We start from the raw sequence: 144179 nt of genomic DNA, 5'->3' as shown, positions 1-144179 counted from the left end.
TGTTTCATACCAAGTTGAAAGGTTTTCGTGTACTTGCTGGTTTCTCTTCCTCTTGTCCTTCCTGTTTCTTCTTCCTGTCTGTTCCACACTGAAGTGGAGTAGCTGCATCTTGGAGTCTGTAGTAGATGCTGTTTTGATGAAGCCTCTTGTAGCAGAGCTCCCAATTGTCCCATTTCTGTTCCTGGAATGGTCATTCAGTCCAGCAATTTCCTCTGCATCCAGGAACTAGTAGTCTTGGGTTAATAAAACAGTTAAAGGGGGCTATAAATTCCAGGATGGTACGAAAAAGTCCTGGACTAGATCAGCTACTTGTGTATTAAATTGGGCCACTTGACAGCTTTGGGTTCTAGGCACATTGATTAATGTTACATATTACAAATGTGATGCCTGGATGAATGAATCGTGGAGTTCGATGGGACACATTTTGTACTTTGGATAATAAATCATGGAGAATTTCTTTCCCAATTGTGAAGGCTGGAGCTTTCGATTATTACTGTTAGCTATATATGGCAGTTAAGTGTTAAATGCACCAAAAAGAAGGAAGTAGATCATATTTCTCAATTTCTTGAACACCACAAAGAATTCCAAAGGGGAGAAGTTGCAAAAGTCACAGCTTCGCGGGAGTACTAATATCCTTAAACATACGCAATGTTAAAGTGTTTTAAGTGCATTTCCGGATGCAAAAATACAACGCCTCAATGTTTGCTACCAATTTTGGTGTTGTAAACCTCTTTTTTACATTATGAATACCCGTGACATCACTTAGGGCCTCAGACTGTGGCAGGCAGCAGCTCTACAGATGGTGAAAGGTCGCCCCCCACCTTGGCTGGACCACTGACCGCCATGTGTAGAGATCTCAGCCGGCCCTGGGGATCTGTTACTTCAGACGAGTTGCCCTGAAGGTGGTCCTTGGGATGTACTGAAAGTTTGGTGAGCACTGATCAGTCGCCATTTTTAAAGCAGCTGAACATCAAACATTTTTGTTTTCCAAAAACAAAGTCCATGGGAGTGCATGTTGAAAACAAAAAACAAAGGCCCGTGCCTCCTTGGAAGATTTCTCTCAGATTGTGGGTATCAGTTTTCTATATTTTTCAGGTCACGACGTCCAGGGTTTTCTGGCGTATGTTAACTGAAAAAAAAATCTGTGCATCTGATGTAAATAGGAAGGACAGTCTGAAGCATCTACATCCGAGGTCCCAAGTCCATCAGGCCATCGGTGTAGAGTTTCTGGTCGCAGAAGCAGTGGGTGCAAGACCGTCCGAAGCATGCCGGCCCTCAGGATTTAAACTACCTTCTGAATTGCATGGAAGGGGAGCGGGACTGCTACATCTGGTGTAATTTCAAAGGTAAAGTTATTTATGAAATGAAAATGCTGATGGGACTTTTGTCGGGCACTCCTTTTGTACTGCTCGTAGAGTACTCATTATGCCAGTCACACAAAAGCAGACAAAGATTTGCATTTGTTCCTGAAGTGTCTCTCTATTCATATTTTCTACCAAAGTTGTACATTTCATGACCATTCATCCAGAAAGTAACGTTTACATAAGAGGGACCTAAATATTTTCTGTTAGATCTCTGGCACACAGAAGGTGTAGTGAACCCTAACAAAGAAGGCATCATAATTTTCTTGAATGGCCTGTTTCTGCTAAGATCTAATCCGTTTGACAGAAATACCAACCAACTTAAGACTGCAACCTGTTCCTTTCTGAAAACGTACCTTTGCACGCAACCACATTGTGGGTTTTAAAAGCTACTCCACACAGACACGTTTTAAGGCATGTTCAAACTGGGCTCTGGCCCAGGGCCCCAAACCCTCAAGGGGGTCATAATTAGAACCAGCTCTGTTCTGCAGAGGCTTGCCCTGATAGCTTTGAGTAATTCTTAAACCAATTGTTTTAAATACTGTTTTCCTTTAATTTATCTTTACTGTGAGTGATGTGTGAGTGTATTACAGATATTTTGCAAAGAAATGTTGTGATAAGATAGGGACTTCTATCTGCAAATTCCTTACCTTTGAATTTCCCTAGGCGTCAGACTTGATCCGGAAACTTTTGCTCGAGCAATAGCCCTGCACACACTGTTGGGTGGCTCCATTTGGCTCTGTGTGGTGTCCACTGCCCCGTTGGTGCCAGAAGTGATGCCGGGGTCACCTACATAGGCTTCACCAAGGTACGCCGGCATCAGTTCTTTTCTTTTTGCTCCAGTTAGTGCAGATCCCGAGAGAGCTACCCCTCTGTTGCTTTTTGGCAGGTCTTTTTTGACATTTTGTTTTAGTTTTTTCTTGTTCGTGTGTCGAGAATGTCATCTAGGAAGGTAGGGTTCCTGTCACCGCACCATGTCGGTTAGGGACCCTCACCTCCTCTGCTTCTGGTGTCTCAATAGCAACCACGGCTCGAAGTTGTGCTCAGACTGCCGGGCTATGGAGCCGAAAACTTTGAGGGAAGGGTCCCTAAAGTTGCTTGCGGCCCAGCAGTTGACTACACCGGCACAATCGACTTCTTGGAGGTCTTGGTCCCAGTAGAGAAAGAGGTTGAGGGACCGCTCCAGGAGCCCCAAGTCCTCTTCATCACAATCGAGGTCCTTGGGACACTCGGGGAAGCAGCACAAAAAGAAGTTCAAGAGGACTTCAACTTCACCTCGTACATCAGCCGATGAGACGAGTGGGGAACATCAGCATTCTCAGCATGGTTCTGTGGAGCTGTTTCCCAGTTCGACTCTGCACCTCCCCCAGTACCGGGGGCCAGATCGGCACCTGCTCATATAAAATAATTTTGCAAGTCTATGCACTGCGTGTTCGAGAGGGCCGATCCCTCTGGTGTGCTGTGGATTTGGAGGAGGCCCCATCAGGTTCCGAGCCAGCAGCTTCGGTCTCGGCTCTAATGGGGTCTCATGGATTCAACTCCAGATTCGGACCAGCGCCGATCATACCCAGGCAACCTTCTCGGGCACTGGTCCCAAAATTGATCCTCCCAGCGCCGCTGACACCCGGCGGCGGCAGCCCCATTCTAATTCCAGACGATCTGGAGCTGGCCAAGACGGCATCACACAATGCTGATTCTGGTGCTGAGAGTGGTCACAGGAGCTAGATCATTGCCTGAGCCATATTTCACTGCCAGGCATAGGAGAAGATTGGGAGGGGTCACTGGACCCTTTAGAAAACCAGTTAGAAAGATCTTTGGACTGGTATGAGAAACTAGGAGAGGCAAGTGGACTGTTTACCTCTCCAGATACTGGCTTGCTCTCCCCCCCCACTGTGGGTACAGAGGAGGGAGCTTCATATGCAATGGTGGTGCATAGGGCAGTGGAGGTCCTCGACCTTGAACTGCCCTCAGTGACTGTCAAGACAAACATCTTGACTGAAGTGCTTCAGCCTGACACTTCTACTTCCGAACCCCTCCTGACCTTACCAACATCCTGCTGGGAACTTGGTCCAAGCCCAGCGGCTCCTATAAATAGGACTATCACCCACCGCCATCACCCTGCAATGGGCAACCCTAATTTCTTCAGCCAACACCCCACCCCTGAGAGCTTGGTAGTCCAAGCCTCAACTTCCCATGGTGTGTTCCCTTCCACTCCCCTGGACAGGGAGTCCAAGAAGCTGGACCACCTTGGGAAGAAGATGTTTTCTTCCACCAGCCTGGCACTGAAGTCAGTGAACACCTCTTTTTTATTGGCCCGTTTCTCACACACTATTTGGGATACAGTTGCACAAGTGTTGCTTCAGGTCCCAGAGGAGGTCAAGACTATACTCTCCCAAGCAGTAAAAGATGGGCTGGATGCAGCAACGTTTACCATTTGTTATGGCTTGGATATGACTGACTCTCTGGGCAGAGCGGTTGCGTTGATGGTAGCCTTATAGTGCCACAACTGGTCGAGAACATCTGTTTTTTTGGGGGATGTCCAGGCAAACTTTATGGACATGCCCTTCGATTGGACTCGCTTGTTTGGTCAGAAGGCAGACTTGTCACTGGAGCACATTCAGGTCGCTCGGGCTACAGCCAAGTCCTTGGGCCTCTTGGCAACCCCTCATCCACCATCTGCCTTTCGCCCCCTTGGTGGCTACGGAAGGGTCATGGCACCACACCAGCCCTATGCCAGCCACCACCCTACGTAACCACCATAGGTTATGCAAGGACCTGAGTGCCGTGCCTTCAGACCTAGAGGGTCTGCAAGCCAGAAATCATCCTCCACTCAGCCCCCGGCAGCTGCAGCTGCAGCCTCAAAGCCCTCCTAGTTTGGTTCTGTAGGACCATGCCTGCCCAGTTGGAGGGAGAATTCAACATCATCTCCTCCACCAGAAGTCCATCACATTGGGAGCATGGATACTGTAGGTCATTCGGAAGGGCTATGTTCTGCCTTTCTATTTCTTTCCTCCCCCAAAACCGCCAACATTTGAAAGGCTGGTGGAGGATCATTTGTCTCTACTCCGAGAGGAAGTTAGGGCTGTTTTGGCCGAGGGATACATTGAAAGGGTTCCGATATCAGAAATAGGCAGTAGTTGTTATTCCCCCTACTTTCTGATACCCAAAAAGAACAAGGGTATTCACCCTATTCCAGACATACAGAAAGTAAATCTCTTCCTCAAGAGGGAGACGTTCAAGATGCTCACTTTGGCTCATATCTTGTCTGCTCTAGATCTAGAAGACTGGTTGGTAGCGCTGGACTTACAGGATGCGTAATTTCATATTCCAATCCTGCGGGCCAACATGTGTTACCTGAGATTCAAGGTAGGACATGAACACTTATAGTTCACCGTGCTGCCATTTGGCCTTAACAGTGTCCCTCTAGTGTACACCAAAGTGGTGGAGGTGGTCACAGCTCATCTGCGCAGGTCAGGGGTTTTAGTCTTCCCCTACCTTGAAAACTGGCTGTTGAAGGCAAACTCACCCCAGGCTGTCATTTCCTACCCACAGACCACCACAAACCTTCTGCATTCACTGGGGTTAACTATACATGTGTCAAAGTCACACCTGACTCCCTCTCAGACGCTTTCTTTCATAGGAGCTATTCTGGACACAGTGTTGTTTCGGGCTTATACTCCTGAGCAGCGAGTCCAGGATATCCAGGTTATGATACCAATGTTTTGGCCTCTATCCTAGGTTTTGATGAGACTGACTCTGATGGCCTCCTGCATCCTGCTAGTAAGTTATGCCAGATGCCATATGGGGGCTCTGCAGTGGGACCTGAAGTTCCAGTGGGCACTAAACCAGGGAAATCGCTCCGACATGGTCCTGATCTCAGACAGAACTGCAAAAGACCTGCATAGGTGGATTATGAACCTCAATTGGGTCAGAGGCAGACCCCTCTCCCTTTCTCAACCAGACATCATAGTAGTGACAGAAGCATCTCTGCTGGAGCAGCCATATGGGAATGGTGGAGATCCGAGGACTCAGGTTTCTGGCGGAACCAGGCTCCACATCAAGCTGCTGGAGCAACAGGTGATCCGACTATTATTGAAGGCATTTCTTCCCTCAGTCAAGGGAAAGTTAGTGCAGGTGTTCACAGACAACACCAAAGCCATGCGGTACTGCAACAAGTAGGGCAGGGTGGAGTCATGGACCCTTTGCCAAGAGGCCGTGTGTCTCTGGACATGAATGGAACAGCAGGGAATAACCCTGGTGGTTCAACCCCTGGCAGGTTCTCTGCATGCCAGAGTGGATGAACTCAGCCCTCAATGCCTAGCGGATCATGAGTAGCATCTCTAACCAGAGGTAATGCGAGGTCTCTTTCAGCAGTAGGGAGAGCCTTAGCTAGATCTATTCACCTCCGGAGAGAACGCAAAATGTCAGCAGTATTGCATGTTGGAGTCTCCAAGGTGGCAATCGCTCAACAACGCTCTTCATCACAAGTGGAGCTCAGGCCTCATTTATGCCTTTCCGCCCATAACACTCCTGCCCAGAGTTCTCATGAAGATCAAGAACGACGGGGCCCGAATCATCCTTGTGGCTGTGGTCTGGACAAAGAGAGTCTGGTATCCCAAGCTTCTGAAGTTGAACATCGATCCTCCGATCAGGCGGCTCCTTCATGAAGATCTTCTGTTGCATCAGTGGGGGGTTCTCCACCTGAACCTGTCAGCTCTACTGCTCAATGCTCAGAGATTGAGGGGTGACGGTTGACAGCCTTCAAACTTCCTCCCGAAGTCTGTAATACTATTTTGCTAGCCAGGCGTTCCTCCACAAAAGCGGTATAAGCTTGCTGTTGGCTAAGATTTGTAAAATATTGTACAGATAAGTCTTTAGATCCTCTTTCTGCTTCTGTCTCTGATATTCTTCTTTTAATTCTACCTCTTGCCCAGCAGGGCTCTGGTCTGGGCACTTTTAAGGGCCATTTGTCTGCTCTACCTGCTTTTCGGAGGCTGCCTGGCCAACCCTCTTTATTTGAGTCTTCTATTGTAAATAGGTTTCTCAAAGGGCTTCTACACATGCTTCCCCCTACACCCTCTATCATGCCTCAGTGGGATCTTAATTTAGTTTTTACATACCTCATATGTGCTCCCTTCAAGCCACTAAACAATTGCCCCCTCCTACTGCTTGCCATCAAGACTGCCTTCTTAGTGGCAATAACATCTGCCCTGAGGGTGAGTGAGCTGCAGACCTTGTCATCCAAGCCTCCATACCCCACAATGTTTTCTGACAAGGTGGTGCTTCGCACCCGTGCCTCATTCCTCCCAAAGGTGGTGACCCCATTACATTTGGGACAAACTGTCACCCTGCCCACCTTCTTTGCTCTTCTAAGGAAGAGGGGCAACCCCACCCACTAGATCCAAAAAGAGCATTGTTCGACTACCTTGACCACACAAGTGGACGACCAACTCTTTGTGGGATATGTGGTAGCAAAGAAAGGTCGGGCAGTACAGAAAAGAACCACTTCTTGGTGCAGCACCAATTTCCTTAAATCAGCCCCCAAGTTTTGAAAACGAAAAAAACGTAAAATTAGGAGGAATAAATAGGCATTTGTGACAATGTTTTCATTTGTCACCATGGCTGATTCAGAAAAGCTATATACCATTACATCTGATACACCCTTCTGGTGTGAGGATAGATAGCGTTAGTGGCTTTTTCAAGAACTCGGGTACCCTGAGCATACAACTGAGCTGCACCTTGCAATGGTTTTTCATTGTGTACCGGGTATTGCAGAATTTATATGGTAAAATATAATTAGTGAAAAGTAGGTATCAAGGAAGCCTATGTATTTCTGAGATGGGCACAAGAAATTGAGTTTAGAAGCAGTAGTTATTTGCACATCTCAGAATTTGTGGGTACCCATACTGGCATTTGAATTACAGGGCATTTCTCAAAATGACTTATTTCTTACACATTGTCCTACATTTGGAAGGTGCACATGCAGAGAAATACAATTGGTAAAAACACTTGTTCCACTATTCTGTGCTCCCCTGAGTCTCCCAAGCAAAAAGATACCTCACTTGTGTGGGTATGCCCAGTGCCCACAACAGGAAACCCCACACAAAGTAACATGGATACAGCAAATTTTTCCATGCAAAACTGAACCGTTTTTTGCTAAGTGGTTAGCTGTGATTTTTGGGCACTACCTCAGCCAGCACCTAGGGAAACCTTGCAAACCTGTTGTTTTAACCAGAATCCCTTGCAAACCTCAAACTTTGACGTAAAAAATACATTTTCTTCACGTTTCTGTGATGGAAAGTTCTGGAATCTCCACAGGACCACAAACGGCCTTCCACCCAGCATCCTCCTAAGTCTTCTGAAGAAAATGGTACCTCCATGACAGGAAATGGCCCTAAACCCAACAGGGTTCCATCTAATTTTTCCACGCAAAACTGATGTGATTTTTGCGAAGTGGTAAGCTGTGTTTTTTGGGCCTTACCACAGCCGGCACCTAAGGACACCTAGCAAACCTGTATATTTTTTGAAAACCAGATACCTAGACAAATACAGGATTGGATTCCTTGCCTGGCTCTCACCAGGTTGCTTTACCCAGAATCCCATGCAAACCTCAAACTCTGACGAAAAAACACATTTTCCTCACATTTCTGTGATTGAACGTTCTGGAATCTGCACAGAGCCACAAACTTCCTCCCATCCTGCGTTCGCTCAAAACGTCTGATGAGAATGATACCTCACTTGTGTGAGTAGGCATAGTGCCCACAACCGGAAATGGCCCTAAACGCAACATTGATACATCACATTTTTCAACACAAAGCTGCCCGTTTTTGGCAAATTGAGGTAGCTGTGGTCTTTGTTCCCTAGCTCAGGCAACGCCAAAGGAAACCTTGCACACCCATGCATTTTTTTAAATAAACCTGGGTGAATCCAGGAAGAGCTGAATCACTTGCAAACCTCAAACTCTGACTAAAAACACATTTTCCTCACATTTCTTTGATCGAAAGCTCTGGAATCTGCACAGAGCCACAAACTTCCTCTCTCCCAGCATTTTTCTAAGTATTCTGATGAGAATGGTATCCCACTTGTGTGGGTAGGCCTAATGCCCGCAACAGTAAACGGCCCAAAATGCAACATGGATACATAAAATGTTTCCACATAAAGGTGACCCATTTTTTGTAAAGTGAGCAGCTGTGGTTTTTGGGCCCTAGCTTAGTCAGCACCTATGGACACCTTGCAAACCTATGCATTTTTTAAAACTATACACCTAGGGGAATCTAGGAAGCGGTGACTTGCATGGACTTTTCTGTGATGGAAAGTTCTGGAATCTCCACAGAGCCACAAACGTCCTGACACCCAGCATTCTCCTAAGTCTTCTGATGAAAATATTACCTCACTTGTGTAGGTAGGCCTAGTGCCTGCGGCAGGGAAACGGCCCAAAACACATCATGGATGCATCAAATTTTTCCACACAAAACTGTCCCGTTTTATGCACAGTGGGTTGCTGTGTTTTGTTTGGCCCTACCTTAGATAGTGCCTAGGGAAACCTAGCAAACCTGTACATTTTTTAAGCCTGGACACCCAGAGGAATCCAGGAAGGGGTGACTTGCATGGATTCCATGAGATTTGTTTTACGCATAATGCCCTGCAAAACCTCAAACTTTGCCTGAAATCACGCATTTTCCTCACATTTCTGCGATGGAAACTTCTGCCAATAAAAATGCTGTGCTACTTGTATGGCTGGGCCTAGTGCCAGTGACAGGAACTTATCAAACCAAGGACGATGAGAGTCCTTGCTTGGGCCTCCTATTTACATTAGTTGGATCAGTTCCTGTCGCTGGCACTAGGCCCAACCACACAAGTGGCACAGCATTTTTATTGGCAGAAGTGGGGAAACGCTAAATGGTAGTAATTTTGTGGATTCCTGCGGATTCTGAAGGTTTCCTTCACAGACATCTGATGGAAAATGCATGTTTTTGTCAATATTTGAGGTTTACAGGGCATTGTGGGTAAGAAAATGGTGTGGGATGGATGTAAAGCACACCAACCTGGACTCCCCTAGATGTCTATTTTTCAGAACTGCCTGGGTCTGGTAGGTTTTTCCAGGTGACAGCCTACCCAAGGCTAAAATGTGCAGCTCACCATTGCAAGAGGGATGATAGTGGGAGATAATCTGTAAAAACAACATCCCAAAAAATCAAACATCCTTTTGCTTGTCATTGGGATAAGATGCTTTAGTCTGCAGGGGAGCAGAATGACTGTTTACCCATTTGTGAGGTGGTGGGGGCATGCCCATGCCCATGCTGGGCAGCCCCCACTCTTACAGCAAATAAAGTAGTCCCTGGTGTCTGACGGGGGGGTTTCTGCCCCCTCCGGCGGGAGGGCAGATGGGGTAATTGCCCCATGTGCCTCCCAGAAGGGCAGAAAGACTGTTTCCTTCTTTGGAGGGGATGGACATGCTCCTGCTGGGAACCCCCTGCTGATACAAATACAAAACAAATAATGTAATCCCTAGTGTTTAGTGAGCTTTCTGCCCCATGTGCCCCCCCCCCAGAGAGACTGGTTTTTTTGGGGGGGGGGCTGGGACATGGCCATACCCATACTGTGCAGCCCCCACCCCTACGAATGAAAAAAGTAATCCCTGGTGTCTATTGGCTTTCTTCCTCCCTGTGGGAAGAAGGGGGTAATTGCCCCATCTGCCATCCCCCGGGGGAGAAAGACTTTCCCTTTTTTGGGGAGGGGCGGGGGCATGGCCATGTTCATGATGGACAGCCCCTACCCTTACAAAAAGAAACAATAATAATCCCTGGTGTCCTGGGACAGATGGGGTAATTACCCCTATCTGCCCCCTGTGTGGGGCAGAAAGACTGTTTCTGTTTTTTGAGGAGGCATGGCCATGCCAGGCAGCCCCCGACCCCTACTAAGAAAAAAATTAGAGCAAGTAACCCCTGGTGTCTAGTGGTTTTCTGCCCCTCTGGCGGCAGATCTGCCTACCAGTAGGGCCAATCTGCCTGCGGGGGGGGGGGGGGAATGAAACAGACAAAATAATGTCCCTATTATAGGAAGCTCCCTGCTCCAAAAATAAATCCTTGGGCCCATATTTATAGTTTTTGGTGCAAAACTGCGCTAATGCAGTTTTGCATCAAAAACTTTACCGCCGACTTGTGTCATTCCAGAGCGCCAGCTGGGCGCTAAATTTATGGAATGGCGCAAGCCGGAGGTAAGGCCCGGCTAGCATCCTGAAAAATTACACTAGCCGAGTGGGGGTGGCGGTAGGGAAGGAAGAGGTTGTGCCTCAAAAAATGATGCTAGCCTGGCTAGAGGCAAAAAATGCCACAAACCAGACCAGCGCCATTTCCTGGCGCACAATCGCCAAAAACATGACTCCTGTCTTATGTTTGCACTGCATTTGCATAAAAAACATTACGCAAAAGCAGCGCAAAGGTTTTATAAATGTGGGCCCTGGTGTCTAGTGGGGTGGACCCCTGCTTGGGAAAGGTATCATTGGAAAATAGGGATTCTCCCCTTTTTCCAATGAACCTCATGTGATTTGGTGGTCACCTGAGCACCGAAGCAGTTAACGTGAAATTAATCAATCAACTCTTTTCACTTTCACTGTAATGACGCGCACCAATCATCTTTACAGTGAGAAAAAAAATGCTTTGGTTAGCAGGGGAATCTCTTTCCCTACTCCTGAGGCTCAAAAACAAACATGCATTTGCAATACAATAGGTCTCGCTTTTACTTGAGTTCCGCTTTTGGCATTGTAAATTTATAATTGGGACTCTTTTGCCACATTAATTGGTCCACCCTGCCACATATTTTGGCCCTTTCTGCCCCACAATTCCAGTGACCTTGCGTATAACTAAAGGGCTAGTATCAATCAATCAATCAATCAACGTATTTATAAAGCGCACTACGTACCCGTGAGGGTTTCAAGGCGCTGGGGAGAGGGGGGGGGATGTCCTGCTACTGATCGAAGAGCCAGGTCTTGACGAGTCTTCTGAAGGTGAGTAGGTCTTGGGTCAGGCGTAGGTTGGTCGGGAGGGAGTTCCAGCTCTTGGCGGCGAGGTAGGAGAAGGATCTTCCACCGGAGGTCTTTCAATGGATGCGGGGAACGACGGTGAGGGTGAGGTTCGTGGAGCGGAGCTGGCAGGTGGGGGTGTAGAAGCTGAGTCTATTGTTCAGGTAGGTTGGTCCGGTGTTGTGGGGGGCTTTGTGTGCGTGGGTGAGGAGCTTGAGTGTGATCCTCTTGTCTACGGGGAGCCGGTGAAGGTCTCTCAGGTGGTGGGAGGTGTGGTTGCGGCGGAGTATGTTGAGGATCACTCGGGTGGAGGGGTTTTGAATGCCTTGGAGGCGTTGCAGGTGTTTGGCCGGGATGCCTGTGTAGAGTGCGTTGCCTTAGTCTAGCCGGATGCTGACGAAGGTCTCTGTTACGGTTCTTCTTGTTTCAGTCGGGATCCATTTGTAGATCCTGCGGAGCATGCAGGAGGTGTTGTAGCAGGATGAGGAGACTGACCTGGCTCTTCGATCAGTAGCAGGAACTCCCCCCTCCCCCCCTCTCCCCAGCTTCTTGAAACAGGTACGTAGTGTGCTTCATAAATACGTTGATTGATTGAACATGCAACATGCCACGATTGTCTGGCACACCTTCTTGGGTGAGTAGTATAGGGAGCCACCTGTCAGATGGAGGCACCGGAATCTGGCCTTCAGGAGTCCGAAAGTCCGCTCAATAATTCTCCTAGTTCGGCCATGTGCTTCATTGTAGCGTTCCTCTGCCCTTGTCCTGGCATTCCTCACTGGGTCAGCAGCCATGAGAGGTTGGGGTAATCAGTCATCTGTAAATGTCGAGGCATATCTGTTAGACATACACCAACCCTTAGGGACTACCACATACCCAGACACCTATTCATACTGTGTGGGAACCTTGGGCTCACCTATTAGCCACACATGGTACCTCTAGAGTTGGCCCATCACATAAGGGATGCTGCTATTCCTCAAAATGTAAGCGTCATGCACAGAGCCAGGATACTTGGCATTCACATTTGAGATGTACTGGTCTGCCAAACACACCATCTGCACATTCATTGAATGGTAGCTTTTAACGATTTCTGTGTACCTGTTCATTCCTGCGGGGGGACAAATGCCACATGTGTACCATCAATAGCACCAATGATGTTGAGGATATGTTCCAGGGCACAGAAGTCAGCTTTCACTGTGGGCAAATCCTCCACCTGGGGGAAAATGATGTAGCTGCACATGTGCTTCATCAGGGCAGATAACACTCTGGACAACACGTTAGAGAACATTGGCTGCGACATCCCTGATGCCATGGCCACTGTTGTTTGAAAGGAACCATTAGCCAGGAAATGGAGCACTGACAGGACCTGCACTAGAGAGGGGATACCTGTGGGATGGCAGATAGCTGACATCAGGCCTGGCTCCAATTGGGCACACAGTTCTTGGATTGTGGCACAATCAAGTCTGTAGGAGATAATGATGTGTCTGTCTTCCATTGTCGACAGGTCCACCAGGGGTCTGTACACCGAAGGATGACGCCATCTCATCATCTGCCCCAGCGGTAGTAGCCTATGGAGGAGCAGAGGGTCATGTACCACATAGGTTGCAAAAGGGTTTTTGCACTAATGTGATTAAATCGGTGTGTGTAGGAAAGTACCATCTTGCCTGGCATGTTACCCCCATTTTTACTTGTATGTATGTTTGTTTTTGCCTGTGTCACTGAGATCCTGCTAGCCAGGACCCCAGTGCTCATAATGTGTGCCCTGTATGTGTTCCCTGTGTGGTGCCTAACTGTATCACTGAGGCTCTGCTAACCAGAACCTCAGTGTTTATGCTCTCTCTGTTTTTAAAATTGTCACTGCAGTCTAGTGACTAATTTTACCAATTCTCATTGGCACACTGGGACACCCTTATAATTCCCTAGTATATGGTACCTAGGTGCCCAAGGTATTGGGGTTCCAGGAGATCCCTATGGGCTGCAGCATTTATTTTGCCACTCATAGGGAGCTCAAACAATTCTTACACAGCACTGCCACTGCAGCTTGAGTGAAATATCGTCCACGTTATTTCACAGCCATTTTACACCGCACTTAAGTAACTTATAAGTCACCTATATGTCTAACCCTCAGTTAGTGAAGGTTAGGTGCAAAGTTACTTAGCGTGAGGGCACCCTGGCACTAGCCAAGGTGACCCCACATTGTTCAGGGCGAATTCCCCAGACTTTGTAAGTGCGGGGACACCATTACACGCGTGAACTACATATAGGTCAATAAAGTATACAAAACGGGTGAAGTCCCACTTTAAAAGTTATTGGTTTTATTATTATGCCAAACAAGGTAGTCCCAGTTATACAGTCAGTTACTGGTTAGAAAAACATGATGTACAGTCCAAGGTCCAAACATTTTGTAATAGCCAAGGAAAACGGAGAATCAGCCAACACGTGTTTCGCCCCCTCTGGCAATATATTTGCCGGGGCTTTCTCAAGGCTGGAAATAAACAAAAGTAACAAGTTGCAGTTCAAAATTGTTCATATAGAGAGGATGAGATGTCATTAAGACATCATCAAGAGAGTGAGCTAGAATAAGGGTGCCCGTGCATAGGTCATTAAAAGTGTGCTCAGTCCAGATATAGAGTAGTTAGAACCAAATGTTGAATAAAAAGGAAGATATGTGGGTACTAAATGGTGACTGTGATCAAACCCTGTTATATGGAAATTCCAAAAGAGTAAAGCAGCAATCAGTGGCATTACAAGTATGTTCTCAAACGTGAAATTATGGTGGAGAAATGAACGGTGGGAAGTGGATCGAAAAGAGTCCATAATTATCTCCTAGGATCCCAAGAAAAGAAAAGAAAAAAGGAAAATATAGGTTGTCAAATAGTGGTTATCCCCTAGGTGAACTTGTGCTCAGAATTGAAAGATATAAGTGCTCGGGTGCTAAACAAAGTAAAACAAATGCAAATAAATGCAAATAACATACCGCACGCGAAAGAGCAGACATGTATTGGTTATAAACTAGAATAGTTATTTTCTGTAAAGTAACAAACAATCTATCTATTGGAACATTCATGGTTTAACAAACATATGTTGTACATTTTATATTCAAATGCTAAAACAGCCTGATTTGTTCAAGAGTGTTAAAACACCAGTTACATAGATTGAGTTACACTTCTATTAAACACACTGATGGGCTAACAGCAGTGAGCAAATGCTTGTCTACCAGATCAGTTCAATACCTTACACGCAATGCAATGATCTTGGATTTTCTCAAATTCAGCTTGCAAAACAACTATTTTCTCTTTGATGGTAACTATTATCTACAACTCCAAGGAACTGCGATGGGAGCAAAATTTGCTCCACCTTATGCTTGTATCCTGATGGGAGCTGTTGAAAACCATTGGCTCTGGTCAGACCGCTCCGATCAATTCATAAAACATATCATCTTTTGGGGAAGGTACATAGACGATATCTTGCTTATTTGGCAAGGCTCAGAGGCTCATCTCCAAACATTTATTCAGTCTTTAACACCCAATCCCTGGGAGATTGAAGTAACATATCAAATCTCCAATTCCTCCATTGAATACTTAGATCTATTGATTTATGTTGAGGGTAACAAACTTATGACCAAGTTCTTTCGCAAAAAGACATCTGCCAATTCGATCCTTCATGCTACTAGCTGTCATTCGGCTAGCATCATCCGAAATATACCTAAAGGGGAATTTCGACGTGCTAGACTAAATTGCTCTAACTTAAATGATTAAGACAGAGTTTCTTCAGAAATTACTACGAGACTAGTGTCAAGGGGATACAACCAGGCTTCACTTAATACCATCCGGAAGGAAGTGAGGAACATAGATCGCAACTCTCTGCTGAACACACCAAAGCAAAACGACAAGAACACGACCATTCGATTCATTACGGCCTTCCATAATGGGCACAAGCACATTCGCAAATCACTCAAAACATTTTGGTTCCTTCTGGTGAATAATTCCTCGATCAACCAATATATCTCTAGCTACCCACAAATAGGGTTTAGGAGAGCACCGAATCTACGTAATAAACTGTGTCCTTCTTTCTTTCAACGTAAAATCTCCACTACCTTTCTTCCACCCAAACCTGCAGGGTTCTATACCTGCAGCAAATGCTCCATCTGCAAACTAGGCCTATCCAAATCTAAAACAATAAGTATCAACAATTGTACCCATCGGATCACCGATTTCATCAACTGTTCCAGTACCTTTGTCATTTATGCCATTTGGTGCCCTTGTAACCTGACCTACATTGGAAGTACGACACGGCCCCTCAAAATTCGAATACAGGAACATTTCAGGAATATACACAAATCCGATATCCAGGCGCCGATGGTAGAACATTTTAACAAGTGTCATCAACACCAATGTACTTTTACCTTCTGTGGTTTAAGACGCATTATCCCCTCCCCCAGAGGAGGTAACACACCATTGCGACTACGTCAAGAAGAGAGCCGTCTAATAATCAAATATGATACTGTTAACAATGGACTCAATAAAGACTATGAATGGCATTTTTGGTTAACATAAAGTATTTTGAATCTTGTGTTTTCCTGCTTTTTATGTACCTGTAATTATATTGTTCTCTAAGCTCTATAGCAAAATCCTACTCTTTGACCTCTTAAAATAATCTGCTTTCAGTTTGCTTAAAAGTAAATGTAAGTTTTTGAATCACCACCATGGTTCTTTTCAATCTGCAGTGAGCATGTAATTTCTTATCCACTACGGATTACTGCTACATCCTTATAATGCATACCCACTAGATCTCATCTTATTAGCTTCGGACAAGACGGAACCCTTTATGTATATATTTATGTACTTCCTTGACTCACTGAAACTGCTTATTTTCTATGTCTTTTTCTTCCAAAACGGCGCTACCCAGCGCGTAACATGGGAGTCCCTTCTTTCTGTTTACTCATTTCCCTTTGACACGGGCTATAAAATACGCGACTCAAGACGCGGACGCGTCCGCTCTGCTCCCCGTGCCTTACTCTGATCTTCGGCCGTATTCGCACGGCATCCTAACTCTGCAACCTTGAGGTAAGGGTCTCAGAGTAAATAGCCCTTCAAAGCGAACGCTTTGTTCCTTTTGATATTTATAATTCTGTTACCGATAACAGGAGACCCTGAATACTGAGACCACCGTACTGCCGTATTGGAAATACGATATATATATAATGAGAAGTGGTCTTTGCTTACTTAATAAGCTTATTGATCGACACTAATTACCTAATACTATTTATTTTGGCTAACAAGCCACATGTAATGAAACAACTTGGAGCACTCTTCTTTCCCTTTACTCCGGTGTTCAAAACCCATAGACGAGTTTTTTCACTTTGAATAGTGTCATGCTCTTCCTGCATTCTAAATCATACGGTGTTTCTATTTTATGCCATATAAAAAAGTGTAACTCAATCTATGTAACTGGTGTTTTAACACTCTTGAACAAATCAGGCTGTTTTAGCATTTGAATATAAAATGTTCAACATATGTTTGTTAAACCATGAATGTTCCAATAGATAGATTGTTTGTTACTTTACAGAAAAGAACTATTCTAGTTTATAACCAATACATGTCTGCTCTTTCGCGTGCGGTATGTTATTTGCATTTATTTGCATTTGTTTTACTTTGTTTAGCACCCGAGCACTTATATCTTTCAATTCTGAGCACAAGTTCACCTAGGGGATAACCACTATTTGACAACCTATATTTTCCTTTTTTCTTTTCTTTTCTTGGGATCCTAGGAGATAATTATGGACTCTTTTCGATCCACTTCCCACCGTTCATTTCTCCACCATAATTTCACGTTTGAGAACATACTTGTAATGCCACTGATTGCTGCTTTACTCTTTTGGAATTTCCATATAACAGGGTTTGATCACAGTCACCATTTAGTACCCACATATCTTCCTTTTTATTCAACATTTGGTTCTAACTACTCTATATCTGGACTGTGCACACTTTTAATGACCTATGCACGGGCACCCTTATTCTAGCTCACTCTCTTGATGATGTCTTAATGACATCTCATCCTCTCTATATGAACAATTTTGAACTGCAACTTTTTACTTTTGTTTATTTCCAGCCTTGAGAAAGCCCCGGCAAATATATTGCCAGAGGGGGCGAAACACGTGTTGGCTGATTCTCCGTTTTCCTTGGCTATTACAAAATGTTTGGACCTTGGACTGTACATCATGTTTTTCTAACCAGTAACTGACTGTATAACTGGGACTACCTTGTTTGGCATAATAATAAAACCAATAACTTTTAAAGTGGGACTTCACCCGTTTTGTATACTATTTTGACTTAGAGGACGTGGGCCTCTGTCCTCTGGTTAAGTCCCCTCTTCTATAACAACATGCATCTATACAGGACACTAGTGGTTCTAGGGCCCTTCCGTCTTCGGAGTTGCTGTCTTCTACATATAGGTCAATACCTATGTGTAACTTCACAATGGTAACTCCAAACATGGCAATGTAACATGTCTAGGATCATGGAATTGTCACCCCAATACCATTCTGGTATTGGGGGGACAATTCCATGCTTCCCGGGGCTCCAGAATGGACCCTGGGTACTGCCAAACTAGCTCTCTGGGGTTTTCTCTGCAGCTACCGCTGCTGCCAACCCTCAGACAGGTTTCTGTCCTCCTGGGGTCTGGGCAGCCCAGTCCCAGGAAGGCAGAACAACTGATTACCTCTGAGAGAGGGTGCTATACCCTCTCCCTTTGGAAACAGGTGTTAAGGGCTGGGGAGGAGTAGCCTCCCCCAGCCTCTGGAAATGCTTTGAAGGGCACAGATGGTGCCCTCCTTGCATAAGCCAGTCTACACCGGTTCAGGGAGCCCCCAGCCCCTGCTCTGGTGCGAAACTGGACAAAGGAAAGGGGAGTGACTACTCCCCTGTCCATCACCACCCCGGAGGTGGTGCCCAGAGCTCCTCCAGTGTGTCCCAGACCTCTGCCATCTTGAATGCAGAGGTGCGAGGGCACAATGGAGACCTCTGAGTGGCCAGTGCCAACAGGTGACGTCAGAGACCCCTCCTGATGGGCTCTTACCTGGTTAGGTAGCCAATTCTCCTCTGAGGGCTATTTAGGGTCTCTCCTGTGGGTTTCTCATCAGAGAACGAATGAAAGAGCTCACCAGAGTTCCTCTGCACTTCTGTCTTCCACTTCTGCCAAGGATCGACCGCCGACTGCTCCAGGACGCCTGCAAAACTGCAACAAAGTAGCAAGAAGACTACCAGCAACATTGTAGTGCCTCATCCTGCCGGCTTTCTTGACTGTTTCCTGATGGTGCATGCTCTGAGGGCTGTCTGCCTTTACCCTGCACTGGAAGCCAAGAAGAAATCTCCTGTGGGTCGACGGAATCTTCCCCCTCCTAACGCAGGCACCAAACTTCTGCATCACCGGTCCTCTGGGTCCCCTCTCATCTTGACGAGCGTGGTCCCTGGAACACAGGAGCTGGCTCCAAGTGTCCCAGACAGTCCAGTGGCCCTTCTGTCCAAATTTGGTGGAGGTAAGTCCTTGCCTCCCCACGCCAGACAGTAATCCTGTGTACTGTGTGAACTGCAGCTGCTAGGGCTTCTGTGACTTCCTTCGTGCACAGCACAGCCCAGGTCCCCAGCACTCTGTCCTGCATTGCCCAACTCACTGAGTTGGACTCCGACTTCGTGGGACCCTCTTTTGTTGTGCTGAGACAACCGCCGTGCTCAGATCTTCTGAACACCTGTCGAGGTGCTTCTGCAGGTGCTGCTTGCTTCTGCGTGGGCTCTCTCTGTTGCTGAGCACCCCCTCTGTTTCCTCCTCCAAGGGACAACTTCCTGTTCTTTCCTGGGCCCTGGCAGCATCCAAAACCTTCAACCGTGCCTCTTGCAGTTAGCAAGGCTTGTTTGCGGTCTATCTTGCGTGGAAACAACTCTGCATCCTCCAGCACACCGTGTGACATCTTCTGAACAAAGGAGAAGTTCTTGGCACCTTCTGTTGTTGTAGAATCTTCGGCTTCTTCTACCCAGAGGCAGCCCTTTTGCACCTTCATCCGGGGTTTATTGGGCTCCTGCCCCCCTGGACACTTGCGTGACTCTTGGGCTGGGTCCCCTTCCTTTGCAGGTACTCAGGTCCAGGAATCCATCTTCAGTGCTTTACAGTCAGTTGTTGTCTTTGTAGAATCCCCTTTCTCAACTTTACTGTCTTTCTGGGGTAGTAGGGTAACTTTACTCCTACTTTTCAGGGTCTTGGGGTGGGGTATCTTAAACACCCTTAGTGTTTTTTTACACTCCCAGCCACCCTCTACACACTACACTACATTACACTACACTAGGCCTAGGGTTCATTCGTGGTTCGCATTCCACTTTTGGAGTATATGGTTTGTGTTGCCCCTAGGCCTATTTTCTCCTATTTCATTCTATTGTGTACTACAGTGTTTGCACTACTTTTCTAACTATTTACTTATCTGATTTTGGTTTTTGTGTCTATTTTGTGTATACCTCCTAGGGGAGTATATCCTCTGAGATAGTTTTGGCATATTGTCACTAAAATACAGTACTTTTATTTTTAGTAACTCTGAGTATTGTGTTTTCTCATGATGTAGTGCTATATGATACAGGTAGTATAGCAGGAGCTTTGCATCTCTCCTAGTTCAGCCTAAGCTGCTCTGCTATAGCCACCTCTATCAGCCTAAGCTGCTAGAACACTTCTAATCTACTAATAAGGGATAACTGGATCTGGCACAAGGGTTAAGTACCACAAGGTACCCAATTTAAGCCAGACCAGCCTCCTACAGTGTGTGGCGTTGTCTGTTCGTATTTGTGCCCAAATGTGCTGTGACGCAGTTAGGTGCCCTGCCATGTGCCACCCTGAAATGGCGGCTGCCTGATCTGTAAGGAGGGACAAGGGAAAATGAGGTACCTGCACTGGCGTTGTGCAGCGTTGCGGTAGGCGATCGAAGACCGCCATGCAATTCAGCATTGGTTATCATTGGGCCCTATGGGTTCCAGGAGCCAATGACGATGTACGCCGGGAGTGACGGTACGCACCGCCGCTGAAGTGACCGCCATTTTCTATCAGTTCACTCACTTGATACCCGACCTTCAACAGGAGAGGACCTATACTGCAAATAGTGCTGTGGCCTCAGTCTGGAAGCAACAATGGCTCAAGTGTCTGGGGAAAGGGCCCCTGCCTTCACTGTGGAGGAGTTGGAGAGACTAGTGGATGGGGTCCTCCCCAGTACACGCTACTCTACAGTCCTTCAGACAAACAGGTGAGTACACTGTGAGCATGATGCATGGGACATGAATGTATGGAGTGGTGTAGATAGAAGAGACATATTGGGGTGGGCTGAGGCCTTCATGTGAGGATGATGAGTGTATGTGTGTCAGGGCATGGGTGGGAAGTGGTGGTCAATGAGTATGACGAACCTGGCGGGGGAGTATTTTCCTTTCCTCCTGTACCTTTCCTCTAGGTCAGCGCCCACCAGAAGAAGGGTATTCGGTGCGCCATTGCCAAGGAAGTGTGGACCCTGGGGGTCTATCATAGACGGAGCACCCACTGCTGCAAGAGATGGGAGGACCTGTGCCGCTGGAGCAAGAAGAAGGTGGAGGCCCAGCTGAGGATGGCCTCCCAACGTGGAAGGGGTGCCTGTCGCACCATGACCCCCCTGATGTTCCGGATCCTGGCGGTGGCATATCTGGAGTTAGATGGGCGCTTGAGGGCATCACAGCAGCCTCAAGCGGGGGGGTACAGTCTCATTCAGCTGACTCTGCTCGCTTTACAAGGTGTCTGGGTGGGGGATGTGGGCTGTGGGTTTCACTAGACCAGGGTGAACTTCCTAGGGTAGATCCCTTGTTAGGCAGGCTCTGTGGCACTCCAACCCCAATAGTGGTAGTGACCATCTACAACTAGTCAGGCTCCTATGGGTTCCAGGTGTGCAGCAAATGGGGTTAGGCATAGTGCCCCATGGGCAGGTGATTTTCCTACGAACTGTTAGTGCATGGCCTAGTGCATAGGGCTGCTCCCTGTGTGTTGTGTCCACCAACGGTAGTGGTGTTGCTGGCATTGACCATGTGTCTCCTCTGTCTTCCGCCCCTTTTTGTTTGGCACCCTGTCCTTGTGTGCATTAGCATCATCTGGCAGAGGAGCAGTGACACCGAAGCAGGAGGGAGCTGCAACCCACATGGCCCAGGAGGGTGAATGTACGGAGTCTGAAGGCACCAGTGGGACTGAGGGCGAGGGGAGCTCCACGACGGGGACAGGAGGGGACACCAGTGACAGCGACTCCTCCTCTGATGGGAGCTCCCTTGCAGTGGCAGGCACCTCTGTGCCCACCACAACAACAGGTATAGCCACCACCCCCCCACCAGCACCGCCCTCACAGCAGCCCCTCAGCGTGTTTCCCGTGCCCGCTCAGCCAGGAGGGTGGGCATCTCCTTTGCCCCAGGCACCTCAGGCCCTGTCACAGTCAGCCCTGCTGCCCTCAGTGAGGAGGCTATTGACCTCCTGAGATCCTTCACTGTTGGGCAGTCAACCATTTTGAATGCATACCAGGGTGTCAAGAGGCATTTGCAGCAAACAAATGCATACCTGGAGGGCATTCATTCAGGCGTGACAGCCCAAAAGAGAGCATTTCAGGCTCTGGCCTCAGCACTGATGGCAGCCATTGTCCCTGTGTCCAGCCTCCCCCCTCCAAACTCCACTACCAAGACCCAATCCCCTGTACCTCAACCTATCCCAAGCACACCATCAGCCCATATGCACACACATCAACACACAAAAGTGGCTCGGGCAAACATAAGCACCACACATCCCACAGGCACTCACACAAGCACCATATCCATGCAGACACACCAACATCCACTGACACCACTGTGTCCCCCTCCTTCACGTCCCTCCCAGTCTCGTCTCCACTCACACCTGCATGCACTACATCCTCAGTCACTACCTTCATCACCAGCACGCCCATCACTATACACCGCTCACGTGCAATCACCACCTCCACTACCATTCACACGTCCCCTGAGTCCTCTCCCAGTGTGTCTGTGAGCCCTCCTCCAAAAGTACACAAACGCCAGCACACACCCACTCAACAGCCATCCACCTCACAACAGCCTCCAACCCATGCACCTTCACCCAAACTCCGCAGACGCACACCTCCTACAACTACTATCTCTCCCTCCACTCCCAAACCCCCTCCATCTTCCTGTCCCAGTGTGTCTAAAAAATGTTTCCTGGCTAACATTGACCTCTTCCCCACACCTCCCCCCCGTCCTTCCCCTAGGGCCAGGTTGTCTAGAGCCCAGACCAGCACCTCTGCCACCAAATTGTCGTCCACTGTGATCCTTGCAAGTCCGGGAGGATCGAAGGGGGCACCCACCAGGGATGCCAATGTGCCACCTACTGAAGCCAAGGACCACCCTATTCCGCCACCTGCCAAGGTGAAGAAGGGGCCAGCATGCAGAAGAGAAAAGTCGCACCACCCATCCAGCAAGGCCTCATCCAGAACCAAAGATGACAGTGCCAAGTTCCCAGCAGCGACTTCCAAGGTGGGGAAGGGACACAAGAGCAAAGGAAAGTCACCTCAGGGCATGGATCCTCCGGGTGAGGGACTGGTGACCCCCATTTCTCAAGACAGGCCAGCAACCTGTACCGCGGTGAGCACCACCGCAACAACTGCCTCCTGCACGGCAGCTGCCACAACTACAGTCACCAGCATCTTCCGCAGTGGGCAGACTTCCAAGGCTGCAGGAGACAGCCTGGTGTCTCCCTCCACTACTGCAGACACCTGCATCACTGTCACCACGCGCACCACCGACAGCATCTCCGCCGCAGACATCGCCGCAGGCACCGCCACCTGCCCCGCGACGTGCCCAGCCAGTGCCACTACAGCGGACATCAGCATCATTTCCAGTGGGCAGCGTTCCGAGGCAGCAGGAGACGGCCTGGTGTCTCCCTCCACTACTGCAGACACCTGCACCACGGGCACCACCGACAGCATCTCCGCCGCAGACACCGCCACAGCCACCACCATCTGCCCCGCGACGTGCCCAGCCAGTGCCACTACAGCGGACATCAGCATCATCCCCAGTGGGCACCCGTCTGAGGCTGCAAGAGATGTCCTAGAACCTGGACACACTACATGAGACAACACCACCAGCACTGGCACTACCAGCAATGTGCAGCCTAAGTCGTCCCAATGTAGAGGGTGGCTCTGCCTCCATGGAGTGTCATGCTACCTGTTACCGGAAAATCTCGTGGCTCAGACACCCAGGTGAGGGAATGGGAACTGCCACTACCCTGGTGCTGCAACACTGGGCACCAAGCCCCCTCCAGAACCAGTGGAGAAAAGCATCCACTACCCCAGTCCTTGGCAGGATGAAGCACTCTGGGCACCAAGCCTCCTCCAGAACCAGTGGAGAAAAGCATCCACTAACCCAGTCCTTGGCAGGATGAAGCACTGTGGGCACAAAGCCTCCTCCAGAACCAGTGGAGAAAAGCATCCACTACCCCAGTCCTTAGCAGGATGAAGCACACTGGGCACAAAGCCCCCTCCAGAGCCAGTGGAGAAAAGCATCCACTATCCCAGTCCTTGGCAGGATGAAGAACTCTGGGCACAAAGCCCCCTCCAGAGCCAGTGGAGAAAAGCATCCACTACCCCAGTCCTTGGCAGGATAAAGCACTCTGGGCACAAAGTCCCCTCCAGAACCAGTGGAGAAAAGCATCCACTAACACAGTCCTTGGCAGGATGAAGCACTCTGGGCACAAAACCCCCTCAAGAACCAGTGGAGAAAAGCATCCACTAACACAGTCCTTGGCAGGACGACGCACTCTTGGCACAAAGCCCCCTCCAGAACTAGTGGAAGACGCCACCCACTAGAGAGACTGTGGCTTGGCACTCCCCAGGACCAAGCAGTGGGCAGTGCACTCACTTGAGAGACTTGAGAGACTGTGGCTTTGCGCTCCCCAGGACCAAGCAGTGGGCAGTGTACTCACTTGAGAGACTTGAGAGACTGTGGCTTTGCGCTCCACAGGACCAAGAAGTGGGAAGTGCACCCATTTGAGAGAGTTGAGAGACTGTGGCTTTGCGCTCCCCAGGACCAAGCAGTGGGCAGTGCACCCACTTGAGAGAGTTGAGAGACTGTGGCTTTGCACTCCCCTGGACCAAGAAGTGGGCAAAGCACCCACTTGAGAGACATGAGAGACTGTGGCTTTGCACTCCCCAGGAGAAAGCAGTGGGCATGGAGCCCCCTCAAGGAGCAGTGGTGTCATCCCATCATCCAGCTGAGGTGCCCCCCCTCCCCTTCCCCCCCTGAGGTGCCTGATCTTTTTCAACCTGATGCCCCTGTAGTGTTCTCTCCGTTTTGAGGCAGGTGTCATGTGTGGGCTTCGCCCATGCTTTTTGGGACCAATGGTCCACGGACATTTAATGGGACAGTGTACGGACTTGTGTATTTTCTGTTAATATTTGTATATACTGATGATTTAAAGTTATCTTGGGCTATCTGATTGTTCTAATATTACACTTGTTAAACTCATTTCATTTGGTCCTTGCGTTCTTCCTTGGGGTGACGGGGTGTATCTGTGATGTGATTGGATATATGTGTGTGTCTGTGTTGTTGTGGGTGGAGGTGTTGCGTGCGCGTGTCACTCTCTTTTCCCTCCTCCCCTCCCCGGTGTGCTAGGTACAGTACTCACTGTCATCGTCACCGCCGTCTTTGATGTTCCTGGCAAATGAGGAGGTAGACCAGCATCAGCAGGACCTGTAACTCGGGCTCCATGGTGTCCTGGTTGTTCGTTGACTGTCGAGAGGTGAGTGGTTTCCCTTCTGTGTACTGTTTCCGCCGTGCTTTTGATGGCGTTGGTACTGCCCTGGAAAATCTGGCGGATTGGTGCCTTGTAATAGTGTGGGCGGTACATTGTCTTCCGCCTGTCTGTTGCCGGTTACTGTTGCTGTGTTTGTTTCTACCGCCCTGGCGGGCGGAGTGTTAAAGTCGTTGTCTGTGTTGGCAGTTTCAGCCATGGACATAATTCCATTTTTTTTACCGCCGGCCTGTTGGCGGTATTACCGCTGCTTTATCAGCGACGGCCAGGGTTGTAATGAGGGCCTATATGTCCTACCTTAACCATACACTGCAAACTGCCCTTGGGGCTACCTGGGGCCTACCTTAGGGGTATCTTACATGTAAGAAAAAGGAAGGTTTAGGCCTGGCAAGTGGATAGACTTGCCAAGTCAAATTTACAGTTAAAACTGCACACACAGACACTGCAGTGGGAGGTCTGAGACCAGAGATACTTATGTGGGTGGCACACCCAGTGCTGCAGGCCCACTAGTAGCATTTGATTTAGTGAACTGTACTAGGGACTTACTAATAAATCAAATATGCCAATCATGGATAAGCAAATTACACACACAGTTGGTAAAGGAGCACTTGAACTTTAGCACTGATTAGCAGTGGTAAAGTGCCCAGAGTAACAAAAACAGCAAAATCTGAGTCCAGCACACATCAACAACCTGAAGAACAGAAGCAAAAGGTTGAGAACAAGCCAAGGATGAAAACGTCTAACAGTCAGACACTCTTTTATTAATTGGATGGCTAAATATGCAGAGAAGCAGGTCTATGGATGAACTTTTGGACTCCCAAGTAGCAGGCACGAAGTACTGTGGTGGGGAAAGAGCGGCATGAGGTGGAGGAATTTGTTTCCTTTTATTACATCGATTTTGCTGACGTGGGGATGTCCTGAGTATTGATTTTACACCTTGGGGAGAATTACCTGGTCCATCTCTCTGGGCTCACCCTTCTGCAAAACATGCAACGAGATGTGGTACTGCTGAGGCGCAACATGCATGGGACTTGCTTAGTGTGGATAGAATTTGTGTCACAGAGAAAATAGCATGGAGCACAAAAACATGGGGCTATTGAGAGGGGTCGGAGGAGGCCCAATAGGGCTATGCAGGTTTTCTGCTGGGCTTAGGACATTAAAGTACTGACACACGAGGGGATAAAACAAGATGAGCAGGTGCGTTTCAGCGATGGCGGTGTTCATCTCTTGGAAATGAGGAATGCACATTACATGATGGAGTTGCATTTCTTGCTGACTAACTTATGGGGAGAAAAACTTTGGCGGAGTGAGGTTGATGGAAAGGCATGACGTGTTGCAGTGGGTTCACAGGTGGGGCAGCAAAACTCCAGTTGGGTTTGTGCTGAGTGGCAATAGATGGGGGACGGTGGAGAGTCAGATGCGGGCTTGTCCACCCTTCCAGGGGGGATGTCTATGTCCGAGTGTTCCTGGCACTGACTTTGCCACCTCTGGGGCCAGGGGTTGCAGGGATAGTGCCAAGGGTGTCGGAGTCTATGGGCCTGATTACAACTTTGGAGGAGGTGCTAATCCGTCCCAAAAGTGACGGTAAAGTGATGGATATACCACCAGCCGTATTACGAGTCCATTATATCCTATGGAACTCGTAATACGGCTGGTGGTATATCCGTCACTTTACCGTCACTTTTGGGACGGATTAACACCTCCTCCAAAGTTGTAATCAGGCCCTATGTCTCAATAGGGCCCAGTGAAGAGCAGGAGGCAGTCCAGTCTCTTCACGGGAGCTCTTGGGCCGGATGTAGACGGCCAGGGTTTAGATAGGTTGGGATGTGGGCGTAGGAGGGTCCTCGGGGAGGGTACAAAGGGGTATTAGGGCTGGAGGATCGTCCTCTTCGGTGCCAGCAAGTCATGCTGCACAGAGGTTGGACACCCGCTCGCCCAACAGGTAGGAAGTTCAGCAGGATGGGTCCGGTGTGAGAGTGTATGAAAGGGATGGGGGAACTTTCATTGCCAGTTTTAGGCCAGGTTGCTTGGTACAGGCAGTAGATGTGGGAGGGTGGAGAGTCAGAAGCAGGCTTGTCCACCCTTCCAGGGGGAAAAAGAAGCAGGTGAAGGATGACAGACTGGGGGAGGCCCAAGTCAGGTAAGGGATAAAAAGAAAAGGGGGATGTGTGGGAATGGAAGTGGAAATTGGGTAAGTGAAGGATACGTGGTGGATTGAAGTGAGGATGGAAGAAGGGGAGTTACAAGGTTAAAGATAAAAAGTTGTCATTTAAGTTCCGGTTACATTGATGTTTTATTATGATGAGCAAGCCTGTCGTAATAAATGGCCTTTTACATTAAAACAAGGGTGTTGGAGTCTATGTCCTGAGTGTTCCTGGAACTAATTTTGACACAGCTGTGGCCAGGGGTCGCAGGGATAGTGCCAGGGGTAGTAAGGGGCAAGCCAGGGGTCGCAGCTGCGACCCCTAAATGACCCCCATACAAACACCCTACAGAACCCGACACATTTCAAGACTGGAACAATACATTAGAATAATAAGACATTCAGAACACGACATAAGTTGTGGAACATTAGAGCAGAATAGGGACAACATAGCACACCCTAGTTCGCTTTCCACCCATGCCATGGAGATCACGCAACTACTCGGTTCACTAAAATCAATCATTTAATGTGGCGAATTGTGTTTGGTAAAACTTACAGGCAGCGGAATAGGAAAGATTTTAGCTGTGGCATTTCCTATAATTACACACATATGATGCATATTGTGATGTCTTTAGCACTGATGTTTATCTGCTCTCGCTGTGCCATAGCATGTGTTATGTTGACTAACACGCATACAGTACATAATTGTAGGAACCTGTCTACTCATATACTGAGATGTAACATCCAGTTGTTGCCTGGTATTAAATGCAAAGTTGTGTATCTGTCACTGATTTGTTGTTTTTGAGCACTGTGTATATGATTGGGATTCTCATATATTCTAGTTCAAGGTGTGGCTTTATTCAATATGTTATGTACCCTCTTAGTGTTGCTTACTTTCACAACCTTGTGACCATTTCCACCTCTCAGAAGGGTTATATATATATATATATATATATATATATATATATATATATATCTATATATAACCTAGTTATATTACCTAGTGGCGGTCACCACTAGGCAGTTATAGTTAGCACCATGTTTCCATAGAAAGAGAGTTTTTTGACTTGCCTATATCTTTGGGGCCATTTGACGAATCTTCACAACATTTTCCCAAAAAAGTGTTGCGGTGATTCTTCTTGCGCATGGAAAGTTTCTGGGTGATCCATCAAGTGAGGGCCAAGAAAAAGAAGACTGAAAAAAATGTTGCATTTCCCCTGTGGATTCCCATAGGATTCTTTAGACACTACTACAGGCCGAACCACAGGACGGAATTGCACCAAATTTGGCAGAATGCTAGTTTCAGTAGGCAGATTGCACTTTCACTTATTTGGTGTGAATCTGTTCAGTAGTTTTTGGGAACTTAAAGGGAAAATAAATTTGTATCTCTGGCTGCGAGTAATTCTCAAAATTCGTGATTTGTTTGCGAATACGCATGCGAAAAGAACTGTTGCAACTGGCTGACTGCAACCTGACTACAAAGTTGCGGCCGCCATTTTATTTCACGGGACAAGGTCCCCGAAGGACTAGGGGGTCCTTCGTCATACACAGCTAAATACTCCACATATTATATCATTGATGAGATCGTGTGTGGAATCTTTGATATTATCACTGCAACATTTGCAACAAATTTATTGATCAGAAAACTGTGCATGGCAAGGGCGCGAGTTATAGTTACCTTAGGGCGAGAGTTATAGTTACTTAAAAGAACTCTAAAAATAACTGCTGAATTTCCATGGTTTTGTACGAGTACATTCAGAACCTAATTATAACGTCCCTGTAACCTTTGGCTTTTTCAGTGATGTACATATATATCCTGGTCACTGACATTTTCTTAGGATTTCTATGTGTAATGTCCCTTATTCACGTGTGCCCCTCCTTCATCCACACTCTTTATTATGCAATCAGTGCAAGCAGCGCAACATGCCCAATTCCACCCATTCATGGAACTCTGAGGAATCCCACTGAGTTTTTATGTAACTCTGCAATTCTGCCTGCCTCTAATGTTGCCCTGTAAATAGTACTGAACTTCATTGGCCACTAACTGCAGCTACAGTTCCATTTGAAGAGTTGGAGGCCATGATGACTTGAGTTGAGAATTCTGTCACCCCTCAATCGCTTCTCGTGCTTACTGTGAGAATTGTGTGTAGCATAGGTTCTAGAATCTATGCAACACTAGAGATGACCGTAGGAGATGAGGAGTAGGACTGGCGGCTGGATGGGGTGTAATCAAAGCACACCTCTTAACTTTCTCTGTATCTTCTGTCATTTGTTTGAGCCAACCACTAATTCCAGTGGGCTTGAACCCACAGCTCTGTCCCCTCCACTACCTTCCTCTCTTTGTCACTCTGGAACCAACCCAGACTCAAATTGTTTAGTTATATCTTACCAGTACTACCTAAGGTGAGTTCACCCTCCCAAGCCCCGAGCCCAGCCACAAGTCAACACACGCATTTGTATCCACAGATTAACCAAATGCTGATCCTCAGAATTTGAAAGCATCAGAATTCTATATCTATATAGTGAGTTGACAAGCCAAGCTTCATTCATGCAAAGTAAATTGATTTATTGTGGTAACAAGCACCTCAAAGTTGTAGTATAATTATATAATGAATATTAATGTACATTGTAAAACCTAAATGAAAGTACAGATAAGAGACACATGTGGTGTTTCAATCACGTATACTGTGATTTAAATCTTGTAGAGCCTGAACGTAAATACACATTTAGAATCCCCTGAAATTGCTGCAATGTGAAATGGTGTCTTAGTTTACAACATTCAATGTGTACCTACAAATGAGTCTTTAAGGTAAAATGCTTTTTCTTGTCACTATCTTGCCCACGCAGAATAAGATAACATTTCGGAATAAATATCCAGCCCAGGAGCCCAGAGCTTGAAGCCAATATGGCGAAGATCTCCACGGCCACCATGTACCTTCCCTTGGTGCTCAGGTAGGCTGGGATGAAGGAGACCCAGACGCTGCAGAACACCAACATGCTGAATGTGATGAGTTTGGCCTCGTTGAATCTATCAGGTAGGTTCCTGGCAAGGAAAGCCACAATGAAGCTGGCAAATGCTAGCATTCCAATGTAACCAATCACAGTGTACAGGGCAACAGTAGACCCTGGGTCACACTGCAGGATCATATTCCCAATTTCAGGCTGCATGTCGGCTTCAGGGTGAGGTGGAGATGTAAGCGACCAAGAGAGACAAATTACTACTTGTACCAGTGTACACAAGGTCACAAAAGAGCCAGATACTCGAGATCCCAGCCATCCTTTTAACCTGCTTCCAGGTCTGGTGGCATTAAAGGCAATAACAACAGTGATGGTTTTTGCTAATACACAAGACACAGCAACAGTAAATATAACCCCAAATGAAGCCTGCTGGATCAGACAGGTGACCTTATTAGGGTGTCCAATGAACAGGAGGGAACAGAGAAAGGCCAACATTAAGGAGATGAGGAGTGCGTAGCTGAGTTCCCGGTTATTAGCCCTCAATATTGCGGTGTTGCGGTGGCTCACAATGAATCCCAGTACTCCAACTGTGGCTGCTGAAAAAATAATGGCGATAGCAGCCAAACTTACACCAAGGTTGTCACTGTATGAGAGGAAGACTATGACCTTGGGGATGCAGTTGTCCTTCTTCTCATTTGGCCACTGGTCCTCAGGGCATTTCAGGCAGTTTTCCATGTCTACAATAAAATAATAAAACACTAGTTATAACTTCACTAATTTAAATTGTTGATGTAGAGCCGTTTGATAGTGAGAATATATTGTTGAGTAAAAATTCTTTATTTCAAGTGCAATTATTACAGTGTACTCATTTCATAACCACACTTGGCCTATTTTATTTGATTATAGTTAAATGAATATTGGGTATGTTTCTAACTGTCTCCCTTCATAACCAATTTGAATGTGAATACTTCAACCCCTCCTGCTTTGAGCAGATGGTTGAGCAGCTTTATATATTTGTCTAGAATTTAAAAGACACAATTGCACACAATTAAAGCACAAATAATTGTATTTGATACCATCGCAGTAGGAAAATATTGTAACCACTGAATCACTACTATATCTGAGCCAATTATCCATTACTCATATGTTACATAACTATGGGCCTCATTACAGTGCGGTGGCAGTCTGACTGGCACCTATATGGCTATCTGACAGCCACATTATGACTGTGGCAATTGCACCACGGTCGGACCGCGATCACCGCCATTTCTTCTCCACTGGAGATGCTGGAGGTCCTAATCTGAGTCCCTTCTCTGACGATGATTACATGGCGGTAGTACGGCCATGTAAAGGCTGGTGGAAACGGGGTGCAGGGAAACCCATGGGGGCTCCTGCTCTGCCCATGCACTTGACATGGACATTGCAGGGGCCCCCATGGCCAGCATCATCGTGCTCTGCAGACAGTTAAAAGTTCAACGGGTGCTGGTGCACCCATTGTACCGCAACAGTGCATCTGTTATGAGCTGGCGTCAATGATGTGAGCTGTTTTCCGCTAGGACAGCGGGCAGAAACTCTGTGGGGCTGCGGGAAGGGGACCGCACTGGTGGTAACCTGACTGCAGGACTTCGTCGGACGGCCTTTTCCATCCGCTGAAGTCATAATTAGGGCCTCTATGTTTAGACTATACAATACCTATGACTATAAGATACCTATGAGTTGACACTGCACTATTGATAATACATTGAATACACCTATATTGCTTTTACAGTTCAATATTCATCAATAAGACCCACCAAGAATTGAGAATTGGAACAATAAGGCTAGATGGTCACACTCCATTCCACTATAATTTCCTTTGTTTCTAAGGTCAATTTGTTCAAATAATGCCTTCAAAAAATGTTTTGACCCAATACATTCCCTTGGGATTTGTACTCAGTCAAGTCTTTAGAGCCTATTCACAAACAGCATTTATGTAGTAAATATTGAAGGTACTGTGGCTTGTTCCTTCCTCACTCTACCTTCTTGCATGAAATCTAGAACACCCAAAGTGATAATCTCCTCTCTCTTCTCTTTTCAAACACAATGTTTGCCCACTGAAATATCTTATAAGTTGACATATATAATAGTATCTCCTACTTATATTTTCCACCCGAGTAAAGAAATGCATGCCTGGGCTCTGATTTCCTTTCTTCCTTTAGTAATTCAAGCACCCACTTTACCCCTGTAAGTCCTTAAAAGAACACCGCATGATTGGGAAAGGTAAACACTAAACCCAGACACTGGGCAATCATTTTTGTAGGTGACTTACACTAGCATGCTGTGCAGTATTTAGGGAAAGATGCGGAAGACATTGTAACGTGAAGGGTTAATTAGCTTGAGCAGTGTAGATGAGCGTAATGCCTGTTGAAACCCCCTCCCAAACATCGTGGAAAAGTTCATGATATTATTTTCACGCTTGTTTGTGTAGAAGACTCCGTCTCAAGCTTGAGAACGAGAGTACAGGGAGAAGATGGAATGTAAACAAAGGCTTGAGCAGAGCAGAGCAGCCAAGTACTGATAAAATTAGCTAGAAAATGCCAGAATGAGATAGAATCCAAGCTTCGAGTTATTTAAGCACTGAACTGTGTGTGAGGGATTTGGAAGCTCGCAGATGGAATTGTGGAAGCTGCCATGGCCCAGCGCTACCTCCCTGTTTGTTCGTGGTGCTTGAGGGGGAGAGAGGTCCAAGCAGGCGGTAGAGGGCTCCCCAGCATGTCGTGGATTAAGTTAAGTTTCCACACAGGGATAAAACACCTTTGTTTCTCTGCTCTATTATTATGACTGATTATTTATGCCTGCACTGTGTTTATAACCTGAAGTATTCAGCTCAATTTTATTTTGCTTTCTAAACCTATTAGTGTGAACTGCTGCAATAACTGAAACATGCATTTAGGTGTGTAGTAAATCAAAGCTTTTCAGAAGTATTTAGTTTGTTTATATATTGCCTCCTGAACATCGTAGTGAGAGCCTGCTGCAGTAATTGAAACATGCATTTTGGTGTGCAGTAAAACAAAGCTTATCTGAAGTATTCCTGAATATCGTAGCGCAATGCATTTTAGTATACAGTTAATCAAAACATATCTGTCAATTAATTCTTTGCCTATATATATATAAATAGATGCTTTTCATTGCTATTTTTATTCTACTATTGTTAATGTGCTAAATGCTTACATTTTATCTGCAATTCTAGTAAAACTAAATTGTATTTATAATTTGCGTGTGGTCCTTCATTGAGCCTCGTTATTGACTTATACCGAACAGGTGTCAACCAGACACCTGGATAAGACATTTGGTACCAGAAGTGGGGTATAAGTCAATAATGCCTCTTTGGGGACATAAGAAAAGTGAGGCAGAGAGCGGAAGGCAGCATGGGGCAGAAGTCAGATCAATTCCTGGGTGGTTAGCAACTGACCCGTTCTCTGGTGTGGCAGGACTCCCGAACCGGTGGGCAGCGCCGGTGGTTAGATGAGAAAGTGACTCCTCTCTTAGTGGAAGATGCGTTTGAGAGTGTGAAGCTAAGAGGGGCAAAGCTGGAGCTGAAAGCAGCAGGGCAAGTGGGATGGCTTTACCTGTCTGCGCTCCGTACGGTATACAGGAAAACATTAACACACAATGCAGAGATAATAAAACTGCGGGATGAGGTTGCAGCCTTGCAGGAAAGGCGGTTACTTATGAAAGAAACAATAGAAAGTGCAGTGACTCGGGGTGATCAAATGGAGGCAAGGTGCACCGCATTAGCAGTACGAGTAGCAAAACAGAAGAGTAGGCAGAAGCCTAAAATGCCCTCAACTGTGCAAGTGAGGGCAATGATACGCAAACAGAAGAGTAGGCAGAAGCCTAAAATGCCCTTAACTGTGTAAGTGAGGGCACTGATATGCAGACAGAAGAGTAGGCAGAAGCCTAAAATGCCCTCAACTGTGCAAGTGAGGGCACTGATACGCAAACAGAAGAGTAGGTAGAAGCCTAAAATACCCTTAACTGTGCAAGTGAGGGCATTGGTACGCAAATAAAATTGGGATCCACATACTTGGGAGGATGAGGTGGAAGTACGTGTAACAGAACTAGGTGGAGTTGAAAGTGGAGAAGGACGTGTAGGTGAAATTGAAGATGAAAAGGGAGCGAATGGCGGGCAAATACAGAATTCTTGTTTGGTAAGAGATTATACGCAGAGTGAATTGTTGCAGAGAACCCGTATGTTAAAGCAGATGCCTGCAGAGCCTTTGTTTAAATGGTTGGTGAGGTTGTGGGACACTGGAGCAAAAGACACATTACAGAATCCTTTTACGTTAGGTCCCATCACAGAAGGAGACCCGTTTGAGCTGGAAATGATAGTACAGGATGATGTAGATGATGTAGTGATGTGGAGCCTATGGCAGAGGCAGGAAAAAAAATGAGGGGTTGGCAATAAAGTAGGCAGAGTGCAGGAGTTTGCCATTGTGAAGTGGAAATGGTATCTGCAGCAGAGGGCAAAACCGGGGCCAGCAGGAGTATCGAAGTTACAAGAAGATATGCTGGGGGCAGTGGACTTTCAAGCTATGGTCCCCTCACCAGAGCCTTCTGAGATGGAGTCCTCACCATTTAAAACAGCCCCGCCTTTTGAACAACTCACCGAAGAAGAACGGCAAAATTTATGGTTCACAGATGGTACCGCCCGGTACTATCAAGGAAAAAGACAAAGGAAAATAGTTGCATTCCAGCCTGCTACAGAAACTATGTTGCTGCGAGAAGGGGATAATGAATCAAGCCAGCGTGCAGAACTGCAGGGGGTAGCAGCAGTGATCGAACAAGCCCCCATCAGAGAGAAAACATTTGTGCACACTGACAGTCGGGCCACTTACCAAGGACTAGCAAGCAGGGCCCCGACTTGGCGCAAGGATGGATGGAAAATTAAAGGCACCCCCATTTCGGGAGGCGAACAGATGTGGGAAAAGATGTGGGTGAAAGGGCACAAATGTCAAATCTATGTGGGGCATGTGGATGCCCATTTCCCATTGGACACCTCACTTGCATCTCTATTCGACAATACCGTAGATCAGATGGCCAAAACGCGAACGGTGGTCATCAAGGAGGAAGCTGAAGCCGCTTTAGCAAACCGGGCCCATGCAACATCCGGACATCCAGGAGAGAATGGCACTTATGCATGGGCACAGCTACAACAAATTCCAGCCACTAAAGAACAAGTGCAAAAAGCAGTAAAGGAGTACCCCACATGCAACCGGATTAGACAAATGCCCTTGCAAAAGAAGCCTAGCGGCCATATCAGAAGAGGAACTGCAGCTCCTACAGTGTGGCAATTGGATTATATCGGGCCGCTACCAAAGGAAGGAGGAAAAAGCTACGTATTGACCATGGTGGACACCTACTCTGGCCTTATGTTCGGTATGCCCTGTAAGTCTGCAGACCAAAAGACCACTTTGCGAAGGCTAAACTACCTGAGAAAACATTATGGGGCACATGATGAGATCCAAACAGATAGGGGCACATACTTTTCAGGGAAAACAGTGCAGGGCTGGGGCAGGAACAAGGAATTCGGTGGATTGTGCACCTTAGTTATTATCCACAAGCTGTAGGCATGATTGAGAGATATAACGGATTGTTGAAAGAACAGCTAAAAAAGTTATCAGCACATGATAGACTTGCACAAGTGATTGGTGAACAAGCGTACACCCCTCACATTGAAGAAAGATCTGCCCCCCCGATAACACCCAGAGAGGTGAGGGAGGATTTGGAAGCACAGGAAGGAAAGTATGGGTGAACCATCCAGGAAAAAAAAGCCAGAGGCAGGAGAGCTATTGAGTCAAGGGGTGGGGAGTACGTATATTATACTTTTAAAGAACTCAAATGTACCTGTGTTTGTACTTGCAGTGAGACTTACCCCACGGTCGTAAATGATGACATCTGCATCGATGACGTGGTTCATGATTAGAACCGGAAAAAGTGTATGAGTCCGACCGAATATAGTCCGTCATGTCACTTGTGCACCTCAAGCAGCTAACATAACTGATGACCCGGGAAATGTTTTACTTTGCAACGTGGAGGTACCTGGAGGCAAGTGGATGGCTGCCAAAGCTGTGACCTGGAAGGTAACTGGACAGCAAATCCGACATGCCAACGGACTAAACGAGTTGCAGGAGACGCCAGCAACAGTACAGGCTTTGAATTATATGCTAAACATGATATGTAAATATTGTGATACCAGGACACATGGTGGTTGTTACAATGAACAATAGAATACCAGCCTTCATGTTTTATATAACCGAAAGACACATGGTTAACAACTTAAGCAACGTTCCTATAATGCGATATAGAATAGGATGTAAGCAAGTTCTGCATGCAAGCATAATTAATCGTATTGTGTTACAGATAAATTTTGTCAAGGGGAATGTCTCAAAGTATGATCTATTATGTGCACCATGGACATCACAGTTATGGCCCTTGCTAAAGTTACGCAATAGAAGAGATCTAGGGTCCTTGATAGCTGGGGCCACCGGAATCGGGGTAGGGGCCCTGAATTCTTTTGATGTTGAAGCCATTAGGAACAAGATATCTTCTACAGGATATAGTACAGGAGAGGCCATAAAAGTAATTTCTCAATGGGGGCCTACACACTCACAAGACGTATGGCAAGTCCTGCGTGGGTTGTATTGTGATTGGCAATGGCATAATGTCACTTGTGAACAATTTGGAAAAAGCTTTCAAAGCACCCAAACAATGTCCAAAGGAATTCAGTGCATACTATGGCAAAGTATTGTTAATCAACGGTATGTAGTCTTCAAAGTGGAATGGGGACAGCTTCAATGTGAATATTGGAGACAGCAATTGCATTTGCCTGAGGAAATATGGGTAAAGCCTATACGATTCCATTGTGAGGGAGAGATGTGTTATGCTCATTTTGATATAGCTAGAAGTAATCTTCCTCCTGAAATATGGTGCCCCTTTATATTGCTCCCTATAGTAATAGGTGAAGAATGGTGGATACCTCACACTGACAAAAAAGTGGATTGATCAAACAAATCACACCGTAGATCCCACTAGATGTGCAGATTGGTCTAAGGGGTGGGTATGTACCCACACTGGACGGGTGCTAGACCCATGCCTTCACCCAATACCAGGAGAATGTGAATGGTTACCTTATCCTATCAATGGCACAAACTTATATCTGATAGGAACAGAGAGCATATGTTACGTTACCAATCATCCCTTACTTATTAACGAATTTATACAAACCACCGGAGAGCAAGTAATGTGTACGCGCAATATTACTAACATTATTGACATAAGCACTCACATCTTGTACCCACCAAGTTCACCATAACCGCATTACAGACACAAATGCGTGAGCAGTTAGAGTGGAACATTTTGCTTGTTGTTAAGCTACCCAGATAAGAGGCAATCAGGCACTACGCACAAGTTACCTTTGCTAAATTTGATATGGCAGCTAAATACAACAAGGATACAGCCATACTGAAGACCATAAACACTAAACAGCTTATGCACACTGCTTCATGCATCCAGCAAATAACTGAGCAGTATGACATCTTCTTAGGCTGGGCACTATGAGCTATAAAGACGCTAACTATAGTGTTACAACAGCTAATTTGGTTATTGATTGTTTGTGTTACGCTAATGACTATACTATGTAGACTATATGTATGCACTAAGCAGTTTTCATACTAAAGATGCAAGCGCTTAGAATAACGTTGACCAGTATTAGTAGCAACCTATCTAGCGGAATGTCAAAGTAAATGATATCCGTTTCAACATGCATCACGCTCATCTAAGGGGTGGATTGTGCAGTATTTAGGGAAAGATGCGGAAGACATTGTAACGCGAAGGATTAATTAGCTTGAGCAGTGTAGATGAGCGTAATGTCTGTTGAAACCCCCTCCCACACATCGTGGAAAAGTTCATGATATTATTTTCACGCTTGTTTGTGTAGAAGACTCCGTCTCAAGCTTGAGAACGAGAGTACAGGGAGAAGATGGAATGTAAACGAAGGCTGGAGCAGAGCAGAGCAGCCAAGTACTGATAACATTAGCTAGAAAATGCCAGAATGAGATAGAATCCAAGCTTCGAGTTATTTAAGCACTGAACTGTGTGTGAGGGATTTGGAAGCTCGCAGATGGAATTGTGGAAGCTGCCATGGCCCAGCGCTGCCTCCCTGTTTCTTTGTGGTGCTTGAGGGGGAGAGAGGTCCAAGCAGACGGTAGAGGGCTCCCCAGCATGTCGTGGATTAAGTTAAGTTTCCACACAGGGATAAAACACCTTTGTTTCTCTGCTCTATTATTATGACTGATTATTTATGCCTGCACTGTGTTTATAACCTGAAGTATTCAGCTCGATTTTATTTTGCTTTCTAAACCTATTAGTGTGAACTGCTGCAATAACTGAAACATGCATTAAGGTGTGTAGTAAATCAAAGCTTATCAGAAGTATTTAGTTTGTTTATATATTGCCTCCTGAACATCGTAGTGAGAGCCTGCTGCAGTAATTGAAACATGCATTTTGGTGTGCAGTAAAACAAAGCTTATCTGAAGTATTCCTGAATATCGTAGCGCAATGCATTTTAGTATACAGTTAATCAAAACATATCTGTCAATTAATTCTTTGCCTATATATATATAAATAGATGCTTTTCATTGCTATTCTTATTCTACTATTGTTAATGTGCTAAATGCTTACATTTTATCTGCAATTCTAGTAAAACTAAATTGTATTTATAATTTGCGTGTGGTCCTTCATTGAGCGTCCTTATTGACTTATACCGAACAGGTGTTAACCAGACACCTGGATAAGACACATGCTATGATGCTCACTATCTTCATAAGCCTTTCTTCATCACACACAAAGGTGATCAACATACGTAACCATTGATAGACTTATATCACTAACCGTATACTATGATACTTGTCTTTTGTAGCCTTGAGGAAGTCCCAGGCTGTTGAGCCACAGAAGGGGAGAAACATATGTCGGCTACAGTTACACAATTTTAAACCGATAATTTTGACTCTAATATTAGACCAAATGTAACATCTGGATTAATTATATCAAAACAAATGAGATGTACATATACACAGACAATGAACTTTGCATTATCTCTGATCAAGGGGAGATCTACTTAAATATTTTGTTAAAGCAAAATTGATCTTGTTGCTTGATAAGAACTCTTTTGGTTCTGAACTCAATTTTAAGAACTATTTCACAAGTATCATCCGCTAGAAGGAGCCCGATACCCTAAAGTGTAAGTATAATCCAGGCAAGACAGAGGTGCTTTTATTTTGATCACAAAAGCATGTTTTTCCTCAGATATGGTGGCCTGATAATCTTTCTCCTCCTCCTCCACCCGTAAGGTGGCCCAAAAACTCAGAATCTTTGACACTTCCCTTTTTATGGACATGGCCTCTCTGCAGGGTCACCCCCAAATGTTTTGCCTTCCTCCTCTTCTTTTTCTGACCTCATTTTTGCAGGCTTTAGGACTCTGGACACTTTACCACTGCTAACCAGTGCTAAAGTGCATGTGTTCTCTCCCTAAAAAACATGGTAACATTGGCTCATATCCAATTGGCACATTTGATTTACTTGTAAGTCCCTGTGAGAAAGTAGCCTCTTTCTAACGTGGTTACCCCCATTTTTGGCCTGTTTGTCAGTTTGTTTGACTGTGTCACTGGGATCTTGGTAGCCAGATCCCAGGGCTCATGGTTTATGGCCTGTTTTGTCAGTATGTTTGACTGTGTTACTGGGATCCGGCTAACCAGGACTCCAGTGCTTATGCTCTCTCTTTCCAAATTTGCCACTACATACTGGTAACCTAGTATTTCATCCCAAATTGGCATACTGATGCACCCTTAAAAGTCCCTAGTATATGGTACTCAGGAACCCAGGACATTGGGGTTCTATGGGATCCCTATGGGCTGCATCATTACTTTTGCCACCCATAGGGAGCCCATGCAAAGGCTTCAGCCGGACTGCCATTTCAGCCTGTGTGACATTTCACAGACATTTTTCACTGCACCAGGTCACTTATAAGTCACCTATATGTCAGGATTCCAGCCCTGAAGGCTGGGTGCAAAGTGCCTGTGTGTGAGGGCACTCCTGCACTAGTAGAGGTGTCCCCACATCTTCCAGGACCATTTCCCCAGACTTTGTTAGTGCGGGGACGCCATTTTACGTGTGCACTGGACATAGGTCAATCCCTATGTCCAGCTTCACAATGGTAACTCCGAATATGGCCATGCAAGGAGTCTAACACATGGGAATCGTACCCCAATACTGATTTCAGTATTGGTTTTAGAATGACATGCACTCTAGGAGCTCCACAGTGGACCACCAGCACTGCCATACCAGCCTTCTGAGGTTTTCCAGGCAGCCCCAGCTGCTGCCGCCTCACAGACAGGTTTCTGCCCTCCTGGTGCTCAAGCTGCTCGAGCTCAGGAAGGCAGAACAAAACATTTCCTTCAGGAGACGGGTGTTACACCCTCTCCCTTTGGAAATAGGTGTTACAGGCATGGGAGGGGTAGCCTCCCAGAGCCTCTGGAAATGCTTTGAAGGGCACAGATGGTGCTCTTCTTGCATAATCCAGTGTACACCAGTTCAGGGACCCCCAGTCCCTGCTCTGGCGTGAAACTGGACAAAGTAAAGAGAAGTGACCACTCCCCTGTCCATCACCACACCAGGGTGGTGCCCAAAGCTCCTCCAGAGTGTCCCTGTGTTTTGCCATCTTGGATTCAAAGGTGGTGGGGCACTCTGGGAGCATCTGAGTGGCCAATGTGCCAGCAGGTGATGTCAGAGCCCTCTCCTGATAGGTGCTTGCCTGTGTAGCTGACCAATCCCCCTTTCAGGGCTAGTTAGGGTCTCTCCTCTGGGTGTTTCCTCAGATTCGGATTGCAAGACTCCGAAAGGAATCTTCTGCATCCTTTACTTTATCTTCTACTGACCGAACTGCATCTGGACCAGCCAGGAACTCTACAAACTGCAACAAAGAAGCAAAGATGACTTCTGCAACATTGTATCTTCAGCTCCTGCCAGCAACTGCAACTGTTTCCAGGTCGTACATCCTCCGAGGACTGCCTGTCTTCAGCCTCCAGCAAAAGAAGCAAAGGAATCTCCCTTGAAGTAAAGGAGTCACTTTGCTGCTTCAACAGGCACCCCTCTGCAGCGACGACCGGTGATGTGGGACCCCTCTCCTGACAACGAGCATGGATCCAGCAACAATGGTAGTGAACTAAAGTGACCCCGACAGTCCCAAGGTCCAGCTGTCCAGGTTTGGTGGAGGTAAGAGCTTGCCTCCCCACGCAAGACTGTAACCCTGTGCACCGCGTGATTTGCAGTTGCCAAGGCTTGTGTGCAACCTCCCATGAAGTTCTTCGTGCACAGCACAGCTTAGGCCCCCAGCACTTCATCCAGTGACACACAGCTTCCTGACTGGTTCCCCAGCGGCGTGGGATCCCTTTGTGTTATGCTGCGTGGGCCTCCTTTTGCACCTTCTTTGTCCCTGTGCTGTGCGACTCCTGTCCATGCTGCCTGGTCTTCTGAGGGCTCTCTGAGTTGCTGAGTGCCCCCTCTGTCTTCCCCTTCCTGGGTAGAGGCCACCAGGTCCCTCCTGGTCCCGGGCAGCGCCATTTTCCACTTACCGCGTGTGCCAAGGCCTGTTGGCAGAATCCAGCAACGTAAACCAGACTGCAATCATCCTTCCGGCGTGGGACATCATATGCACCAACCAGGAACCCGCATCCGTCTTCTTGGGTGCAGTATTGACTGTTCTTCTTCCCCGGTGGTTCTTCTTTTGCACCTTCATCCAGGTTAGCAGGGGCTCCTGTTCTCCCTGGACTCTTTAGTGCTTCTTGGACTTGGCCACCTTCTTCCACAGGTCTTGAGGTCCAGGAATCCATTGATGGTGTCTTGCAGTCTCTTCTGGTTCTTGCATTATCTTCTACCACAACTTCTTGTGTGTTCTAGGAAATTTACTGTGATTTACTCCGGTTTTCCTGGGCTCTGGGGTGTGTTCTATTACTTACCTTTGGTGTTTTCTTACACTCCCAGAGCCCCGCTACACACTACACTTGCCTAGGTGGGAAACCGACTTTCACATTCCACTATTTTAGTATATGGTTTGTGTTCCCCCTAGACCCATTACACCCTATTGTAATTTTCACTATTTGCACTGTTTTCTAACTGTTTTTATAGCTATTTCTTCATTCTAGTGTATATACTGGGTATATTACTTATTACTAAAGGAGTATAGTCTCTAAGGTATTTTTGGCACTGTGTCACTAAAAATAAAGTACCTTTATTTTTGTAACACTGAGTATTTTCTTTCATGTTTGTGAGTACTGTGTGACTACAGTGGTATTGCAAGAGCTTTACATGTCTCCTAGATAAGCCTTGGCTGCCCAGCTACACCTACTCCTAGTCAGCCTGTCTTCTCAACACTGACTACATTTCACTAATAAGGGATAGCTGGACCTGGTATAAGGTGTAAGTAATTTAGGTACCCACTACAAATCAAGCCAGCCTCCTACAGTCCCTAGTAAAGTGCACTACATGTGCAATAGTGACAGATATCCTGTCCACTGAAATCTAAATCCCATAGGATATAATGGAATTTAGATTTTGGAGGATGGGATATTCGTCACAGTTGTGACAGAGCAACCCGTCCACCAGTATCTAAATCAGGCTCTACGTTATTGTAGCAGCTAACAAGAACAGAAACCTAATCTAAAGAAGTTCCAGACCTGAACTTCTTTATGGCATTGAATGTTTGAGCTTCAGTTATAAATTGAGCGCATTCCCTGATTTCTAATTTAGACCGGGAGATGAGACGTAGATAAAGCATTGTTTCATGAGAAAGTGAGTTCATTTTTAGAGTTATTGTTTCCTGAGAAAAGGAAGCTATCTGATCACAGATGTCTTATGAGGGACTGACTGCCACATAAGATGTAGCAGTGTCAGTTCTGTTAAAGTTATAAAGTTGTAAGTTCCACTACATTTTCAGGCAACGTTACTCTATTTGAATAAATCCAATGATCCTTGTTGATTTAGGCATAGTTTATGGCCCAAATCATTCTGTGATAGCCACCGATACATGTGCATGCAGGGCTGGCTTTAGGTCTGGTGGCGCCCTGTGTGACAGTTTATTATGGCGTCCCCACCCCATGACCTCCTCCTCGGTTTCACTCACTACCACCCGGCAAATGTGCCCATCATCTCTCCACCGCACCCCTTTTACATACATTCATGTGTTTTAAAGCACTTGTAAAGGCTGGCTTTACTAATCCACCCAGCTAGCCACTTAAAATATAGGGGCATATTCAAGAGACCCTAGCGCTATTCTAACGATATATTAGCGTCATTTTTTTAAAGCTAATGTGGCGTTAGAAGGCCAAAAACTGCATGCCATGTTTACAAAGTGGCGCAATGCACGCATTGTATCCCTTTTGCGCCACATTATTCCTGCGCCAGACATAATGTATGCAAAGGTGCCATTCCCCCATTTTGGGGCCAAAAAATGGTGCAAAGAAATCAGACATATTTATTTGCGTCATTTTTTTCCTGCACTTTTAACGCCTGCTCAGATCAGGCGTTCAAAGGAGACTTCTGTTGGTTACAATGGGCCTCTGTGTGCTTTGCAGGATTAGCACCAACATTTTTTATGCTAATCCTGAAAAGCGCCGGACTAGCGTAAAAAATTCTGACACTAGTCCTCTAACTACCGCCATGTTACGCCGTATTTTAAATACAGCGCACACATGGTGGCGTTAGGGGAGCGCTAAGGGGTGCAAGAAAAGTGGTGCAGCACTTTGTGCAGCACCACTTTTTTCACATATGCCCCATTAGTGTATTTTTTTTTAAACTAATGTGGCGTTAGAAGGCCAAAAACGCTGCACCATATTTACAAAGTGGCGCAATGCAGGCATTGCACCACTTTGTAACCCTTTGCGCTACATCATGCCTGCATTGGGGGGGCAAAAAAATGGTGCGAAGAATTCTGATGGATTTCTTTGTGTCATTTTTTTTCGGCACTTTTAACACCTGCTCAGAACAGGCATTAAAAGGAGGTTTCCATTGGTTACAATGGGCCTCTGGGTACTTTGCAGGGTTATCGTCAACATTTTTTATGCTAATCCTACAAAGCGCCGGACTAGCATATAAAATTCTGATGCTAGTTCCCTAAATACTGTCATGGTGCACTGTATTTTAAATATGATGCAAACATTGTGGCATTAGGGGGGCGCTAAGGGGTGCAAGAAAAGTTGCCCCATAGTTCTGTTTTTTGCAGCAGGCATATTAACCCCATATGCTACTTTATGTTGAGTCAAAGCTGCCACTAGGAAAAACTCGCATTTCTCTCTCTAGCAGGAAAATTAATCACAAGACGTATTTTGACATTTTAATTGTTTCTTGAAGGCTAAACGTGAAAGGAATTTTTCAACATGTGCTTTTAAATCACAAGTTTCTGACATTATTGCTAAAAACAGCGCCCCTCAGAGGTCAGAGCCCGGTGCGGTCGCACTGCTGGCACCGCCCAAAATCCGGCCTTGTGTGCATGCATTCATACGCATGGGCAAACATCTGTGAATAGTTATCCAAAGTTACAAAAAAAAATTGTGGAAAAAGGATGGATATTGTGCCTGAACATGCATTCACATAACCAGAAACCGCCTTCCAATGATTTTTGGTGTACTTTAAAAACATTATTCCAAAATGCTCACCGTGCTCAAGCACACATACACATGCATGAATGCATGAGCGGCTATTTTTATAATATATTGGAGTGATTTTTTAAATATATTTTATCCTTTATATACTATTCCAAGATGGGAGACAGAAATTTATTTTCAGTAAGATAAACTTAAAAAATAAAGTATCTATAGGATACTGGGGAAATGGGGACAAGCGGGAGCCTAGTAGCATTGTGCAGCTGAAGGACCGTCATCAAAATAAAAGAAACAAGTGAAAAAAGGGAGTAGGTGACAGGATGGAGGACGAGGAGGTGATCTAGTAGAATATTAAAAAGAAGCTGTGGGTGGCAGGATGGAGGAGACGGTGATATAGTCTTAGCACATGGCGAAAAGCTAGTGGCCTGGCAGCAGTCTGCAGCTGCTGGGCCTTTACAAAAATGTGAAAACAAGAATGAATAAGTAAGTAACACATTTCAAGGGGGGAAGTGGAAATAGGATATAGAATAGAAAAGATGTAAACAGGAAATATTCCAGTGGCAAGACTTAAAAAACGATCACATAAGATGCAGGGAACTAATATAGTTGCCAGTCATGAGCAAGGGGCTGATCCAAACCTCACCCAGAGGCGGCTGTGGCGAAGGAGCAACACCCAACTGACTGACCCAGCAGCAGAAAAATAAAACCACTATTGTTTTACTTTTCTCCTGCTGGCTCGGCCAGCAGTGCAGGGAGGGGTGGGGCTGGGTCACGGGAGGTGGGAGGGAGTAGGAGAAGAGAGTGCACCAAAGTGTGCATGTGTGTTTGGCCAGCCGTCTCAGGCTGGCTAAACACACATGCGCACTTAGGTTTCTCCAGCCCAGCTGTGTTTAACAGCCAGGCTAGAGAAACTGCACAGACCTGAGGGTTGTGTCTGAGTGGCAGTCAGAGCCGCTCACACCAATCCTTGTGCTGCTTTCATGCTAGATTTAGCATGAAAGCAACTCCAAGATTGCTGGAGATCCTGTGCTGGTGTCCCAGGAACACAACATCGAGGGAACAGGAGCGAGGCGGCAGGAGAGGCAGCAAAGTAAGTTTATTTATTTATTTACTCCATCTCCGTCACCCCACCTCCCACTCCTCCCCATGTGTATTATTATAATGTATAGAATAGAGTTTCACTGATGGACAGATATGGCTGTCTGTAGATGAGACCTAAAAAATGAAAAAGTCATTAAGACATCAACATAAAAGCTAGACTTTTTAAAAGGCAATTCAAAAAATAAAAAAGTGGATATGAATCCAAAACAAGGAATAAGGCCACAAACCTTTCAGGGTAAAACCTATTTTTTATAATTTAAAACTAAATTCAGCCCCTGATAGCTATGGCACTTGTGAAGCAAATTCTGTTTGCCTTACTGCAAACTATTTCACAGTGCACTATTAAAAATAAAACTTGAAGACGGCACAGACCTTGCCCCTCCACTGGGATGGTGTCAAGCTAGCTACAGCATACCTGGAGAACAAAGCCTTCTCTTCCCCAGGTCTCCCTTTACCCTTAACTTTTAACTCTCCCTTTAGCCTCAACCTGGTGCTTTTCAAGTTAATGAATTTCTTTAGCCATCAACAAACAACCCTTTCTGAGCTGACCTGAGTCACATACATCTCATCCAGGTCCTCCTACTGAAAGGCATATGCCACTATTTCTGATCTGCGAAGAATTTTTATACCTCCTTAACAGGAAGCACTGACAGGGTCCAGCTCCTTGGCGGCTAATGCAAATTATCCTATGAAGGTCTAAGCAGACAAAGTTTTACTTTTTCTTAAACATTTATTAAACATCCATGTCATTGGTGAATTAGGTCTGTAATAAAAATTAAAGATAGCGGTCCAATCAATCTGGGAGATTATCCTAAACTAAAGATAGCAGAGTTAATATTTTATCTTAACTTTAGTTTTCTTTATAGGAGAAGTCACTGAAGGAGTATGCCAACATTACAATCTTGTATGTCCCTCGTTTAAATACCAGGCTTCCTGCCTTGTGTGCTACCATACCTTCTTAGGGGAGACTTAATTAATATTTATGGCTCAGTTCTATTTATTAGATCCTCGGCAAATCGTATACATACACAGCTGTCTTCCTACAACCCTCGGGCTGGCAGCATTGCTAAGGGGACATTAAAAGAGGAACAGTAAAAAACCCAACCACCCACTATCCCTTCCCCCTAAATCCTTCAGCAAAAGAAAAGTATCTACGTGGTCTACAGTGGAAGCGTATAATCTCAAGCGGTGGCCAGTGAAGAGTATGTGACAGTCAGGTTAATCAGGGTGAGGCTAAATTGTCGGTGGGCTCGGTCCCTGGGAACAAGTGAAGTAATTTAAGATAAAAAGGACAAGTTAGTTCATCGAATTTGACTGAGAGTATATGTATGAATGGTGCCCGTAGTTCGGGGTAAGAGTCGCTTTGTTGGTCATCTCCTAGCAATGGTTTTTCTATTCCCAGTATAAACCATAATTTGTGAAGCCAGGTGGAATATTCAGGGATCCTATCTGTGCCCCACAAGGAGAGTATCACCTGGTAGGCTGCTTCCAGTACAAAGGCCAATTGTTTCCCTCTCAGTGAGTTAAGTGGGAATGTCAATGGGTTAGGAAGCCCTAAGCTAGTACAGGCCAGGAACCACAGGATCGTGGTATGAAAGCCTTGATCTATGTCGTATAATATATGCTCCCAAAAGTGGCCCAACTTCGGGCAATGCCAGAAAAGGTGAAGCAGGGTGCCAGTGCCCCAACATCCCCTCCAGCACTCCTTTGAGCCTTCAAGGTCCCATGCTTGTAGCCGTGCTGCAGTTAGGTAACAGTATGACACTATTTAGTATGCCATTTCGGTACTTGCCATGTTATGAGCTGACTGCCGTGTACTAAAATGGATGTCTTCCCACTCATTGTCAGAAAGAACCCTGCCTAGTTCGGCCTCCTTTCTATATTGTCCTGTAGTTCTGGTTGATGAGACCCACTTGCCCAATATATTATAGGTCCGTGATGAGGAGTCTGTCATCTTTTTTGAGGAGTACCCATCTCTAGAAAGGCATCAAAGGCAGTGGCGGTTTCTTCTCAAGGGCAGGGAAGCATCGCCCCCCGCCCGCTGAGAACCATGCAGGAAAACTAGAATGGCAATGAAAAGACTTAATTGCCATTTTATTTTTTCTGGCACAGTGCACACAAGCTCAAAGACATGCTAGGTGTGTCGCAGAGGACTGCCTCTGCTTCCAGCAGCAGAGGACTGGAGCAGTGCCTGGACCGGACACTCTAAAGTGACAAGCGCACTTTGAAGCTCTCCACCCAGCTCTCTTAAGACAGATAGGTGGAGACAAAGCACAGGCCTCTAGGGCCTGAAGGATTGTCCAGCCAGGTCACTCCATCCAATCCAGACGCTACTCTTATGCTGGTTAACAGCATGAGAGCAGCGCCTGGATTGGTTAGGGGAGCTCTTCATCTATCGGAGAGCAGAAGAACTCGGAGGAGGACGCGCAACCTGTGGGTAAGTGCCTTTTTATTTTTAATTTGTAATCCATGTGTGTGTAATACATGTACGTGTAATGCATGTAAGTGTGTAATGCATGTAAGTTTAGTGGCTGTGTTTGTTTTACAGTTAGTGTTATTTGGGCTTTTGGAGGGAGGGGTGGTTTACTTTGAGTTTTTGGAGGGAGGTGGTGTTTTTTTTCTTCTTTGCAAAGTAGTGGGGCACTTCACTCACCCACCACTTTCAAAGGGCACAAGCCACCGGTGATCAAAGGTCCCTCAGTGGTGCACTTGGAGGTAATAGGTGTGGTCTGCCTCTGTCAGGCCATAGTCAGATTTTAATTGATCAAATTAGATAATTCCTTGGAAGTCAAACAGGCACCCTATTCATTTGCACACACCCTGCTGTCAGTGTTTAAAACTGTTGGTTGCATTCCCGGGGAAAATTATGGATAAGACAAGATAGGGACCATAGGAGATAGAAAAGAAGTTAACTCGGTTTTGACCGCTACAGCATCCCATACTCAAAAGGACTGAACTTGTTACAGGGGAGGAATATAGGACCCATGTACGGTGCTTGTGGGGAAGCCAAGGTTCTTTCCAGATGTGAGAGCCTGCCACAGCCTGGTCCATAAAGCAAAAGTGCTTCTCTGTGGGCGGTCAGCTCCATTCTACCAGAAAGTGAAGTTGGAAGGCCTGGTAATACCTCAGTGGGAGGGGTACTGCTAGTTCCCTCTCCCGCATCAGGAAACATCTGGTGCTTCTGAAGACAGGGTTTCTTACCATCCCAAATGAATTTATTGAGCTCGATTTGAAGGATTGCAAGGTGTGTTTCTGAGAAGTCAGTTGTAGGGAAGCAAATGTTGTTGTGGCGTGACCTATTTTTAAGGTCTTCAGCTTGGGACCTGAGGTTCTCGTGTTATTCCTGGAGGTAGATGATCTCCTGGTGCAACACCTTCATTTCATTACTTCTTGCAGTTTCATTATCCTCAGGGTGGATACCCAGTCTCCCACAGAGGACAGGTCATCTTATAGATCCTGTATGTCCTGAGAGAGGTCCTTCTTGTGGTCATGAATATCAGTCTTTAGGGATTGAAAGAGGGAGGCTAAGAATGCCCGGGCCACCGGGGCCTAATAGGAGTCAGGGGCTCCCTCCCAATGAGGCTGCATAAAGGACTGTGAGGCTGAAACCGAATCCTTGGCGGGAGTAGCTGTGGGGTGGATGAGCACTTCCCGCACTGATTGGTCTTTTTTATGCTTGGCCGCGGCCATGGTAGAAGAGGCAACAGGTGAGGCTGAGGTCCTCATTGCCTAATGGGTGATGGTTGGGGAGCCGCCCCCAGAGGACACCAGTGTAGGACGACTCACAGGGAACACCAACATGATGCAGGTCAGAATGTTTGCATGATGCAGTGAGGCGTTCAGGCACTCTAACTCCAGGTAACAGTTAAACAGTGGGTCATTAATTATGGCAGCTTGAGGTGCATTTGACCTTGTGCAGGCCTCACTGCTCAGCTTCAAATTCTCACCCTCTTCACTCCTCACTGGCATCGGACTATGAGCTGTGTATGGGACTGAGGTCGCTAAGCTCCACTGGGTGATTGAGCTCAGGGCCCGACTTCAAAGTGCTCTCCTCCATGTATAGTAGCCAGGTAGTGCAAGAGAAATGCAGGTAAGGAGGCCTCTGTGGAGCAGCAAGGAGATCAAGGTACCCCAGTAGGTGTGGCAGTGCTGCAGAGGGCTGTTAAGAGTGTGAGCAGTCAAGGCTCGCAGTAACCAGAAGGAGGGGTGCTACGTGCAGGGGTGGAATAAATAACAATTAAATAACAATTAACTAAAAAAAAAAAATTTAAAACACACTTACCTCCTCTGCCATGCAGCTCCTCTGGCCCTCGTAGCTCCAGGCTGCACGCACAGGCTCCCAGCCTGCCCTGCGGCCAATCCTGCCACTGCTCAAAGCAGCATCAGGATTGGCTGGGAGCGCGTGCTGGGCTGGGCAAAGCCTACAGCGCATGTGTTTTGCCTGTCCCGAAACACACATGCGCTCTGAAGGGGTTGCTCTGTGCTCTCTCCTCAAGTGCTCCTCACCCCCAATGCCCTGCCCCTTTTCTAGAAAACAATAATAAACAAATTATTATTGTTTTCTTGAAAAGGTTTTGCAGCTGCCGCTGCTGGCGGTGGGCCAACGCTCCTCCGCCCTAATGGAGGAGCCGCCCTGCGTCTCAGTGAATAAAGCCTAAATCCACAGTCCTCTCTTTCCCTCCCAAGTGCAGGGAGATAGATTGGTCCATATTTATGGAACCTTAGGGCCATTTATTTTGACACCAAAGCAGCGCTAACATAGCTCCATATTTATATTTTGACGCTAGACCCATCTAGCGTCAAAATATTGGCCCCATTTCTAGGATGCGCGAAACCACCTTGCGTCAATGGGATGTAAGATAGGTGTTCCCATCCTAAAAATTATGCTAGCCCCCAAGCGGCATATTTACCTTCCAGCACAGAAACGACAAGCAGGTAGGAGGCGGGCCTAAACAATAGTGCTAAGCCTGCTTAACGCCATTATTTAATGCATGGGTCAGACTAGGCATTAGGGTGCAGGTAGGCCCATTTCTATGGCTAAACACCATGGAATGGGCACAAAGATGCACCCAAAGCCCCAGCTACACCATCACCCACACCACAGGGACACTACAGGAGGAAAGAGCCCGTCCCAGGTAAGTTGCAGGTAAGTGTATGTGTGTGGTGTGCCACTGGGGGCCCATTACATGGGGCCCCCTGCCGGGCACTGGGTATGTTGGGCTTGCCCACGGGACACTGGTCCCCTGTGGTGGGCATTGGGGTGGTGGTCATGATTCCTGTCTATACTTAGACAGGAGTCATTTTTGTGGGTGCTTGTGCTTCAAATAATGACTCTAAGCTGATTAGAGACAGAAATGATGCCGCTAACCAGCCTAACATCATTTCAGATCCACTAACTCCATTCCCCTCCCCTCCCCCGGCTAGTGTCTTTGTTTTTTAGACGCTAGCCAGTCCTTAGCCCCATCGTGCGTCATTTCATCAATATGGTGCCCGGATGGTTTTAACGAATGGTGTTAAAACAAATTACGTACAACTGCATTAGCGTAGTTGTGTACCATTTTCCATAAATATGGGCCATTGTGTGCCCAGGGTGATCAAAGGTGTAGCATCCCCCGCCAGCTTCATAAACTCTGTTACGCTGCCTGCTCTGCACTTACCTGAGCATCATGACCACTATTTCAGGACTGCAGCCATTTGAGGTTGGTGTTTGTGGACTCCTGGGCTTTGCAAACAACCCCTTAGTGCAGGCAAAGGTCTGATGGGCCCTCCACTAATATCACCTTCTGTTTTTAGAGGGGATGTGAGAGGACCACCTACCATTACAGACTAGGTCTTCGTGAGTGCCACGACTGCTCACGAGGTGCTCACAACTAGGCTGCAACTAGGCTGCAAGCTGTAGGGTGATCAAGGAGTGCGGTGCTGGGCGTCAGCCGCACAAACGCTGCTCGTGGGCTGGATGAAGGCTGGAAGCAGAGCCGGGCTGAGGCCCAAGTTGCGGAGAAGGCACAGCCTGAGTGAGTTCCTGGTGTGGCGCACCTCCGATGATTCAGTAGCCGGCGGCAAGAAAACGTATGTCATGGGCAGGGCCAAGCCTGCTAAGCAGACGCAATGTCATCTAGGTGCGGCGCTCAGCCCCGATCCTGCGCTGCAGCCACAAGCAGCACTGCCGATCGGCAGGGGCCCCCTCAGGGCGTTGGGAGTCGTGTCCACACTTCAGACCAGTGTAGGCAATGTCAAATGTGAGGCAGAGGCACCATGATGTGGTGGAAATGGTCTGGGCAGTAGAAGAGTAGAGGAGTGAGAAACGCAGCTTACTCCACCACCATCTTGGCCACACACACCCAACTTAGTCTATTAATAGGGTTCTTTCCTTTCAAATAGAGTAGCAGGTTCGCCTCCAGATCTAAAAGCTGCAGAACTCAGGCTACAGTAGCGACAAGCCATATTTTCCTTTGACAGCCTAGCAGATGGCACAGCATGTGCTGCAGTCAGCAGGTGGCACTTAAATGTCTATTGGTGTATTTTCCTGCACCGTATGTTATGGCTTTACTGGAAAGTGAAATATTTCAGTTGGGATTGGCCAATTGTACCATGTTGTTTGGGTCAGAGCACACACACTGGGGACTGGATAGCAGTTTCCCACTATGCAGAGTTCAAAAAGTACCAATGTCAGTCAGCCAGTAAGGGATTTTCTCAGACCTATTAAATAATCAGTGCAGCAAAACAATTTTCCCTAGGAAGCAAATCAGAACAGAATATGCATTATCCAAAAAAATGAAATATCAGCAAAAATAATAAATAAAGAGATAAATAGCCAGGCATTGCATATCAGAAACTCTCCTGGGTCCTCCTGGAGCGTAGGCAATCTACAGAGAAAGGCAGAAGTATGAATGTTGAACTATGTATTCATATTAAAAATCGTACATGAATATCTGAATATTCACATAATCTATTCAGAGATACTGGGTTAATAAAAGGGGTTCAACAGGACTCGAGCAAACTATCCGTTTGTCTGGTTAGCTTTTAAAAGCATATAGTTAGTTTTTTTTTAAAAACCTGCATCCCATCGCAGTCCTGACATTCAGTCTGTGATGCATACATGTATTTGTGTATTACAAATAGGCATCTGAAAGGGAGTGGCCATGCCAGCATCCAAAATGGCCAATCTGCATTGAAGTGCTGGCCTTTGATTACCCAATATTTTGAATAAATGCTGGACATAATGCATCCGTAGCCATCAGCGAAAAATAGCGACTCCTGCAGAGCAGCTGGCTGATCAATCTGGCCAAGTCTGGTGCCCGGAGCCAAGATGGGGACGGAGACCTACATCATATGGCGAGCTCGGAGGCCCTGCGGTGGTACGGGCCATGGTTGAGCCTGAGGCACAGGGCTACCAAGCGGGGACGTGGGCTACTCAACGCTGACCTGTACTACTTCTTCTCACTCTTAGACCATGCAGATGGTCCAGGCACTGGACACTTTGTGGGGCACAGATGCTGATGCTGCTAATGTGGGCCTAGTGTACCAAGCTGGTGATTCCAGTGGCTGTGTCCAGCCGCGGGTCTTGACTCTCAGATGGCGCCGACCCCAGGCCATGGGGGGACGTGAGCTGCTGACGGGAACCATCAGCCCATGGACCCCTCACGTGGCGCTGATTGGAGCTGCTATCCTCAGCCGTACGTCACGGGGTGGGCCTGTCTTGGGCTTTCCCTACCTTGGGTGCTAGACTGTGTTGCTGCCATTATGTAGTGCTGACTCTTTCTGCTGTGTTTCCTGGTAACGGCGCAGCCAGCCATTGAAGCTTTCCATTGGAGTTGCCAGGTTATGTACTGGTGAGTGACTTTTTTGCATGCGTCAATCTGCCAATACCCTAGCAAGACACCACCCAGTCTACTTGCTCAGCCCTTCTCATGTGAACCCTCAATACTGGAATTCACTACTGGCCAAGGTGGTGTGGCTGGGATACACATTGCTTGTAGATCCATAGAGACACTGTGTTTGACCGAGACTGCTTATCCCAGCAGGTGTCAACAGATTGCAATCACTACTGAAAATGACTGTCAACCCTCCTTGCCCAGACTGAACCTGCACACCAACCCATCACCGATAACCCCTGCTTACAAATCCTGCTAGTGCCAATCTACACTGTCGCACTCCAAGGCACCTCAGTCTATCAGTCTTCACCACCACACGCTCTTCACGAGCGCAGCAAAGCATGAGACGCAGAGATTCAAAGCAGAATACAATGCCATTTCAAAGCACAAAGGACCTGACTAGATCTGAGTTCCCTGCTGAAATGATGGAAAATGCAGCCCTCATGGCAGAGATACAATCTGGATTTTGTGATATGGATGCGCACTTTGATGCTATCACCAGTAGATTGGACTGCATAGGAGAACACCTGGGCAGGCATCAGACCCTCCTAGATGGTGCTGAGGAGCATCTTTCCACACTGGAGGACAGCATGGTCAAGATAGAAAAAACAGCCTGACAAACTGGAATATCTCATCAAAACGGTTGCCATAAAAAAGAAGGATTTGGAGGCTAGATCACACCTCAACCACTTGCGCATAGTTGGCATTGCAGAATCCACAGCAACAGGCAAGAGTGACCAATTTGTGGAACGGCTCCTGAGAGTTGGTTGGCTACGAAAACACTTTAGTACTATCTTTGTGGTGGAACACGCTTATCGCTCCCTGGGTTTGCGCCCACCCAGGCCCTCTTTGCACTTTATAATTTACCACTTACTCAACTTTTCCCTGATGGGCAGGCTCTTTCTCATTCTGAAGACGCACGCTTTGCTGCAGCGACTCCTATGGACCAATTTCTAAAGCGACACATTTATAGTGCGTTGTGCACTCAGATCCTCACTTACCCACTCGCACCTGAAGAGTTCACCCCATTGACCACACTGATCAAGGATGCGGACGGCAGACATTTTGTTTCTAAACTCTATCATGCTGGCATAACATGGACATGCACCCACATTGGTGAATTTTGGATGGCTGTTTTGTGTCAGCTCCCCTTAATGGTAGGAATTACTCTTACACTTAACCCCCTTCTCTCTCTATTGGGTTTTGTGCAAGAGATCCCAAAGGGGATCAGCAGATTTACCACACTAGCACTGCTACTTGCAAAGCATGAAATAGCTCTATATTGGGAAAGCAGGCACTGCCCAACTGTAGCTGGATGGCTTAAGAGCCTCACCTTTTGTGATAACACTAGTGAAGTCTATGCTTCACTGCTGCTACCCTCATCCCGCCCGAAGGGCCATTGGCAACCATTTCGTACCTACTTACAGCAACTTGAACAAGAGCTTGGCAGATCAGATCCTCAGTCACTCCATCCTAGCATCACAGACCACCCATGCAGCCTGCTGCCCAATGGCACCTTGTGTGTTCTGAGAACGTGTATGTGTTTTTTTTCTCTTCACTGTTGTTTCTACATGGATTAAACTGTTCTTGACATGCTCCACTTTATGAAATAATGCTGTAATTGTAAGTATAGTTATTTTTCTGATTACCGCACAAATTCCATGCTCCCACAACCTGGGCTTTTGATTGTTTTGTGTTTTTTGTTTTTCTTGATGTACGTAATATAAAATGATAAATAATTGTTTTTTAAAAGCATCTGACCCTCTGATTTACTGTATATGAGCTTTACATGTTTATTCTGGCTAGGCAGTTTTAGATGTAAAGGTTTCACTAACCAGTCATGTTGGAAAACTCTCCTTCTGCACAGGGTACACAGTAAAAGCAGCAGATAGGCTTCTCTTCTATTGGAGCTTTGCGGTACCCGGGAAGGCAGCTCTCACTACAGACAGAGCGAGGAATCTTTGAATAAAAGATGCAGTGAAAAAATAAATAAATCAGGGCTATGAAACTCCACGAACACAACACATCAAGTGAAAGGACTGCTCAATGTGAACTCTGTTACCCATATATAGGATATATGTCTGTTTCTAAGGCCTCAATAGTTTAGTTGACTAACACTTTTCATATGTTGTTCTTTCAATACAAAGTTATCCACATTCCAGTTTACTTTCCATCCTCTTTCTCATATTAATCATTATTAATCCAATCAAGATAGCTAGTGAGGGCCTTTGCCATTTCTAGGATGACAGCCAGGTAAATTGGCGGTGTATTTAGATTCTGAGAGAGTGTATCTTATATAATCTATATTAACATGAAATGTTTATGAACTAATGTATAATAATGCCGCATAGAAACTGTATTAACCTGTTTTTCTAAAACATGCACTTGAAATGTGACCACGGGGAGTGGCCGCCAATGTATACGAGGACTAATGAAACTGACTAATAATGGTGAAATGTTTATTAAAATTGTGTTTTACATTTATAATGAAAGACTAAGGCCCTCATTCCAACCGCGGCCATCAATGACCGCCGGGTTGGTGGACCGCAGGAGCACCGCCGACAAGCCGGCGGTGCTCCAATGGGCATTCTGACCGCGGCGGTAAAGCCGGCAACACTGGCCGCCGAGGGGATTCCGACCCCCCCTACCGCCATCCAGTTCCCGGCGGTTCTCCCGCCGGGAACCGGATGGCGGTAGGGGGGGGTCGCGGGGCCCCTGGGGGCCCCTGCAGTGCCCATGACAATGGCATGGGCACTGCAGGGGCCCCCGTAAGAGGGCCCCGCTAGTATTTCACTGTCTGCATAGCAGACAGTGAAATACGCGACGGGTGCCGTAGCACCCGTCGCACCTTCCCACTCCGCCGGCTCGATTACGAGCCGGCTTCATGGTGGGAAGGTCGTTTTCCCCTGGGCTGGCGGGCGGCCTTTCGGCGGCCGCCCGTCAGCCCAGGGGAAAAGTCAAAATACCCGCCGCGGTCTTGCGACCGCGGTACGGTATTTTGACGGCGGGACTTTGGCGGGCGGCCTCCGACGCCCGCCAAGGTCCGAATGAGGGCCTAAATGTATTAGATTTGCTAATAAAGCAGTCGGCCTTAGTTAGCATGAGTCGAGGCCTAGCTGCCTGACTCTCATATTAAATGTATTTTTCTATTGTGCAGTGTGCTGACTTGCTAAAGCACATGAACTCTTGTTTTTTCCAAAAGTTGGAAGCTGAATGTAACTGTAGTAGATCCGTTCTCATGAAATTCACCCTGCCTATAGTAACATCTCTTTTGATAAATGCAACAGTGTAGATTAACAAGGCCGCCTAAACCGGTACGGACAACGGAGCAACTGACTGAAGATTTGCAAAGGACCCCAAGACGATGAACTCATACCAGACACACCACCCGCTAAAGACGTCAATCATAAGAACCAATAAAATACGTGGGAAATGTTGTGGGATGACAAAATTGATGACTTAATGTATTTTTAATTGGTTATAGATAGTGGGGTGCAACCCCTTATCCAATCAGATTTTAGGGGAATGTACAAAAAAAAGGGATAAAACCTCTTGACACACGGAAATGAGTTAGTTAGTTAGGGAGATGCTGATGAGATTTGATATGATCCAGAGACTTTGTCACTTTGCTTATTGACTTTGCTGATTTTACTTAGAACCATCCTTGTCCTTAGTCTACACCTTTACACTTTACCTCCTTATGAGAGAAGTGCCCCTTTATCCGGAGCTGAATTACTGATGGCGATTCAACTGATGTCCTGAAGACGAAGACATAGCTTGATTGCAGACCAAACTTGGAGGGTAACTATAAGACAATGAAATTGTAATTGTCTGTTTGCTTTTCCTTTCTAGGTTCCAACTGCTTTTCTTTTGACAGGAGCCATAGATAGATGTTTTACAAATTGGTGTTGCGAAATTGTTTTGCATGAAGCCCAACATGCCAATGCTAATTAAAGGTTAGGTGAGAGGTTCACTAAACTGACGCAAACGGACAAATGACTGAATCTATGCTTTGTTGAACAATGCGTTGATATACTCTGCTAATGTTAGTTTATGTTCACGCCGTGCTATATTCTAATGTTTGTGATTCTTGCCTTGATCAAATCTTATCAGAGTTGCCATATTGTGACTATGCTAATGTGTTTCCTGGTTCTGAGACTGATAAATTTGCTAGTAGTATTGTAAACAATAGGGAATAAATATCACTAAATTCATACTAAACTGGTGTGGTTATTCATGACTGCAAGGTCATGGTGATGTCTCGAGTTTGATTAATGTCTTTGACTAAAGTGAAATGTGTTATTGTGATAAATATTGATGATAGTATTGACGTGTTGATTGACATGTTGATTTGTTATCTCGTCGTAAGGTGTCTCTCAACGGGGTCAAAAGATTAATTGGCCTAAAACGAGTCCCAATGTGTAGAAATGTATCATAGAAGGACGTGTTAACAGTTCTGGTAGCAGAGCAACGGTTTAGGCCCTTTGGGGCCCTAGGATGGAGAATTATTGTTTAAATTGTTTTTCTGAGATAATGCAAATTAGAGGTATGATGCGTTTCTAAATTCCCCATGACTTTCCCAGGATCTCGGAGCCTGCCTAAGTGAGTTGGGAATGTTCTCGGCGTTTTAGCATGCGTGGTATAGAATTTGGGCTTGCTCAGCTTATGCACTTTGCAGGTGATTTGTGAAGTTGTGTGTGTTTAGGCCAGGTAATGTTGTTTTAGAAGGAGTAGGCGTACTCCGCAGTATGAGAGTAGGGAATTTATCTACGTGGTTGGTTGGTAATATGCGGACCCGGCGTTGTCTAAGACTGCGGAGTAGATTGACAAGTGTAGGAGACACTTGGGTTTATGTTGTAATTTGTGCGGTTTAATAGGTCAATTGGGCGTGGTTGACAAGTCGAGTTTGAGTCAAATTGTGTGTATGAAACCTTCGATGGAGATTTGGCAAGTTCTATAGTGCACTAGAACAAACCATTGACAAGTCGAGAGTAGGATTTGCGGGTCGAATTCTGCTTGCTTATGCGGGAACTGAGAAGGAGAAAGTAGCGGCCGAGGCTTCAAGTGAAATCTCTGTAAAGTTCTGAAGCGATTGTATACCCTTCCTGTAGTGAACCGGCAAATTTGAGTTGTTGTTGTTAAAGGTGCTCGCATTAATTTTGCATTAGTTTGGTGTGAATCTAGTGTATGGAGGACAAGCCGCAAGACTTTGTCAGCTGCAGTGTGTGAGTGTGACGTCAGTGGTGCCGCGCTGGAATAGGTCAGTTGCCGATAGGGGTCGCGCATGGATTGGCAGCCGTCCGTGAGAAACAATAGGTTGAGAAGAGGTGGGTGAAGAGTGTCCTGGGAATTAAAGTCACTTCCTGATTAAGTTCAAACAAAAATAAAAGATGCAAAAATGAATTTTCTTAAAGCTTTGAGGAGCGCTCTGCAAGGAGACGCATACATTATGGCGAGTGAGGTGGAGCCAACACCGCCTGAGGGTACTCCAGCTTATATAGTAATGGAGGAAAAGGGAGTCGCGCCTTGCCTATGGATGAAGCAGTGGCACAAATTAACAGAGAAGGAGGGATGTTTGGCGTTTCCGGAGCACGGAACGTTCAATACAAGAATTTTAGAAAATTTGAGGTGGATGTTAAGTGTGCAGAACCACCTCCGAGACCAGCCCAGTATGAGGCATTAGCAGTCTGGGATTTAATGGCTAGACAACAAAGACAGCAAACATTTGAGAGGAGAATGAAAAAGGCAGAAAAGACTTTAGCCGAGGCTAGATGGGACAATGAGAGCAAAATGTGGAGAAGGGGAATAATTGACAGACTCAAATTGTTTCCAGCAATAACACAAGAAGACGAGACACAGGAAAAGAAAGCCACTTGTAAAACAGATAAGGGTTCTAGTAAGCCAAAAGAGACTAAGAGGTCTTGGATGCATGAAGATGACTCAGATGATGAAGAGTTTCTTAATCAATTGCTACATGATCGCCCGCCACCTTATGCAATAGATGACAATGCCCTGAGCACTAGTGCGGGTCCTGGGAACCAGACACAGAGTAAGGAAGTTACAAATACAGTGCAGTGTAGTGATACAGGTTTGATACAGAATGGTGTCAGTGTACCCACTGCGCCAGACATGCAGATACAGTTGCAACCTCTGCCACCGATACAGAGGATTTATCCAGGCGTCCCAGTACTAGAGACTACTACAAGTCTGATGGTGCCGCCTGGCCCAATATATACAAAATCAAGTCCAGATTGAGCCAACTCCACATTTGCTGCCCCAGCCGCAACAACCGCTGATTCCGGGTTATAGTCCAGCGGCAGGACCTCCGTTTGTACCTGCACCAGCTACAGTGAGTCAACGTCTGGGAGTCACTGCTCCACGGAGTTTGGGACCAGGACAGACACCAGCTGCCATATCACTACCAATTACAGTTGGTCCCCCAGTACCATTGTATGCACAGGGTAAGCCTGGTATGTGTGATCAGGGAGTGATGACCCAAGAGGCAATAAGAAGAGGGTCCATAGGAACTCCCCAATTAATGGCACGAGAGAGCAATCAGCTGAAGGACCCAGGTCCTTGATAAACCTTAGTCCGATCGAATCACCTTTGGAGGCAATGAGGCAAGCAGGGTTAGGTGTGCTGACCGCACAGACAATAAGTACAAACTCGTCCCAGTCGCCAATGATGTATGCAGGGAATATTTCCCTGCAAGGTTTTTCTGTGCAACAATTGAATGAGTGGTTAGAAAAGACCTATGCTTCACAAAATACTGTGGTAACTGCAGAGAAGCCAGAAAGGGAAGAATACCTAAATTTTGTGAGACTGGGAGTAGAAGCTGCAGAACTAGTAGAAGGGACAATGGGGGTAAACTGATTAGAGTCATACACAGAAGCAGAATTGAGGTACCTATGTCCCAAAATCACTAAAGAAGTGGGTAAGGTGCATCAGAGGTTGGCGAACCTGGCAGATAAATACAATATAGACATTGAGAATACCAAACATTTGAAAAGAAGTTACAGATTAGACTTTGATTCTAAAGATTTTGAGCACATGAGATCTACCGGAATGAAAGCGCATCTTGAAGAGATACTGCACAGTGCGCAGATCTGGGGTGCACTAGAAAAATTGGAAGGCAGATGGGCAAAGAAAAGAGATAAGGAGAAAAGTGATAGTCCGGAATCAAGTCAAGCTAAAGCTTCACCAGATACGGGATCAGTAAAGATGTTACCAATGAGAGAAACAGCTGGAGGGGTTCTAGTCCATGTACCGTGGTCCAGGGGAGACATTTTGTCATTTACAAATGATTATCCCAGGTTGAGGGAGAAACCGATAGAGTGGTATCAGCAGACAGACAGTGCAAAAGGGGTGTGGACTGGCCAACGCAAGAACCAGCAAGGGATAAGGTGACTGGAGCGCCTTCTGAGGAGGCGATAAAGTACTATTATAAAGTGACTGAGCTCTTGAAGCAGAAAGTGTTGCCGAAAGTGACTGATTGGCAGAAAATCGACCGGACCTCACAGGAGGTCAAAGAGTCAATCCATGCTTATTATGATAGGTTGTTAAAAGCGTTCAAACATTACAGTGGCACTGAGACTATTGAGCCGAAAGACATGAACCATCTTGTGTTTAGATTTGTTGAAGGATTGAGACCAGAGGTTAGCCAGATGATTAAAAATCATTTGATCTGTCGGCAGGCAAAGCCGATTGATGAGGTGTTGCAGTATGCAAAATACTGCAGTGACAAGATCGAGTTAAGGCAGAGAAAGTTGAAGGAGAAAGTGATGGTGATGCAGATTAAGGCAGCGCAGGCAGGTATGTAGGGAAATGGAATCCAGCAGATGATACAGCAGCAACTGCAAGGGAATGGCATGTTTCAGGCACAGCCGAGAGGCCGAGGTCGGGGTTTTGTGAATCGCGGTCCAGATTTGAATACTGTGGTGGTTCAAACTGATGCCCAGGGGATGAAAAAGATGTCACCATGTCACGCGTGCGGGGTGTGGGGCATTGCAAGCGGGAATGCCCAAATGTGGTGCATGATGGTGTCGTTCAACAAAGCACTTATGTTGGTACATTTCAAAATATGAGGGGTCCAAAATCGAGAAATCAAAATCAAAACTTCCAGAAGAACATGTTTCAGATGCAGGGGTTACAGCCCATGCAGCAAATACAAATGCCGCGTGTTCAACCAGCACAAATGCAGCAGGTACAACAGCAGGTTCCAATGGTACCTAGACAGCAAATGCAACTACCATTAGCTCCAATGGGGCAGCAACAGTTGATGCTTCCTCAGCAGGTCACAGGCCAAATGATGAGTCAAAATAACACAGTGCAGCAATTCCCATTGCGTGGTGAGGATGGATTGAATGATGAATGGTCGGGCGACAGTTCTGACAGTGAGGAGTGCAGGCTTGCAGCGTTCCTAGAAGTAGATCAGAGGGGACCCTACGTAGAGGGAAAAGTGATGGGTCACAGGGTTTCCTTCCTAGTCGATAACAGGAGCCACACGCCCTACAGTCAGAAGTGCAGAGGTTCCGAAATTGCCACTTTCAGGGCGTACCATAAGAGTGGTAGGAGTAGCTAATCAGTATTCGACAAACCCGATCACAGACCCAGTTCAAGTTGAGATTGGAAACTTCCAGGGACTGCATAATTTTGTAGTCTGCGATTCTAGTCCTGTGTCCCTACTGGAAAGTGACTAAGGGCCAGATGTAGGTAGGTAAAATTTTGCGACTTGCAATTTGTGAGTCATACTGACTTGCAAATTGCAACTCGCAAAAGTGCATGCAGAAAGGTGTCTCAGACACCTTCTGCGACTCGCTATGGGGTCGCAATCACCCACCTCATGAATATTAATGAGGTGGGTCGCATTTTGCGACCCCATAGCGAGTCCATACACTCACAGGGATGGTGGCCTGCTGGAGACAGCAGACCTCCATGTCTGTGACTGCTTTTTTAATAAAGCAGTTTTTTTCTTTTTGCAGCCCGTTTTCCTTAAAGGAAAACGAGTTGCAAAAAGAAAAACTTCCGAAACCATTTGGTTTCGGTTTTTTCAAAGTAGGCAGTGGTCCATAGGACCACTGCCTGCTCTGCTTTTTTTTTTTTTTGTCATTCACAAAGGGGAAGGGGTCCCGTGGGGACCCCTTCCCTTTTGCGAATGAGTTACCACCCACTTCAAGTGGGTGGTAACTGCGAGTTGGTTTGCGACCGCATTCGCGGTCACAAAGCAACTCAGCATGGCGATGCGGTCGCAAATAGGAAGGGAACACCCCTTCCTATTTGCGAGTCGCAGCCTCAAATTGCGAGTCGGTACCGACTCGCAATTTGAGATTGTGCATTGCAAACGGCCTTTTGCATGTCGCAAACTGCGTTTTTCGTAGTTTGCGATGTGCAAAAGGCTTCCTACATCTGGTCCTTACTGTGCAAAATGAAATGTTAGATTACCTGTTCTAATGAAGGGATTGAGGTGCAGACAAACAGTGATGATGAGGGGGATGATGGGCAGTTTTCAGAGTTGGAGACAGAGACCGTAAATGAGGAATACCCTTTGATAACCTTATTCCCGATGCTCACAGTGACAGACTTGCCAGCCGAGTTGCAGGGAACAGTGACAGAGAAGGTGTGGGACCTGACAGGAAAAGAAGTGGGACTGATAAAAGGAGTAGAACCGGTTAAAGTACAGGTAAAACCCAATGCAGTGTTTCCCCAGGTGCCGCAGTACCACATGGCACAAGATGTCCTCATCCAGGTATCACAGATAATTTCAGACTTTGTAAAACAAGGAGTTTTGTAGGAAGTATTTAGCAGTCCGTGTAATTCACCAATAATGCGTCTGAAAAAGCCTTGTGGAAAGGTTTGAATTGTGCAGGATTTTGAGGAAAATAAATGATATTGTGGTGAAATGTTGCCCCATAGTGCCAAATCCCGCAGTGATCATGTTTCAGGTTCCGTGTGATGCAGAATGGTTCACAGTGGTGGACCTGTCACAGGCATTCTTTTCGGTGCCTCTTCATGAGGACAGCCAATTTCGCTTCAGTTTCAAATTCCTGGACAAGGTGTACAGTTGGTGCAGAATTCCTCAAGGGTTTTCAGAGTCATCATCCATCTTCAATCAGATATTGAAAAATGACTTAGAGTCATTGGAACTGCCTTTCAGTTCGACTCTAGTGCAGTACATTGATGATTTGCGTCCAGAACGAAAGACGACTGCAAGTATGACACAATTGTCTTACTGAACCATTTGGGAAAGAATGGACATAAAGTGTCCCCAAAGAAGCTGCAGTACTGTCAGAAAGAGGTGAAGTACTTAGGGCACTTGATTGAGAAAGGGTCTAGGAGAATATCAAAAGAAAGGGTGACAGCCATACTGCAGATGAACCCACCGACAACAAAGAGAGATGTCAGAATGTATTTGGGAATGGTGGGCTACTGTCGCCAGTGGATCCCCAAATTCTCAATTATCTCTAAACCATTGAAAAAACTGACAGGCAAGGAAATTAAGGATGACCCGAGTACCATAATTTTGTCCGAAGAAGAGCTTGAGGCATTCATGGAATTGAGAGAGTGCATGTGCAGGGTACCAGCTTTGGGTATGCCTGATTACACAAAGCCTTTTCTACTGTTTTGTCATGAACGTGATGCTTGTTCTTTGTCTGTCTTAACACAGGTCCATGGAGGTGCAAACTACCCAGTAGCATATTTTTCAGCTACTTTGGACCCAATCCAGCAGCCTTACCGGGTTGTTTGCACGCAGTTGCAGCAGTTGGTCAGAGGCTCACACAGTGTGAAGGCATAGTGATGGGACACCCTTTGACAGTAATGGTTCCACATTCAGTTGAAATTCTGTTGACCCAAACTAAGACTCAGCACATGACAAATGCTAGGCTAACGAGATATGAGTCATGCCATGCAGGTGCAAATCTGAAAGTCACTATTTATACTGACAGCAGGTACGGATTTGATATTGTACATGATTTTGGCCAATTATGGTCACAGAGGGGTTTCATGACCTCTTCTGGCTCACCAGTGAAAAATGGCGAACAAATTAAGGGTTTGTTGCATGCGATTCAGTTACATCTTGAAATTGCCGTGGTGAATTGCAATGCTCATGTCAAGTCACAAGACTTTGTGTCAATGGGAAATGGCTATGCAGATCAAGTCGCAAGGTTTTGCGCATTGAACTGTATATCATTCAAGGAACAGTGGGAGCTACTACCTGAAACTGAAAATAAATCATGCCTAAACTTTGCATTAAGAGTGGTTGATACATTAGATGAGCTAAAATCACTGCATGGCCGTGCTAGCAGAGAGGAAAAACGCTCCTGGCAGAGAATGCAATGTGTACAGAGGGCTGACGACTTGTGGGTTTCAGAGGAGGGGAAGTTGGTTTTGCCAAACAGTCTTTTGTCACAATTTGCAAGGCTTTACCATGGTCAGGCTCACCTTGGAAGAGATGAAATGATCAGATTGTTCAAAATGGATTGGTTCAATCCAAAATTCAGACAAGCTGCAGAAGTTACCTGTCACAGGTGCATCATCTGTCAACAGATGGATGCGGGAAAAGGGACTGTGGTGACTTTGAGCCACATAGATAGAGCTGGTGGTCCGTTTAGCAAGATGCAGATGGATTTCATTGAAATACCTGTGTGTGGAGGGTTGAGGTACGTATTGGTGATTGTGTGCGTTTTTAGTCATTGGATTGAAGCATACCCTACACGTAGGAATGACAGTCTCACAGTAGCAAAGTTGTTGCTTAGGGAATTCATACCACGGTTCGGATTTCCGGTCTCTTTAGAATCAGATAGGGGCAGACACTTCGACAATGAGATGAATAAGCTCTTGTATGCTGCTTTGGACATTGAGCAGAATCTGCATTGTAGCTACCGCCCTTAAGCATCAGCATTAGTGGAACAGATGAATGGTACCTTGAAATTGAGAATGGCAAAAATGTGTGCAGCCACCAATATGAAGTGGCCAGATGCATTGCCCTTAGTGCTGATGTCAATGAGAAACACACCTGATAAGAAGACAGGACTATATCCCCATGAGATATTGATGGGCAGAGCTATGAGGTTGCCCGCAGTACCTGCAAATGCTCTTGTGAATATCACGGATGGTATGGTGTTGGACTACTGCAAAGGTCTGGCTGATGTGGTCCGCTCTTTTTCCCACCAGGTGGAGGCTAACACACACCCTGCAAGCCGGTGACTGGGTGGTTGTCAAGAAACACATGAGGAAGTCGTGTTTGGAGCTGCGCTGGAAAGGGCCATATCAAGTAATACTGACAACAACCACTGCTGTGAAATGTGCAGGCGTTCCAAACTGGATACATGCCAGTCACACAAAGAAGGTAACATGTCCGACTGATGAGGAACTTGAAGTTTCGACTCAGCAATTCCAGAGAAGGAAGTCTCAGGGCCGGAGAATATTCAAAGGGGAACTGAGACTGAAGGAGAGCCCACTGAGGACGGCTTAGTCCCTCAAACTATAAACGAGTTCGAGAGAGGTGACAATGAGCCTATCTCAGTAGAGGCAGCAGGAAACAAAGTCAAGGAGAGGTTCTCCCAGAAGTAGACGGATACGGGTTAGAACTTGAGCCCATTACAGACCCTGAAGACGAGGGGGGAGGAGCAGAGGGAGGTCAAGGAACATCAACTCCTCCTGAGCCGATTGCAGGTCCGTCAAGATAAAACACCATAGCACAAGAGGAGAGTGCTATTCTGGATGCTGAAAACCCAAGCAGGAAGAAAACACATAAAGGTGATAACTGGGGAAAGAAACAAGCTGCAAGACAAAAGTTTGTTCCAGGTGAAACAATAGAGGAAGAAATTGATACAACCAGAAGGGAGGATCTTAGTGAAGGGGAATTACAAAGCGAACGCAGACTGAAAAGAAAAAGAGTCGCGAACAGAAGGTACGCAGGTCCTGAATGGGCATATGCAATGACATCTGAATGGCAACAAGAATTCTTAGCGTTCTGTTTTGATCGAGAGGTACCAGGCCAATATTACGGCACCTGAAATCAATCAGAGAAAGAGACTGTGTTAAAATTGAAATCGAAACCTAAAAAGCTGAAAAAAAGAGACTGAAAAAATTAACGGATGTGACACTGATAACCTGTATTGACACTGAAACCCAATTATGACAAGCTGCCAACCTGATTTGACAAAAGGGTCCTGGGGTGAGTGGAACGCTGTAAATACTCACAGAAAAGGAGAGACTTTGAAGAAAAAAAAAAAGAGCTTTAAAATCGTCCTCAAGTTGATTGTTTGTCTTATATCTTCTGCTATCTGATTCTTTAGAGATCATGGCTTACACTAGAGGTAGTAGCAAGAAGGGTAAAGTGTGTGGTTGGTTGAGTATTATATTAGGTATTGTGTGCACAATAATAATTATAGGTGTGATTGTGGGAATGCCTTGGTTGGAAAAAAGGGTGACTAACAATGCTTCAAAACCTGAGACTGCTAAACTAACACAGTGGGAAAAGTTTGAGCAGGATACAAAACACTTGCATGAGGGAACTAATTTAAAAGGGGAACTTTCTACTAATGTCTTCTATCGCTTGCTGAATGAGTATGTTGATACAATGGATGCGAGGAACTGTTATGTGTGCACAAAGATTCCTTCATCAGTACAAGAAGGGGTCACCTACCATAGTTTGCCTCTAACCTACAGGCTAAGCTGTAGTTTGCTAATAACAAGATTCTATGACCAGGAACATGTGCAATATTTTTATTCAAATCTAGATGTAGTGTTTTCTTTTGTGCCTGTGATTGAATTTCTGAACAAGTTAGCTAAAGAGCACAGTATAAAATTAGTTAGGGGTTTCTTTGAGCCGACACTAACCTTTGGCACAGCTTATGCGCATCGCAATAATTTGACCTGTATACTAACACCCGTGGAGAACAGTTTCTTAGATCACACTGATGATAGACGCAAAGCACTGAAAGAAAGGCTAGAAAAGGGGTTAGAACAATGCACATATGCAAATGATTATGCTTACACCGCAATAAAAATGCAGGGCAAATTAGCTATAGATGCATTACATGTAGGAAGGCTTTGTATATATAGGCCGAAATCTGATCATGACACTTTATTTGTGGGAACGAGTGAATGCAGGCATGTGTTTTTGTTTCAGAGTAAGTGGACATTCATGTTAAATGGACAGGATCCAGCGATCCCTGGGATCTATTATATATGTGGGCTTAATGCTTATTACCGTCTCCCTAAGGGATGGTATGGGACATGTTATCTGAGAATAGTTTTCCCAAAGATTTACCAGATTGACGACTTAAAACAAATACCTAAAATGTCTGAATTACAACATGCTAGACAAAAGAGAGAGACAGCGGCTGCTGTCGTTGGTGACATATTTGGAGCCATAATTCCTTCAGTGGGGGTTATCTTAAACTCCATAAAGATTAGAAAGTTGTCTACTATTGTGGATAACATGCTGACAAATTTCACAGGGGCTGTACTCCTGATGGATACTGAACTTGCTGCGGAAAGAGCTATGACCCCTCAAAATCGGCTTGCTTTAGACATTCTTTAAGCACAGAGCGGCGGAGTCTGTAAGATGCTTAACAAGCGTCATTGCTGCTCGTTCATTCCTGATAATAGTAAAAAGATTAGAGGTATGCTTACTAACCTAACTAGAGATAGTGCAGATTTGAAGGAGCGGAAGGAACCTGGAGTTTGAGAGAAAGTTGGAAAGGGAATTGCCAGAGTAGGAAGTTGGTTTAGTATTATTTGGAATGGGGTCCTTGCAAAAATATTAGGAGGTCTATTAATTGTCCTGATTTGTTTATTTGGTTTATGGGGAGCATGCAAAATTAATGAAAGAATTAGAAGAAATTGGACAAAACGAAGTAAAAGAAATGAAGCCAATGAAAGGGAAAAAATGCTTAATGAAATTTGGGAAAGCTCACACAAAGGGCAAGATGTTGAAATGCATATTATGCGCAAAGTCAAAAATGTAAAGTGAAAGGTTGAAAGGGAAAGATTTGTGTGATGACTAGGGTCATCAGAGGAGGGACTGAGAGAGCTTAGCTTATATAATCTATATTAACATGAAATGTTTATGAACTAATGTATAATAATGCCACATAGAAACTGTATTAACCTGTTTTGCTAAAACGTGCACTTGAAATGTGACCACGGGGGTGGCCGCCACTGTATACGAGGACTAATAAAACTGACTAATAATGGTGAAATGTTTATTAAAATTGTGTTTTACATTTATATTGAAAGACGAAGGCCCTCATTATGACCTTGGCGGGCGGCTACAGCCGCCCGCCAAGATCTGACCGCCGGGCGGCCGCCTATGCGGCTACACTCCCGCTGCGGTCATTATGAGATCCCTGCCGGCCCAGGTGGGATCTCGGCCGCAACGCAGGAGCCGGCTCAAAATGGAGCCGGCGGTGTTGCGGCCGTGCGACGGGTGCAATTGCACCTGTCGCGCTTTTCACTGTCTGCATAGCCCCCAGGGGGCCCCCAGGGGCCCCGCGACTCCCCATACCGCCAGCCTTTTCCTGGCAGTTCAAACCGCCAGGGCAAATGTGGCGGGAAACCGCCGGCCCTGGCGGTGCGACCGCAGCGCTTCCGCCGTGGTCAAAATAGCCAAGATTGCACCGCCAGCCTGTTGGTGGTGCAATCGCCAAAACAGCCCTGGCGGTCTTTGACAGCCAGGGTTGTAATGACCCCCTAAATGTATTAGATTTTGCTAATAAAGCGGTAGGCCTTAGTTAGCATGAGTCGAGGCCTAGCTGCCTGACTCTCATATTAAATGTATTTTTCTATTGTGCAGTGTGCTGACTTGCTAAAGAACATGAACTCTTGTTTTTTCCAAAAGTTAGAAATTGAATGTAACTGTAGTAGATCCGGTCTCATGAAATTCACCCTGCCTATAGTAACATTTATTTTGCTAGTTGCAACAGTGTAGATGAACAAGGTCGCCTAAACTGGTACGGACAATGGAGCCACTGACTGAAGATGTGCAAAGGACCCCAAGACGATTAAATCATACCGGACACACCACCCGCTAAAGACGTCAATCATAAGCACCAATAAAATACGTGGGAAATGTTGTGGGATGACAAAATTGATGACTTAATGTATTTTTTATTGGTTATAGATAGTGGGGTGCAACCCCTTATCCAATCAGATTTTAGGGGAATGTACAAAGAAAGAGGGATAAAACCTCTTGACACACGGAAATGAGTTAGTTAGTTAGGGAGCTGCTGATGCGATTAGATATGATCCAGAGACTTTGTCACTTTGCCTATTGACTTTGCTTATTTTACTTAGAACCATCCTTGTCCTTAGTCCACCCCTTTACACTTCACCTCCTTATGAGGGAAGTGCCCCTTTACCCGGAGCTGAATTACTGATGGCTATTCAACTGATGTCCTGAAGACGAAGACAGAGCTTGATTGCAGACCAAACTTGGAGGGTAACTATATGACAATGAAATTGTGATTGTCTGTTTGCTTTTCCTTTCTAGGTACCAACTGCTTTTCTTTTGACAGGAGCCATAGATAGATGTTTTACAAATTGGTGTTGCGAAATTGTATCGCATGAAGCCCAACATGCCAATGCTAATTAAAGGTTAGGTGAGGGGTTCACTAAACTGACGCAAACAGGCAAATGACGGAATCTATGCTTTGTTGAACAATACGTTGATGTACTCTGCTAATGTTAGTTTATGTTCACGCTGTGCTATATTCTAATGTTTGTGATTCTTGCCTTGATCAAATCTTATCAGAGTTGCCATATTGTGACTATGCTAATGTGTTTCCTGGTTATGAGACTAATAAATTTGCTAGTAGTATTGTAAACAATAGGGAATAAATATCCCTAAATTCATACTAAAGTGGTGTGGTTATTCATGACTGCAAGGTCATGGTGGTGTCTCGAGTTTGATTAATGTCTTTGACTAAAGTGAAATGTGTTATTGTGATAAGTATTGATGATGTTATTGACGTGTTGATTGACATGTTGATTAGCTATCCCGTCCTAAGGTGTCTCTCAACAGGGTCAAAAGATTCATTGGCCTAAAACGAGTCCCAATGTGTAGAAATTTATCATAGAGGGACGCGTTAACAGTTCTAACACATTAAGGGAGTCAGCAGCACCTGTTCACCACTGAACCACAATAGAAAAGCATAGACCAAGACGTAGCATGTGAAAATACCACTTGTCTGCCAATTAGACAGAATAAATCATAATATCGTTCTTTACACATTTGTATTTCACCTTTGTCGATGAAGATGCTGATTCACAAAGGCATTTATGAGTTTAAAAACTCAGACCTTGGAAAACTATTAAAACATTACCAGATCTCACGTTTATAATCTACTCGGCCTAACTGTAATGCTCTTGACTTATAAACGGGTCTCAAATTGTGTGTTCCTGGGCAAATATTTTATTTCACAGAGCCACCTTTTCGTCATTCTCGCATGAGAGCACCTTCGCAAATCTGCTTTCAGCATGTCTGCTGTACAAAAACCATTTTGTTTGATTTACTTGACAAAGCATTAGCTGTATCCATAATACACATTTAGCCCACATCTAGGGTATATATAAACCCCTAACTTGTCTCTCAGTGCAATGTCATCAGGATGGGCCAGGAGTATTTTTCAGTTCATGGTGTGGTAGCACACTGTCATTTGCAGTCAGCACACTTTGCATTGAAATGGCCACAACAACTGACATGTAGTTTTACTGATAAAACTATACAGCATATTAATGATATTGTTTGGAAATCGGGTTTCTGCAAATATTTATCATTTGCCCATCACCAAGTAAAGTTTTCTGATTTGTTTTAATCCTAATAAATCTTTGTGCCCATCACACTTCTGAATTACCAAGAAAATTAGCTTTCCTAATTGTTGATATGTATTTCCTGTGCATAAAGAAATTTGGTCCAGATGTACTAAGCTATTTTGCAGTTGCAAAGGCCCAGGTTCGCTAGCTTTGCATTTGAAAAATAGCTTTATGGTACGTACCAAACCCAAATAGAAATTCAGTACCATATTTCCGAATTGCTATTTGAGAGAAGCGTTTTTAGATTGTCCCTTACAAATCGGGATTTGGCATCTGAAACATAAATAAATATAAGTAATGAATTCTGAATAAGAAATAAACTTATGATGGTTTATAATTAGATGAAAGTATAATTTAAAAGCAAGTGCTAATATTTTAAATATATGTAATTAGGGCTGTAAAAAGGGGAGTGACCACTTCCTTGTCCATCACCAGCCCAGGGGTGGTGCTCAGAGCTCCCCGAGAGGGTCCCTGGTTTTTGTCATTTTGGACTCAAGGTTGGGAGGGAATTCTGGGAGCATCTGGTTATGTCACTTTCTATGGCCTCTTCAACTTTCCAAGGTAGTTAGCAAGTCCACTCCAATTCAATTTTTATTTTTGGCAAAGTGAATTTAATTGATTACTCCAACTCTACTAGCGTTTGGGGAAAGTGCAATTTATTTGATGGCAGGGGTGATTCTAACTCCAACTCCACCAATACATTGTGTAGCTCCTTATTGCTGACATCCTTGTATATTAGTGGAACCCATCTGCCCACCTCCTGGGCCTGGTTATTTTTTGACAGAATGGTTGTAGGAAAATGGCCTCTTTCTAGCTTGGCTTCCCCCACTTTTGACCTGTGTGTTTGCCTGTGTCTACTGGGATCCTGCTAAACAGGGCCCCAGCAGTTATGCTCTCTCCCTTAAATTTGGTTGTGGTTACTGTCAACACAGTATTTCACCCAAAATTGGCATACTGGTGCCCCCTCATAAGTCCCTAGGATATGGTACCTAAGTAACGAGGGCATTGGGGTTCCAGCGGATCCCTATGGGCTGCAGCATATATTTTGCTACCCATAGGGAGCCCATGCAAAGGCTTCGCAGGACTGCCGTTGTAGCCTGTGTGAAAGGGTGCAAGCACACTTTCACTGCCATTTACACTGCACTAGGTAACATATAAGTCACCCCTATAGCAGGCCCTCCAGTCCTGAGGGCAGGGTGCAAAGTACCTGTGTGTGAGGGGACCCCTGCACTAGCAGAGGTGCCCCCATGACCTCCAGGACCATTTTCCCAGTCTTCATGAGTGCTGGCCGGCATTTTATGCATGTACTGGACATAGGTCATTACCTATGTCCAGCTACATAATAGTAACTCCGAACATAGGCATGCTTGGTATCAGACATGTAGGAATCATACCCCCATGCTTTTGTAAGCATTGGTTGATGATTCCATGCACTCTGGGGGGCTCTTTAGAAGACCCCCAGTACTGCCATTACAGCCTTTTGAGCTTTTCCAGGCAGCCCCAGCTACTGCCACCTCTCAGACAGGTTTCTGCCCTCCTGTTGCTCAAGCAGCTTGAGCCCAGGGAGGCAGAACAAAGCATTTCCTTTGGGAGAGGGGTGTTACAGCCTCTCCATTTGGAAATAGGTGTCAGTATTGCACCCAAGAAGACAGAGGTGGTCATTACAACCCTGGCGGTCGGTGTTAAATCGGCGGTAATACATATATACACCATTAACAAAATATACACCAAGCATAGTAGTCCAGGTAGTGCTCCAATTAAGTAGTGGAACACTGTGCCCACACGGTATGGGCGAGGCCCACACAAGATCCCCGACCATGACGGAGAGAACACTGCAGGGGCATCAGATAGCAATAAAACAGGCACCTCAGGGGAAGGGAAGGGGGGGCACCTCAGCCGGTTGAGTGCACAACACCAAATCCACGAGGGGGCCACATGCCCACTGTTCAATCCTGGGGAGTGCAAAGCCACAGTCTCTCAAGTCTATACAGTGGGTGGGTTGCCCACTGTTCCATCCTGGGGAGTGCAAAGCCACAGTCTCTCAAGTCTATACAGTGGGTGGGTTGCCCACTGTTCCATCCTGGGGAGTGCAAAGCCACAGTCTCTCAAGTCGATACAGTGGGTGGGTTGCCCACTGTTCCGTCCTGGGGAGTGCAAAGCCACAGTCTCTCAAGTCTATACAGTGAGTGGGTTGCCCACTATTCCATCCTGAGGAGTGCAAAGCAACAGTCTCTCAAGTCTCACAAGTGGGTGGGTTGCCCACTGTTCAATCCTGGGGAGTGCAAAGCCACAGTCTCTCAAGTCTCACAAGTGGGTGGGTTGCCCACTGTTCAATCCTGGGGAGTGCAAAGCCAGTCTCTCAAGTGGATAACAGTCTCCACTGGTTCTGGAGGGGGCATTGTGGCAAGAGTGCTTCATCCTGCTAAGGAGAGAGGTAGTGGATGACAATCTCCACTGGTTCTGGAGGGGGTATTGTGGCCAGAGTGCTTCATCCTGCTAAGGACAGATGTAGTGGATGACAGTCTCCACTGGTTCTGAAGGGGACTTTGTGCCCAGAGTGCTTCACCCTGCTAAGGACAGAGGTAGTGGATGTATCTCTCCACTGGTTCTGGAGGGGACTTTGTGCCCAGAGTGCTTCATCCTGGTAATCACAGAGGTAGTGGATGTATCTCTCCACTGGTTCTGGAGGGGGCTTTGTGCCCAGAGTGCTTCATCCTGCTAAGGACAGAGGTAGTGGATAACAGTCTTCACTGGTTCTGGAGGGGGCTTTGTGCCCAGAGTGCTTCATCCTGCTAAGGACAGAGGTAGTGGATGACAGTCTCCACTGGTTCTGGAGGGGGCTTTGTGCCCAGAGTGCTTCATCCTGCTAAGGACAGAGGTAGTGGATGTCTTTCTCCACCGGTTCTGGAGGGGGCTTTGTGCCCAGAGTGCTTGATCCTGCCAAGGACAGAGGTAGTGGATGTATCTCTCCACTGTTTCTGGAGGGGGCTTTGTGCCCAGAGTGCTTCATCCTGCTAAGGACAGAGGTAGTGGATGACAGTCTCCACTGGTTCTGGAGGGGGCTTTGTGCCCAGAGTGCTTCATTCTGCCCGTGACGGACTCAGTAGCGTCAGTGCCCCTGGCGCTCATGGGCCAGCGTTGCTTGAGACCGCGGTGCTCTGTTCAGCGTTGCTTGAGACGGTGGTGCCCTGTTCAGCGTTGCTTGAGACGGCGGTGCCCTGTTCAGCGGTGCTTGAGACGGTGGTGCCCTGTTCAGCGGTGCTTGAGACGGCGGTGCCCTGTTCAGCGGTGCTTGAGACGGCGGTGCCCTGTTCAGCGGTGCTTGAGACGGCGGTGCCCTGTTCAGCGTTGCTTGAGACGGTGGTGCCCTGTTCAGCGGTGCTTGAGACGGCAGTGCCCTGTTCAGCGGTGCTTGAGACGGCGGTGCCCTGTTCAGCGGTGCTTGGAGCGGCGGGCTCCTTTGCAGTGACTCAGCTTCTGGAGGTCCTTCATGGCCCAGCGGGGCTTGTGCTGGCGGTCCTCTGTAGCCCAGCGGGGCTTGTGCTGGCGGTCCGCTCTAGCCCAGCGGGGCTTGTGCTGGCGGTCCTCTGTAATCCAGCGGGGCTTGTGCTGGCGGTCCTCTCTAGCCCAGCGGGGCTTGTGCTGGCAGTCCTCTCTAGCCTAGCAGGGCTTGTGCTGGCGGTCCTCTCTAGCCCAGCGGGGCTTGTGCTGGCGGTCCTCTCTAGCCCAGCGGGGCTTGTGCTGGCGGTCCTCTCTAGCCCAGCAAGGCTTGTGCTGGTGGTCCTCTCCAGCCCAGCAGGGCTTGTGCTGGCGGTCCTCTCTGTCCCAGTGGGGCTTGTGCTGGCAGTCCTCTCTAGCCCAGCAGGGCTTGTGCTGGCGGTCCTCTGTAGCCCAGCAGGGCTTGTGCTTTCTGTCCTCTCTAGCCCAGCGGGGCTTGTGCTGGCGGTCCTCTCTAGCTCAGCAGGGCTTGTGCTGGTGGTCCTCTCTGTCCCAGCGGGGCTTGTGCTGGCGGTCCTCTGTAGCCCAGTGGGACTTGTGCTGGCGGTCCTATGTAGCCCAGCGGGGCTTGTGCTGGCGGTCCTCTCTGTCCCAGCGGGGATGATGACTGTGGCCTCCTGGGCAGCGGGGATGACGGCTGTGGCCTCCTGGGCAGCGGGGATGATGGCGGTCGCCTCCTGGGCAGCTGGGCTGGTGCTGGCGGTTGCCTCCTGGGCAGCAGGGCTCGTGGCGGTGGCCTCCTGGGCAGCAGGGCTGGTGGCGGTGGCCTCCTGGGCAGCAGGGCTGGTGGCGGTGGCCTCCTGGGCAGCAGGGCTGGTGCTGGCGATGGCCTCCTGGGCAGCAGGGCTGGTGCTGGCGGTGGCCTCCTGGGCAGCGGGGATGATGGCGGTCTTCTCCGCCGTGCTGCTCTTCCCTGACTTGCTGAGTTTGTTGTGCCCCTTCCCCACCTTGGAAGGTGTCGCAGCTGACTCCACACTCCCACCGGGACCCCTGGGTGCGGCTTTGATGGCTGGAGTCTTCCCCCTCTCACGCCGGGCACTGGCCAACTTCTGATGCTTGACAGGTGGGGGACTGTCTGTGCTGTGGCTCCGTGCCACACTGGCTGCCCTGGTGGCCGGTGCACTCCAGATTCCGGTGACTACAGACACCACTGGTCCCGGAGATGTTGTGGCTGAAGTGCTAGTTCAGGACCTAGGAGACGGACGGGGTGGGGGAGGTGTGGGAAAGAGGTCAAGGTTGGACAGGAAAAGTTTATTGGAGACACTGGGACGGGTAGCTGGAGGGGGTTTGGGAGTGGAGGAAGAGGTTGTGGTTGTAAGAGGTGTTCGTTTGCTGACTTTGGGTGAAGGTGCATGCGCTGGAGGCTGTCGTGAGGTGGATGGCTGTTGGGTGGGTGTGTGCCTGCGTTTGTGTATCTTGGGAGGGGGCGTCACAGACACACTGGAAGAGGACACAGGGGACGTGTGAATGGTAGTGGGGGTGGTGACTGGACGTGAGCGGGGTGTAGTGGTGGGTGTGCTGGTGATGGTAGTAGTGGCTGTAGAGGTAGTGCATGCAGGTGTGAGTGTAGATGAGACTGGCAGGCAGGAGGGAGACGATGAGGAGGGGGACACAGTGGAGGCAGTGGATGTTGGTGTGTCTGCATGTGTGTGATGCTTGCGTGAGTGCCTGTGGGATGTGTGGTGCTTATGTTTGCCTGAGCTTCCCTTGTGTGGTGGGGTGTGTGCATGCTGGTCTGATGGTGTGCTTGGGATAGGCAGCGGTACAGGGGATTGGGTATGGGTGGAGGACCTTGGAGGGGGGAGGCTTGACACAGGGACAATGGCTGCCATCAGTGCTGAGGCCAGAGTCTGAAAAGCTCACTGAAGGGCTGCCTGACCAGAATTAATGCCCTCCAGGAATGCATTGGTTTGTTGCAACTGCCTTTCGACACCCTGGATGGCATTCAAAATGGTAGACTGCCCAACAGTGAGGGGCCTGAGGAGGCCAATGGCCTCCTCACTGAGGGCAGCAGGGGTGACTGGGGCAGGGGCTGATGTGCCTGGGGCGAAGGTGATGCCCACACTCCCAGGTGAGCGGGCACGGGGCAAAGGCTGAGGGGCTACTGGGAGGGTGGTGCTGGAAGGGGGGGTGGTGGCTGTACCTGTAGATGGGGGGCACAGATGTTTCTGCCACCACAAGGGAGCTCCTATCAGAGGACGAGTTCGTGTCACTGGTCTCAGCTCCTGTCCCCGCCGTGGAGCTCCCCTCGCCCTCCGTCCCACTGGTGAAGTCCGATTCCGTAGTGTGGCCCTCCATGGCCATGTGGGATGCAGCTCCCTCATGCTCCGGTGCCACTGCTCCTCCGCCTGATGATGCTAATGCACACAAGAACAGGGAGACCACAAAAAGGGGGGCGACGAAAGAAGAAAGACATGTTGAGTGCATGCATTACCGCTACCGTTGGCAGACACGACAGACACAGAAGCCCCCTGCACTACGCCGCACTCTTGGCCTCCACTGTTCAATCCATGGGAAATGGCCTACTAGTCTATGGACGACATCTGCACACATGGATGACACACAGGCATGACTAAGTGTAGTTGGTACTCTACAGAAGTGCGGTGGGGTACTACATGGCCTGCCTTACGGAGTGACCTTGCCTAAAGAACTCGCCCTGGCCTAGGGAAAACCACAGCCCACCTCCCCCACCCAGACCCCTCTACTGCACGCAAAATCAGCAGAATGAGAGTGTACTCACCCCCTTGTGGCTGCTGTGATGCCCTCAAGCACCTATCCAACTCCGGGTACGGCACCGCCAGGATCCTGAACATCAGGGGGGTCATGGTGCGACGGTCACCCCTCTCACGTTGGGAGGCCATCCCCAGCTGAGCCTCCGCCGTCTTCTTGCTCCAGCGGCGAATGTCCTCCCATCTTTTCCGGCAGTGGGTGCTCCGTCGGTGGTAGACCCCCAGGGTCCGGACGTCCTTGTCGATGGCACGCCAAATATATTTTTTCTGGTGGTCGCTGACCTACATGATTTGTACAGGGGGAAGTGAAACTTATTACCAACTGCACCGTCACAGTCATTGGCTCCCATCCCTACCCTTGGCATGTGGCACATGCACTCACCTTCGTTTCATGCATGCCGCACTCTCCCCCCTTCCTTCTTACATCCACCCCTCTCCACACAGGCATAGCCCATACAGCATGCTCCCAGTGTACTTACCTGTTTGTCTGGCGGACTGTAGAGTACCGTGTACTGGGGGAGGACCCCATCCATGAGTTTCTCCAACTCCTCCGATTTGAAGGCAGGGGCCCTTTCCCCAGACACTCGAGGCATTGTCTCTTCCAGACCGAGGTCACAGCAGCACTTGCAGTGTAGGTCCTCTCCTGTCGAAGATCAGGTATCGAGTGATTGAACAGATAGAAAATGGCGGTCACATCCGCGGCGGTGCGTACCGTCACCGCCGGCATACATCGTCATTGGCTCCTGGGACCCATAGGGTCCAATGTTAACCAATGCAGCATTGCGCTGCGGTCTACGACCACCTACCGCGACGGTGTACAACGCCAGCGCAGTTACCTCACATCCCATTGTCCCACTTTACAGGTCAGGCAGCCGCCATTTCAGGGGCCCCCATGGCTTCATTTTCAACTGCGCTACACATACCTAGGCCTAGACTCAACACACATACAGGCCACTTTTTAGATTATGATTGGTGTTCTGTGTAAGCTGGGGGGTACGTACCTCTGAGTTGTTTGACTCTGTGCTCGCTGTTGTCCTTCATAGGCACCGTCCGCTGGGACATGTGAGGAGATGGCGGCATCCTCCGCTGTACCGACCGTTGGTGGACCTGTCGACAATGGAGGAAAGACATGTGATCATCACATACAGGCTTGACCGTGCCACAATCCAGGAACTGTGTACCCAGTTGGAGCCAGACCTGATGTCAGCTATCCGCCATCCCACAGGAATCCCCCCTCAAGTGAAGGTGCTGTCAGTGCTCCATTTCCTTGCAAGTGGGTCATTTCAAACAACAGTGGCCATTGCATCAGGGATGTCCCAGCCTATGTTTTCCAACGTGTTGTCCAGAGTGTTGTCTGCCCTGCTGAAACACAAGCGGAGCTACATCATTTTCCCTCAGGTGGACAATTTGCCTACATAGAAAGGTGATTTCTATGCCCTGGGACATATCCCCAACATCATAGGTGCCATTGATAGGACACATGTGGCCTTGGTACCCCCCCACAGGAGTGAACAGGTGTACAGAAACCGGAAGAGTTATCATTCGATGAATGTACAGATGGTATGTTTGGCCGACCAGTACAGCTCCCATGTGAATGCCAAGTTCCCTGGCTCAGTGCATGACGCCTACATTGTGCGGAATAGCAGCAGACCTTTTGATAGGTCAACTCCAGAGGCACGGTGTGTGGCTATTAGGTGAGTACCTGGAAGCTAGTCAGTGGGAATGGTAGTCTGGGTCTGGGGATATCCTTCCAGGTTAGTGTGTGTCTAACAGTTGTCCCTCACCATTTGCAGGTGACTCTGGTTACCCCAACCTGTCATGGCTACTGACCCCAGTGAGTGATCCCAGGACAGGGGCAGAGGAACGCCACAGTGAGGCCCTTGGGCGAACTAGGAGGGTGATCGAGCGGACCTTTGGCCTCCTGAAGGCCAGGTTCAGGTGCCTCCATATGACAGGTGGATCCCTATTCTACTCACCAAAGAAGGTGTGCCAGATCATCGTGGCCTGCTGTATGCTTCACAACTTGGCTTTGCAACAACAGGTGCCTTTTCTGCAGGAGGATGGTCCAGATGGCGGTGTTGTTGCAGCTGTGGAGCCTGTGGACAGTGAAGATGAGGAAGCAGAAGAAGAAGACATAGACAACAGGGACTCAGTGATCCAGCAATATTTCCAGTGAAACACAGGTAAGAATACTAACCGACCTACTACATGTACTTAAACACTACTACCTCTCTACTGTCTGTCGTTTTCACCCAGTGTATGGTCACCGAGTTGTCACTTTCCCTTACGATTTCACAGATGTGGGTCCCACAGTATGACATCTGCTTTGATTCCTCTTGGACTAGAGCTGTGTGACATAGGTATGTTGACATTACAAATGTAAGAGCTTTTTGCCACAGTAATTGCTAATACAGTATTCTGAAATCACAGACTGACTCTAGATTGTTTTGTGCTTTAAGGGTGTTTATTTTAGTGTTCAAAATTGGAGGGGGTAGCAAAATGGTGAGGGGTGATGGCGGAGGAATGTCCATGGCAGAGTCCAGTCTATTAGTCTCACAGGTGCATTGCCCAAATAGGCATAGGAAGTGGAGCTGGGGCAGTTTAAGGATGGACAGGGTGACAAAGTGGGATAGTAGGATAACAATCAGGGTGGTCTCATTTCTTGGCGGGGGTCTTGGCATTGTTCTCTGTCTTTGTCCTGGATCTCAGGGACCGTTTGTTAGGTGGTTCTCCCTCTGCAGGTGCTGGTGTGGTGGTCCTGTGGCGGTGCCTCCTGTCCACTAGCGCCGGCCGAGGTGGTGGGCAGTTCATCGTCCAGACTAGTGTCAAGGGCCCCTTGTAGTGCTACAGTGTCCCTCCTGGTGTTGAGTACTTCCTTCAGCACCCCTACGATGGTGCCCAGGGTGGAATTGATGGTTCTGTGTTCCTCCCTGAAGCCCAAACACTGTTCCTCCTGCAGCCGCTGGGTCTCCTGAAACTTGGCCAGTACTGTTGCCATTGTCTCCTGGGAGTGGTGGCAGGCTCCCATGAGTTTGGAGAGGGCCTCGTGGAGAGTGGGTTCCCTGGGCCTGTCCGCCCCCTGTCGCACAGCAGCCCTCCCAGTTCCCCTGTGTTCCTGGGCCTCCGTCCCCTGGACCGTGTGCCCACTACCACTGCCCCCAGGTCCCTGTTGTTGTTGTGGTGGTGGGTTAGCCTGGGTTCCCGGTAGTGGTGGACACACAGCTGATTGACGTGTCCTGGGGACGGGGGTATGGGTCCGCTGGGTGGGTGCTGTGCTGGTGTTCCCAGAGAGTGGAAGCTCTGTGGTGGCCTGTGACTGGGTGAGGGGATCCGACTGTCCCGAGTTCTCCGATGGGCCGGGCTGGTCATCTAGATCCAGTTGGACAGAGGTGCTGTCATCACTGTGGGCCTCTTCTGTTGGTGGTGTGGACCCTCCTGTCCAGTGACATTGGGTAGGAGTCCTGCAGGAGTATAAAAGGATGTTTATTACATCTGTGTGTGGCATTGTGTGCAATGGGTGGGTGACCGTGTACCCCAGTGCTTGCATTCCTGTGTGGGACCCTGTGTGATGATGGTTTAGGGGGATGTATGGGTATGTGCAGTGGTCATGCTTTAGTGATGGGTGTCCATGCTTTGTTGTTGCATGCAGGGCTTGGTGTTAGGATGTGTGGTTTGTGATGTTGGGACATTTGTGAGGAGTTAGAGTGATGGGGGTGAGGGTGAGGGTGGGGGTATGTGCTGGCATGCAGGTAGGGTGGGGGATGTAATAGTTTAGATTTGACTTACCAGAGTCCATTCCTCCACCAACTCCTGTGAGGCTCTCAGGATGCAAAATTGACAAGACCTGCTCCTCCCATGTTGTTAGTTGTGGGGGAGGAGGTGGGGGTCCGCCGCCTGTCCGCTGAACCGCAAGGTGGTGCCTTGAGGCCACGGAACGCACCTTCCCCCGTAGGTCATTCCACCTCTTCCTGATGTCCTCCCAATTTTTTGGGTGCTGTCCCACTGCGTTGGCCCTGTCCACTATTCTTCGCCATAGCTCCATCTTCCTTGCAATGGAGGTGTGCTGAACCTGTGATCCAAATAGCTGTGGCTCTACCCGGACGATTTCCTCCACCATGATCCTGAGCTCCTCCTCAGAGAACCTGGGGTGTCTTTGCCGTGCCATGGGGTGGTGTAGGTGATGTGTGGGGTGGTGTGTGGGGTGATAAGTGTGCTGATATGTAGTGGTGTGTAGTGTGAGGTGCGTGGAAGTTATGTGGGTGATGATGTTGTGTGCCTGTGGATGCTAGTATTGTTGATGGTGGTGTCTCTCTCTGTCCTTCGTTCGTGATTTTTGGTCATAGGGGTTTGTGGGTGATGTGGGTGTGTGTTTTATATTGTATTGGATGTGTAGGAGTGGTGTGTGTATGTGTATCAGGTGTATGTATTTTGAATTGTCCAATGTGGTAGTGTTTTGTAAGTGTGTGTGTATTTTGAGCGCGGCAGTGTGTACCGCCAATGGAATACCGCGTTTAAAAGACCGCTGCGTGGATTCGTGTGTCGTGATAGAGTGGGCGCATTTCAGTTGGCGTGACGGTGGAGGTTTTGTTTTCGCCAGTTTATCACTGACCTTTGATGTGGCGGACTTGTGTGGGTATCTGAATATTGGCGGATTCCGTGCTGTGGGATCATAATAGCTGTGGCGTTTTTCCGTGGCCCCGGCAGTGTGTTGGCGGTCTTCTGCACGGCGGTATGCGGCTTTTACCACCAATGTTGTAATGACCGCCAGAGTCTGCGACAGACCCCCACTTGGTGTGTTTGTGGTGCCTGTAATGGGTCCATGACTCCACTGCCTGAGCGATTGCAGGAATATGAATCCAAAGGCCATCCGTGAGTGGGCCATGAAATTTCTGCCCCCTCACCACGCAACTCTGCCCGGCCCCAGGTCCCATTTGCAAGGGAGCCGGTGGCGCCAGTCATTGTCGAGATCCCGGACTTCTTCAGGTAAATCCCACAAAAAGAAGTCCAAGAACCTGAAGTACTTTTCGACTTTTCTGTGTCAATCACATTTATTGTACAACAAAAGGAAATGATGTCAGAACCCCAGGCCCCGCTCCCAGGTTGTCCCTGTGGAGTCTGCACCTGGTACTGAATACTGCTCGAGGCCTGGGCCAAGCCCTGCACAGGCGCTCCTGTGCACAAGACTATAAGCCGGTGCTATCACCCCACGTCCCAGGTCTCAGCCATCCTCTCCCAGCACAACACCCTCTAGAGCCTGGTTGTCCAGGCCTCAACCTCCAAGTTAAATCTTGATGCATTCAGAGGCTGGATACCTTCGGAAAGAGGATTTTCTCTTACACCATTATAGCACTTTCACTGTTTGCTTATTGGGCCGTTATCCCCATACTAGGTGGGATTTGGTTGCGCAAGTGCTGCCTATAGCGTGCAAGAGGCACAAGCCATACTCTCCCAAGCTACTGCTGACAGGAGAGATGCAGCAAAGTTCCCGGTGAGATGCCCATTGCATACGACCAACATGGTGGGTAGAGCCATTGCTTCCACTGTGGCACTCCGATGTCTCACCTGGCGGAGGACAACTGGCTTTTAGGGGGATATCCAGGCATCCTGTATGGACATGCCCTTCAATGGGACTCACCTTTTTGTCAACAAGCCAGATTTGGAGCTTGAGCAAATTAAAGAAAGTAGCACTATTCTTAGGTCTCACCATGGCCCCACACTAACCACATTCTGACTTCTTCCTTTTGTGTAGCCATTTTAGTTATAGTTCCATGCATGTTATTTTAGTAAACTAGGCCTGCCGCTGTGCACTTTAACCTAGATATATTTTATTCCGCTTTGTTTAGTAATTTAACAATAGTCACATTTGCGGTCTTGTTTTATTTCTCTCTGTCCAGCTGTTCTTTGCCTAGGTCACCACTGCGTTCTTAAACAAGACATTTCTTTCACTCTGTACTTTTCTCAAGGCTGAAATAAGATAGTTTGCCGGTAAACATGGTAATGATTTGTCTCTGGTATTCATAGAAACATACACATCCTTACGTAGGGACATTTTCTCAGAACCTCAGCAGTTTTATTATAAAAACACTTCTCAGTCCCATACACGTTAGAGGGAGATTCCAGCCACATGACCACGACTATATGCTGATTGCTGAACGCTTTGCTACAGCTGCTTCTGTAGGCTACAGGCCTCTTGCTCAGGTATGAGGGATGATCTCAGATATGGCACTCACTTAGAAAGACCCTCAGGGCGCTTCCTCATTCCAGTTCCTGTGGGTTTTTCACTGCAGTGCTATTATACATTCAACTTGGTTCCTTCTGAAAAGAATGTGGAGAAGACCTGTGGACACGTTCTTGTGCATGTTGAGGGAAGAATTGCTATAATTGGCTAGGCTACTGTCTTTTCAGTTGTCAATATTCTGTGTTTCTTTATCATGTGCCCTTAGCGTGATAACATCTGTTTTGAAATCATTATAACACACATACTATGCACCCACCTCCAAACACCACCATACGAGAAAAAGACAATAGGTGGTACATCTTTCTCTGTTCAAGCGGCCGAACTATAGAATTAATTACCCCCAAATATAAGTTCCACAGATAACTATCTTATCTTAAGGAGACTACTCAAGAGTTTTCTCTTTCAAGGGTACCAGACAGGAATGCCCGCTGAACCCATTTTGTTCGCCAGGGCGCTAGAGCCTCTGGCAGCCTGGTTGAGGATGGGCCCGCTTCTCTGGGGGTGTGGAAGATGGACATGACTGAGAGGAACAATTTCCCTATATGCAGACAATGTCCTCCTATACCTCAGGAACCCTGCCCTGTCAAATGACAGAGTGCTACAGATGTTCCGGTTTTTCAGGGATCATTACAGCTATTCTATAAACTGGGATAAATCATGTCTGTTCCCACTAGTAGGTGATGGCCAGTCTCCTGAGGGGGATATCACTACCTATACACTTAGAATTATTCACCTGTCTTGGAATCCATATCACTAGAAATGCACCAGAATTCCTAAAAAGGAATCTTTACAACCTCTTTGATAGATTCCACCACAAAGTAGACCACTGGCGAAAGATGCCATTATAATTAATGGGCAGAGCTGCCCTGCATAAAATGCTGGCTCTACCATGTTCCCTAACTGAGCTGCCAAGCACACCATACCCCATGCCTCACTCACTTTTCCAAAAAATTGAACAAGAGGTCCGACATCTGCTCTGGGACGGGGGACCGGCAAGGATCACTTTGAATAAGCTTCAAATGGGGGTCGGCGATAGGAGATTGGCCATCCCCGACTTTTCTAAGTACTGCTGGGCCTCCCAGTTGGTGGTGATCAACGATTGGGTCTTCGCAGACTGCCAGGAACCTGCAATACGGGCAGAATTAGAGGCTATAGGGGCTAGGGGCTACCTCCCCGCACTATACCAAAATATTATAAGGGCTACACTACCTGTCCATACTCAAACCGCCGCCGATGTCTGGCCAGCTGCGATGCATTTCCTGGACTGGAGGGACAGACTGACAGAGCAGACCCTGCTTTGGTACAGTGATCTACTGTCTGAGCTATGGGGTCTACGTGGGTTCTCCAAGTGGGAACTGAAAGGCATAGAAAATCTGGGGGACCTATGGAAAGGCAACAGACCTAAGACCTTTGAGGAATTGCAAGCAGAGTTTCACTTCACTGACACTGAGTACTATCGCTACCGACAAGTAACACATGCTCTATGTGTCTACCTGCCACGGGATACAGAAATAGAGGAATTTGCTCCCCTGGACAATAGACACCTACTTGACCCCATGACCACAAAGTAATATACAAGAAAATTCTGAACAGTGCCCCAGAGGTTCTGGGACCGCTCAGGGTACAATGGGATGCTGATATATAGCAACTGGACAATGAATTACAAAGGCCCAGAGAAATAGCCATTCATGCACGTTTCCGCCTGGTTCAATTACGTATTTTACATTAAGCAAATTATACCTCAACCCTGCTCCATAAAATAGGGATGTCCCGGACCAAGGACTGCATAAGAGGGTGTGGCCAAGATGACATATTTATACATACATTGTGGTTGTACCCAATGATACAAGCCTACTGAGAGGGAGTCATTAGACTGATGTCTCCAGCAGCGACAAATACCGATCACATTAGATGCAAAATGGCTTCTCCTAAACATAAAGGGAGAACAGATATGTCCTCAATATAAGGCAACTTGGCTGTAAATCAGTGCTATTGTAGCTAAATGGAACTTAGCAAGGGGGCAGGGGGCAACACTGCCACCGATGATCCTAGATTGGTTCAAAGAAATAGGCCCTCATTATGAACACAGCGGTAAACACAGTCGACCGCAATGGCGACGGCGAACAGAAGACCGCCATTGGCGGTGAAGAGAAACCCGCCATAAAATGATGCAAAAATCAGAAACCGTCAAAAATCACCCTTCCACCAGTCACCGCCAGGACCTTGTTGGCGGAAATGCTGGACCTCCCACCCGGTCGAGCACACAAACTCTCCGCCCTCCAAATAATGAAGCACAAATCACCACTGCGGTCAGTGAAAGCCGAACGACCATTGGCGGTACATACCACCACATGCGGCAAGTGGACCCAACAGTAAGAAATGCATACATTGGCACGTTTGAAACCCACACAACTGTCACACATCCACAACACTATAAAACATTCACAACCACACCCCACAATCCTTTGCATCGCCAATAGGAGACGCCAGACGGACAACACTACAGGCAGAGACTGAACACCACATCACACGACTCACACACCCAACCACACCAGAGCATCCTCACCTACATCCACAAAAGACACCATTCACAACACACACTATGGCACCCCCCAAATACTCATGCTTCACAGAAAGGGAGCTAAGGACCATGGTGGATGAGATATTGAAGGTCGAACCACAATTATTCGTGGCACAGGTCCAGCACTCACCCATCGCCAGGAAGATGGAGCTATGCAAGACAATAGTCAACAAGGTCAATGCAGTGGGACACCATCCACAAAAGATGGAACGACCTGCGTGGGAAGGTCAGGTCCATGGCATCCAGGCACTACATTGCAGTCCAGAAGACTGGGGGAGGACCTCCACCAACACCACCCAATTACACTGACTGGGAGGAAAAGGTACTGGGCATCCTGCACCCTGAGGGACTCAATGGACTCACTGGAGGAATGGACTCAGGTAAGTCATCTACATTTACCCCATATCCATTACACCTGTAATGCATGTACCACTCCACCCCTCTAACGCCCACCAGGACCACTACCCCTCCCAGGCCACAATCACTACATCCAGTCTCCCTGCATGCCCAAAAACCCACTAACAGGCCCACATCCCTCCCCCTGTGCACAGCCACCCACCCCTTCAAGGAATCGCAATGGCCTACAGCACCCATAATGCACCTCCACATCCAAAGCAAAATGCAATGCTAACCTCACAAAAGCACCCTGCATAGCCCCAACATGTAAAAACCTGCACTTAACTGCCCAGTCCTGTGCACCACATCCGATCAGGCAATTGTAAAGAGACATGTCCATTCCCCCCCAACAGGCACCACCACCCATAACACCCTCACGGACAGGACAAGGAGTGGCAGTGCCCCACAGGGAGACAGAGGCACCTCCCAGGACACTGGGGATGGAACCCTGGACATTGACAATCACCCTGTCCCCTCACACAGTCCTGGGCTGTCACCATCCAGCAGCCCCACCCAGGATATCACTGACACCCCTACCACCCAGCCAACAACATCAGCCCAGGGCAACCATCCCCACACCTGTGTATCCAGGCCACAGACTGGCGGAACACATGGACAGAGGCCACAGTCACCCTCTACCAACAGGCAGGAAGACGATGGCCCCAGTACAAGTGGTATTGCCAGACCTGTGCAGGGGACACAGGCACAGGGGGCTAGGCCCAGTGGGAGTGCATCAGTGACCCATGGGGGAGGCCACAGGATGGATGCTGCAGCCCAGGACGTGATCTGTGAGGTCCTGGGAGCATCTTACAATACCCAGGACAGATTGGCCCAGATAGTATCCACCCTGCAGCAGAGTCAAAGGATGCAGCTAGCACACCTCCAAGTGGCCATGGAGCAGTGGAAACTGCACAATGCCACAATGGGCAGCATAGCAGGTGCGCTGCTGAAGCTTGTCCCAACACAGCCTGAGGCCTACACAGAACAGGAAGCTCCTACTACAGGCCAGGCTACAGACTGGACAACAACAGCATCAGCAGCAACTGCACATGATCCACCCTCTCAGGACGCACAGGGGACATCCGTCTCAAGCCGTACAGGCCAACACCAGGCACCCAAACGGACCCTTAGGCCCAGATATGGCACTGACACACCTGCCAAGACCAAGGCCCCCTCAAAGAAGTGACTCTGGCAAGAACTGTCCTCCAACGAATAAACCATGTAAAAATTTCAACAAACTCCTGGAAACATAGATGGACCTTCCACTTCTGCCAACAAATGCTGCAATCATGTTGCCATTTTGTACAACCACCAGTAGCCCACTCCCATCACTGTAATCTTCACGATTTAATCCCTGCACCAAATTAAACACCAGTTCACCTGTTACGATGTCCCCTGTCATTATGTTGAAACAAACTGAAGTATGGTTGCAACTGTATAATTCTTTTATTATTATTTGAGTAGCAGGAAATGCACCACACGCATTACATGTTGTTGTGCCTACAGATGTGTTGAACTATTATACCATAATGTAACCTGTCCTATGCAGACCTGGTCACTGTGGCAATGTGTATTGACCCAACACCCCCCTAGATGATAAGGCACACTGATAGTATGCTGCACAGACAACAATCTCATCCAATTGTCCCACAGAGTTACTAGAAGTAGAGTTGTATCAGTTGGGTCCTGGAATTTACATTTTCCCCCTCCTCATCATCACCATCACTCTCATCCCCTCTCTGAGGAAACTGGTCTGGATATACAGCACTCTTCTCCTCCACGAGGGGGACAGAATTTCTCACAGCCACGCTGTGCAGCATGCAGCAGGCCACCACTTTTCTACACACCTTTTCAGGCCGATAGGCTACGGAACCGCCAGAGATATGTAGGCAACGAAATCTAGCCTTCAGGAGACCTATTGTGCGCTCTATCACCCTTCTAGGACATCCAAGGGTCTCATTGTAATTCCTCTCTGCATCTGTTCCAGGATTCCTCACTGGTGTCAGGAGCCAGCGCAAGTTGGGATAGCCAGAATCACCTAGAAAATGGTGCAAACAGGAATGTCATTTACAACCCTCAGAGGCAGACAGCTATGTGGCAATAAGTGTCAGAAACACCTACCTATGATCCATCCTCTGTCCTCTTGTAGTTGCTCCATCTTGTGTGGCACACTACTGTTCCTCAGCCCAAATGAATCATGGACTGATCTAAGGAACATGGCATTCACATGTGAGATGTACTGGTCTGCAGTACACACCACTTGAATGTTCATGGAATGAAAGTTCTTCCTGTTTCTGTACGCCTGTTCACTGACTCTTAGGGGGATGATAGCTATGTGGGTGCCATCGATGGCACCTATCACATGGGGTATGTTGGCAAAGGCATAGAAGTTTGACTTGATGGCAGGGCGGTCAGCACTTTGGGGAAACCCCACATAGGACTGCAGGTGTCGTACAAAGGCTTTCAGGAATCTGGACAGGATAATGCTAAACATTGGCTGTGAAAAACCTGCACCCATGCCCAATGTCACTTGAAATGAACCCGTGGCCAGGAAATGGAGTGCAGCGAACACCTGCACTTCAGTAGGGATGGTATGCTGATTACGATTAGCCGGTCTCAGTGCTGGATCCAGTAATGCACAAAGTTCATCAATAGTAGCACGAGTGAGTTAGTAATTAATAATGATGTGATGCTCCACCGTGGTCCGCAAATCAACAAGTGGTCTGTACACCGATGGAGCCCTCCCTCAATACAAGGGTCTGTACCTAGGATGAGTTGAAAGCATGTGTGAGCATCTGCACACATTGTTTCTCATTTAGCACAGCTGGCATGATTGTCGACAACACAAATGCTTAGTGTGCATGACATTACAACAACATGACCAAAATGATATATCAGGACTGGTCCAGTTAGGTAATGTATATTGTTTCATGCCTATGGGTGTTTAGGGGACAATAGGGCCTGCATTGTGCTGATGAAGGTTTTACAACTGCGTAGTTAAGGCCAAAATGTCTGCTCCCTGTAATCCAGAAGTGTCATGGTGGAAGTGACCTCATACTGCTAGCGGTTGACGTAATAGCGTAAGGCGGTGTTTCATTGGTTAACAGGGTTGTCAATAGGTATTCTTAGCGCATCATGATCTCCGCCAGCGGTTCTGGTGCACATCGCCGCGGTGCATACGCGAAGTCGTCATCCCAACTTCACTTGACTCCCTGAGTGTACTGCTGTGTTCTGCCTCTGGTCGTGGAAATGGCACATGTTGCAGGGGAAAGGCCCCCGGCCTTTACCAACGAGGAATTGAAGAAGCTCGCGGATGGGGTCCTGCCCCTCTACGCCAAGCTCTACGGTAGGCCAGAGGTACAGGTGAGTAGGAGGATTGGGGTGCATGGATGTGTGTAATGGAGGATGTTGGCTGCATACATGTGTGCCCTTGTGACACTGTTTGGTCCAGGGTTCCTGACATGCTGCATGTGTGTGCGCTGTTAGGCTGTTTTAAATGTCCTTCCCATAGTGGACGTACAGTCAGCTGTATATGATTGGCCATTGTCTGACCTCAGTGTTACTTTTCTGTGTGTCCCTTATAGGTAAGCGCCCACCAGAACAGGGGACATTGGCATGCCATTGCCAAGGAGGTGCGGACCCTTTTCTCTTGTGTTGTCTGTGTACATCAGCATCATCTGGAGAGGGAGCTGAGGCACCGGTGAGTGGGGAGGCAGCGGCCCATGGATCCTCGGAGGCAAAGTTGTCAGACACCAAATGGACCAGTGGGTTGGAGGGAGAGGGGAGTACCGCAGGGGAGTGACTCCGATACCTCCTCCGATGGGAGATCCCTGGCGGTGGCGGACCCTAGTGGGCCCACGCCTACCATGTCATCTTCCACCACCCTCATACCATCACCGCCCTCTCAGTTGCTCCCCACTGAGTTTCCCATGCCAAGTCACCCAGAAGGGTGGACGTCTCCTTTGACCCAGGCACCTCCTCCTCTCTCCCAGACAGCCTTGCTGCCCTCACGGAGGAGGCTATTGACCTCCTGAGAAACATCTCTGTAGGGCAGACAACCATTGTCAATGCCATCCAGGGGCTAGCATCAGAGGTGCAGCAGAACAATGCCTATCTGGCTGGCATTTACGGTGCCGTGTCTGGCCTACAGAGATCTTTGCAGGCTCTGCCCTCCTCTTTGATGGCAGCTATTGTTCCTGTTCATTCCGTCCCCCCTCCAACCACCTCTACCCCTTCCAGCACCCCACTCCCTTCACCCATCCAAAGCACACATTCTGACATGCAGCCACACATCAACACACAAGAAGCACACTTCAAAACACAAGCACCACACCTCCCACCGCAAGCATACACACAGCCAACATACACATGCACACACACCAACATCCACTTCCCCCAGTGTGTCCACCTCTTCCGCCTCCCTGTCTGTCCCCTGTACATGCCCACCCACAGGAACTGCACCCTCATTCAATGTTGCTGACCCTTTTCCTGCAGTCACCACAATAGCACACAAACATTCATGCACCCCAGACACCACACCTGCACTCACCACAATGACTTTAGTTGACACATGCAGCACACTCACCAGACTTGCAGACACCCAGACTACATCCATTCATACTGGCAGCCTGCCTTGTCCCACTGTGCACACCCCCTCCTCCCAAGACACTCAAACACAGCAAAACACCTACCCATCGCACATCCACAACACCTCAGCATACTGTCCAGTCACTTGCACCACGTCACGCACACCTACACCTGTCACGACCACTCACTCTACCTCCACTCCCACACCTTCCTCCAGGTCCACCCCAATTGCACCTAAGAAACTTTTCCTAGCCCTTGTTGACCTATTTGAACCCACTGGCCCACCTCGTCTCGTCCCTAAATGTGCTCACCTCCTTGCCGTGTCCACTTCTCCCAAGTCACAGCCCACCCCTGTCCGCCCTTCCCATTCCTGTGCTACCTCCCCTGTGAGGAAGATATTCCGTGCCGGCTCAGGAACATCTGCCACACCCCAGACCAAGTCCACTCCACCAGCTGCTGTGACAAAACCTAAGCCCCCTCCACTTTCCAAACGGAAATCTCAGCCCCGCCTCCCAGTCGTGAATCCCCACCCCCACCACCCCCTGCCCCTGTTCCCTGAGGTGCCTGGATGCCCCATTGTTGCCACTATCAGGTGGAGTACCATTGCACTTGTGGGAGTCAAGTTGGGGCCATTGTGGCCCATCGGACTTCTTTGAATATGGACTGGCCATTGGCCTTCTATGTACCTCAGTTGCTCAGTGAGCACAAGAAAGGTTAATGTGTGGCCTGTGTTGTTTGAGGCACACTCTGGATCCGTGGTTTCTCATTTCATTGTTTGGGGGTGTTGGGCACATGTATGTACTTTGGGCAGGTTGGATTGCCTTATGTCGGGTAAGTACCTCTTGCTGTGGGGTGTATGGCTTGTGGTGCTGTGAAAGGTTGTGGGAGCCTTGCAGGGGGGTGGAGTGGGTGGGTATGTAACTGTGCCCTTTCTTCCCTTGTTTAGTAGGTTGCAGTACTTACCGTTGTCGTCTTCTTCGGCGGTCTCAGTCTTGGAGGTATATGGCAAGGAGCAGGGCTAGCATGATCTGCAACTCTTTCTCCATGTCTGCTTCGGCGTGTTGTGTGAGCCTCCGGTGAGTGTTTCCTTATATTTGGTTTGTTTCTGCCTGCCTTTGCATGGCGGTGGTTCCGGTCCCGGAACTGACGGCGGTCTAGTGCTTCATTATTTGATGGGTGGGTGGGGCCTTTCCGTCGGCGTGTGGGCGGGCTCTGCTGTCATTGTCAGCACTCTTCTGCTGTGAGTGGTTTTCAGGATGCCTGTGTTTCAGTTGGTTCATTATTTGGCGGTTCGGTGTTTACCGCTGTGTTCATAATGAGGGCCACAGACTGGTGCCAATGTGCAGAAAACTTAGTACACCAAGGAAGAAACTGTTTGAACAAATGGAAAAATATATGGGGTCAATGGGACTCACACTGTGTAAATGAGTCTTAGTCTGAACAACTATGGAAGGCAACTCAATGAATGTATCATAGCAAGGCATAGTGGAACTGCTAAAACATCATTGACAATGGGAGGGGTGTTTTGTGTATTAATAGACAGATGGAATGCAACGCTTGCTTGGGATACTGCAATATAACATATGTTTAAGGTGTAATGTAGCCACTGATTGCATTTGTGCTGTGTTAATAAAACCTGAATTTAAAAAAAAGACTTGGCTTTTTCCTACATAACCACCATACTCAAACAGCAATGGACTGCATATACCCATGTATGTAAACATCTATATTTATACTATGCTAATCCTACTGTACAAGAGGAAAAAAATACTCTCTCAAAAGCTTTAATCTCTCTGACCATCACCCTATACCTCTATCAATCTATCCTCTAGCTCCACTCTCTGACTCATCCCAAACCCATTCTACTACTATGATCTCCAAAATATCCCTTCCCAGACTCTTCCCTTCTCTAGCCCTCCTTGCTCACTCAAACCTTAGTTTACGACTATGATCTCTCAAAAAACTGTACTAAATTATGTTTGAGTCATTCCAAACCGCATTCAATTACTATGATCTCTCTAATCTCTTTTTACAGACTCTTCCATCCTCCACCTCTCCTTTACTCATCTCAGACCTCATCTTACTACTACGATCTCCCAATTAAAACTCCTGGGTTCTTCCCATCTCTACCCGTCCATTATTCTATTCAAACAAACTAACAGACTCACATGTCTTCCACTCAAATTAACTCATACCTCCCTATACTAATACTAATGCTGTACTCATGATTTCCTACACTAATCTACTACTAATCTTTTTGGGTTTCGGAGTAGCGTGCTACTCACAGAAAAACACTTCAGCACCTTGTCAAGGGAAGTAAGTGCTATATAAATACAATCACAATTACAATTGCAATTACTATATACTCTTTGCGAGTAGTAAGACCAGGGTGAGGAGGATCAGATGTAATAAGGCCAACCAGAACCTGGGAGGCCAAGTGTACTGGACAGTGGTGACCAGGAGGACTAGGATCAGAATGACCAGGCCCAGTAGGACCCGAATAAGAAGAACCTGGACCAAGAGGATCTGAGTAAATGGTGGCAGGACCAATAGGACTAAATGGCCAAGAAAACGATCCAGGAGAACTAGGCAAACCAAGAGGAAAAAGATTAAGGGGGTCATTACAACATTGGCGGTAAAAGGCGCTTACCGCCGTGCAGAAGACCGCCAATACACCGCCGCAGCGGCGGTAGACCACCACAGCTATTATGACACACATCCCGGAATCCGCCGAAATTCAGACACCCACACAACTCCGCCACACCAAAGGTCAGTGTTAAAGTGGCGAGAACAAAACCTCCACCTCCACCTCCACGCCAACAAAAACACGCCCATGCCATTACGACCCACAAATCCACGCGGCAGTCTTTCAACCGCGGTATTCCATTGGCGGTACACACCACCGCGCTCTAAATACACACACATCTACAAAACACAGCCACATTGGACAAATCCAAACACACACACCTGATACACATACAAGCACCACTCCCACACACCCAACACAATATAAAAAACACACCCACATCACCCACAAACCCTTACGACCAAAAATCTGAGACGAAGGCCAGAGAGACAGCACAGCCAAGACAACACCACCATACAGAGGCACACAACACCATCATCCACACCACATCCACGCGCAAAACACCACACACCACTACACATCACCACACACATCAACACTCACACCACCCCACACATCACACACACCACCCCATGTCACGCCAAAGACACCCCCACTTCTCCGAGGAGGAGCTCAGGGTCATGGTGGAGGAAATCATCCGGGTAGAGCCACAGCTATTTGGCTCACAGGTACAGCACACATCCATAGCCAGGAAGATGGAGCTATGGCGCAGAATCGTGGACAGGGTCAACGCTGTGGGACAGCACCCAAGAAATAGGGAGGACATCAGGAAGAGGTGGAACGACCTACGGGGGAAGGTGCTTTCAACGGTCTCTAGGCACAACATTGCGGTTCAGCGGACTGGCGGCGGACCCCCACCTCCTCCCCCACAACTAACAACATGGGAGGAGCAAGTCTTGACCATCATGCATCCAGAGGGCCTCGGAGGAGTCGGTGGAGGATGGGACACTGGTAATACAATCTTAACTATCATATCCCCCACCCTACCTGCATGCTATCACACACCCCCACCCTCACACCCTCCCCTATCACCCCAAATCCTCAATAATGTACTAATAACACAAACCACTCATCCCAACACCAAGCCCTGCATGACACAACTAAGCATGGTCACCCCTCACTAAAGCATGCCCACTGCACATACCCAGAACACCCCCTAACCATCATGACACAAGCCCCCACACAGGAATGCTAGCACTGGGGTACACGCTCACCCACCCATTGCACACCATCACACACACACATGCAATAATCATGCTCTTATGCCGCTGCAGGACCCCGAAGGACCGTCACCACACCAGAGGGTCCAGACAACACCACTCCACCCCCAGAAGAGGCCCACAGTGACGATAGCAGCTCTGCCCTACTGGATCCTGATGACCAGCCCGGACCATCGTGGGCCTCGGGACAGTCGGTTCCCCTTGCACAGGCACAGCCCACCACAGACCTTCCACCCTCTGGTAACACCAGCACAGCACCCCCCCAGCAGCCCCAAACCTCCGTACCAGGACAGGTCAATCAGCTGTGTGTCCACCACTACAGGGAACCCAGGATAACCCACCACCCCAACAACAACAGGGACCTGGGGGCAGTGGTAGTGGGCACACGGTCCAGGGGACGGAGGCACAGGAACACAGGGGAACTGGGAGGGCTGCTGTGCGACAGGCGGCGGACAGGCCAAGGGAACCCACTCTCCACGAGGCCCTCTCCTCCATCATAGGAGCATACCACCACTCCCAGGAGACGATGGCGACGGTCCTGGCCAAGTTTCAGGAGACCCAGCGCCTGCAGGAGGAACAGTATTTGGGGTTCAGGGAGGAGCTCAGGACCATCAGCTCCGCCCTGGGCACCATTGTAGGGGTGCTGAAGGACATACAGCACACCATGAGGGACATTGTGGCACTCCAAGGGGCCCCTGACACTAGCCAGGACGATGAAATGCCCACCACCTCCGCCGGTGCTAGTGGACAGGACGCCCCGCCACAGGACCACCACACCAGCACCCCAACCCCTGCAGACGGACAACCACCACGCAAGCGGTCCCTGAGAGCCAGGAACAGGACAGAGCAAGATGGCAAGACCCCCGCCAGGAAATGAGACCACCCTGATTGTCCCCCCACTGACCCACTATGTTACCCTGTCCATACATGAACTGCCCCAGCTCCACTTCCTATGCCCAGATGGGCATTGCACCTGTGAGACTAATAGACTGGACTCTGCCATGGACATTCCTCCACCATCACCCATCCTCATATTACAACCCCCTCCCATTTCTGAGCACTTCAATAAACACCCTTGAAACAAAAAACAATCTGGAGTCAGTCTGTGATTTGTTAAATTTGTATTATCAATGACAGAGTCATAATGCGTTCCCCATTGTAAAGCCAACATACCTCACTGTCACACATCACAAGTCCTTGAAGGATGCAAGCGGATCACACACGTTGGTAACCACACCTGTGAAACCGTAATGAAAAGGAACAATTCAGTTACCAAATACTGGTTGAAATCGACAGACAGGATAGAGGTAGACGTGTGAAAGTTAATGTAATGGTAAAACTGAAAATGTTCTCACCTGTGTGTCACTGGAAATATTGCTGTATGACTGACTCCCTGTTGTTGTTGTCTTCTTCCTCAGCTTCCTCCTCATCACTGTCCACAGGCTCCACAGCTGCCACAACACCGTCATCTGGACCATCCTCCTGCAGAAAAGGCACCCGGCGTCGCAAAGCCAAATTATGAAGCATTGAGCAGGCGATGATGATCTCGCACACCTTCTTCGGTGAGTAGAATAGGGAACCACCTGTCATATGGAGGCACCTGAACCTGGCCTTCAGGAGCCCGAAGGTGCGTTCGATCACCCTCCTAGTCCGCCCATGGGCCTCATTGTAGCGTTCCTCTGCCCTTGTCCTGGGATTCCTCACTGGGGTCAATAGCCATGACAGGTTGGGGTAACCAGAGTCCCCCAATAGCCACACACGGTGCCTCTGGAGTTCACCCATCGTATCAGGGATGCTGCTATTCCGCAGGATGTAGGCGTCATGCACTGAGCCAGGGAACATAGCATTTACCTGGGAGATGTACTGGTCTGCCAAACAGACCATCTGTACATTCATCGAATGATAACTCTTCCTGTTCCTGTACACCTGTTCACTCCTGTGGGGGGGGGGACCAGAGCTACATGGGTGCCATCAATGGCACCTATGACGTTGGGGATATGTCCAAGGGCATAGAAGTCACCTTTCACTGTAGCCAAATCTTCCACCTCAGGGAAAATGATATATCTCCTTACGTGTTTCAGCAGGTCAGACAACACTCTGGACAAAACGTTGGAAAACATAGTCTGGGACATCCCTGATGCCATGGCCACTGTTGTCTGGAATGACCCACTTGCAAGGAAATGGAGCACTGACAGCACCTGCACGTCAGGGAGGATTCCAGTTCGATGGCGGATTGGTGACATCAGGTCTGGCTCTAACTGGGTACATAGTTCCTGGATTGTGGCACGGTCAAACCTGTAGGTGATGATGACATGTCGTTCTTCCATTGTCAACAGGTCCACCAGCGGGCGGTACACCGGAGGATTCCGCCATCTTCTCACATGTCCCAGCTGACAGTGCCTACGAAGGACAACAGCGACAAATCAGTCATTTTTCATCCAGGTATGTACCCACAGTTACACACAAGACAACACCAATCACAAAACCCTTCCTGTATGTGTGTTGAGTGTAGGCCCAGCTATGTGTGACACAGAGGTAAATGAAGCCATGTGGGCCCCTGAAATGGCGGCTCCTGACCTCTAAACTGGGACAATAGGATTGTGGGGTAACAGCGCTGGCGTTGCACACCGTCGCGGTAGGCGGTCGTAGACCGCGGCGCAATGCAGCATTGGTTAACATTGGACCCTATGGGTCCCAGGAGCCAATGAACAGGTGCACCGACAGTGATGATGCGCACTGCCGCAGACGTCACCGCCGCGGACGTCACTGCCATTTTCTGTCTGTTCAATCACTAGATACCTGACCTTCGACAGGAGAGGACCTACACTGCAAGTGCTGCTGTGACCTCGGTCGGAAGCGACGATGGCTGCTGCGTCTGGGGAAAGGGCCCCTGCCTTCACGGCTCAGGAGTTGGAGAAACTGGTAGACGGGGTCTTCCCCCAGTACACGCTACTCTGCGGTCCCCCAGACCAACAGGTTAGTACACAGGGAGCACGTTGTATGGGCTAGGCCTGGGTGGAGAGGGCTGGCTGTAAGAGGGAAGGGGGCAGAGTTCATAGAACATTAATGCATGTAAATGAATGGGCCACATGGCCAGAGTAGGGAGGGGGCCACTCACATCGACGGTGCTGTTGGTAATGACTGTTCCTCTTCCCTTTGTGCATGTCATGTAGGTCAGCGCCCACCAGAAGAGGGACATTTGGCGTGCCATCGTCAAGGAGGTCGGGGGCCTGGGGGCCCACCAGAGACGGGGCACCCACTGCCGAAAAAGATGGGAGGACATTCACCGCTGCAGCAAGAAGATGGCGGAGGCTCAGCTGGGGATGGCCTCCCAACGTGGGAGGGGTGCCCGTCGCACCATGACCCCCCTGATGTTCCGGATCCTGGCGGTGGCCTACCCAGAGTTGGATGTGCACTTGAGGGCATCACAGCAGCCACAAGGGGGTGAGTACAACCTCATTCTGCAGACTTTGCACGCAGTAGAGGGGCCTGGGTGTGGGAGGAGGCCTGTGGGTGTACCTAGGCCAGGCAGAAACATGAAGACTAGGCCCCTCTGTAATGCAGCCCATGTGGCACTCTAGCCCACCTCAGTAGAGTGGCAAGTCGAGGTATAGTTGCCCCTGTGGCATCCATGTGTGCAGATGTCCACCATAGCCATGTAGGCCATATCCCAGAAATTGCATATGCAGAGGGCAGGAGCACGGCATAATGCAGGGGGCTGCTGTGTCTGTCTTGTCCGCCAACGGTAGCGGTATGCCATGCACTCAACCTGTCTTTCTTCTGTCTTCCCCCCCCCCCTTTTTCTGCTCTGCCTGTTCTTTTGTGCATCAGCATCATCAGGCGGAGGTACAGTGGCACCGGACCACGAGGGAGCTGCATCCCACATGGCCATGGAGGGCCTCACCACAGACTCAGAATGCTCCAGTGGGACGGAGGGCGAGGGGAGCTTCACGTCGGCCACCGGATCACCAAGCAGCGACACGGACACATCCGCCGATGGGGGCTCCCGTGTGGTGGCGGCACCATCTGTGCGCCCCACTTCTACAGGTACAGCCGCCACCTCCCCTACCAGCACTGCCCTCCCAGCAGCCCCTCAGCGTTCGCCCCGTGCCCGCTCACCCCGGAGGGTGAGCATCACCTTCGCCCCAGGCACCTCAGGCCCTGCCCCAGTCACCCCTACTGCCCTCAGTGAGGAGGCCATTGACCTCCTCAGGTCACTCACTGTTGGGCAGTCTACCATTGTGAATGCCATCCAGGGTGTAGAACGAGAGTTGCAACATGGTAATGCATTCCTGGAGGGCATTCATTCTGGTCAGGCTGTCCTTTAGCGAACCCTGCAATCTCTGGCCTCAGCACTGATGGCAGCCATTGTCCCTGTGTCCAGCCTCCCCCCTCCAACCTCCTCCACCCAGACCCAATCCCCTGTACCCCAGCCCATCCCAAGCACACCTACAGACTAGCATGCACACAAGTCAGCAGACGCAAGTAGCTCAAGCAAACATAGGCACCACACAACCCACAGGTACTCACGCAAGCCTCACCCACATACAGACACAGCAACATCCACTGCCTCCACTGTGTCCCCCTCCTCCTCTTCTCCCTCCTCCCTCCCAGTCTCGTCTACACACACACCTGCATGCACCACATCTACAGGCACCAGGAATCGCACAAGGACACCCAGCACCACAAGCCGCTCACCTGCACTCACCACCTCCGCTGCCATTTTCACGTCCCCTGTGTCCTCTCCCAGTGTGTCTGTGACGCCCCCTCCCAAAGTACACAAACGCCGGCAATCACACACCCAACATCCATCCACCTCACGACAGCCTCCAGTTACTACACCTGCACCCAAATCACCTAAAGTTACACCTCCTACAACCACCTCCTCTTCCTCCACTCCCAGACCCCCTCCAACTACCCATCCCAGGATTCGTCAGAAACTGTCCCTGTGTAAAGTTGACCTTTTTGCCCCCCCCCCCTCCAATTCATCATTCCCGTCGTAGCGCCTCAGCCAAAAAGCCTCCAATGCCAGTGGTGCCTGTTCAAGGTATGTGGAGTGCACCGGCCACCAGGGCAGGCAGTGTGACCCGGAGCCAAGGCACTGGCAGCCCACCCCCTGTTAAGGCTCTGAAATTGGAAAGTGGACGACGGGACCGTGTGAAGCCTCCGGGTGGGAAAACAACTCACATGGGTTCCAAGGGGATTGGAGAGTCAGCTGTGACTCCACCAAAGTTGGGGAAGGCCCAGAGGAAGTCTGGCCAGCATATTGTGAGTATCACGGCGGAGAAGGGCGCCATCATTCCCGGCGGTCGAGACCCAACCGCCAGCACCGGCGTCACTGGTCAGAAGACCACCGCCGGAGTCATAGCCCAGGAGGGCCCAAGTATCGTCACTGGCCAGGAGACCACCGCCACCGCCGGAGTCATAGCCCAGGAGGGCCCAAGTATCGTCACTGGTCAGGAGACCACCGCCGGAGTCATAGCCCAGGAGGGCCCAAGTATCGTCACTGGTCTGGAGACCACCGCCAGAGTCATAGCCCAGGAGGGCCCAAGTATTGTCACTGGTCAGGAGAGCACCTCCGGAGTCAGTACCCAGGAGGGCCCCGGCTGCCACAGCCCAGGTGGGCTATGAGGGAACGTCATGCAACACACCAATGCCCAGTCTAGGGAACGTCATGCCACACACCAATGTCCGTACCAGAACCGCCATGGCAAAGCACCGCTGAACAGTCCCGAACCGCCATGGCAAAGCACCGCTGAACAGTCCAGTACCGCCATGGCAAAGCACCGCTGAACAGTCCAGAACCGCCATGGTGAAGACCGCTGAACAGGGCATGCACCGCCATGGCAAAGCACCGCTGAACAGTCCAGAACCGCCATGGCAAAGCACCGCTGAACAGTCCTGAACCGACATGGTGAAGACCGCTGAACAGGGCATGCACCGCCATAGCAAAGCACTGCTGAACAGTCCAGTACCACCATGGCAAAGCTCCGCTGAACTGTCCAGTACCGCCATGGCAAAGCACAGCGGAACAGTCCAGAACCGCCATGGCAAAGCACCGCTGAACAGTCCCGAACCGCCATGGTGAAGACCGCTGAACAGGGAATGTACCGCCATGGCAAAGCACCGCTGAACAGTCCCGAACCGCCATGGTGAAGACCGCTGAACAGGGCATGCACCGGGTAAGAATGAATAGACCGCCACATCAAGCATCCTTATCCCATGTGCAGCTGGGACAGTGACGGGACAGGAACTTTCAAGGGGAAGCTAATCCAGTCTGGGCACCAGTCCCCCTCATGAGCCACTGGAGGGTGTTATCTACTTGGGAAATTGAGCCTTTGCACTCCCCAGGATGGCACAGTGGGCAACCCACCCATTGTAGAGACTTGAGAGACTGTGGCTTTGTACTCCCCAGGAAGGAACAGTGGGCAACCCACCCACTGTAGAGACTTGAGAGACTGTGGCTTTGCACTCCCCAGGAAGGAACAGTAGGCAACCCACCCACTGTAGAGACTTGCAAAATTGAGCCTTTGCACTCCCCAGGATGGCACAGTGGGCAAACCACCCACTGTAGAGACTTGAGAGACTGTGGCTTTGCACTCCCCAGGAAGGAACAGTGGGCAAACCACCCACTGTAGAGACTTGAGAGATTGTGGCTTTTCACTCCTCAGGATGGCACAGTGGGCATAGAGCTCCGTCGTGGATCTGGCTTTGCAGTCATCCGGCTGAGGTGCCCCCCCTTCCCTTCCCCCTGAGGTGCCTGTAGTATTTCTATCTGATGCCCCGGCAGTGTTCTCTCCGATTGTGGTCAGGTATCTTTTGTGGGCCTCGTCCATGCATTTTTGGACTAGTGGTGCACGGACATTGATATGTACATATCTGCACTACTTATCGTACTGTATATATTTCTGCAAGGATTTCGTATATATCTGTATATTTTTGCATTACTTGTTTATTGCAACATTACAATGTTTAAACGGATCTCGCTTTGTCTTTGCATTCTTCCGGGGGGATTGTGGGTTGTTACTGTGATGTTTGGAAATGCATTGGTGTGTATGTTGTAATATGCGAGGGTGGGGGTGTTTCGTGGGTGTCCCCCTAACTTTTGCCTCCCCCCTCCCCCATGTCGTAGGTGCAGTACTCACTGTTGTCTTCGGCGCCTAAGTAGATGGTGTTCGTAGAGGAGCAGGAAGACAAGAGCAGGGAGTATTTGGAGTTCCAGCTCCATGGAGTCCTCATTCCTCGTGGGATGTGTTCAGGTGAGTGTTTTCCCATTGCAGGAACTGTTTCCCCCGTGTTTTTATCCACGGTGAATCCGCCCCGGAAAAGGTGGCGGATTGTCGGTTTGCAATACTATGGGCGGTACATTGTCTTCCGCCTGTCTGTTGGAGGTGACCGCCGCGCTGCTTGTCTGTACCACCGTGGCGGGCGGTGTGTTAAAGTGGCTGTCTTTGTTGGCGGTTTCCGCCAGGGTCATAATTCCCTTTTTTTGTCCGCCGGCCTGTTTGCGGTATTACTGCACCTTTAACACCGTCCGCCAGGGTTGTAATGACCCCCAAAGTGCCTCATTACGACCTACTGAGACCGCCAATATGGCGGGTGAGGCTGCTGTGAAACCGGCAGCCTCACCTCTGTCCTGTTATAATTTTTCCACCAGGCTGGCTGGCAGAAACGTCATATTACGACGTTTCCGCCGGTCAGCCGGTAGAAACAGTGCGGCGGCATTGGCCTCAGCTATCTCAGGGCTCTCTTGTGTAGAAGCAAGGAGCAAGAAGACCAGATCCAAGTCAATAGGACCAGGTGGACAGAATAAGCAAGGAAGATATGAGGGCAGTACCAAGAATACCAGAGCTAGAAGGACAGAAACAAGAGCAAGTGGGAGTAGAATGATCAGCACCAAGAAGATCAGGAACAAGTTTAGGACTGCGGAGAGGGCATGGCCATAGGACAAAGGCCCAGAGTACTAAGTAGAGCACAAAGACTAGGATCTGTGGGCAGCAGGACCACAGTGAGGTAGACCAGAACCAGAAAGACTAACAGGACTGGACTCAATGTCAATGAGAACCAGGACCAAAATCACTAGGCTTAGAAAGACCCAAACAAAGAGAGCCAGGATCAAGAGGGCCCAGACCATTGAGTGCAGTGCCAGGAGGACCTTGAAGAAAACCCTCAGGGCCAGGAGGACAAGGATGATCCACACCAGTAGAACTAGGGTTAAAAGAGCAAGTACAAGAAGGCCAAGACACAAGATGCCAGGTAAACTGTGGGAACCAGCAGGACCAGGAACTGATGTACTAGTGGTTAGATGAGAAGGTTCAGAAGGACCAAGTCAAATGCACAAGGGTAAAGAGGATCAGGAAAGAAAAGGAAGAGCTAGGAGGAGGGGGGCTGAAAAGACTAGGATAGCCAGAAGGACGATAACTTAGTGGATTTGGCATACAAAGACCCAAACAATGCAAGCCAGAAGCATAAGGGTGAAGCTTAGTGGGCACACAACTAGGATGAAATCACTGACTGTGAGGGATAGGAATATGAAGACCACTGCTTGGCAAACCAGACTGGGAGTGATGAAGACTAGGAGAGCAGGACCTGTGTCAAGATAAGATCGTCAGGTAACCAGAGCCAGCAGGACAAGAGCAGAGAGGACCAGGGCAAAGAGTAAAATTGGGACCACAACCAAGAAGAAGAGAAAGATCAAGTCACAGAGGCCCGAAGTATCAGGACCTCGCATACCAGGACAAGGAGGAAAAGGAGGACAGGACAAAGAAGACCTGGATGACTGGAACCATGATGACCAAGCCGGGTGGCTAAGAAAAGGATGAAGTGAATGAGGAGGAACAGAACAAAGTGGACACGTTTGCCCAGGATGACAACAAGCAGGAGGACCAGGGCAAAGAGTAAGATGACATGGTGGAAGAGGACCTGGAGATATAGTCCGGTCCAGAGCACATGGACTATTTGGACCAGGGACCAGATGGGGAAGGCTTAGGTTGACTACAAGGTCAGAATAAGCATGAGCAGGACTAGGATGACCAGAGAGGTCAGAACCAAGGGGACCAGGACCTGAAGTTCCAAGTGGAGCAGGAGGACTAGAAACTGGTCATTAGGGCCAGGCTGGCGTGGATCGGGAAAACCAGGACAACCAAGGCTATGCGAACCAATGATATCAGTCTATAATCAAAATGACCATGTCCAGCCCAAGGAGACATAACAAGGTGGAACAGCAACAATGGGTGGATGCAGTACAAGGTGGACCACAATGGCCAGGGCAAGGAAAACCCAAACCAGGAACACTAGGAGTGTTAGACCTAGGACAACCAGGACAACAGGTCTAGGTGGATAAGGACCCTGCAGACCAGCAGGATTAGGGTGAGGAGCATGAAGTTCAGGAATGGCTTATACAATTATGAGCTAAAGTCGGGCCAGGAAAACCAGGATCAGGAAGAACTACATTCAGGAGTACTAGATTCAGGAAACTCATACCAGTGTGACCAGAACTAGTTAGACTGTGGCCAGGATGAGGATCAGGAGGACCAAAACATCCCCGAAAAGGAGGACCTGTAACAGGTTCAGGAGGAGAACCAATTCCTAAATAAAAGGACCTGGAAAACAAGTAAGACGACTGGGAGCGGAAGGACACCTATGTGAGTCAAGGCTACATGTATTAGGATATCCTTTTTGTAAATGGTTGATATTAATGTTTCTTATGCTGCCAGTCCAGAGAAATCCCTCATATCTTCAGCCCATGGATCGAAACTGGTAAGTATTTGCTGAAAAATCAGAGCACGCAAAGTGAATAAAAAGTCAGGACTATAACCCTCTGACCTCTGTATGATAGAAGACGCAGTCTGGTAATTGCACAGTAGTTTGAGGGTGAACCTGAGGGCACAGGGACTGAAACTTGATAAAGGACTTTAAAGGTGGATAGATGAAAATGACTGAAAGGATTGCAGAAAGGGTTTTAGAAACTCACATGGCTGATGTCAGGAAAAAGGTTAATAGCTAACAAAGGGGCCAAAGTGCTAAGTCAATAAACAAAGGGGACCTAAGGATCACAGGAAGGCTATAATGAGCAGCAGAAGGGTTAATGAAGACTCCAGATAAAGCATCTCAGATGACCCAAAGGGGAGATTATGTGTGACCCCCTGCATAGTGGTAAGACTCCTCAAGTGATGGAAGCCGAAGCGCATGGACCAATGGGTTGCATTTTGCATGATGTGTTGGAAGGTAGATACGGAGTGTCAGATACAAATCAGTTCTAGAACCTCAATAGATAATCCACAATCCTGTCTGGAATATGGGCATTAAGGTGGAACTGTGAAATGATTGATCTATAGGTCACAAGAATTGAGGTAACAAAATGTCTTGTCAGATTACCCTCGCGGGGAATAGTGCACTTTACAAATAAACATAGCATAGCATTCAGCACCTTATTTCTTACAACATTTGTAATAAAGTCAAAGAATAAAGATCTCTGGGAGTTTATTCTCTTCTTTATCTTAGATGCCTATATGTACTTCTTCAATTTTCTGGCAAAGTCATTCATATACCAATGACATTCAGTTCAATTAATTATAGTCCCATGCCTTTGCTTATGTCTTCTCAATGGAATACTTTCTCTGATGGCCCGACAGAGTAGGGACAATTGAGGGAAGGACTTGTAGGGGTAGATTTAAGAGCCCCTTGCGCCTCATTGTGCCACATTAGGGTCATTTCTTTTTACGCTAATGTTGCCCGAAAAGGCCAAGATAGATGTGCCAAATTTACATTTTTGACGCTAATCCTGTAAAGCTCTGAACTAGTGTAAATTTTTTAGTGCTAGTTCCCTGACTACCACCATTGTAAGGCATATCTTGGATATGGCGCACACATGGTGGCGTTAGGGGGGCGCTAAGGGGCACAAGGAAAGTGGCGCTGCATTGGGTGCAGCGCCACTTTCCTTAAATCAGTCCCATACTCTCTCCCATATTTAGAGTAAAACCTGGCTATAAAGGACAGGAAAAAATAATTATTCTGTCACCCTAGGAGAAATTTCCCTGTGTTCCCAGTTTTCAGAAACAAACTCCCGCCCTGGGAGTTTTAATTTGAAGAACAAAAATAAAAAAAATTGAAAAGTTTACTGGCAGGCCTTCATGTGTTATGGTACTGTCCTTCAAACATTTCGTGGATAGACAGGAATTGCTGTGTCAGCCATTCTTGTCTATGTAGAGAGTTGCCCACAGGGCTAGCGGCCAACTCTATAACTGTCTTGTAGAGGTCCCTCAGGATGGCGAAGATTTTGTCCTCTGCCATCCTAATAGTGTTATCTCTGTTCTCGAAACTCTAATCTGGTGCATAGATTTTCTTCCTTCTGTCATGAGACTGGAATAAAGCCTCTCAATTATACTCTATTGCCCACTTCATAAGAGGCCGTATGCAATTGTTTCTGTTTTGATAAAATAACTCTAAGTATTATATGGCTCTATGTCACGGGGATGCAACACTTTCTAGCTCTGGATTTTGCTTTTCAAATATTATTTTCAGGTGTTTTAGTTTGATTTGGCCAATTGAAATGAATAAGAATTAATAATTCCAGAAAACACTAATTTGCTGCAGAAAAAAGATGTTCTGATAACATGGAGCCTTTTGGTAGTCCTATCTCTGGCGATGGTACACCCCTATGTCGTTGTCAGAAAAGCAAGTGCATAGCTTTAGAAGAGCAAACAGCTTTAACTAGACTTGAAAAGGTTTTAATCATCTTTATCTTTAGGCACCTCTGCAGGTAAACATAAAGGTGTAGGTGTGCCTCTAAGCAAATTTTTTGCACTAAGAGCCTGATTTTGCAAAATCACAGGGTATGTGACCACAAAAGTAAAAAACTCCTTTTTGTGAGTTGGAAAATTCTTTTGACTAGTGAAATGACTTTTGCAATTGTTTCAGATTTGCAAATAGAGGGGTTCGTGAAAGAGACTTCCTCCATCCCCTTTCCAATTCAGAAAGGAATTTATTGATAATTGTGGCTGTAATTCCTGTTGCAAACCATTAGAGATAAGCGAACAACCCCTGTGTTGGAATGGAAACTAATTTGCAAAGGGGAAGAAGTCCTCTTAGAATACCTTGTCTTTTGGAAATCATGTTGGCAGCCTCAGGAGGGAGACATTTTGTAAACTGGAAACTTTTTTTTGTTTTTAAACCAGGTTACTTATTGGAACAAGGGCTGCTTTGATAAAAAAAAATCTATTTTGGAATGAAACAATAATGATGGTTTGCTGTCCCTTGCAGGCCACCATCTCTGTGATTACAGCCAATCACAGGGGGTCGCAAATTGTCACCAGTCTAATGAATCATAATTAGGTAGGCCATTCTGCAAACCCTGCGATTCAGAATGTTTGTGAACCATCCAACCAGTACATATGTTCGTTTGCAAAATGCTATTCTGTTCACAAAAGTATGTATGTTATTTGCAACCACTTTTTGCTAATGAAATAATAATACATCAGGATCCTACCTTTCATAAAGAGATGGATGCCAATTGTGTTCAGTCCTTGTTTGCAGTTCTACCTGGTGAAATCTCCATAAGGCATAGTAAATCAAAATGTAAGCTGTGTAGATAGCAGCCATGTAAATAGTGAAGTTTCGGTGCTACTTGCATGGATATGGCAAAGTTGCATATACTGCCTACTATTGAGCCAGCCAGCAGCTAAATAATGACATTTCTTTTTAAGTTATTTGCATGGTCACTGTCAGAACAGTACATAATCTCAGCTATTTAGCCCGGTGTCAGGTAAATATTGAATTTTCTTTGGTACTTGCCAGGCTACTGGTCAAATAAAATACAATTTCTGTTATTTAACCGACGGCTACATGAATATTTGGGTTTACTTGCAATTTGCATGGCTTCTGGCCTAATTGTGCATGTCTGCTATTTTGCTAGCAGCTGGTTGAAGATAGAAGTTTTGTTGTTTGCTTGACTGCTGGCCAAATAGTACAAATCCTCTGCAATTGAGCCAGTGGCCCTGTAAGTAGTGCAGTTTTTCTGCTATTTCTATGGCTGACAACCAAACAATGCAGGAACTCTTATCATTTAGTCAGCGGCCGGTTTAATTAGTGAAGTTTTTCTGTTGTTTGTACGGCTGCTGGCCACATAGAAAATAATTTCTCTTATTGAGCAGCAACAAAGTAAATAGAAGGGAAAATTCACTATTTACCCGCCGGCCAGATAAATAGCTGCTGTGAAAAACAATACAAATCTCACAAGACGGTGCTCTGACTGATATTATACTAACCTTGCTTAGCTTGGGGCTCTCCGAATGCCACACAATGGAGTCATCGTTGATGAGAAGTTGATGACCCGCAGGAGCAGAGTGATTAAAGTATCCAATCCGATTGGCTAAGACTGTTCCATTGTCAAAGTAAACCCAGTTCAAAATATCAAACTTTGCCGGCAGGTCACGGTTGTCATCAAAAGTGATCTCATCACCAACAGGGGTCTTAAAATGTACATTCTGGAGGAACTTGTTCAACTAAAACAGTACAAAATACAAGATCGGTAGATGCACAACTATACTTGTAGGTCATCTCTGCTTCAGCCATCCAATGCTCCAAACAGTGCTTCCACATCATGTTAAAATGGATATCTAGGGCCTACCTGAAACTTAACCCAATCAAAACTGAATTCCTTCTGTTCACCAAGAACAATAAACAACAGCTGTACAAAGCCTGGCTCAATTATGTGAAAATGTGAGGATTTGAGCCCCGACTTTCACCTCATTCCAGGTCATACAAATTCATCCTTGACAAAGTTCTCATCCTCAAAAATCATTTTACCAAGAAAAATAAGATAGCCTGGTACCAGTTCTGTTTACTAAGAAAGTGATGTAATTCCTTTAAGTAAGCAAATTAGGAGCCACCTTTCAAGGCTTTCTATCCTCTCATCTGGATGGTGGCAATTCCTCCCTCCATGCCCCCCTCAGAGCACCAATCCACCACTCCAGCCCCACCTTAAGGTCATCCTGTATGCAACAGCAAAACGTATAGACATATCATCCCCATTATAATGGAAATTTACTGATTACTTGTTAGTCCACCTCTTCTTCAAAGCCAGTTGCACCATATAATAGGCCACTGGGACTGGCACCCTGGCTATCTGACCGACAAGCTCACCATTTCCACTGACTCTTGGCATATCTTTAGTCAGCACACCATCAGACTGGAGATAAAGAAGTGCAAAAGAGAAAAAAACGACGCAACAGGTCTTCTCCATCTATGAACCAGGATCTCAAACAAAATCCTCATATGCATCTTAAAAAGAGCTTAAGAAATACCTCTTTGAAGTTCTTATTTATCAGCTAACCTCCATCACACTCTGACCGTAACTCAAATTTGAATAGCACGCTGCTGCCTTTCAGCTAGCTTTGTGCTATATAATTGGATCTCTTGCACAATATTAAGGGAAGCAGTATCATTGACAAAAACCTAGACCAAAAGTGTAAACTTAGACCAAAAGTCTAACTTTACTTCTATTCATTTCTTTTGCAATGTGTTTCACCCACTCACACACCCACTTAGACCCTTACGCACCCACTCACAGACCCACTCACGCTCATGCACCAACTCACAGACCCATTCACACTCATGCACCCACTCACAGACCCATTCACACTCATGCACCAACTCACAGACCCACTCAGACCATCGTGCAGCCACTCACAGCCCCACTCAGACCCTCAGCAACACACTGAGACACTCCCACACCCACTCACTGACCCACTCAGGCCCTCCTGTACCCACTCACAGACCCACTGAAATCTTCACACACCCACTCACAGACCCATACAGAAACTGACACACTCACTCTGACACTGATGCACCCACTCACACTCAGACACACACTTTCACACCCACTCTCACCCGCAGATATACTCTCTCACACCTATTCTCACACCCAGAGAGCCAGGCCACAGCCAATTCCCGCTGCGCACATCCTAAGGGCTGTGCACAGAGTGGGTTTGGGTGGTTAGGGGGGTTGACTGCAGGGTCTGGTGCGCGGCGGTGGTTGGATTAACATATAGGGGGTCATTCTGACCCCGGCGGGCGGCGGGAACCACCGAATGACCGCACCGGCCATTCTGGCTTTCCCGCTGGGTCGCCAGAAGGCCGCCCGCCGGCCCAGCGGGAAACCCCCTGCAACAATGAAGCCAGCTCTGAATGGAGCTGGCGGAGTTGTAGGGGTGCGACGGGTGCAGTGGCACCCGTCGCGATTTTCAGTGTCTGCAAAGCAGACACTGAAAATCTTTATGGGGCCCTGTTAGGGGGCCCCACGACACCCGTTCCCGCAATCCTGTTCCTGGTGGTAAAAACCGCCAGGAACAGGATGGCGGGAAGGGGGTCGGAATCCCCATGGCGGCGCTGCAAGCAGCGCCACCATCGAGGATTCCCTGGGCCAGGGGAAAACCGGCGGGAAACCGCCGGATCCCCTTTTCTGACCGCGGCTTTACCGCCGCGGTCAGAATGGCCCAGGAAGCACCGCCAGCCTGTTGGCGGTGCTTCCGAGGTCCCCGGCCCTGGCGGTCATGGACCGCCAGGGTCGGAATGACCCCCATAGTAATTAAAATGACTTTATGTTAAAAAAAACTCGAAATTCACTGAAAAAAACTAAAGTTACAAGGACGTTATAGCTAGGCTCACATTTTAAACATACCAAACCTTTGAAATTCACCTATTATAGTTAGAATTATCTAAAGTAACAATTACTCATAAAAAACTGTGCATGGTTGAGGCAGGAGTTATAGTTACCTTAGGGCACAAGTCATAGTTACTTAAGTAGTTACTTTAGATAACTTTAACTATAACAGGTACGTTTCTGCGGTTTGGTACGTTTAAAATGTGGGCCTAATTATAACATCCCTGGAACCTTTGGTTTATTGGTATATATATATTCACACAACCTACTGGTGATTGCTTTTAGGTTGGTATAGTTAGGACAATTTTTTCCACAGAAGGGGCATTTTTTGTTTTGCCAATAACTTTGGCGCCGTTTGATGAATCTTTGTGAAATTTTCCAAACTTATACTGAAGGCAGGTCACCTGATGTCTTCGAAGTTCTGGGTTGATCTTTCAAACTGGGGCTGAGAAAAAGGGGGGGTCCCAAAATACTTTCCCCCCCCATTCTACATCAAAGGGATTTTTCACATTTTTGGACACAACTGCAGCTTAAACCACTCAATGGAATTTCACCAAATGTTGTACAAAGCTAGCTTACGGTCCAGAAAGCATGTTTTTTGTGATTTGGGGTAAATCTGTTCAGTGGTTTTAGAGATATTAAAGGCCCAAAATATAGATATCTGGGCATGCAGATACTGTGCGGATCCAAATGGCCCTGTCGTGATATCTGATTGGCTGCTAGCACTTCAACAATGAAATAGTGGCAGCCATATTGAGACCCAGCTTCAGCCGAGTTCCTCAAAAAAAGTAAAAACAAATTTAAAGGGGCCAGGGTAGGAACACACTGAGCCCCTGGCCTTAGTCTAGGGGTCCCTCAGAGACCATGCCAAGGCTAAAAAGCATTTTTTTTAAATGTCTGAAAATCTGCGGATCCAGATCCATATATTTTTCAGACATTTTTTTAAAAAGTGTGGTCTCCCATCCTTTTTTTGTGTGCTTTGGTGTGGGCCAGGTCCCGGAGGCATTTTGGGCTTTGAAAAGGAGGGGTTCACACACAGACCCCCTCTAGGGCAAAGTGTGAATTGTATGCAGGGGGGGCTGCACGGTCCTACCGCATCCCAGGGCAAACAGAATGAAATGTGGGGTGAGCTGCGCAGCCCACTCCCCCCCCAGTCCCCGGGACTACCACCTCTCTGGGGCTGAATTATAAGAAAGAAGGGAGTCCATCACAGACCTCTGGTCCTGGGGACCACCACTTCCCTGTGCCTACTTCAGGTCCTAAAGGAGCCAACGATGGCCCTGGGGACTGCCACCCCCAAGGGCTGGCTCCTGCTATGTCCCGAGTGCCCACCCTGTGACAGAGCTGTTTGCTTTCTGCAAGTGGGAGCCATTTTTTTCCCTGTATGCAAATGTGCGTGCAGGGAAACAGATGAAAACATTGATCCCGCAAACCGGGAGCAGCTATTTAAACTAGCTCCCTGCTTGCGGGAGCAATGCTGGCTCCCGCAGGTCATAGGTAGCTGGCTAAGACCGCAGGGACCTTGAGGCTTCCCCTGTGGTCCTGTCACTCTCTCTCTCTTCCATCCCATAACAGGATGGACGAGAGAGAGAGATCATTATTGCAATGGTCATTCCATACTATGACTTCAAACAGTCAGACTACCAAGATGTTTGGTACGAATTTCATAGTTACATTTTGATGGACAGCAGACCATGGTCACTTCTGGCCTAATGGTAAAGCTTTTGGGATGTCACTCAGTTGGCTGAAGGTTCAAGTCATTGTATCTCTATTCTGACTGTTAAACATTCCAAGTGATGTAACATTGAAGTATTTTTCCACTCAAAATCTTTGGGTTCAATGTCATGTCTAATTATGGACACCACATGCTAAGGAGTCACTTTTGGCCCATTGGTTAAGGTCTAAGACCCGTACACTGAAGGTTGAGGGTTCAAGTCTATGTGTGTCTGTGGTCATTTCCCTCGATCCCCAGGGCTGAAATTGGCTTGCCAGGGTAGGAGGCCCAAAAAAATGTTAGAAGGCCAGGGCCTGGGTGATGAGGTCCCCAGGGCCGAAATTGACCAGAGGGGAGGGCACATGGACCTGTTGCCAACTCCCACTGCGCATGGCCATAAGCACACATGTGCAAAACACAGATTTTTATGTTGTTTTTTTCAGTTTTATATAGTGCAGACTTGACCCGGAGGTATTGGAGTGCTTTATATGAGCATCAGTTACATTCCACAAGGACATATTCATTTTGGTTTTCAGCATGGGGAGATTAAGTGATTTGCCCAGAATCACAGGACGTCGAGCTCACGCTGAAACTCTAACCTGGTTCCCCAGTTGCAAAGTCTGCAGCTCTGGCTGTAACACCACATCTTCTCCCCTAAACGTAACATATGTTTAAGTGATCAACTGCATATAAAAAAGCATAAAGATAGCAAATAATTTAAAAGTGCTTTGTCACTATTTGAGAACTCAGAAAATATTATTTATTTTAGTTTTTAGAGCCCTAACCATTATTTCTATGGAAATAAGACCTGCTTATTTTTATAATTTCTAAAGGAAATGCTTTAGGTATTACAGTTGTGATTACATAAAGACAATGTCAGGCGTGCCACACTTTTGTAACAAATATAGAATATTAGCAATCTATTTGTTCATTATAATACTGTGGGGAGACAAAGGTCAAGGGAACGGACTCGGATAATTGAGGGCAGGGAGAGGGGTGCAGAGGCAAGAAGTTCAGCATGCTGGGCAGGTGGGAGGGGCAGTGGCACCACAATGGACGATGGAGGGCAGGGGAAAGGGGTACAGGGGCAACAAACCAACCATGCAGGACAGGCAAGGGAAGCTGCGGTAGTATAAGAGACCATTGAGGGTAGAAGGAAGAGGCAGTGGCAGTACAACCATTCATTCCGACAGACCCAATTTAGGCATAAGAATCTTGATGATTTTAAACCCAAAAGGTCTTTATTTTCTCTGTCTCCTGCCTAAAATCTCCTCCTTTTAAATTTAAGTAAATAGGGAAAATCAATTCCCCAGGTTTTTTTTCAAAATATCTCTCTTACCAAGTTCAAAATGTTGGCAAATATGGTACATTGGATCACAGAGGGCAGGAGGAATGGGGTAGGGGCACGGACTCAGATAACAGAGGGCAGGAGGGAGATGGGTAGAGACACCACACTGGCCGGACAGGGCAGGTGTTAGGGGTTGAAGCAGCACAATACACCACACAGAGCAAGCAGAAGATGGCAGTTCAGCACAACGGACAGTGGAAAGCAATAGGCAGGGGACAGGGCCATGCACATGGATACCACAGAGCAAAGGGAAAAGAGGCAAGGGCAGCAAGCTGGCCATACCAGATAGACAGGAGGGACAGTTGCAGAATAAAAGACATTGAGGGAAGGTGCAGGTGCACGACAGTGGACCAGACAAGGCAGGAGGGAGAGGATAGGTGTTCTGCACATGGAAAACAGAGGGCGGGACAAGAAGGAACAGCATGATCAGGAAGTTGACCATTGAGGGCAGGTGGGATGGGCACTGGGAGCACAACACAGCATGGAGAGCAACAGTATAATGGCATACACACAGACAACAGATGGAATATGGGAGGGGACCAGGGGTAGCAAGCTAACCACACAGGGAAGGTGGGAGAGGCTCTGGAGGCACAGAAGACTATGCATAGCGAGCAGGAGAGTAGTGGCAGCACAACAGCCATGGTGGGCAAGAGGGAGGGGGTAAGGGCATGCTCAAAGGGCCATGGAGGACGGAAGGTGTTCACACATTTTTCCTCATCCTTTGCAGGATTCAAAATGTGCTTACTTCCTTTCCTGAGGTCGATGGGATCTTTTGACCCAGTGAAGAGTGTGGTAACCATGCAGAACCAATCTAATTCTAAACAACAAATTTGAAATGCCAAAGTCACAGAAATAGTGCGCAGAATCAAATTGTAAAGATAAATGACTGACCAAATCTATGAAACAACTTTAATCTACTCAACATCAACACCATTATACATTCATGGAGAATAATGCATTTTAATAAAGTAATCATTTCTGCACAAGAAACATGTTTCACTTCAGTCTTTAAAGACATTAGTCAAATCAAATGCACAGATTCAGAATTCAGGGATTGGGACATGTGTTCTCCCTACCACTACCAAATCAGGACGAGGATGTGTGGGCCTATACATGCGGGCAAACGTCAAACAGGAAAGATAAAAATAATTTGTAAAAGCATCTAACTCGGACTCAGTTAAGCTAGCTATGAAAAAATAAAAGATAGGTGTCAGCATGCTAACTTCTACTAAGAAAGCTGGTTAGGAGGAAATAACATTTGCATGAAATACACCTCTCTTAGGTTCAGCATTCAATGCAGTTTTGTCAGCAAATCATGTAGATCATCAGCAAAGTCCGTTAGAAGCACAATCTGTGGTAAAATGCAGAGCACAGGCTGCACACGGAAAAACGGAACATCCAAGGGAACAAGTTAACTGAGCAAGATTCTAAAAGGGACTGCCTCAAACTTAGTAAGTGCTTCCCTAATTGGGAATACTCAAAACAGTTTTTTTGGTCAGTTTGATGAGTACACATTAGGGGCAATGGCCAATCAGAGTTATGAAGAAATCAAATTTGAAACATTAGGATACTCTCTCAGGCTTGGTGTGAATTAATCTCTCCTTTCTGTGTGACTCCAGTAGTTTAACAATCTTTACATCCCTTGTTGCAATCCACGTTCCTTCCCATGGCACAAGACGAATTTCCCATTTCTCAATGGAACAAGTATTTAAAACAATAGTACTACTTTCCATTCAGCATTCATGTTCCGATGTTGAAACATCCAAGGACAACGCAGTGTAAAACATAAATACAATGGGGATTTTTACTAATCATGTGAAACAACCTAGTGTAAAGATTAATGTTAGAAAAAAAAGAAATGATTTAACATTTTAAATGGCTGCAATATGAAAGCTTCAGGTCTAGTGATGCTAACACAAGAAATCTAATACATTAAGATTGCCATTAAGAAAACACACATAATATGCAAACATATGAATTCAATATTAATAATAAATCATCAGGATATGAATAGCATTTAATGTAATAATTGCAGTTGTTGTTAAAGCCGTTAAATATGACAGAAGCATGCATTTATTGTTCTGCACACCTGTAACTCTATACTAATAAATCGCAAATCATATTTCTACTAATAATAAATTAATTGTAATGATTAAAATATATTACCACAGTTTCAGTTCTGGTAGGCACAATGTCCACCATGTATGCTTTTAAAATATGTGTCTGTGCAGCTTTTGCTCCGGGGTAGGTTTTTAAACATGAATATAAATGATAACAAATGCTGACGTCTGGTGCATTATAAGCATTACTAAAATTTACACTCCAACAAAGGGAATGGAGGAGCTGGAAACAGACATGAGAGGGTAGGGGAAGGGGCTTCACAACAGACTTCGCAGGGTAGCGAGGAGGAGCAGGTCCAGCACAACATCGTCATCATTATTCTGCCGTTGTAGAGCGCATAGCTACCCATAGACATCCCAGCTCTACACAACAGAGCATGGATGGCAGAAGGGAGTGGCAGCAAAATGGGCCATGGAGGACAGGAGGGAGGGGATAGGGGCATGAAACTTGGATAGGCAGGTGGAGGTGGCAGGGACAGTCAGCAGCCATCTGACCATGCTAGTCAGGTGGGAGGGGCAGTGGCAGTGGCAGCGCAACAGAACACTAAGAGTATATAGGAGGGTCAGTGGAAGGTCCATGGAACATGGTGGCCAAAAAGAAGGGAGCAGGGGTATGCACACAGACATTTGAGGGCAGTGGAAGGAGAGTAGGGGCAGGAAGCTAAGCAAAGAGGCTATGCAGGAAGGCTAAGATGGGACATAGTATTAGGCAAAGGAGGGCAGGGGGAGTGAGCAGGGATATCAAGTTAAATTGAGTGCAGTAGCAGCCCATCGGACCATGCAGGGCAGGAGGGAGAGTGCTGGTGCATGGACTCGGACAACAGAGGGTAAGCAAAAGGTGGATGGTGCAGCAAGCTAACTGTTCAAGGCAGGTGTTGAAGGGCAGTGGCAGAACAACAACCAAACTGGACTGCAATGGGGGAGCAGGGGCATGGACTTGGACAATGAATGGCAAGGGGGAGGAGGGGCAGGAGCTGCAATTTTGAGGTGGACAACACAATGCCAGGCCATGCACTGCATCCAACTCACCCCCCACCATGCATTACATAGGGCATCTTACTTAACGTTAAGGTTACATGCTATAGTTAGGAAATAGATTTTTTTTAAACTTAGAAAGTCACTAAGACTCAAAAGGTTACAAGGACGTTATAGTTAGGTTCAGATTTTACATGCACAAAACCATAGAACGTCATATCTTCCAGTGCTAATTACCCCAGACATTACGGCCCTTATTTATACTTTTTTAGCATCGCGTTTGCGCCGCTTTTTGACGCAAAAACGGCGCAAATGCGGCGCTAAAAAAGTATAAATATGGGCCTACATCACTCATGAGATAATCTATGACATCATTGATAATATCACTGTAACACTTGCAGTAAAACTATTGATGAGATAACTGTGCAGGGCGAGGGCACAAGTTATAGTTACTTATAATAACTCTTACTATAACAGCTGAATTTCTATGGATTTTGTGCTAGTAAAATGTGAACTATAACATCTCTGTACCCCTTATTTTTAGTGAATATATATATATATATATAGACATATACATATATATATATATACATACATATATATATATAAAATAATTGTAGAAAACTAAAGACAATTATCAATTAATAAATCATTGTCATTCAATTATTGATTAATTAACTTCCCACCCTGGACCCCTACAAACCTAACAGCCCTCACCTAAAGCACAACTGAAAAAAATATTCATAACTTACGTATTTAAAATAAATTAAGGTCCAGATGTACATAACTATTTTCATATCGCAAATGGCCTGATTCACAGAATCGGACCGCTTTCAACATGAAAATAGCATTTTGGCATGTACTAATGCTATTTTGCAATTCTGTAATCTATTAACCAAATCAAAAAATAGGTTTGCAAGTTGCTCTTTGGAAAGAGTGTGCCAAGGACATCCCTTCCAAGTATGGTATGTAAGATTGTTTTGCAACCTTGAATGCGGTAGCAAAACAATCCCAGGTACCACCAACTTCAAGCTGATGGTAACCCATTCTCGAATGGGAATGGGCCCCTATGGGACCTCTTTTTGAATGGAAGCAAAAATAATTTTTCAGAGCAGGTAGTGTTCCCACAGACCTCTGCCTCCTCTGAAAAAATGAAAAGAAAACTTGTTTTTTTTGTTTGAAATGCATCCCGTTTTCTTTTAAGGAAAACAGGCTGCATTTAAAAAAAAACTGCTTTATTGAAAAAGCAGTCGTAGACATGGTGGTCTGTTATCCCCAGCAGGCCACCATCCCTGCGAGTCCTGCCATTCTAATGGGGGTCGCAAATTGAAAACTACCTCATGAATACTGATGAGGTAAGTAATATGCGACCCCATTGGAAATCGCTAAATGTGTCTGAGACGCATTAGTACTTTTCATTTTGCGAGCCTCTAATTGCGAGTCGCAAAAAATCACAATTAGAGACTCGCAAAATGAAATGGTCATACATCTGGCCCTAAATTATTAAATAAGAATGAATTGTTAATTAATTATTACTCAATTAACTTCCAGCCCTGGACCTCTACAAACATAGCATCCATCAACTAAAATAAAATATAATTAAATAAGCATGCCACAACTTACATGTTTATAATTCAAATAAATTATTCATTTCCAGCTCATAATTAATTAATTACTACTTAATTAACACCCCACTCTGTACCCCAACACATCTAGCATCCTGCAACTAATATAGAAGTAAAATCAATCAGTATTCCATAAATGGCATAATTAAAAAAAATATTAATTAAAACTTAATAATAATTGTTAATTCATTTTTACTTAATTAACTTCCCAAACTATACCCCCACAAGCTCGGCAACCCACAAAAACACTATAAATTGCTACTACAAATTAATAAAAAAATCTAAATCATACACAATAGTAACACATAACAAATATATGAAATAAAATGCATTACACTACTTACAAAACTATATTTTGATCAATGCCCCAAAACTCATCAGAGAGTCTGAATAATAAAGATGGCAGCATTACTCATCTCAAGGCCCTTAGAGTGACAGTCACTCAAACTAATGGCAGGACCTCACAATCAAAATCAAACACCCCGTGTCGGCCTGTGGGGTCTGCCACATGACCATCTGCCTCCACTCAATCACAAGAATATCAGACATGCGTTAGGCCCTACTCAGTCAGGCATTGTGTGTGAACAGTGTGTAATTGCATTTTATCTGGAATCCATTTTGGGCCTACTATGCCCTGTGATACTCAATGACAACAAGGGCTGTTTATTGAACAGCTCATGACGTAGGTGAACTGCGTTTACTGTTCTTCTCTTCTTGCTCAAAAAGCATTGTGGTGCAAGGCTTGCTATCAGGCCAGCCCTTATGAATTATCATGGCATCCTAGCTGGAGCAATATATATTAAGAAACGTACTATCCTGTGTACATGCTGCCCATGCCGAGTAGAAGATTCCACCTTACAATATGAGACACATAGACCATGTTTTGTAAATTCCTTTACTTTATTTTACTTGACCTTATGTACTGAGTTAGGAAAGATTAACGGTAACACCTTCTGCAATGTCCGGGAAATGATCGAGTGTTAAGATATAGAATTAATGAGATGCATGAACAACCCTTGTGGTTTGCAGAAATAAAAGATCATGTATGACTTCCTTAATTTGGACTGCCTGGACTTAGCTTCTCAGGCTAGTAGTCTCCGTGCATGTAAATAAAATATATTTCTTTAATCTTAGTGGGCTGTTAGGTTTTTGGATGTTGTTCCTGAATCTAAAATGCTTCAACAACACTGGTGACGAATGCGGTGCCTGGATTGACAGTGCTCCCCTTCCTGGCTCCTGGGTGTTTCGGGGCGGCCCTGCACCCGTGGTCCTTCTCCGCCGTGCTCTGTGTGGCCCTCCCTGGAATGGGAGCCAGTGCTGTGGTGAGCATCTGACACTTCTTGGTCGCATCCCGTTTTCGTTTGTGTCTGCCTCCGAGGGGAGGGGGAGTTGAGACTGTGGGTTTCATAGATTCTGTTTTTGTTCTGATTTTTACATTTCCCTCCCTCTGACCGGTGACCTTTTTTTGGCTCTTTTTCTTTTCTGCGTTTGTTGGCATGTCTGTCTCACCCCCCCTGTTCAGGTGGCTGCTCCTGATTTTGCGCTGATGGCCGTCCTCCACTCGGCGTATTCTGTGTTAATGTACTGCTGCTCTCCCTCTTCATCTATTGTTTCCTTTCCCCTTTCTTTCCGGGATAACAATTGTATTTCTTTTGTGTTGTGAGTGGGTGGTACTCTTTGGTGATATTTGTAGCCGGTGGGGCTGTGTTTTTATGGACAACTGGAGGGGTTGTCCTGACTCACTGCCAGAGGAGCTGTGACAGTCGTGTCCCCAGCTAGTGGGGCTGTGGTGCGTATTTTTATGGACAACCGGGGGTGGTTGTCCCTGGTAACAGTTGGAGGGGCTGGGACGGTCGTTGGGGGTCAGGGGGTGAGGTCTGGCCAGAAGGTGGTCCGTCCCAGTTCAGCAGGCAGGTGGTGCTCTGCTGGTTTGCCAGCTGCCATCTCAAGCTTTTCTGCTCCTCTCTTCCAGACGCCTGGTTTGTTCCTGCGGTACCTACATGGACCCCGGGAACAAGGGGTGGGGCGGCGGGTGGAGATTTTAATTACTCTTTGTTACAGTGTAGGTTTTACGATCCTTTGACTATTGTTTGCTGTATATAGATTCCATGTTTCTATGAAAAACACCGGTGGATTGTGTGAAACATTGGACTTTGTATAACATTGGATTGTGTGTAACATTGGATTTTGTGTGACATTGGATGACTTTTGAGACTGCTTGCCTGCGGATTGGATGTTTGCATGATTCTGGTAAGGACACTATTTCAACTTTAGAGGTATATTGACATTGTGGAGAAACTGACGGTACCAGACTGCTATCCTTACCAGGACAGAGTTTTCCTTTTTATTACCTTGACACACATAAAGACTACCAATGTTGCCCGACGACAGGCCAGCAGCAGTTGCAATATTTTTCCTTACTGCCATCATGTGTCTCATCACCTTGCTCATACTATGGCTCCTATTTAACTTATTGGGCTGGTAGGAACACCCAGTGCAAAGGATAGGGCACACTGGTATAGTTGAAGGATAGTTCCCTGCTTCTTATATTGTATGTGTATGAATGTTAGTGCATGCAAAGTTCACGTACCTGTTACCTCACCTGCGTGACGCTGGCTGTTGATTCCATTCAGCTGCACCCTTCCTATGGGAAGGAATGCAAGGGAGTGGAAATTCTTGTTCTCTTTCCCTTATTTTCTGTCATCCTCCTTTCTGGCCACATAAGGACATCGGTAAAACAGCACCTTTGGCCTCTACCTACTGCCAACTAGGGGATGCTTACGGTGAACTGGTACCAAGACCAATGTCGCCAGATTGAGATAGTTCCTTAGCTTTTACTAACAAGATTGTTGGCTTCTGATGGCTTGACTGCTTGTAGTATCCCCTGTTTGCGCCCAAATGTTCCACAGGGAATGAGCAATATGGATAGCCTGTCAACACTCTCTTGTTTCCCACTCTAAGTACAGCTGAATTGTCTGTGTCGTGCAACTAGGGAAAGTCATTTCTCCCACCATGGGCAACCCCTTCAGCAAAAGGGATTTGGATACCAGTCAGCCTGAACTCCCTAGAGATTCACCTGCTCCAGGTCGCAGTTAGACAAGTCTACAGCACGCTGCTTTACCTTATTAAGTGGCGCACGTTAACGGCCAAAAGACCAGACTTGCAATTCCCACCGACTGGTACCTATGACATGACAAAATTGTCCTATTTGCGCCATATTCTGATCCTTAAAGGGAGGGAAATTAGGCCTCTGGAATGGGAAGCCTTCTGGATGTGGCATGCTGTGTTGCGTGACTTGCGTGCAACTAGTGATGTGAAAGAAAAAGTGCATAAGGAACTGTCGGAACTGAAAAAGGGATTCTGGATGGAGAAAAAAGGGAAAGAGAAAATGGAGGGTTGGAGAGAACATGCTAGACGTAGTTGGGACCATTTCATCTCTTTCTGCGATGGGTCCACAATCACAGAAACAAGGTGCAGCAGGGAAGGAGGAAGAAGACCCATTGATTGAAGGCATACTTATGGGGAGAGTGGGAAATACACCTCAAGCCGCGGCCCCTACTAAGAAGCACACTCCCGATGACTCTGCATCAGGGACTCAACCTTCTCAGCTGTCCTCAGCTCAGAAGGCAGACTGCAGTGAACTGGCATGACGCCTGGTAAAGGAGGAAGCACAGAGAGCAGCACTTGACACTGTGTTAGACATACCGTCACTGAAAAAAACAAAAGTGGAAGTAGCTTACTTTGCAGGGAAACTTAGCCACATTAGGGTCCAGTTATGAAAAGAATATGAGGAGAAAGGGGTAAAATGCCCCTTCTGGTCAACACTCACTGGGCACAGGGTCTCCAAGAGGACTCTGGGGATCATACCATGGAGGTCTAGGGGATATGACAACTGATATGGGATATATGCATTTATGCATATCACACCCAACACAACATAGGCAGGTTGACTCAGGCTCTACAGGACACAACAACCACACCAGGGAATAGAAGAGATAGTATCTCACAACTTCCTTTTAAGAAGTCTACCCCTCGTAGTACACCACGCAGCTCCCCTGTGACTCAGAAAAAGATGATTCTCAGGGCAGATAGCACCAAGTGTTGCACCTTACTTACAGATCTGGTTGACAAAAGGTTGGTGCTAAAGCATCTAAACAAGAACTATGCCAGACCACATAGGGAGGAAATTCTAACATTAGCACGTGCTGATCTAATGGACAGGTATCCCGACGTACACCTCAGTTATGTACAGCATTTCAAAGGCACATCCTCTCTACCACGACCCTATACTTCGGACACATCCCAACTCAGCTTAACAGACAGTGAATTGCGGTCCTGGAATGATGCTAAACTGACGGTCAAATTGCAATATGCCATACAGAAGTTGCAAAAGTGAAATTGTTAGAGAGCATCACAGCAACTCAGGTTAATAATGACAATAACACCACTGCCTACCCAGTGCTCACAAATGCGGTAGTGACCATGCACCTGAGGGAGATACCAACTGTCACATCAGGGAACGACGATTCTACCACCCCATCTTATGTCCATGTACCTTGGACTAGATCTGACTTAATGTAATTTACCAAAGACTTCCCAAAATTGAGAGAGATGCCACATAGGTGGTACACAGAGCTAAATAGGATAATTGTTATAGGAGGGCTACTGTGGAAGGACCTGGATACCTTGCTCAGTATACTTGTGCCAAAAGGTTTGTGGGAGGATTGCAAGAAAGTGACAAACTGGCTGATGGAGGAGCCACCAAGAGGAATACCAGGAGAAGAGTTAGAGAAAGTCAGAAAAGGGGCAATGGAATATATAAAAGGAAAGGTGCCAGAAGATAAGGTGGACTGGTCAAAAATAATACATACAAAGCAGGAGAAGAATGAAAGCGTAAACTCCTATTATGACCACTTTTTACAAGTTTACCAGCAGAGGAGTGGAATGAAAAACCCACTAGGTGAGGCAATGTCAGCACTTATTACCATGTTTCTATATGGGTTACGACAACCTATCCAAACACACCTACAGACTTCTTTCGTCTGTTGGCAGCAGGAGCCCATAGGCAAAGTACTGGCCGCAGCCAACCACTGTGCAGACAATGAATCGCACTTACAGGTGGCATAAGAAGAAAAGACAAAAAGGGAGAAAGTAGAGTTGATGATGGCACAAGAGAAGCTTTGTAGTGGGGGGACAGAATAGAGGTAGGCAGTAACGGCAGTAACAGAATGAGAGAGCATTCTCTCAGTCCCCTCCTGGCACAACATGCTTCCACTATAATCAATAAGGACACTGGAAGGCTGATTGCCCCCTTCTAGGTAGGGGACCTAAAGGCAGGAGCCAGCAGCGTCAATCACAAAGTGCACCACGGCCTTACACTGATAATGTTTTTGATGCTGCTGCCAATGCCACATAGTCCCGTCAGAGCAAAACACAGGTTCTCTAGCCTCCACCTCCACCAAGAAATGGTGGTGGACACTGGACACATGAGGAGGATGGTGGTGGGGGTTACTCACCTTACCCACTACCCCACTGCCAGAAACATACTTTTATGGGTGCATCACAGAGAAAGAATACCTGATGGCTCTAGTAATACCAGTGGATCAAGAAGGTTCATATGTGAAGGGGGCTATGTTGAGTAAGACTGCCCCTTCTTGGTTGACACAGGTGCAACTAGATTGATGCTGAAGGCATCTGACATACCAGAGGCACTACTATTGGCAACAAAAATAACAGCAGTGTGTATGACAGGACAACCGGTTGACGAATATTTGACACAGCCCCTGAAGCTACCTGTTGGCCCCATCTCTGTTGACCACCAATTTGTCTTTAGTAGATACTGTTCAGTTAATTTGATGGGTAGGGACTTGCTATGCAAATTGCAATGCACCATCCGCTGCTCACCCATGGGAGTATTCCTAGAAAGTAGGGCAAATGGATTATTGTTACAGGCATTCATGAGGTGTGGCTCCAGGGGAAAGCAGAAGGAATTACCCCAGAACTGCAGGACTCCATTCCTAGTGAAGTCTGGGCACAAGGAGTAAACAATTTGGGACAGATATTAGATTACCCCCAGTACAGATAACATTGCGCCATTGTTGCAAGTCCCACAATACAAAATTTCAAAGGAAGAAGATGAGGGCATTGCTCCAGTAATACAAGATCTCCTGCAGCAACGGGTAATGAGAGAAATACGGGACAGCCCCTTCAACATGCCAATCCTCCCAGTGAATAAGGCCTCCAAGGGGCTGGATCGGGTCCCAGTACACAGATTAACATAAGACATTTGTGAACTGAACAAAGTGGTGGTCCCGTCATTTCCAGTGTACCAAACAGGGCCACCACCTTGTCCAGCATTCTAATAACAGCCACCCACTTCTCAGGCCCAGATTTAAGCAACGCCTCCTTTTACGTACCCCTCCAAAAAGATTCTCAGTACCCTTTCTCCTTCACATTCCGCTGAAGGAGACTAACTTGGGAAAGAACACCACTGGGGTTCTGCGATTCGCCTTCCATTTTTTCCAATGCCCTACAGACAGATCTGACATCCCTGCAGCTACCCAGAGCGTCTACCCTAATCCAGTACATTGACGAACTGCTGTTGCCCTTACCGTCTCGGACAGCTTGTACCTAAAACACCATAGCGTTATTATGCCACCTAGCGAGGAAAGGCCATAAATGTCCCCCAAGAAATTACAGTTTTGCCAACAAAATGTGCGATATTTAGGCCACAAACGCTCTCAGGGGACTTTGCTGCCTAATAGGATAGCTTTATCACTCAGTTCCCTAGGCAACACACGCAGAGGGAGGTGATGGTTGTCTTTGGAGTCGCAGGCTACTGCAGACACTGGATACCCAATTTTTCCTTAATAACACTCCCACTCCAGAACTTAACCTACAAGGAGGTGCCAGAAAAAGTCCCCTGGTCCCCAGACTATGAGGAAGCTTTCCAAACACTGAATAGTGAACTATGTGCAGCACTAGCGCTAGGCCTCCCAGATTATACTAAGGATTTTCATTTCTTCTGACAAGAGAGAAGGGGCTGCTCCTTGGTATTGCTAGCCCAGAAGTACGTCTCCTTTTACCTCCCAGTGGCCTATTATTCTGCCCCCGTTGCGGTGGTACTTCCACCATGTTTGAGGGCGGTGGCCTCCCCAGCCATAGTGGTAGAGCAGTTTGAAAGTGTAGTGCTGGCACACACTTTGAACTTCCTTGTTCCACATGCTGTGGACACATTATTGACAACAAAGACCCAACACCGCACAAATGCCAGTCTCTCCAGGTATGAACTGACATTGATGATACCACACATCATTATTAAAAGGAGCACTACACTGAACCCTGCCTGCCTGCTGCCAAAAGGGCATGACCATGATGACCTCTCAATGAACAACTCCTTCCATGAATGTGTTTTGGAAGTCAATAGGCACACCAGAGTGAGGCCAGACATCAGAGACACCCCATTCCCAGATGCAGAAGGACACCTGTTTGTTGACAGGTCATGCATTAGGGACAACACCGGAACGCTGCAGTCTGCTTATGCTGTGCAGAAGTAGTGGCACTAATATGGGATTGCAAGTTGGCAGAAGGGAAGTCAGAACATATTTACACTGACAGTCAGTATGCATTTGGAGTCACCCATGACTTTGGCCAATTGTGGGCAATGAGGGGATTCCTCACCTCAGCTGGCCAACACATACAGCATGCAGCATTGATTGCTGAACTGTTGCAAGCATTTTTACCAAAAAGTATTGCTATTATTAAGTGTGCATATAATACCTCGGCCAAAGATTATGGGGGTCATTCCAACCCTGGCGGTCAGTGTTAAACCTGCGGCCAACCCGCAAACAGGCAGGCGGGAAAAAAAATGGAATTCCGACCCTGGCGGAAACCGCCAACAGCGACCGCCACATCAACACATCGCCCGCCACGGCGGTACAAACAAACAGCGCGGCGGTCACTGCCAACAGACAGGCGGGAGACAATGTACCGCCCACTGTATCACAACCTACCAATCTGCCACCTTTTCCGGGGCGGTAGCCCCGCCGATAAAAACACGGCGGAAACAGCCATTTCGAAGGGAAAACGCTCACCTCCATACAGCCCATGAGGAATCAGGACAGCATGGAACCCGAACTACACATACTCCCCGCGATAGTGTTCCTGCTCCTCTACCAGGAGCACGAACGCCGGCGCAGAAGACAACTGTGAGTACTGCACCTACGATACAGGGGAGGGCAAATTATTACGGGTACACACATACGCGACACACCCACCCTCACCCACTACAACACACAAATCAATGCATAGCAACACATCAGAGTGACCCCCCCCCAAACCTCCCAGAAGAATGCAAATACAAAAGGAATGATTCTAAACATTGGAATATATTGTATTACTGCCCAAAAAATATATATACACATCAAAAACTCTTATATACATAAATGTACAAGTCCGAGCATTGTAGCAGGCATTGTTCGTGGACCACTGGGCCCAAATCACATGGGCAAAGCCCACACAGGATACCTGACTCCAACGGAGAGAACACTGCAGGGGCATCAGATAGCAAAACTACAGGCACCTCAGGGGGAAGGGAAGGGGGGCACCTCAGCCAGATGAGTGCACAACGCCAGATCCACGAGGGGCCTCCATGGCCACTGTTTAATCCTGGGGAGTGCAAAGCCACAGTCTCACAAGTCCAGACAGTGGGTGGGCTGCCCACTGTTACATCCTGGGGAGTGCAAAGCCACAGTCTCACAAGTCCAGACAGTGGGTGGGCTGCCCACTGTCACATCCTGGGGAGTGCAAAGCCACAGTCTCACAAGTGGATAACAGTCTCCACTGGTTCTGGAGGGGGCCTGGTGCCCAGAGTGCTTCGTGCAGCCCTGCCCGACACAGATGCGGGCCAGCTGCTCATGGGCCAGCGGTGCTTGAGAAGAACGACCCAGTGCAGCGGTACTTGAGATGAAGGGCCCAGTGCAGCGGTACTTGAGACGGCGGTGCCCAGTGCAGCGGTGCTTGAGATGGCGGTGCCCAGTGCAGCAGTGCTTGAGACGGCAGTGCCCAGTGCAGCGGTACTTGAGATGAAGGGCCCAGTGCAGCGGTGCTTGAGACGGCGGTGCCCAGTGCAGCTGTGCTTGAGACGGCAGTGCCCAGTGCAGCGGTACTTGAGATGAAGGGCCCAGTGCAGCGGTACTTGAGACGGCGGTGCCCAGTGCAGCGGTGCTTGAGACGGCGGTGCCCAGTGCAGCGGTACTTGAGAGGAAGGGCCCACTGCAGCGGTACTTGAGACGGCGGTGCCCAGTGCAGCGGTACTTGAGATGAAGGGCCCAGTGCAGCGGTACTTGAGATGAAGGGCCCTGTGCAGCGGTACTTGAGACGGCGGTGCCCAGTGCAGCGGTGCTTGAGAAGGCGGTGCCCAGTGCAGCGGTACTTGAGATGAAGGGCCCAGTGCAGCGGTGCTTGAGACCGCGGTGCCCAGTGCAGCGGTACTTGAGATGAAGGGCCCAGTGCAGCGGTACTTGAGATGAAGGGCCCAGTGCAGCGGTACTTGAGACGGCGGTGCCCAGTGCAGCGGTACTTGAGATGAAGGGCCCAGTTCAGTGGATCTGGCCATGGCGGGGAGGTCATTTGCCACCTGTCCTGTGGCTGGTGGGGTCCTCCTGCCCATCTGTCCTGTGGCTGGCGGGGCCCTCCTGGGCAGCTGTGCCGGGCCTGTTGGTGGCCTCCTGCCCACCTGGGATGGGGCTGGCGGGGCCCTCCTGGCCAGCTGGGCTGATGGCGGTGTTGTCGGGCGTGCTGCCCTTCCCAGCCTTCCCTGATCGCCTGTGGCCCTTCCCCACCTTGGGCGGTGTGCCAGCTGTCTCCACACTTCCTGCCGGAGCCATGGTAGGGGTTTTAGTCCCTGGTGTTTTCACCCTCTCGCGCCGGCCACTGCCTATCTTCGGATGTTTCTCCGGGGGTAAGCTGCCCGTGCCTTGGCTTCGTACCGAACTGGCTGCCCTGGAGGGTGGGGCAATCCACAGTCCATGGCAGACTGTAAAGACAGGGGCCGGTTTTGTCGTGGCTGAGGTGCTGACTGTAGTCCTATGACATGGACGGGGTGGGGGAGTTGGTGGAAAGAGGTTGAGTTTGGACAGGAAAAGCTTTTTAGGAGCAGTGGGGCGGGTAGGTGTAGTGGGTATGGGAGTGGAGGAAGAGGTTGTGGTTGTAGGAGTTGTAAGTTTGGTGTCTTTGGGTACAGGGCTTGGGCTGGAGGCTGTTGTGAGGTGGATCGCTGTTGGGTGGGTGGCTGCCTGCGTTTGTGTATCTTGGGAGAGGGGGTCACCGACACACTGGGAGAGGACACAGGGGACGTGTAAATGGCAGTGGGGGTGGTGACTGCACGTGTGCGGGGGGTTCTGGTGTGTGTGCTGCTGAGGGACGTAGTGGCTGAAGATGTTGTGCATGCAGGTGTGAGTGGAGACGTGACAGGGAGGGAGGAGGGAAACGAGGAGGAGGGGGACACAGTGGAGGCAGTGGGTGTTGGTATGTCTGTATGTGGATGTTGCTTGTGTGAATGCCTGTGTGATGTGTGGTGCTTATGTCTGGCTGAGCTTCTCTTGGGTGTTGAGGTGTGTGCAGGCTGGTCTGATGGTGTGTCTGGGATAGGCAGAGGTACAGGTGATAGGGTATGGGTGGAGGAAGTTGGAGGGGGGAGGCTAGAGACAGGGACAATGGCTGCCATCAGTGCTGAGGCCAGAGTCTGGAACGATCGCTGAAGGGCAGCCTGACCAGAATGAATGCCCTCCAGGTATGCATTACTCTGGTGCACCTCCCTTTCTACACCGTGGATGGCATTCAAAATGGTAGACTGCCCAACAGTGAGCGTCCTCAGGAGGTCAATGACCTCCTCACTGAGGGCAGCAGGGGTGACTGGGGCAGGGCCTGAGGTGCCTGGGGCGAAGGAGATGCCCACCTTCCTGGGTGAGCGGCACGGGGCAAACACTGAGGGGCTGCTGGGAGGGCGGTGCTGGTGCGGTGGGTGGCGGCTGTACCTGTTGTTGCGGGGGGCACAGATGTTGCCGCCACCACAAGGGAGCTCCCTTCAGAGGACGAGTCGGTGTCACTGATGTCTGCCCGAGTCCCCGCTGTGGAGCTCCCCTCACCCTCCGTCCCACTGGTGAATTCGGAGTCCGTTGCATGTTCCTCCATGGCCATGTGGGATGCAGCTCCCTCGTGCTCCGATGCCACTTCTCCTCCGCCTGATGATGCTAAAGCACACATGAACAAGAAGACCACAAAAAAGGGGGGGGGGAGAAAATAAAGACATGTTGAGTGCATGCATTGGCGACACCGTTGGCGGACAGGACAGACACAGAAGCCCCCTGCACTACGCCGCGCACTTGGGGTCGACTACTCAATCCGTGGGACATGGCCTACAATCCTATGGACGACATCTGCACACATAGATGACACAGGGCCATGAATAGCTGTACTAGGCACCCTACAGAGGTGGTGGGCGGGGGCACAGGGCCATGCCTTATGGAGGGGCCTAGCCTACAGAAATCGCCCTGGCCTAGGGATACCCACAGCCCTCCTCCCCCACCCAGACACCTCCACTGCGTGCAAAGTCAGCAGAATGAGAGTGTACTCACCCCCTTGTGTCTGCTGTGATGTCCTCACGCGCCTATCCAAATCGGGGTAGGCCACCGCCAGGATCCGGGACATCAGGGGGGTCAAAGTCCGACTGGCACCCCGCCCACGTTGAGAGGCCATCCCCAGCTGAGCCTCCGCCGTCTTCCTGCTCCAGAGGCGGATGTCCTCCCATCTCTTCCGGCAGTGGGTGCCCCGTCTGTGGTGGACCCCCAGGGTCCGGACGTCCTTGGTGATGGCACGCCAAATATCTATCTTCTGGTGGGCGCTGACCTATGTGAAATGTACAGGGGGAGAAAAATAGTCATCACCTTCTGCATGCTCAATGTGAGTGGCCCCTCATCCCTACCCTTGCCATGTGGCACATACTCTCACCGTCGTTTGATGCATGCCTCAATCGCTCCCCTCCCCACCATCTTTTATCCACTCAACACAGGCATTGCCCATAAGGCATGCTCCCAGTGTACTTACCTGTTGGTCTGGAGGGCCGTAGAGTAGCGCGTACTGGGGGAGGACCCCATCCACAAGTTTCTCCAACTCCTGAGCTGTGAAGGCAGGGGCCCTTTCCCCAGTCGCATGAGCCATTGTCTCTTCCAGACCGAGGTCACAGCAGCACTTGCAGTGTAGGTCCTCTCCTGTCGAAGATCAGGTATCGAGTGATTAAGCAGATAGAAAATGGCAGTCACGCCCGCGGCGGTGCGTACCGCGGCGGTGAGTACCGCGACCGCCGGCGCACATCGTCATTGGCTCCTCAGACCCATAGGTGCCATTGATGGGACCCATCTGGCTGTGGGTCCCCCCACAGGAGTGAACAGGTGTACAGAAACAGGAAGAGTGATCATTCGATGAATGTGCAGATGGTGTGTTTGGCAGACCAGTACATCTCCCATGTTAATGCCAAGTTCCCAGGCTCAGTGCATGACGCGTACATCATGCGGAATAGCAGCATCCCTTATGTGATGGGTCAACTCCAGAGGCAACGTGTGTGGCTAATTGGTGACTCTGGTTACCCCAACCTGTCATGGCTACTGAACCCAGTGAGGAATCCCTAGCATGTTTTATATGCCCCGTTTATATTGTACACTAAGGCTACGTGATGGACCACGGGGGAGGAGGTGGGGGTCCGCCGCCAGTCCGCTGAACCGCGATGTTGTGCCTGGATACCATTGAACGCACCTTCCCCCGTAGGTCATTCCACCACTTCCTGATGTCGTCCCTATTTCTTGGGTGCTGTCCCACAGCGTTGACTCTGTCTACTATTCTGCTCCATAGCTCCATAGCTCCATCTTCCTGGCAATGGAGGTGTGCTGCACCTGTGTTCCGAAGAGCTGTGGCTCTACCCGTACGATTTCCTCCACCATGACCCTGAGTTCATCCTCAGAAAACCTGGGGTGTCTTTGCGGTGTCATGGGGTGGTGTGGGTGATGTGTGGGGTGGATTGTGTGGTGCTAAGTGTGGTGATGTGTATTGGTGTGTTGTGTGAAGTGCGTGGTAATATTGCTGGGTGAATGTAATACGCGCGTCTGGGTGCTCGGATATCTATTTCTCTGTGCGTGGTACCGATTCTCTAGGAGTGGAGGTTTGTGGGTGATGTGCGTGTGTGTTTTATATTGTGTTGGGTGTGTGGGAGTGGTGTGTGTATGTGTATCAGGTGTGTGTATTTCGAATTGTCCAATGTGGCTGTGTTTTGTATATGTGTGTGTATTTTGAGCGCGGCGGTGTGTACCGCCAATGGAATACCGCGGTTGAAAGACCGCCGCGTGGATTGGTGTGTCGTGATAGTGTGGGCGTATTTCTGTTGGCGTGACGGTGGAGGTTTGGTCATCGCCAGTTTCTCACTGGCCTTTGGTGTGGCGGACTTTTGTGGATGTCTGTATTTTGGCGGTTTTCCTGTTGTGGGTCAGAATGACTGTGGCGGTTTACCGCGGCCGCAGCGGTATGTTGGCGGTCTTCTGACAGCGGTAAGCGGCTTTTACCGCCAAGGTTGGAATGACCACCTATGTTTCCACAGGAAATGCCTTCATTGATGGGGAAGCCAGGAGAATAGCCCTAAGTGGGTCCGAGTATACAATGGTGCAGGTAATATCCGCCTCACTATCTAAAGACAAATGTACATATTTTGACCCCAAATCTGTTCAACAGCAGGCCGGGGAACAGGAGTTAGAGGAATGGATACGGGGAGCCTGTACAGAAAACAAGGAGGGGGCTTGGTTAGCCCTAAATGGTAGGATATGTCTGCCATCAATGTTGCTCCCCTCCATGGCCTGCCTCGTCCGCGGCCCCTTGCATTTAGGGCGGGATGGAATGATCCGTCTCTTTTCCCAGTGTTGGTATAGCACAAAATTTCGCCAGTATGCCGAATATTTATGTGAACAATGCACTATTTGTGCTCAATACAACACAGGCAAGGGTACACCCACTGCACCAGGCCACTTTCCACCACCACATGGACCCTTTGAGGGCCTGCAAATGGACTTCATCGAAAAGCCCCCTACACACTAGTAGAAATATGTTCTGGTAATTGTGTGCATGTTTAGCAAATGGACAGAAGCTTATCCCACAAAGAACTGTGATGCGTAGACAGTTGCCAAGTGTTTTCTGAAGGAACTTATTCAACGGTTCGGGGTCCCAGCCCTCCTGAGCTATGACAACGGACCAGAGCTTATCTCTCATGTAATTCAGGGGCTCTGCAAAGGTCTGGGGGTCACCCAGACGCTGCACTGTGCTTACCACCCACCTGCGGCGGGAGCAGTTGAGAGGAAGAAGAGGGTGCTTAAGAACAGGATAGGGAAGATCCGTGCATCCACTGAACTCTCCTGGATTGATACACTGCCATTGGCACTGTTCGCCATGAGAAGCACCCCCGACAGAGTGACAAAGTTTAGCCCATATGAGATACTGTTCGGCCGCCCTACACACATACCCAGCCACATGTCTGTGGTATCACGAGCAGTAACAGACGACCTATTGTTACAATATTGCCAGAAACTAACAGAGATGTTACGTTATCTCCACTGGCAGGTACTGCAAGCCTTACCGGAAGCAGAAACTCCACCAGAACATGGACTGCAGCCAGGCGACTGGGTGTTGTTCAAGGCTCACACCAGAAGACATTTTCTTCAGCCCTGGTGGAAGGGCCCTATCAAGTCCTTCTGGTAACTGCTACAGCAGTCAAGTTTGAGAGGCTAACTTTTTGGACCCACAGCTCCAACACTGTAGGAAAGTAGTCTCTTTCTAGCTTGTTTACCCTCACTTTTTGCCTGTTTGTCAGTGTGTTTGACTGTGTTCGCTGTGATCCTGCTAACCAGGACTGCAGTGATTATGCTATCTCCTTTGAACTTGGTTGCTGCTACATTTTTGATCCCAGAATTGGCATACTGGTGCCCCCATGTAAGCCCCTAGTAAATGGTACCCAGGTACCCAGGACATTGGAGTTCCAGGGGATCCCTATAGTCTGCAGTGCTATTCTGCCACCCATAGGGTGCCCTTACAAAGGGTCCTGCAGGCCTGCCATTGCGGTCGGCGTGAACCGGGTGCATGCACCCGTTTTCATTATAGGTCACTGCACCAGGTCACTATAAGTCACCCCTATGGTAGGCCCTCTCAGCCCATAGGGCAGGGTGAAGGTACCTATGTGTGAGGGCACCTCTGCACTAGCAGAGGTACTCCCACAAACTACAGATCCATTTTCCTGGACTTTGTGAGTGCGGGGATGCCATTTTACGCGTGTACTGGACATAGGTCACTGCCTATGTGCTATTACATGATGGTAACACCGAACCTAGGCATGTTTGGTATAAACATATTGGAATCATTCCCCAATAAAAGTATTGATTGTATGAATCCATGTACTCTGGGAGCTCCTTATATGACACCCAGCATTGCTCCTATAGCCCTCTGACATTTTCCAGGCAGCCCCAGCTGCAGCCACCTCACAGACAGGTTTCTGCCCTCCTGCTGCTTGAGCAGCTCAAGCGCAGGAAGGCAGAACAAAGGTTTTCCTTTGGGAGAGGGGTATTACACCCTCCCCCTTTGGAAATATGTGTTACATGGCTTGGGAGGGGTAGCCTCCTCAAGCCACTGGTATGCTTTGAAGGGCACATTTGGTGCCCTCCGTGCATAAACCAGTCTACACCGGTTCAGGGACCTCCAGTCCCTGCTCTTGCATGAAACTGGACAATGGAAAGGAGAGTGACTATTCCCCTGTCCATCACCACCCCAGGGGTGGTGCCCAGAGCTCCTCCTGTGGGTCCCTGGGTTTGCCATCTTGAATCCAAGGTTGGCAGGGAACTCTGGGAGCATTTGAGTGGCCAGGTCAGGCAGGAGATGTCAAAGCCCTCTCCTGATAGGTGGTCACCCAGCTAGGTGACCAATCCCTCTTTCAGGGCTATTTAGGGTCTCTCTCTCGGGTGGTTCTTCAGATTCAGATTGCAAGACTCCAGCAGGAATCCTCTGCATCCTTTACTTCACCTTCTTACTGAAGAAACCACATCTGAACCCTCCAGGAACTCTACACACCACAACAAAGAAGCAAAGATAACTTCTGCAACATTGTATCTTCAGCTCCTGCCAGCAACTGCAACTTTTTCCAGGTCATCCATTCTCCGAGGACTGCCTGTCTTCAGCCTGCACCAAAAGAATGAAGAAATCTCCCTTGAAGTGAAGGAGTCACTTCCCTGCTTCAACAGACACCCCTCTGCAGTGACGACCGGTGGCGTGGGTCCCCTCTCCTGACGAAGTGCATGGATCCAGCAACACGGGTGGTGGACTGAAGTGGTCCTGACGTCCAACTGTCCAGCTATGAAGGAGGTAAGAGCTTGCCTCCCCACGCAAGACAGTAGCCCCATTCACTACATGTTTTGCAGTTGCCAAGGCTTGTAGGCATCTTTCCACGAAATTCTTCATGCACCGTGCAGCTCTGGCCCCCAGCACTCCTTCCTGCGACTCACAGCTTCCTGAGTGGTTCTCCAGGGGCGAGGGATCCCTTTGTGTAGTGCTGCATGGGCCCCCTTTGGCACTTTCTTTGTCCCCATGCTATGGGACTCCAGAACACGCTGCCTGGTCTTCTGAGTTGCTGAGAGGCCCCTCTGACTCCCCCTCCTGGGTAGAGTGCAACGTATCCCTCCTGGTCCCAGGCAGCGCCATTTTCCGCTAACCGTGAGTTTTGCAAGCAAGGCTTGTTGGCGGAATCCAGTGACACAAACCAGACTGGCGAGGGACATCATCTGCACCAACCAGGAACCTGCATCTGTCTTCTTCGGTGCAGTACTGACTGTTGTCCTTCACCGGTGGTTCTTCTTTTGCATCTTCATCAAGTTAGCAGGGGCCCATGTTCTCCCTAGACTCTTCAGTGCTTCTTTGACTTGGACCCCTTCTTCCACAGGTCTTCAGGTTCAGGAATCCATCGTTGGTGTCTTGAAGTCTCTTCTTGTTCTTGAATAATCTTCTTTCTTGTGTTCTTGGGTGTTCTAGGAAAGGTACTGTGATTTACTCCTGCTTTCCTGCTTTCCATACTCCCAGCGCCCCTCTACACACTACATCTGCCTAGGTGGGAAACTGATATTCGCATTCCACTTTTTGAGTATATGGTTTGTGTTCCTCCTAGGCCCATTTCTAACTATTGTGATTTTCACTATTTGCACTGTTTTACAGCTATTTCTGCATACTAGTGTATATAATTTGTGTATTATTTACCTCCTAAGGAAGTATAGTCTCTGTGGTATTTTTGGAATTTGTGTCACCAAAATAACCCTGAGTATTTTTATTCTTGTGTGTGAGTACTGTGTAACTATAGTGGTATTGCATGAGCTTTGCATGTCTCCTAGTTAGGCCTTGGCTGCTCATTCACAGCTACCTCTAGAGAGCCTGGCTTGTAGAAATTGATACATTTGACTAATAAAGGATAACTGGACCTGGTATAAGGTGTATGTACCTTAGGTACCCACTACAAACCAGGCCAGCTTCCTACAAACTATAATTATCCTAAAGTTAAGACTTTACAGAAATCAGTACCCCACCCCAAGCCTTCCACATACATGCCAATAGACCGACTCAGATGCGAGATTCCCGATTTTTGAAGCAAAAAACCTCTGTTTAAATAGAAATCAAATGGGGGAAATACATTCTCCCGATTGTTTTTATTAAATCTTCCACTTACCTCTTCTAAAACGTTGGAATGTATGCAACCAGTGTATATAAAAGGAACAACATTACTAATAATCTTTAACAATCTTCTTTTAGTGATTTGGAAATTTAATGTCGCATTTATAGTTTTGCTGATGCCTAACACCTTAATCCATTCTTAGTAATAAGATAGTTTTCCCAGAAATTGACGAAGAAAACTAGGCAGTTAGTCACATATCAGGTTTAGTTCATGTATGAATTATTGACTTATATAGTTGAATATGTATATACAATGCAATGTGTACATTTTGTGAAGACAAGCCAGCCATAATGTGCAAAGGTGTGTACAACTGAATTGGAGAAAATAACGTTGACTTTTGTTGAGTCCTGCATGCCATCTTGTTTCTGATATAGGACACATGAGTAAAAACAGAACATTGTTCAAGGGATGAAACTTATCTTCAAGTTTGATAGAGTTGGAATGGATGTGAGGTGTCTATAGCTAGAGTGCGAACAGCAGAGGTGGCGATGTTTGATGTCGAGTCTCAGGACAGGTTTTAAGGTGCTCCTTCACAGGCTTATAGTAACATAACTATGCTAGCCTAAAGACAAAGGTGGTCATTACAACCTCGGCGGTCTTTTTACAAGACCGCCGAGGGACCGCCGTGCTGAAGATCGCCAGTGGTGGCGGTTTTCCGCTCTGCGTATTATGACTGCTGGCATCTCTCCGTCCTTTTTCGGATGGAGAGCCGCCAGCAGCCATACTGGCGGGCGGCGGGGAAGTGGAGGTTGCTCCACCTCCACCACCCCGTCATCAGAACACCGCCCACCGAATCACGTTCTGTGATTCAGCGTGGCGGTGTTCTGTTGACGGTGTGGTGGCAGCAGAGCAGCCCCCATGGATCCCGTCCCCTCCCGGAGGATCAACGGACCAGGTAAGTTGATCGTCCGTTAGGGGAGGGCGTGGGGGGGCGTTGTGTGTTGTGTGCGTGCATGGGGGTGTGCGTGTGTGTATGTAGAGGGGGTGTGTGAGTGCGTGTATGCATGCAGGGGTGTTGTGTGTTTGGAAGTGAGTGCGTGTCTGTCTGTGTGTATGTCTGTATGGATGTGGGTATGTTTGTTGGTGGTGCCTGTGTGCGTGTCGGTGTGAATGTGTAATGTAATGCTGGGGGTAGGGGTGGGGGGGGGGTCCTGCCACCTTTGGTGGTGGCCTGGGTGGTGGGGGGCATAGGGGAAGGACTCAGGGTGGGGGTGGGGGAGACCCCTATCAGTGCCAGGGAAGGAATTCCCTGGCACTGATAGTGCTCACTGCCATGAATTCCATGGCGGTTCCAAAACCCATGAAATCCATGGCGGTCAGCCAGGTCATGATACCGCCGGCGGTATTGTGACGACCGCCGGGCTGGAGACCCAGGTCTCCAGCCCAGCGGTCGGATCGGAGAAGTGGTGGATGACCATGGCGGTAACCGCCATGGTCATAATTCCAAAGTTTTTACAGTCAGCCTGTTGGCGGTAAGACAGCCACTTCTTCGCCGACAGCCAGGGTCGTAATGACCCCTAAAGTGTCTATTTTCCTATCCAACATCCAAATAGTACATAATATTCTGCTATTTACCCAGTGGCTGGCAAAATAGTACATAACCTCTGCTATTTAGCCATACACAGGCTAAATAGAGGCTAGATACATAGGGGCTCATTATGTGTTTGGCAGACAGATTTCACCGCCTGCTGAACTTCCGACGGGGAGGTTGCCGCCACACAGGTTACTTCCCCAACGGTCCCATTAAGGGTTTCCCGCTAGGTCAGCGGGAGGAAACCTGAGTTTCCGCCTCCTAGCCTAGCAGGAAACAGCCTGCAGCATTGTCTCCGGCTCGTAATCAAGCCAACAGCAATGCTGTAGCAGGCAGGGTGCACCAGCACCCTTGCAAAGCAGACAGTGAACACTGCGAGGGTGCTGGCTGGGGGGGCCCTGAACTGCCCAAGCGCATAGGCAGTGCTGGGCTCCCCCCCGGGCCCCTGCACTCGTTCTCTGTCAGCCTTTTCATGGTGGTGGTACCGCCATGAAACCATTGGTGGGTAAAGGGTCGTAATCCCCAGGGAAGTGCTGTTTAGAGTGCTACCCTGGTGGATTAGGACTGCCGCCACCTCCAGACCGCCAGAGCTGTAATGAGGCGCTTGGGCCGCAGCACTGGCAGTGGTCCGAATGCCATCTGCGAGTCTGGCGATGAAGTGACTTCCAGACTCGTAATGAGGCCCATAGTGTGAAGGCGGTCTTTATTTAGCAGGCCATCAAAAAAAAGGGACTCTAGGCAATCAAAAGATGTTGGCCACCTTGTAATGGGGATGCAGCATGTGTAAGTCATTTGAAAGTGCAAGTGCATATATAAATGGACAACAGTATGAACAAAGATAAGTGCATGGATTCAGCTAAGCTGCAGTTTTCAATAAATCATTTAGGTTATTTTAATATTCATATAATAGATATAGAAATCAAACTTCTATTTTAGGAGCTTCAGGACATGGAGGAGCTGCCTGCGCAATAACCCCAACTTTCATACTATTCACCCAGCAGAGTGGGTTTGAGGCATATATGCTTATTGGTCCAAAATCCTAAGTGCCCCTTTTAGCCACACTGACATTTTAATCACCCGCACAATGTATATTGGGAATGGTAGTTTGGAGTTTTAACATGCTAAGCAGTGTTTTAAGTTGACAAAGTTATGTCTCTACAAAAGAAATATGGAAGCCCAAACAAATCTGAGTGACAGGCTTAGAAGCTGCACCTTATTAAAAACATTGCAGAGGGAGGCTGGGAAAGGAAGGGGTTGGACCTGATGGATGAGGATGATGGTAGGAGAATAAGGGGCAGAAGGTGGGCCACCAGAAGTGTTGGGACACCCAGAACCATGACCAGGAAGACCTAATCTACGAGGATCAGCATTATCAGTGCCAGAATGGACCAGGAGCAAATAGATAAGGAGGAACAGTACATGGAAAAACATGACTAGGGGTGTACCAGAACCAGCGTGAGAAGGCTTAGGCGAGCCAGGAACATGTGAAATAGGGGTGTCTGGACTCAAGTGCCCAAATGAGCAGAAATACCAGGGGTGGAAGAAACAGAAGACCCTAGACCATAGTGATGAGGATGGCTAGGAGGGCCTGAGGCACCGACCACTAGCATCAAGATGAGGACAAATAGGGCCAGGAGTATCAGGCCCAGGTATGAGGACCAAAGAGGACCAGCACCAGGAGGCAAAAGGAAAGAAGGATCCGAGACAGGTGGGCCAAGACCACAGAGATCTGATCAAGGAAGACCAAGGGGCCAGAAGCCAATGGACCAGGATTGGGAAGGCCACAATTGAAAGAACCAGGGCTAGCAGAATCAGGAGACCCTAGATAATAATGACCAGGAGGTATATGAAGGACCCAGAAGCCCAGTGTACTAGGATCAGAAGGTCCATAAGGTCAGATTCAAGGGTACCCTAAGCCAGGGAGACAAGGACTACACAAACCAAGATGACCCTCAACATGGGAACTAGGTGGACCAATTAAAATGGACAATGAAGACCAGACTTTTACTAAGAGGGCCATGGTCAGATGAACATGAACAGGGTGAAACAGGCAAATCAGGAGGACAGGAGGAATAGGATGGGACAGGAGGAGGGGGAGCTTAGGAAAGCAGCCCCAGTGGGAGACCAGCACCAGAACACCTTATACATGAGAACCAGAGAAATTAGTATCAAAACCAAAAAAAATAAGACCTTTATTTCATGGGCTAGGGAAAAGGGGGCAGAATTATTATGAACATGCACCCCAGGGGACACAATAAAGTAGGGGAACAGGATCTGGAGGACTGATAGATGACAGTTAGGCTGAGGAGGATAATAGGGTCCAGGACTGTGAGCGTGTGAAAAAGGAAACTCAGGGTCCAAAGGAGTAGTGGCAGAAGTATGTGAGAATGACAACCACAGAGACCAAGACCAGTAAGTACAGAGCCAGGAAGCGCTTAGGGTAACATGAGTCAGAGGCCAAGGAACATCAGAACTAGGAAAGGCTAGTGGTGGTCCAGGACAGGTTAAAGAGGACTATGAAGATCAGAATCTGACCAGTAGGACCAGAAGACCAGGATAAGTAGGACAGCGAAGAGGGAGACCAGTGGGACCTGCACCAAGGGCACCCTTAAGACCATGGAAAGGAGCACTGACCAGGAGGACTGGAAACAGGGCAAAGAGGATCATGAAGATCAGAACCTAGGGGACCAGGGCTAGAATTGCCAAGTGGAGCAGAGGACTGGAAACAGGGAAAAGAGGGTTAGGAAGATCAGAACCTAGGGGACCAGGGCTTGAATTGCCAAGTGGAGCACAGCACAATCTGGAAGACCAAGTGAACTGGACAGTGGTAGGTAGCCAGGAGGGCAGGACTAAAATGGCCAAGCTTAGGCGGACTCAAACAAGGACAACCTGAATCAAGAGGGCCAGGATTAACGGCTGCAGTAACTGTAGTACTAAGAGGACAAGGAACACATCCAGGAGGACCTGGACAAGCCACACCAGGAAGACAGAGACTGAGAGGGCCAGGATACATGAGGCCGATTGGACTAGGAGCTGTGGAACCATGGCTAGGATGTTCAGGTTGAGGAGAACCAGGACAGGGTGACCAGGACCAAGAGGACCAGAAAGGAACAGGGACAGATGGGCCAGAATGGCTAAAAGGTAAGGGTTATAATGACAAACACAATGGGACAAGACATAGGATGACCATGGCCAACAATGCCAAGATTAGGAAGGCTGGTGGACAAGGTATAGGAGAAATAGGCCCAGGATAACTCAAATTGTAAGGACCAGGTGAATGCAGGCCAATGGGTGCAGAATATTGAAAAGGACACTGACTATGAAAAGCAAGAATAGCATACCATTTGCCACCGGTGCCAGGTTAGTGAGACAGTGGACACAGGCAATCAAAACCAGAAGGAAAGATAGATTCTAACTAGACAAGGAAACCATGGACGGTGGGAACCAAGAAGATCTAGGAAAAGAGGATCAGAATCAGAGTCATCAGGACCAAGGTGACCACAACCTGGAGGCCCAAACCACAAGGAGCAGGGGGATCAGGACTAGATCCAAGAAGACTAGAAAGATTAGGAGCATGAGGATTATGGCCAGTAGGATCAGGGAACTAGAATATGCAAGTAAGATAACGGGATCAGTATGAAGGATCCCAGGGGGATCAGAGCCAGGATGACCAGGACCAGAGCAAGGAGGATTTGAAGGGTCAGCATCAAGAGGATCAGAAACAGGGCTAGGAGTGTCAGTGGGACAATGACCAGAGTACCAGGGTCCAGAGTACGAATTGGAGCAGAAAGATTGAGAGCTGGGTGTAGCGCACCAGGGTGAGGAAGATCAGAAGGCCACGAAGACTGGGAGCACTGGACCTGGATGTCCAGGAGAACCAGGACCAACATAACAAAAATTCAAAGGATCAGAATGTTCCAAACAAAGAGAATCAGGACCAAGAGGCCAGGACACAAAAGGCCAGGTCGACCAAGGAAGCCAGCAGGGGCAGGTAATAATGTACTAGGGATCTGATGAGCAGGGTGAGATTAATAAAATGGATCATGTCAAGTGGACGAGGGTCAAGAGGATCAGGAAAGAGGAAGAAGAGCTAGGAAAAGGAGACCCACATGCAAAGATTCAAAGAGGACCAGAGACAAAGTGATCAAGTTGGGTGGGCACACACCTAGTAAGAAAACACAGATTGTGCAAAAGAAAGGCAAACCAGACTGAGAGTGAGGAAGAATAGAATGAGACCTGGAGAATCAGAACCAGGAGGAGGTGGCCAAGCAACCACATCCAGCAGGACAACAAGGAGCTAACAAAATGAAGGCAGGGAGGATCAGTTGGATCACAGCCAGGGGAAAGGAAGATCAAGTCAAAGAGGCCCAGGGGTATCAGAACCGGGCATTCCAGGATAAAGAGACAGGCAAGAAGGGCCAGATTGACAGGAGCCAGGGTGACCAAGCTGTTTTCTAAGAACAGGATGACCTTGGTGGCCGCGCGATCGAAGATGGCGCACGCATAAGTTAGGAGCTCCGGAGGGGCCTGCAAATATTCCTGTTAAATCTACACCCTGCCCTGGGGGCAAACCGCATTCGCAGAGCGGGAGAGTTGTGGAGGACACTGCAAAACCGTGGAGCCCGAACGGAGCGAGGCTGAGAGGCTCCGGTGAAGGTTGGGGAACTTCGGAACTGTCTGCTCGGTGGGCCCTGTGCAGCTGGGGACCCGAGTATGAGTACGTGGCCAGCGAAGAGAGGTCCGGCGGCACACGAGGAACAGGAGAGACCGGGAGCGGAGCGGATTAGCAGGTGATGGCGCTGGGGCCAGAGGGCGCTCACTGGGTCGAAGGAATGCAGAGGGCATGCTGCGGAGGCGCGAGGCGAGACCCGGCCTGGACTCGAGGAGCGAGCCCCAAAGAAACACAGCAGCAAGGAGGCGGGCCGAGCCGGTAGGCCCCGATCGCTGGACGATCGGCACCTGCGCCCGGAGTCGGGCAGAGAGGACACAGGGTCTGACCCTCTGGACACATAAGAACTTCACTGGGCTGCACTGAGGAACAGAAAGGAGATGGCGGAGGCCCTAAATCGGCGCCCCGGAGTAGGGTGAGTGCTGCAAGTGATTCTCCTGGCGCTGGAGGACCCTTGGACCCCGGCGGGGCCCCACTGGAACAAACCTGCGCCCCCAAAGATCAGCACCCTGAAGGGGGCCCTTAAATAAATAAATAAATATGTAATAAACAGAGAGAGAGAAACCCCGGCGGGCGGTGGTGGAACCTGGGCCATGGGGCCTTCCAGCCTCGAACGGTGACGAGTAAAGAGGAACCGACCGCCTGTGGGACCCCGGCAGGCCTGGTACGATAAGTTGCCGCGGGAGGCCGGAGGCGGAGAGCGAAGGGGGAGACCAAACGGAAACCAGCGAGATCCCAGAACGTGGGGCTCGGCCCAGCCTGAGTAGAGCTGGAAGGGAGGAATCGTGTAGGAGACCGAAGTAAAGCCGGCCTATCGCCCAGACCTGGGAGGTGGTCCTCCCCGGGTGCCAGATGCCCCCCAAGAATCGCCATAAAGGTAAAATAATGGACAATATGACACCCACTGAACGCAAGGAGGGAGAGCCGCTGGACCCTCCCCAGCTAAGAGTACAGGACACCTTAGATAAGATCCTAGGTGCAATTGAGGACACTAAAACTACTCTACAACGTGATATGAACCAGGTCGCAGTTGAAGTCGGCCTGC

At 48.0% G+C, this 144179-nt stretch overlaps 1 protein-coding gene across 1 annotated transcript; it reads right to left on the bottom strand.

The window, feature by feature from the left end:
• Positions 1 to 30122: 30122 nt before the first annotated feature.
• LOC138290991 (vomeronasal type-2 receptor 26-like) lies at positions 30123 to 143310 on the bottom strand. The gene is made up of 4 exons (XM_069230290.1): positions 143038 to 143310; positions 108960 to 109196; positions 55814 to 55937; positions 30123 to 31047 (listed from the first exon to the last, which is right to left on the bottom strand). The coding sequence occupies exons 1-4, from the start codon at positions 143308 to 143310 to the stop codon at positions 30143 to 30145; spliced, it is 1539 nt and encodes a 512-aa protein (XP_069086391.1). The 3' UTR covers positions 30123 to 30142.
• Positions 143311 to 144179: the final 869 nt, after the last annotated feature.

The sequence above is a fragment of the Pleurodeles waltl genome, chromosome 1_1 (genome assembly GCF_031143425.1).
Source record: "Pleurodeles waltl isolate 20211129_DDA chromosome 1_1, aPleWal1.hap1.20221129, whole genome shotgun sequence".
Lineage (NCBI taxonomy): Eukaryota > Metazoa > Chordata > Amphibia > Caudata > Salamandridae > Pleurodeles > Pleurodeles waltl.
This window is presented reverse-complemented; position numbering and strand designations above follow the sequence as displayed.

Bases quoted from the DNA above. Each gene is read 5' to 3' on its own strand.
- LOC138290991 (XM_069230290.1), bottom strand. From the start codon at position 143,310: ATGCCCTCTGCATTCCTTCGACCCAGTGAGCGCCCTCTGGCCCCAGCG. The intron at 55,938-108,959 runs GTTAGTATAATA...TTTTATTCAAAG, and splicing joins AGAGCCCCAAGCTAAGCAAG to ATTCCTCGCTCTGTCTGTAG. The intron at 31,048-55,813 runs GTTAGTGAAACC...ATTTTATTGTAG, and splicing joins AGAGTTTTCCAACATGACTG to ACATGGAAAACTGCCTGAAA.